The sequence below is a fragment of the Uloborus diversus genome, chromosome 1, assembly GCF_026930045.1.
Source record: "Uloborus diversus isolate 005 chromosome 1, Udiv.v.3.1, whole genome shotgun sequence".
NCBI classification, from domain to species: domain Eukaryota; kingdom Metazoa; phylum Arthropoda; class Arachnida; order Araneae; family Uloboridae; genus Uloborus; species Uloborus diversus.
In genome coordinates this window covers 97551362-97695540 of record NC_072731.1, presented here as the reverse complement: position 1 = coordinate 97695540, position 144179 = coordinate 97551362, and the positions used below count along the sequence as shown (strand labels likewise).

Below are 144179 nucleotides of genomic sequence, written 5' to 3'. Positions count from 1 at the left end.
AGGTATACCGCCTACTAGCCTGAACTATCAGAATATTTTGACAATTCTGAAACTGGCACGTTCTTCAAAATTATGGCTGCGAACATTAATTCAAATATACTGATAGCCTAGTATACTGATGCCCTATGCGACTAGATATTCTCCTATTTGTTTTTGCATGGTTGTAATATAACTTTATTTAACGGTATTTCTTTCCTGTTTTAGTAAATAACTTTACTCTGAAAAAGATTTATTTTATTACTAGAAAATAACCAGTTATGGTATGACCGGACCCATACAGTGTACGAAGATTGAGACTCATGCTCTTAAAATATCACTAAATAAATATAAAGGGTTTTTGCTTTTCTTAAACAGAATTACGTTGTTACGGTTCTTTATGCGGAAGAAGACTATACATGCAATGCATTAATTAGCTAAAAAAATGGACACTCTAGTATGGCTCTAAGTAGATATATATGAGAGTAAAATGTGTACAACTTCTACAGAATTCTATATACTAAGTTACATTACTATTCTGCTCATTTTCGAAATCATAACTAGTATAAAGATGTTCTCAGCTCGTCAAAATTTCCAGAAAATATTGCAATTGCTATGATAAAATTTAACAATAACTAAACCTTGAGTGTAATACACAATTGATTTAATTTACTACGTTTTGCTAAAAAAAAAAAAGATGAATTTGAAATATATACGATCAGCAAACACGGAGATAATTTTTAAATTTGCCCCAGAAGTACGCAAATTATTTCCACGTTAACAGTAGCATGTCATGAATTAAAGTCTGAAAATTTCAGAAAAATATTTAAAAACGTAGACAAGAAGTAATTTCAGAACTAACATAAATTAAAGAAACATAATCTATAGTGTTTCACAATAGCTAATAAAACTGGCAAGAAAGAGCAAACGATATTTAAAAAAAATTAAATTAAACCTATTATTCATTTTGAATATATAAAAGAAATAGTTCATTCATTTTTCATCAAATAACTATGATTACGAAACAGACGTTATTTTATTAAGAGAGAAAACTTTCACTCTTTTCTTTTTCTTTTGAGAATCTAATTTTATAATGTCAAAGCAGACGACAATTTGAATTAACAGTGACGTCAGAGCATTACCCTATCAGTGATTTTGCTATTATATATGTGATGATTGACAAAACATTTTTCATTATAATAGCAATTTTTACAATACTGAATAACTTTTCTTTAACTGGCGGATTATTTTACTTCTAAATGGTTTTATTTATTTTGCGGATGATTTCAACATATTTTTTTTTCTCGTCGATTGATTTGCTTTGCTGAAAATAAAGGCATTAAATCTTAAATTTCAGCAACATTGTTTTCGGCAACGTATTACTAAGTTTGTCCAATAACATTTTAAACTTGGCAAGACCTTACGTTAATAATCTTTCAAAATGTTTTAATTTTTTATAATATATAAGAATTCTAAACACTGTTTATAAATTCTAAAAGTACAGTTCATTTATTTTTAGCAAGCAAGAGTTTTCATTATCAAATGTTTTCGTTAGGAGAACTTTTAAACTGATTTTAATTCAAATTCATAATTTTAAAATAATACAATCAGATTTTCATATATTCTCAAACTCCAAAATATGTCACTCGACTCTAACAATTGTTGGTGTCTATTTCAATACAATAACGTCTTTTGAAACGGAACAGCGGAGAAACATTCTTCGTGCAAATTATGGTGCCAAAAATTTAACGGCAAGGAATTAAAATCACCAATTTCCCAATTACATAAATCTTCTCGTTTTCGCAAAGAGCATAACTTTGTAGTAGCGATGAGATTAGCGGTTATAAGTTAGATCCAAGATTTCATAACATAGATGTAAAAGGAAGTTTCTTGATAACCAAAACATACTAGTCTTTTTTTTTTAGCAAGCAAACATTATCATGTTTTTGACACGAAGACGACATTAAAAAATGGTGTAATTCATAAAAAAGACCGATGGAAGGATATTTTTAAGTATTTAAAATAATTTCTGTGAATTGAATGCCTTATACATTGAATTAAGTATGGTGCACAGCAAAAAAAAGTTGATTTTTACTGTTCATTTTTGATAAATATACTTTAAGCATTCATATAATTATTTTTCTTCAAGAGCAAAACTTTTGATTTTTCAGCTAGCGAGTTTCTCAAATTTTTTCTGGAGCGAAAGCGATAGCATGCTTCTTAAATTAAATATTTTGGACATTATTACAAACTAAGGAACACCAAAAAAAAAAGAAGAAGAAGAGAAAAAAAGGAGTATCTCTATTTTTTGCGTAATTTTATTATTCTGCAGAGAAAAATACCACAAATTAGGGCCAAACACGCACAATTGCGTGTGAATTGGGAGCTGTTAAAACCTACTTATGCATTAATGAAGCTATTTATCTCACATATGATGATTTACACTTTTTACCACTTAGTTGTCTCTATTTACTAATGATAATGTAAAGGGCGTCGCCAGACTTTGCCTCAAAGTGTAATTAAAGTCTAGGTGTTATTAATGCTTTCACATATTCAAAGCCCTTGAAATATGATTTCTGATGTAGATTTCACTATCATACAGTTTTGGATGCATTGTTATGCTTTCCCACATTTTACATTGCTGCAGAGCTAATGCCGATGTAAAAGCATTAGATAATACAGGGAATATTACAGTTTCAAAGTAACTTAATACTTTTCTGCGCCATGCAATAAATATTATTCATATATATGGTTGTTTCTATTATAATTTTTTTCTAACGCCTCGCAAATTCAGATATTTTGTAAAATTACAAAAAAGGAACTTCATTTCTTAGTGAGAAAAACCCCCCTCGAAAATACAGTATCGTTCTATACAAGTGGTGTTTTTTAAAGTAAGTACCGTTTTGAAACAAAAAAATATAGATTAAGAGACTGAAAAAAACACCTTTATGCAGCAAATGAACTAAAAAGTAAAAAATAATCTTTGGATGGTAAGTATATAAAGGAATTAACCAAACACTTATTTTTAATGTAATACAAAAAAAAACGTGGGGTACTGTCTATTTACATTTTTGCATGGACAACAAATGGAAAAAATCAAGACAACTGATACTTTTTGTATCACATCAAAATTAAATGTTTGGTACATTACTTTATATACTTATCCTCCAAAGACTATTTTTTTACTTTTTAGTTCATTTTCCTGCAAAAGCTTGTATTTTTTTTCTTCTTTTTTTTCTGTTTAGTTTAACTTGTTTTACGAAAAAATATTCATTTCAACATAATTCAAAATCTTTTGGATTTATGAAATCCCCCCCCCCAAAAAAAAAGAACTAAAAGCTACCAAGGTCTTGGGCAGCATTCGAAACTCGGTCTATTGAACTCCAACAAGAGTATCTATACGCCTTAAAATGTAATAGATGAGCTACATTTAACTGACCCGACAAATTGCCTGTCGAGTATTTGTCTAATCCAGCTAACGCATCTCAGTCATCGACGCATGTGTGCGGAAATCATATTTATATTATTTTGAAAATTTGAGATGCATTTTGATAAAACTTTTGTATAGCAATGGCCTGATCAACAATGAGTTGCCAACTGAAGGCACATCTAAATTTTGGCATGAAATTAGTAAAAAACAATTATAAGTCATGTTCTTATTACATTGGAATAAATTTTGTCTGATGCAGAAAAACCAAAGTTTTTTATAGATATTTTTAAATAATTTTTGCGAGCATTTTTTAATATATTTTTTTTTCTTCACATTGTTGGATTTATGGCAAAACATTGTTTAAAATTGCAGCAAACTAACAATTAAAATAGATAATTTCAAAGGAATTCGGTAGCAGGAAGTGGGCGGAATTTGAGTTACAAGATTCCGTTGCAATATATATCCATACATACATACAGGTGAAGCTAATAAAAGCGTGTTAAAAAGAACAAGTACAGATAGAGCAAAGAAATTAGATGCACAAAAATCTACCACTCTTACTCTATTTTTCGACATTGCTCCCGTGATTTCCCAAGTATTTTTCATAGCGTGGTGTAAGTTTTTGTATAACTGTTAGAAGAAAGTTGCCGCTGGTGTAGTCAACCATGAGTACTCCTACAGGGCTCTGGCTGGGACATTACATTATCTGGACTGTCCCGACCTCGCTCATAGAAGCTTCCACTTGTTTTGGTATCTGAAGTCTTTCCTTGGCGGTCGATTGCGCAACATCAATGATAAGCTCAGAGAACATGTTACCCCATGGTTTACCAAAGACGGATATCATATATGTCGGACGCAAAACTCCTAATTTAAGGTAAATTTTTCTATTACGAACGCACAGAGATTTCAGTGTAATGTAAAATATATAGATGATTATTATTATTATCGATAACGGCTTGTCATGTACACAATTACGAATGCAGAAAAAATAGAAAACATGAGTAGCCACTTAAAATAAAACCTGCAAGCAATTGCAGAACATATCATTGCTAGTTTACACTACCTATTACACACACTGAACTGTAAAAATGTAAAGAAAATTTCAGGGTAAATATTATTTTGAAAAGGAGTGTTTCCAGAAAAACTACAGTATGTTTTACTGGGAAAGTAAGAGATTGCAACTCCAAAACAGTTTCCACACTTTAATCCACATAATCATCTTGAAAAAAAGGAGTCAAATCCTTTAGGGAAAATTAAAATTGTTCTTTTTTTTTAAATTTAAGTGATAAATTTTTAGTAAAGACAACATTTCATTTTCTTTGTTCACAGAAGCAAAAACTGCACGTCGTTATTTCGTCTAAAAAGTGTAAAGTGTAATTCTTAAGAAATTTTTGATAATTCAAGTTTTCAGTCCTCCGCGGTAGCATTAGTCCAAATTACCTCAGTATTTCGAGTCTCTACTACTAAAAACTGTGAATCTTTCTGCCAAGACGTTAAATAGTTACTAAGATCAATCTGTATTATCGTGACAGCGTCAAGAGTTTTAACTATTTGTAAGAAAATAAAGATTATAAGTTTGACAAGACAGATTTCCATCCTAAAAAATAATGCATTAACTGCATAAGTGAAAAAAAGGAAAAATCATGCTTTTGAATTGAAAAACCATGTTTAAATTATTTTACCTCCAGATTATTTGTACATCATTTTTTGAGACAGCATATATTTATTAGATATCAAGAATTGAGGTGGTTGAAATTGAATGATTTCCGCAATTTAATGGGTACACATAGGTTTGAGATACTTTCTATTACAATATATTTTTATTGTGAAAAAATTTTTTTTATCCCCTAGAGAGAAATTTAAACTAGATTTTTTCATGTTTTTTCCCCCAAAGTTACCCGGGAGAAATTACACTGCAGATCGCAGTTTTATGACGAATAAATGCATTTAAAGTAATTTTAATAAAGAGACAGATAAAAAAAAATGTTTTTTGACCCAAACAACTGTTTTGATAATTTGCACGCTAGATATCCTACCTTCAATCTGAAATCCGTAGAAAAATGTGAAACGAGTAATAAACGGACGAATAGGTCAAATATGAGTAATTCAAGTAAAGTAGCTTAAAACTATCTGAATATTTGGAAAGTAGCCATTATAAGATTTTTAAAAAAATGGGACAGGAACACGATCATATGTGACAATCACTAAACGTAATTCTTTGACTGCTTAGAAGTGGTTTTTTGATAAAGTTTAGGATAAATATTTGTCATGTATAACCCAAGTTAGTCTATACTCACATTTTTCTGTACTTACTCTGTTTTTTGCAAATACATAGTGTTTTCAATAAACAAATCAAGATAAAAATTCGAATATTCATCAAAATTTCAGAAAAGAATGAATGCGGAACATCGTGAATATTCCATTAAGATGTTTTCGTGTACAGCCGACGCCTTTTTTTCCCTAGAGTCAACTGAAGTATTCACAAAGGAGCCATCGGTCCTGCGCTTTCATTTATGTTTTCTGCAACAGAAAGAAAACGGCTACTAGTCATCTTGTATTAAGGTTGGCCGTTAAGTGCTTTGTGACACTTGCGTGTAATACACTTCCCACTTTACTCTATTCCGAAACACCACTTGAGTCTGAGGAAATTATTCGAGTCACGTTTCTCAAAAGGCTGCTAAGGGATTATTTTCTTTATTCCAAAAGGCTTGGTGTATTCACGGAAACGAAAATAAAGAGGAAGAATTCTGGTTAAATCTCACGCACACTTGATGAAATTGCCAAACGCGAAGTCATCATGAAACGGAAAAGGGAAAAGCATAAGAAGTATGGAAGATTCCTTGCATTTGTCCTAACTTTCTACTGTCCATAGTTTTAAAATAAGTTTTGTTTAAGTAAACAAATAGTACGCCACCTACCATGTGTATTATGTGTTTGCGATACATTTCAATAGATATAGATACTGGGGTAGTGTGAAAAAACTACTTTTATCGCGTGCAAAAGCTGCGATTGGAAAAGACTTGGAGAAGGAGAAGGAGAAGGAGGGAAGACAATATTAAAATCTGTAATACCTTCCAATTATGGAACAAGCCTAAAAAAATCGTAAACAATAAAACGTTTAAACTTTTCTTTTTTTTAACTTTGCTTTGATATTTTATTTTATGCTACCAGACAAAAACGTTGTAATTGGTGAAGTCTTAAAAGATATATATATATATATATATATATATATATATATATATATATATATATATATATATATATATATATATATATATATATATATATATATATATATATATATATATATATATATATATATATATATATATATATATATATATATATATATATATATATATATATATATGTATGTATGTATAAATACATAAAAATTAAGTAATATCTTCCAATCACGCAACGATATTGAAAATTCGAAACAGAGAATGTCATGGTTTGTTTGCAATTAAAAAAATGCTTCAATGATTTTTTTAATGCTTAAATGGACGAAATGTTGCAACATTTCCTAATATATATGATAACCGACTTATTTATTCATTTACAAATTACGTTTATATTTTACCACTTCATTAATATTAACTAAAAATGCATTTCTTTTTTTTTATTTTTTGGAAATTTTAAAGCACATTTATGATAGCGATTCAGGATCCGTAATGACGTGAGAATATTAATAGATCTGGAAAAGGCTCAAATAAACGCCTAATCGTTTTTCCAAGGCGGAATATAAATGATTTCGTTTCTTTAAACAGCTATTTTATGGTTGTGATCATTTTAAAACTATATTTTAGTAGTAGACATATACAAGAGTATAAGTAATAAACTGATCAGGTAAACAGTTTTTGTTCATTTTCATGAAGTGCGGGAAATTTATCCTTTGGTTTAGCCCTGCTGTTCAAGAAATGAAAGTATGCAGATCAAGTTTCAAAAGGACGTACAGTTCAAAAATCGTTATTATCAAAGTATCTGTCGCAAGGTTACTCGGAAGAGCACTTGGACAAAACATCAAAAGAATTAGTGCAAACATCGTTAACCTGGACATTGGCTTAAAGTGTTTCCTGTGTAGGTCCTTAAGCGGAACTCGATTCGACTTTGGACGACAGATCAAATTTTTAAATCAGTTCACTTCTATAACAAGTGGTTTTAAGGCAGTCAAATCATTCAAGTTGCACCTGTTACCTTAAAAATGAGGCAGTTTACGTGCCCGTCATACACACTTTGCCACCAATGCATTTTTGAAAATATTGCGAGTTTATATTCAGCTGAAAAAAATGAATTTATTAAAGAAAACTAGATCTTAATGGTTGCGAAAGAGTAAGAAGGTGAAAAAAAATGAAGTGCCATAACGGCCATAAACTTGCTTATTGCTTGGTCGTAAACAAATTAAGTGTTCCTTGAATTTAACTTAATGGCCGACAGGTGGCAGAGAATTGCTGAAAAAATAAGAATAATTCTTCAGCGTCTGTCGCAAGATAGCCGCTCTTAAGTCCACGTGTATTGTGTTATAACAACTTCATGTGATCTATTTTTAAAGCAGTAATGAAGTTAAATGGCCGCATCGAAAAAAATCAAAATTTCCCATATCTTTTTGTGGTAGTGCGGAAAAGTTGTAAACTGCCATAGAAAAAATGTGTGGAAATCTTAAAATTTTAGGTTGATATCATATGTCACCTCAATGGGCCGAAAGTTTCGAAAACTGTACTAAAATTATTAAATAATGAAAACTAATAAATAATACAAGATATTTTTGAACTGTTTGACATTTGACACCCCTAGAGATTCCCGCACCTACCAATTGCTTGGTTTACCGGTTTTAAATGCTCAGAGAAATCTGAGCAAGTGGGTCCCCGAGGAACTTTATTAGGGGAAAAAACACATTGAATATTAGATACATTTTTTTGAAATTTTACTTACAAAATGGCGTTGTCACAGTTATTTTGCATTCGTCATACATTATGTTGTCATGTTTTGACGTATTACGCAGGGTAAGATGCAAGACATATAGTTAAAATATTATAAAAACCAATTTTGTAATTGTTTTTCTCTTTTAAAATTATTAAAACCTTATTTTTTTTCCCATAAAAAATCAAAAAATTAACACATAAAAAACTGAGAAAAAAAGAGAGTTAATTCCTTGAACCACATATATTTCTTTAGAGAGAAATACAAAAAGAGAACAGAGTTGTTTACTGGAAAAAGAGAGAATGAGAAAATGCATTATGAATATTCTGAAAAGAATTTATTACGTTAAGTATAATATGACAACTAGATGTTATAGAGCAACGGAAAACAGTGTTCGGGAGACCCAATTTTGCCACAAGCACAATTAAGTGAATATGATACCGAAAAACGGAATAAGTATGCAAGAAAAGCGCCATGACCTGAGGTAAAGTTCCTATAAGTTGCTTATTTGCAAAATTTTTAAAAGTAAAAAAATAATGTATGTTAAAATCTTTTGCCGCCTCATCGACATTAAATTAGGAAAATATTGACGTTTGTTGGTACTTTTTTGCATAACTGTTTACTTTTAATAAAATGTTCGGAATTTTTGGCCCACTGAGGCGACATAAAAGATATCCAACTAAAAGTTTAAGATTTCTCACACATTTTAAGGAAGGCAGTTCACAACATTTCTGACTTACCTCAAAAAATAAACAAATAAATAAAACATCTCGAAAACTTCGATTTTTTTCGATACGCTCTAGTGTTAAACCAAATAACATACATTGCTGAGAAGCAATGCAGCACAACATAGTGATTTGTGTATACCTCCACAGCATAAGTATGAGAGCTGTAGATAATTCTAAAAGTGGTTTGTTTTCTATTAGCGATGTTCTAAAACCGAGACACCTGCCTACAAAAAGTCTTCCAATGTAGCATGTATGTACTTCAGCTTCAAAGGAACTACAACAGAAAAAATTACTCATGTTTTCCTTTCAAATTATGTTTTATATTACACTATTAACACCAATAAAAATAAAATACTGTAACGGATTCGGTGCGACTTCCACTTTCTTGAAATGAAGACACAGTTCTTGATAAAAACACAGGAAATTTATTTACACTATGTACAGGAAAGATCTTCAACAACTGCTAAATTATTCATCAGCAATTAAGCAATTATCACACAACACCGTGAACTCAACGTTTACACACGTATTTACTTCCAAATACGAAAACAACACAGCGAAATGCCTCGCTATAAACAGAGCAAAATGCTCTCCGTTCGAAATCTGAATCGAAACTAACTGTTTATCCATCGCTAACGGCTTAAATACACCGAAAAGAATTTTCTCAAATATTCCACACGCTTCTCGAAATGCGTTGACCGTTATCAATGAAAAGAAAGAAAATAGGGGTCGTATACTTTAGCCGAATGAAAAAGGGGTTGTATATTCATTACGGGAAACTATTTACAGGTTACGTTCCTACAATAATTACTATTTACAGAATTTGTAACATTGCCCCCTTCCTAAGGACTGCACGTCCCGGGCAGTACAATCCCCAGAAAGGGTGCCAAACTTCTATCACAAGTTTACAAATATACACATTAATTAATAACTAACAGATACAGAAAACACAATAATAACAAGAAATATTACTAAACATTAAAAGCAAAAATTATCTACAACTTTTATGTTATCAACCATGGTTGTTTACGTAATACTCATGAACTATGGCCATAGTATGGGGCTAACCGATCATAATGTACAACCCTAGGCTTTGCATTAGGTGATTTTTGGATCCTCACTACGACGTCATTCAGTCGGTTAAGGACTTTGTAGGGTCCATCCCAATGCGACTGCAATTTGGGTGACAGACCTTTCCGTCGGATGGGATTCCATAACCAAACCTTGTCGCCTTCGTTGAATTCATGTCCAGTAGACCTTGTGTCGTATCGGGTCTTCATCTTCTCCGCCGCGATGTTGATTCGCTCTCGTGCGAAGTTATGAACGTCTTCCAACCGGGCCTGGAGATCCTGGATGTACTCCTCAGGCGATGAAGGCGCATCCGGAGGACGACCGAAGACGAGATCACAAGGTAGCCGAAGCTCTCGTCCGAAGAGCATCTGAGATGGGGCATATCCGGTAGTCTCGTGGACAGCACTGCGGTAGGCCAGCAGGAACAAAGGTAGCTTCTTGTCCCAATCCTGTTGATTTCTGGATACCATAAGTGAGAGATTATTCAGGATTGTGCGGTTAAATCTCTCCACCATGCCGTCCGATTGTGGGTGTAGTGGTGTTGTCCTAGTTTTCTCAATTCCGAAAATTTGACATAGGCCCTTAAACACAGCAGAGATGAAATTCCTCCCTTGATCGGAATGAATCTGCAAAGGTGTTCCGTATCTCGAGATCCAATGTTGGACTAGAGTCTCTGCTACGGTAGTAGCCTCTTGATCTGGAATGGGATATGCTTCCGGCCATTTGGTGAAGTAGTCGATGGAAACAAGAATGTATTTGTTCCCATCAGCAGTTCTTGGTAGAGGACCCAGGATGTCGATCCCAATTCGTTCGAAAGGAGCTCCAACGTTGTACAGATGTAGCTTCCCTCTGCTTCTCTTCTTCGGTCCTTTACGAGCAGCACAGGCGTCACAAGAATGGCACCACTTCTCCACGTCATCCTTCGCCTTGCTCCAGAAGAAGCGCTCCCGAACTTTATTAAGGGTTTTCAAGACACCAAAATGTCCTCCAGTCGCACTACTATGTATTTCTTTCAGAACATCTGAAATCCTTGATCGGGGAAGTAGTAACTGCCACCTAGACGTTTTGCCGTCATCAGATTCCCATTTTCGGTACAGTACGCCGTTCCGTAAATGGAGTGAATTCCATAAAGCCCAGTATCTTTTTGTTGCAGGACTAAAGATGGAAACGTCCTGCCAGCTAGGTCGCCGACTGTCACTTTCCATGAACTCCAAAATTGGTTTTATGTCGGGGTCTTCAAGTTGATCCTTTCGAACTTGGTCGTCACTCATTGGATCAGGTTCTGATGATGTTGAAGTCACTGTCACCTGATAGGCAGTAGGGCTAGTCGTTCCATACTGTTTCTCGATTCGGGAACAATAGTGGCAGTTCTCAGGACAGGGTCTCCTTGATAAAGCGTCAGCATTACCGTGAGATAACCCTGTTCGATGCTTGATCTCCATGTCATATTCCTGGAGCCGCTGTATCCATCTGGCTATCTGACCTTCCGGATTTTTGAAGTTCAAAAGCCAAGTTAATGAGGCATGATCTGTCCGAAGCAGAAATTTTCGGCCGTAGAGGTAATGATGGAAGTGTTCTACAGCTGTCACTATGGCCAGTAACTCCTTTCTGGTGACGCAGTAATTTCGCTCCGACTTTGATAAGCATTTGCTCCAATAAGCGATGACATGTTCATTTCCGTCAATTTCTTGGGATAAAACAGCTCCGATGCCCTCGTTGCTCGCATCAGTGTCTAGGATGAAGGATTTTCCAGGCTGAGGATATGAGAGAATAGGCGTTGATGTTAAAGCCTCCTTCAGTCGTAGAAATGCATCTTCGCATGCATTCTTTGGACCATTCAAACTTTTGCTTGCTCTCCGTCAGCTTATGCAAAGGTCGTGCAATGTTGGAAAAACCCTTTACAAACTTCCTGTAGTACGTGCAGAGCCCCAGGAAACTTCGCAGCTGATGGATGTTTTCGGGACGACTCCAACTCCTGACCGCAGATACCTTTTCTGGATCGGTTTGTACACCTTCAGAAGAGATGATGTGACCAAGGTAGTTCACTTCCCGGCGGAACAAATTACATTTGGACGGGCTTAACTTCAAATTGGCTTCCTTAAGCTTTTGCAGCACCTTCCTAAGATTTGCCAGATGTTCTTCGAAACTGCGTCCCACGATGATGATATCGTCTAAGTAGACCAGACAGGATTCGTAGGAAAGTCCTCTTAACACTGTCTCCATAAGACGCTCGAACGTAGCTGGTGCATTGCAGAGGCCGAAGGGCATCACTTTAAACTGCCATAAGCCTTGTCCAGTTGTAAACGCTGTCTTCTCTCGGTCATCAGGGTGTATCTCGACCTGCCAGTAGCCGCTCTTCAAGTCCAGGGTCGAAAACCACTTGTGTCCGGAAAGAGTGTCCAAGGTATCGTCTATCCGTGGAAGAGGGTAACTGTCTTTCTTGGTGATTTCATTCAGTCGTCGGTAATCGACACAAAATCTGGTGGAGCCATCTTTCTTTCGGACCAAGACGATGGGAGAGGCCCAAGGACTGGATGAAGGTTCGATTACATCATTCTCCTTCATCTCTTTCAGGAGGGTTTCAACCTCTTCCTTCTTAGCGAACGGTAGTCGTCTTGGATGCTGTTTAATAGGGGGGTGTTCTCCAGTGTAAATCCTATGCTGCGTTAAATTCGTACGGCCAACATCCTCCGATGTAGATGAAAACAGATGCTTGAAGTCGTCCACCAATTGTTCCGCAGCAGTTCTTTGATGCTTCGATAAGGGTGCACTCCCAATTAACTTCGACGTCAAGGACTCAGAAGACACAGTCTCAGGGGAATTGATTCTTCTAATGATGCAGTTTACTGGAGTACAAGTTGCCAACACTTCACCTTTTCGGATATTCCTTGGCCTTTCACTCACGTTGGCGACTCTCACAGGAATTACATCCTTAGAAAGGTCCACAAGCGTAGATGCTACCAGTACTCCTTTTAGGCTATTGCTTAGGTTAGGGTATTCAATGAGTCCAAATCGAAAACTATTGCTTTCTTCAAGGGAGCCAGGTATTAATGATTCTGACCTTGAGGGAATCGATAAATCTGTTTGGGCTATTATTTGATGAGCGGATTTTACATCACTTTCTGCAGGGAAAACGGCTATGTCTTCTCTCATCGAGTGCAGCTCATTAGTCTTGAAGTCGAGAGTGAAGTCATATTTCTTCAAAAAGTCCAATCCGAGAATGAAGGGGTCCGTGATATTAGCGACGAATGCCGTATGATGGTAGGTGGCATTCCCAAACACTATTTCCAAGTCCACTTTACCGTCAATCTCAATTTTGTCACCTGTCACAGTCTGGAGACTTACGCGTGGCGATGTCCACAGCAGTTTCAATCCAAATTCGCGAGCCACATCTGTCCTAATGATTGTCACATTGGCTCCAGTGTCAACAATCAGTCTGCAGGGGTTCCCATTTACATGTGCGTAAATGAAAAGTCCATCACTGCCACTACTAGAAGAGGAAATCTGTAGAGCTTTAGTGGTGGTGATTTCCTTCCCTCGCGTAGCTTGGCGAGCCGGACAACTCCTTCGCAGGTGTCCTTCACTACCGCATTTCCAGCACTTCTGCTCTTGTTTCTTTTGGGCTGTTATGCTGCTCAAATGTCTTGTCAAGTCACCGAGTTGTCTCTCAAGTTCAGCGAGGTGGGACGACCTGGAATCAGACTCATCAGCTTCCTGAGTCCGGATTAGATGGCGATCCACACCGGTTGCTTCTTGGGCGGCCTCGTATCTCATCGCATACACAACGGCAGAATTCAGGTCTTTGACATCCGCCATCCGTAGAGCTTTCTGGATTTCCGGATCTCGAACCCCGTCGATGTAGTAGTTGAGTGCCAGGTTGTCTCGAACATCCGCAGGACAGTCGCAAAAAGCAAGATGAGACAGTCTCTCGACGTCCGCCGCTAGCTCTTGCAGGGTTTCCCCGGTTTTCTGGAAACGGGATTTCAACTGGAGTCGGCTGAAATCTTTCTGGCACTTCTCACCGAAGCGAAGCTCCAACGCAGATGTGAGGGCGGCGAAATCCAGGCGCTGGCTGTCCGGAAGGGTCTGGAGAATGTCCGCTGCGTCACCCTTCAGGGATGCTGCAAGATGACAGGCCTTGGTAGCAGAGTCCCATCCGTTCGCTTCCGCCACTATCATGAATTGAGTTTTGTAAACCTGCCACGAAGTTTTCCCATCAAATGTGGCAAGTTTAATGGACGGTCGAGCAACCGATGTGGGAGCGCCAAACTGTACAGAGCTGCTTTCCGCGGTCGCCAATCTCCTTTCCACGTCCTTAAAGATCTCTTCTTTTAGTAGATGAAATCTTCTATCTTCATCTTCAAATTTATTTTCTACAGCATTGAATCGGCTTTCAACGGTATTAAATCTTTCTTCAACAGCATCAACTCGATGCTCTATGTCATTAAATTTATTTTCCATCACAGTCTTTACCGAAATAAGGTCGTTTTTAATTTCTTCTTGGTTAGACGTTAAGTCCTTTTTCAGCACCGTTAAATCGCTTTTTAACTGGTCTTGATTTGCCAACATACTTGCAGTCAGATCATTTTTTAATTGTTCTTGATTAGCCGCCATATCATTTTTTAATTGTTCTTGATTAGCCGCCATATCATTTTTTAATTGTTCTTGATTAGCCGCCATATCATTTTTTAATTGTTCTTGATTAGCCGCCATATCATTTTTTAATTGTTCTTGATTAGCCGCCATATCACTCTTCACAGAGGTGATTGCGTCAAGAAGTTGTTTTAATTGTTCATCCATTGCGCGAGTAATCACCATAAAAATAAAGTCCTAATTCAAAAAAAAAAAGTCTTTATGAAAAAAATGTCCAAAGTCACTTACTCCAAGAAAGTCCAGAAGAAGCCCCACGTTGGGCGCCAAATTGTAACGGATTCGGTGCGACTTCCACTTTCTTGAAATGAAGACACAGTTCTTGATAAAAACACAGGAAATTTATTTACACTATGTACAGGAAAGATCTTCAACAACTGCTAAATTATTCATCAGCAATTAAGCAATTATCACACAACACCGTAAACTCAACGTTTACACACGTATTTACTTCCAAATACGAAAACAACACAGCGAAATGCCTCGCTATAAACAGAGCAAAATGCTCTCCGTTCGAAATCTGAATCGAAACTAACTGTTTATCCATCGCTAACGGCTTAAATACACCGAAAAGAATTTTCTCAAATATTCCACACGCTTCTCGAAATGCGTTGACCGTTATCAATGAAAAGAAAGAAAATAGGGGTCGTATACTTTAGCCGAATGAAAAAGGGGTTGTATATTCATTACGGGAAACTATTTACAGGTTACGTTCCTACAATAATTACTATTTACAGAATTTGTAACAATACTTTTCCATCAGGACCACTTTACTGAAAAAAAAGTTGTAAATTTATTTCTCGGCATTTTTTGAAAGGAAAAAAAAAAGACTTTTCTTGTCAAATAAATTAGAATTAGAAATATTGGACTATTTTCCATATCAAATGTTAATTCGGCTTCATTTTCTGCACATTAACCAGAAGTAAAATAATGTTTCGTTAGTGTATTGTGTGTGCAATTCATGTTTTTATTTAGTTAATTACTATTCATACGACCGTACGCAAATAAATATTTATGTTACTTTAACTTATGTTTGTTTTTCTTATTTCTTTTCCTTCACCACATTTCCCACTTTCGTACTTTTTAAAATTCTTAAACTTTTAAAAGTCTTTTTATTTAAACATGGTGTTTTCTCCTGTCAACAAAGTATTTAGAAATGGTGAGAGGCGGTGAGCCGTAATCGGATGAAGTTGCAAAGAGACGCTTAGAATTCCCAAAATCTTCTTTAAAAACCTTTATTCTTTTACTGAAGAGAATAAAATTCTTAAAGAAACATTAAGTGTTCCTCCTATTTATAATTCAAATCTTTCAACATCAAACTCAAAGTTTCTTGTCAAAGTTCTGCATCATTTTTGTTTGCTATTTTGTTTACAGCGTGTTAGTTAAAGAGCGTTTTACTGTGTTTTGCTAATGCAATGTTGCATTATAAAAGGATGTCTTTAAAACTTTGTTTAATTCTTTCATTAGGAAGACATTTCAAGAGGTATTCTTTAGACTGAATGTAAACTAAAAAACTGCATTAACAATTAAAATACGAACACGTTTTTAGATTCTTAAATCTAAACTGTATAAATGCTTAATTCTTTAAATGCGATAGCGAAGTTGTCTTAAAACAGTGTCTTCCTAAAAACATATTGCATCTCTAAATGAACATTTGGCAACAAAACCAATCAAGAAATACGCTTGTTCTGCTAATTGGTACTTCATCTGCATGTAAAGTCCTTTTCTTTCAAAGAGATATAAAGAAGCAAAAATGAAATGGTATCAAATTTAATACCGTTTATTTTTACATATTAGGAAATTATTCTTATATAGAAATTCGTAAAACAATATTTAATGTTAGACATATCAAGGTTCAATTTATAAAGGTATAACGAATTTTTACTTTTAGAAAGGCGGAGCGAAACTTAAAAATCGAAGCAAGTTAATAAAGCTGAACTGCTTCACCTTAGTAATGTAACACCTAAAAGAAACTATTTTATTTAAAAAAAATAAAATATCGAAGAACGTAACTACTGTATTCTTTTCTATATTTTAGTCAGCATGAGAAGACAATTTAATGAATAATCTAATCTTATGCATTGCCTTTCAGTCTATTTCAAGTCAAACTGTTTTTTTTTTTTTTTTTTTTTTTTTTGAATTCAAAATACCTCTTTTCCGTAGTTAAGTTCAAAGAACCGGTGTGTTTTGAACACTAGCTTTTATTTCCGTTTTGTTTATTTTGTAAAAGATGTACGGTTTAACTTACAGCGTAGTTTCCTTAAACTGTTTAACTTTGTCACTTCGTTTGATCTCAGAAAACATTTAAAGCAAATGTGTACTTAAGCAAAAACGGCAAAATACAAAGGAAATAATCAAGAAACGAAAACAAATGCGAAATCACTTTATTTTGCTCGCAGAAGAACATATTACATTATCTTCACTTCAGCTAAAATGCATGAAATGCTGAGATAAGTTTTACGTAGAATTTAAAATTAGATTTCATATATTGTGTTTTTATTGTTCAATTATATACTCACTTTTTCATTTGAATTTAAATATTCAACAAACTTAAATATTTATTTGAACAACTATCTTTTTCTACCCTTAAAGATAAGTTGATAAAAGTAAAAATGCTAGAAAAAAAACGTTTCAGAAATAATAAAACTTCGTTCTCTTTCTCAAAATTTTAATGAGTGCGCAAGTTAATAGTTGCTTTACCTGTATTAAAAAAAAAAAAAAAAAAAAAAAAAAAAACGTAACACGTTAATCAGGCTCAGAGTTTAATCCGCTACTGCCCACTTGCATTCCGTTTTTAAGTCTTAAAATGTACAGATTTAACAATGATCTAACGAGCTATTTTGAAAACTACTATTATTCGTTTCTATTTAAAAAAATTTCTAATCATTCACTGACGTTAAAAAAAATTACCAATTTATGCCGCTCTTAATTAGTTTTAAAACATAATACAAAAACTCAAGTGTGTAATGTATATTTTTTCCCATAAAATGTAATAAATATATCTAATTTCAAAAAATCATGAATTGTTAAGTGCCTGACATTGGTTCCTAAGAACATTTATAACTTCCTCGCAATTAATATATTTTTTTAATTCATCGGAACGGCGTTTTACACCACGTTTTATCACTCAGTGCATTTCTGGTTTCTGAAAAAAATTGGATCTACATCAAGACACTCTAATCTGACTTATTTGCTCCATCGCTCCATCTGGATTATTTTATCTTATTTTCTAGTTTTCTTGACAACTCTTATATAAAATCGCGAATCCCGATCGCAACAGCATAAACACGATCCCTAATTTATAAGCTGATAACATTAACCGATGGTATGTTCACATAAAGCAATATTTTTAACTTGCAATAGTTGTATATACATCCAGGGGCGGACTGGTTGACTTTGGTCCAGTCGGGAAAAGAATATTTTGGCCCACCTCTGTAAATTAAAAAAGTGAAATTAAACAGTGCCGGATCTCAATTCTTCCGAATCGAGCAAAGACATAAAACTACCGTTAGTTCCTATTTTCCTTTAAGTTTCTAAATCAAGTTTTAAAGCTCTAAAAAAAGAAACTTGTGAAACGTAAAATAAAGCTTACACCGACACATTGTTTATGTGCCCTAAAAGAAGGATACTAACGGTTATAAGTCTGAAAAGGCACATCTTTAGGCTTCTATACTGACAACACAGGAAAAACAAAAGGGAATGTAGAAATCAGGTACATCCCCCGGAATTTTTTTGAAATTGGTTAATCTATATAGGCCTAAGAAGAAAAGAATCGTGAGAAAGGGTTTTGTAGTTTTCTTCCAAGCAATATTTTCAAAGTTATGTCAAAAACCGCAACTTTACAATTTTTGGTAACGTTACAGAAGACTTAAAGGAAAGGAAGGGGTTCTTCGGAAAAAACAATTTTAACTTTTTTTTTTTTCAAATTTAAAGTCTATTTTAGTCTATCTGTGTTTACAACAGAATGTCGGGGGCTCTTCCCAGAAATTCTCCGAAATGGAAAGTTTTAGAAAAGCAATTTTAGGCTACCCTTGATAAAATTAAAGGAACAGGAAAGCTTCGGAAGCTCTCTATAAAAACGTTTCGACTTCGAACGATTAAAAACCGCATAACTATCTTTGGTCACATTTGAGAGAGTAGGAGATTCAGTGATCTCATATGAAAGCATTTAAAAACTGAAGTATAGTCTACCCAATTTTAAATTGCATTTAGTTACTATAGGGAATCAGACGATTCTCCTTCGGATTTTTCAACGTAGAAATTTTGAAAATATAGTCTTATAAAATGTTCGGAAACATTCAAAGGAAAGAGGTAAGGTTTCCCGAGTGTTTCCCCAAGATTTTTCAGAGGGCGCCGCTTCCCTTTTGCTTCTAAGCTAGTCTTTGACCTTTAACTTAATCAACCCTCTTCGCCCTTGAAAAGTTTAAACAAAACTTCACAAAAGTGAAATTTTTTTCAAAAGGTAAAGATTCACACAAGCATGTCCTTGAAACGTGACTCCCTCGTTTCAATCACTTATTCACAAGAATCCGATTAGAATATATCTGAATGTTTTTTGCATTTCCTTTAAAACTAAACATCAAAAAGTTTTTTAATATTTTAAAGATATTTACTATCGAAAGCACTTAAACTTTGTACATACCTAATGTACCAAAAAGTAAAAGAAGCATCTTTTTTAAAACTTCTCTTAAAAAGTACCCTTATATCTGAAAACGCACTGCCCGTTTTTTTGGTCTGGGGGAAACACTAGTTCCCTCTGTGCATATTTTTCTGAAACGGAAATCAATTTAAAGTATAGTGCAGAGCAAATAAAGGGGTTACGGAGCTATCCCCAAATTTCTATAAGTGAAATTTTAAGCTATCTCTAGTAACTTTAAGAGAATGGCGAAGGTTCGAAGAGTTCGTCTGGCAGTTTTTCGATATTTAAATCTGAAAAACACTACTGAGAGTCTTGATCCAAGAACCAGGTAAGTCCAGACTCACTCATTTTTGGTAAGATTAACAAATAACATCAGTGTCCGATAGAAAGGCTAATAACTTTCCCACGGTATATACTACAAAGCAGAGGTCTGATATTACATATGTGTCTCCTTGTTGCACCAGTCAGAACACATGGGTGACACATCGGAACACAGACTGCGCCACTGAAGTTTTTTTTTTATAGAGGGGGTGTTTTAAGAGGCAGTTTTCTCATTTTAGGGGGGGGGGGAGCAGTGGCGTAGCTAGTGTGGGCAGATGTGGGCACGGGTGGTACTTTTTTTAGGGTGGCAATTTCACACTTTTGATGCGAATAAAATCAATGCATTTCCCAGTAAGGAAATTGCGTTGTTAAACCCTCAATAAATGTCACTTTTTTCGGGAAGAGCAACCGAACCTTCCTATCCCTTAACGTCACCAAACAGCCCAAACGTGCAGTTTTAGGTCTTCAGTCTCGAAATATCTCCAAGGGATAACGCCCACCCCATCCCTTCACATCTCATTTTTTAGCCTAATACGGAGTTCTTGAAGCTTCAATACCAACAAATTCCTGAGGGCAGTCAAACTCTCTCCCTTCCCGTAACTTGATTAAAGATAGTATATTCTAAAATGTGTGGGGTGGGAGGGGGGTATTTAGGACATCAACTTTGAACTTAAGTCCCCATCTCATTCAGAGTCTCCCAAAATAGCTTCAAGTTGGGTTTTTGAAACTTTATTTTCCAAAAACTTCTAAGGAAAAGACTCTAAATGTCCACGAAATCACCTAAAGTCATCACAGTTGGCTCTAAATTTTGTTTTTCGAAATTTCTGAGACAAGCCCGCAAAGCCTTTTTTTTTTCTCAATAATGAAGAAGTTCAGTAATAATTTTAAACTCAATAATGAGCTTAAAATGAGCAACAGTTTCGAAGATGATTTCAGGTGGGAAAACTTTCTCCGAATTCTCTCCCCTAACATTGTCTGTCAAACAACGGATCAAGTCACGTTTTTAGGACTTCATAACATATTTGGAAAGATCGAACCGGTTACGCTACCAATGATAGCCTACAACAACGTTTTTGAAACTTCGGCATCGAAAAATTTCCAGAGAGCTCCCGAACGTTCCCTATTACCTTTAACGTCATCAAAGATAACCTAGAATTGATTTCAAGTTGGAAAATATTTCGGGAGGAAAATCCAGTATTTGTTGGAGTTGGGGTTCCCTTACACCACTAAATACGGACTATATATATGTTTTTAAGTTCAGTTGAAAAACTTTCCGGACAGCGCCCCTGAACCTTCCCCGATCTCTTCACGTATCCGAAAGATAGCCTAAAATTTCTTTTTTAACACTTCATTTTCGGAAAATTTCCTTGAGAAGTCCCGACCCGCTGACATCACCAAAGGAAGTATAAAACTGCTTTTAATTTTGAAAAAGAAAAAAAAAAATCTGGAGGGAGCTCCAAGCCTCTTTTCCCATTAGTGTTACTAAAAAATCCCTAAAAATCCAAACTTTGACTTAGCTATTGGAATTTTCCGGTGTAGCTCGGAATTCCTTTTTTTTCTTCTGCAAGAAAAATATGAAGAAAAAAAAGTTTATTTTCCTCTTAATTAACATTTTGTTATTTCTTTAAATACTTGAATTCACTAGCTACTTCCCATCAGAAGGGCGGCACATTGGGGAACCATCCTGGGTGGCAGACGTGTGTAGCTACGCCACTGGAGGAAGTGTTCTGCTTTTAGGAAGGGGGCTTCGCGATATTTTGACGGCACCCTTGCGCTTAGGGAGGCACCCCTGCAGAAAATCTGTATTCTCTTCTCGAAAAAAGTCAATTTAAAAAAAAAAGAAAGGAAAAAGTTTGGACTATACTGGTTTTTGCATTAAAGTCATCAATTGTAGACTTAAGACTGTCGTTAGTGAATTTAGAACTACAAAAGGACCTCGTACCTGAAATACCTTAGGGACCCCGTTAAGTCTAAAGCTGGCCCCACTTAAAACTAATGTTACTCAAAAAAAAAACCTTGCCCCACCCCCTCCTTTCTTGGAACATAGTCCTAAATCCGTCTATGTTCAGGAGCTCTCTCTTCTAAATCGAAATTTGGCCCTGATTCATATTATGTTTATCGTAGTCCAGACTTGCTTTCCCGTATGTGATTCTGAGATGAAAAATCTTGCATAACGATAAATTATGATTGACCAATGAAATATCTAGCCAACTGACAGCATTTAGTTGAATCTGTCACAACCAGTGAATACCAGGGGTGTGCACAGAAATTTTGGCGTCTGTCACAAATGACTTTTACTGGCCTCCCTCCAGCTTGTTCACCCCGACGTCCTTACGTATATTTCACTCCTCATTTAATAATCTCGGGCCCCCTTCAGGCTCGAAACCGGGCCAATAGGTGTCCTCCTCCCTTGTGCATGCCAATGCTAATGTATCAACACTCCCAAAGCATGCCCATGGCCCACTCACTCATTTGTAGCATGACCGGGGCTACTCGCCCAATGGTGCAGGTCTCTTCAATTTTTGGTAATATATATAGATAATTTTGTTTATAGATATTTTGTTAATAGACAGACAAATATAAGTATTTAACGCTCTTTTTTCGTCCCGGGCCCTTTTTCAGGCCGCGTCGGGTCCCAATTTCTCTGGCCTCCTCCCATTTTTTCAATGTGGGAGCCATGGCCCCCAGAAGTAAAAACTAGAGGAAAAGTTGATGAGAGAGGAAAGTATTTGCACATGTGGACTTCGGCTAATTACTTTGGTCCCTGCTTAGTATGGGGGGAAAAACCTGTTTCCAAGCGCCTTTTTTTACATAGAGTAAACAAACTACATGTTTTTTTCTTGACACTTGAAAAAGTTTTATGTGTGAATTTAAATATATTAAGTTTAATAAAAAAATTGCTTGAAGTGGCCCACTCGGCGGTTGGTCCAGTCCTGGATCCCCGACTAGCCGACCTGGCCAGAACGTCCCTGTATACATCCATGGGAAAAAATATAAGGGCACGTTGAAAAATGAGTGTTATGAATGAAAATTTTCATCAACTTCGAACAAAATCAGACATTATTTGATTCTTGTAAATAGGAAACATTAGAAACCAGTTAGTATGAAATTAAATTACAATATAATTGCTTAATCGCAAAGTAACACAAATGTATAAGGTAAAACATGGAAAAAAATATAAGGACATTAGCAAATATGTCCCTAAAAACATATTCGAAAAAATCACTTTTATTTCAATTACCATTCATCAATCGTCAAGTTGTTGATTAGGAAAGTTCAGTTAAAGCTTTTTTTAAAATGCTTTTACACGTCAATTCAATAGATGACGTCCGTTCGTCTTAATTTGCATACTGTGTCCCATCCTTAGACAAATTTCTAGTTAAAATGCCCCACCGATTCTCTATGGGGTTGAAATGAAGACTTCTTGTGGGCCAGTTCAAATTTTTCACTGAATTGGTCTCAAACCATGAATGTGTTCCTCATGACACATGTCAACTTGCATTGTCTTGGTGAAACAAATAACCACCAACAGTGATAAGGGGTGCTACTGGTAATAAAATTTCAGCTAGTATATCAACATATGATTCTGAATTTAAAGGATATTGGATCAGCATAATTGGTAATGCTCCATTAGCTGCAAAACCTGCCCACACTTATCAGAAAGCCGCCTGCAAATTTTCATGTGGAAAAAAAAAAGATTTCGTTTTGCAAATCATGCCAGTAATGGTGAAAATCATCTGGTCCATGCAAATAAGTTTTGGTCATCAGAAAATACGATATTTTCAATTCTTTAGCGAAACATTACGCACAGTTCGGGTAGTGCAAGGTACATTCATTTCACTTTGAAGTCGAGTAGAAATGTGTTTTTTTTTAAGTAAGTTCCATTAACCATCGCGCGTTTATGGCGCTTTAAGAGTGAAAAGCTTGCCTGTAAGCTTTTTCTTGCCATACTCTTTTGGATTTTTCAAAAAATAATAAATTACTATTTTAGTTATGTTTACCCTCCTTCAAATTTCACGCAAACTCATCTACATTTTTTTGTAAGCAACAATTTGTCTCTTTCACATTCCGAGAGTTGTGTGCTGTTCGCCTTCATAAATTGATTAACAGTTTGGAGTTATTGTAAATAATGATATGATACGACTAAAAATGCTTTTTGTTCCCGGTCTAAAAATAAATGTGCGTCCTTATAATTTTTATCAACTGCCAAACTAGTAAAACCTTAAAAATTCATGTATTTTAATGATTCACAAAAAATTTAAGCAAAGATTGTTTAAAAATGCTTCGTTTCATGTATTTTTATTATAAAAATATTTGCATACTTTTCCAACCAAGTGGAGCCTAGAATTGGCGACTTTTTGCTTGTCCTTGTATTTTTTTCTGTATCTGTATATGGTTCGTTCGGAAAGTAAAGATTTTAAAATAACTTCTAACTTTGAAGTCGAATGTATGGCTTCCAGCGGGATTTCGACCAGTTACTTAGAGTGAGAAGGACATTAATGCAGTCATGTTTCGTAAGAAACTCAGCACATGCGCAGTTGAAACTTTTCTTCTAACAAAGATTGTTGTTGGTAATGCTTAGTAATGCCCGCGAAGCTGATCCGTGTGGCCCGCCGTTTGGTTCAATGTTAAAAATGAAAAAGCACGAGAAGTGAGAATGCCACAAATTTGGAGACGAATATTCAGAAATCGATTGCTAAAAAACAAGCATTTAATAAAATAAGCATCAAGGAATTGATAACAACAATTGAATTGGTCACTTTAAAAAGGGGTCACTTCCACATTGTTTCAAAACTCACTTTATGGCGGTTCACTTACCGAAATATTAAATTTAATTAGTCGATATTAGATCGGATTAAAAACCCTTGAGTGTTTCTCCTTCACACTTTTTTAACATTAAAAAAAATATATATGATGTTTGTTATATAAAATTCTGGTTGCGCAAGTTCAAGGAAATAAGTATTGTTTATCATGTTAAAAGTTTTACTTATGTCAAAGATGAACGTCAATACACATCGATTATAAAAATTGTAATTAAATATCACTCATCCGTATATTGAGAATTCAGTATCCCATAAAAGATGGATTATAAATCTAATTTTACAGCTTTTGTTTTAAAATTCCATCCTACTGTTAAAAAATATATCTTATTTAGTTCATTTTTTTGTATAACGTTATAAAGTATTTACTTAAATATCTTTTGCTATGTATATATATTTTATTTGTGTGCAATATTATCCATAATCTTGAAAATATTAACAAATTTACTTTATGAAAAAGTTACAGCAAGAATAAAGTAAAAATAACATTGCGTAATTAGGTTTGCATAATTAATCAAATCCACGTACAGTTTGGAAACAAGTAAAGGTATGTTTGAGAGGCTTAAGCTCACTTTAATCTAATTTTTGGGAACTCATTTTTCACTCGATGCAATTTCGTGATTAATTATTTGAAAGGATTAGTTTTGTGTCTGCTTTGATATTTAATAAACGTAGCTGTTGGTGATTTTGATTATGAAAGGCATAAATATTTTAAAGTTTGATTTTTGATATATATGTAGAACATAATGTAATTGTTTAATTGAAAAATATTTTTGGAATTAGCTTTAAAGTAATATCAATTCTTGCTTGAGTTTAAAAAAAAAGTCAACTTGAATAATTACAGTTCAAAATATACTTTAGGAAAATTATATTAATGCTGGAGTTTTGAAACAAGTTATTTTTTTTTAAATGCTGTTTTTTTTTTGCAAAGATGGAAACTATTTTATAAGTCGTCTGCAATATTATTTGTTTCACAACAGTACCGTTAAAGTGGCCCATTTGCAGCATTTATACCAGACATTTTTATATACGATGTAAAGAAATCGCATACAAATAAGCAAATCTACATAGATAAATACACTTGACAGATGTCTAGTACTTGGAGAAGGTCTTGTGGTAAAAGGAATACATTTAGTGTCCATTGAGCTTGAGGAGGACATAATCCAAGCAGTATGTGACGGGGGGCGGGCGCTCAACTGCGAGATGTAATGCATCAGGAGTAATGTTTTGCACATGTTGTGTTAGGTGAGATTATTTTAAAATTATTGAAATTTGCGACACCTCCATGCTACACATTAAATTCAAATGTCTTCGAACTCAAAAGACACATAGCGACAGATGAGGTTTAGGCGCGGTCTTGCCAAATGAAAATACCAGCTTATCATTAGTAAGATGTTACCGTAAAAACTGTTGAACTTCTCTCCCAGTATGCGATGATAGGCCGTGGTGGCCTGATTGCTAAGGCGTCAGACTCGTAACTGAAGTGCCCGTGTTTGATGCCGAATGGTCGAAGATCAACCGTGCTCATCAATGGTGTCTGAATCACGTTAATTTTTTTTACTAAATGCTCTAACTGAATAAATATATTTCGGGGGTACTGTCTCAAGGGTTGCTCGGATATTCGAATGGATAAAAAAAAGATGTCCTCAGGGGTCCCCCCAGCCGGTTGAACGTATTGTCGTGGTCGATACTTGGGACCCTGGAGTGTGAATTATGCGATGGAATCTATCTAGCATAAAAAGTTGGGAAATTCAAAATTCTTTTTTTCTTTAAACCATAAATAAAGAAAAAAATTCTTTTTTTCTTTATTTTCACATAGGTTGTTCCTTATTATAAATGTAATGTAAATCCGAAATTGGAGCTTTGTCTGACTCACCGTTTTTGAGAAAACAATTTTTTTTTGTTTAGGGGGCGTGGCACATTTTTGCCGGTTTTTCAAATTTGTAGATTTTAATGTGCTTGTTGCTTGAAGCGCCCTTATAATGACATGGATTTTTTAATTCCATATTACTATATTGTCTTGTTAGATACTGTTACAGCTGTCAAATCGGTGACACTACGAGGGCGACGCCCACAAACTCCGTTTAAAAATGACCGAAAATGATTTTTTTTCTATATTCAAGGTCAATTTTCTCAAAGCGCCTTCATGATGATACCAACATTTTTAGATCATTTTCTAGCCACACTTACGTACATCAAAAATATGTATCAAAATCGGTGTCACTATAAGGGCGCCAGAAGATATTGGAACTTTTATTCGATAAATTTCACACAAACACAAATATTAAAACTCTAACTACAACTGTCGCCCTCATAGCAGATATCTGATACTACATTAGGTTGATAACCAACATGTTTGTCTAACATTTGCACAAAAAAATCGGTGTCACTCCTATTATTTTTGGAAATATAATCGTTCCAAGTTAGTACGTTATGGCGTTTTTTTTTTAAATTTATTTATTTAATATTTTCACACCCAGATTTTTTTTTTCAAAAAATCTGGGTTCAAAAAATCCATGTCATTATGAGGGCGCTTCAAGCAACAAGCACATTAAAATCTGCAAATTTGAAAAACCGGCAAAAATGTGCCACGCCCCCTAAACAAAAAATTTTGTTCCCCCAAAAACGGTGAATCAGACAAAGCTCAAACTTCGGATTTACATTACATTTATGAAAAGGAACAACATATGTGAAAATAAAAAAAATTAAAAATGTCAACAATCACAAGCGCTTTAAACTGCCTGATTCTTTCAGACAATGGCTCTTAAAGTGAGTAATGTGAAATCTGAGGAAAGGATCTCAGATGGCCACTACTGAGTCATGCATGTGGCCACTACTGAAAATCTCACATTTTGGAGTGGCCACTATTGGATCAAATTTGAAGTTTGGGAAAAAATGGATAAAAAATTGAAAAAATTGCAATTCTAGCATTTTTAGAAAATGGGACGATTCAGGAAAAGTTGGGCTATAATACGTTCATTGAGCTAAAAGATTGGAATTAATATTGTAGACCCACAGTTTAAAAAATACATAAAATATGCTTAACTGTGGCCACTACTAGTGCATTACCCTATTTCTCATTTTAAACAATTGATTTTTTAAAAAGTTTTATAAACGATGGTTTTCCATAGATGGGAAGCTGTTGTTGAAGTTTTTATTTTAAACATAATTTTTCAGTGAACCTAAACGATCATGAGTCATTATATTAAACAGTCTATCTTTTTTTTTTTTTTTTTTTTTTTTTTTGTAGAATTTCAAATTTGCTTTGAAGCACTTTTATTATACTTGGCTTGATTGTCAAGGATAAAACTGAGTTCTGGTTTTGCTTATATCTCTGCAAATAGACCACTTCGAAAACTTCGGGATTTCACTAAATGACTTGCTTAATCTTAAGGTACAATTTAGCGCTGAAAAATTAAAATTCTAAAATAAAATTATTATTTCAGTTAGGATGGAAAACAGCAAACTTCATGTAATTTCCTTATTAAATGTTTGAATGTAAAAGCCATTTTTACAAATTGTGTTGCCTTGCAACAGTAATATTAAAAGCAATTATAATGAAAATTTTGAATCAAGGCTTCTCTGAAGCAAGCATGAAATTAGCAAGCAAAAATCCCAGAGAGAAACAAGGATTAAATTTTAGTTCCAACTGCTTAGTTATAGACACATACATAGGTTTTCCCCTTTTAGTGCCGAGCATTTATATGAAATCAAAAGGTGAAGCTTCGTGAGGGTAAAATTATTCTATTTCTGAAATACATTTACACTAAAAATAATAAAATAACATAATTTTGCAAAAAAATACCAAGCACTTTTCATAATGCTATCAAAAGGCCAAAATAACTTTTCTGGGTCAGAAAGGACAATTTAAGAATTTCTATAGTTTTCGAAAATTCCAAGAAAATAATACCACAAACAAAGAAAAGTGCGGTTCTAGTCATTTCAAACCAATTTTCCCCAATAAGAAAAATATGCATGTTTCAACGCTCAAAGTTATGATTGAAAGCTAGATAATGATAAAAAATTCTCTTCATGACTTGAGTCGCACTTTTCTTCGTTTATGGTGTCATTTTCTTGGAATTTTCGAAAACTGCAGGAATTCTTAAGTTGTCCTTTCTGACCCAGAAAAGTTATTATGTCCTTTTGAGTGCATTATGAAAAGTGCTTAGCATGCTTTACAAAATTATGTTATTACAAACAATCTTAGCTGATTTTTTTTCTTTAGGAAACTCAACATAAACAATATGTTTTCGTTTTCATTGCTGTTGATTTTCATTTCCATTGGTTAATCTCAAACTTACCATTTCCATTGGCTGGAGTTTTCTAAATGTTTTTTTAAAATATGTTTCCTATTTTTGATTCGATGGCAAAATTTCTAATTTTTTACTGTGTGAGATTATTTTTAGTTGTAATGATTTTTTTTTTTTTTTGAATATTTTTTTTTTCTTTACTCTAGACGAGGTTTTGTTCCTGGTATGGAGAGGTAATTTCAAATATTAATTTTCAGAATTATTTACCTTTACTGCGTGCTTCAGCTAAGTAACACGATACCTTTCTCAACAAGACTAAAAAATTGGGGGTTTTTTGTTGCTTTTCTTTATAGATAAATACAAAAAAAAAAAAAAACTTTAGGTCAAGGGGAATTTAAAATAATTTAGTTTGTTTTAGAGTCAAAAAAAAAAAGTTTTTGTTCAACCTTTTTAAATATGCTAGTGACCGAAAATCACTGATTAACTTCAAACAACTATAACGTAGATGGCAAGCGAGCTGTGAAATATTGGCTTATTCTTTTCAATGTTCTGTTGTTTTTGGAACATTCTTGTTCAGTTTTCATCGCAGAGAGTTTAAGGTGTGCAAAATTGTTCTAAGCCATATGACATGAATTACCCCCTCAATTTAACACCTAAATAATCAGTTTAACTACCCATAAATGTGTTTGACTACAAAAAAAAATTGCCCTTAGCCCCTTTACGACTACAGTGTCTTCCTTATTTTGGGATCATTACTCCTGTAATAGCCATGACCGAGCTGAAGGCGAATATTTTGCTATTGCAGCTGAAATTGCCACCACACCGACAGCTAAAATTAATTCAGCTCACCAGCGAGAGGGCACAAGCGCGAAACATTCAAAAAATCTTGTTCACTATCAAGATTTTTTCTTCCCGTTTGCATGTATGTATTAACATAAATTGCTTAATAGTGGATAGCGTAAATATCGGGTGTGTCTTGCATAACGTCTGCTTTTGAACATTTCCTTTTAATTTCTTTGTACGTTCTAAAATGATATTTTTCTTGTTTTTGGTGGAACATCAATATTTTCTTTCATTTCTTTTATCTTATGAGATATTTTTCCCTGCTATTTTTTATTAGTCAAATTAATATTTCGTTACACTCAACGGGTAATACCGAAAAATGCTTATCGATGATAGCTTGCTCACTCCATTTGATTAATTTTCAAAAATCGCAGGACATTTTACTTTTCGAATTCCATTATTATATTTTGTTTATCTTATTCCTTAACTGAAGTATCACATTTATTGACACGCAGGCACGTCATGTGATTCTCTTTTTTTTTCTGTGAGATGTAAATCGAAAACTACAACTGAAACATATATGCTTCTTGTACTCTTCCTTCTTATATAATTGATTTTTTTTTCATATTTAAAAATATCATTTTTTTTTGACAATCAATACTATATTTTTTTTAAATAGCAAAACTGATAACACAAGTATGCAACTATAGAACGCAAATACATTATTTAACTCTTATTTTAAGGCCTTATATGTAGTAGACTTTTAGTTGCCAACAAAGTAATTGTGAAATGACTTGCAACAGTAACAAAAGATCCTTGTCAATGTTTCATTAGTAAAACAGTTGTTTCGATGAGTGTGCTACGGTTTTACATTAACATATCTTTTTAATATTTAAGCTTATTAAAATCATCATCAATATTTTGCTATCAATTGATCTACTTTTATAGCTAAAAATCCCTTATTTTGTCTGATTTTATTCTCATTCAACTTTTTTTTTCTCCTGTTAAATTGCAATAAGACGCATAGAGGAGTAGAGGGATGTGAGTGACCCAAGAAGATTTTTGAGCATTGCAGAGTTAAAGTGATACACCAATTTACGTAAACATTTTTTACATTGCGCTAGTTATAGCAAAATTTTCAATTTTATCATTTAGTTATCCTTTTTAATTCCCTCACGCTTCAAGGTTTCATTTTGTTACTTTTAATCTTTTATCTGATATTATTGTTGTACTTTAAAAGGAAAAGCAATGAATCAGCTTAAAGTCGAGTTAAATGATAGTTCATATTCCCATTTTACATTGATTCTGTAGTTGACTACCCTTTAACTATTCTTATTTCCATTAAACAAGAAGAAAGACAAAAATTATACCTGTAAGGAACTAGATTTTTGCTCCAATGTGTTTGCATCGGTGCTATATAATACATAGTAAGGACTTTTAAAAGCAAGCACATAATAAAAAGGGCTTTCATAATTTTTATAGTCACTGTATTTTGCTAGCACAAATGTTTTTTTTTTTTTTTTTGGAACTAAATGAAGAAACAGTTTTTAGATAAAACTCAGTTTTTTATTTTACATTTGTTCATTTAAGAAGTTCAAAAATTACAACGTATGTACAAATTATGTTCATATTATGCACAAAACAGCCATAACTCATGGACAATAAATAAATAACTATTCAGCTCATATAGATGAATTTTACAGTATATATTTTAAGTATCAATTTGACACGTTAATTCAATGTTCCGTCTTACGTTTTCATCTCCGTGAGAAAGTCAAGTTTAAAATGAAATTACATTGAGTGGAAATATTTATTTATTTAGTTTTGTAGTTTGGCAAAGAAAATATTGTCATACCTTTTAAACTTAAAAACCGGACTGAACTTAGAGACATTTTATTAACTGGTCTCATAGTGTTAAAAAAAAGTATATTGCTAGAATGTTACAAAAATACGACAGAAGGACTCGGGGCAGGAATGATATGCCACATGATGTGAATTTTTCAGCAGGTCAATTTCCAACTTATAAAAGTACTAAGGTACCCGCACGGCTTTGCCCGTAGTTGAGAATGAAAGTTCATTTGGTTCGACTGTATATTTACAAATAATGGATGACGAATTTCTCGCCAATTTGCTATGTCATTTGCTTACCCATGTTACGGTGGTTCCACGTCATGATAATTTAGTAATTTACTTATTTACGTTGTGACACTTTGCTCGGTAAAAGTTTCTTTAAATTGGAATAGAAAAAGCAAAAAATTGAATTTTCGAAAAATCGCTTTGAGGTGCGCATTTCCATGCTATAAACTAATTCTGTGCCAAATTTTTTGGAAATCGGCCGAACGGTCTAGGCGCTATGCGCGTCACAGCGATCCTGACAGACAGACAGAGATCCAGATACTTTCAGCTTTATTATTAGTAAAGATTTGTAGAATTTTTCAAGGGTATTATACATTCTATACACTACAAAACTTAAATCAGACATTTTTTTTCTCCAAATGACATAATCCGTTGCCATTCTTATTTCAATTTTAGTTAGAAGAAGCAAAAATTTTGATCGAAAATGGTGGCTTGACACATTTCTGCCCCGAGTCTTTAAACATATCAAACCTTAAATTCAGCTAAGATGTCATACACATGTGCTGCTTAAAAGTAAATAAATAGATAATGAACATTAATAAGAGATTTTTAGAAGCAAAATAAATACCGATTTTTCTGTGCTGTACTTTTCTCCATATTCTTCCTTCATTTCTACTGAAGACTGATTTATATCATTGATGTAGTTGTGATGGTCACCAATGTACGTTATTTATTGTGCTGTATTTTAGAATTACGAAAACTGTATTGATATTGCATGAGAATTTCTAAAGAAATATCATAATCGTGTTGTTTTTTAGTAAGATTTTTTTCTCTCTCTCTTTTGAGGAGGTGAATTCATTTTACGTGCTCATAGTTACGCAAGCTGAAAAATACGAACTTTTCATTATATTTTAAAATTCGATTGCATCAAAACACGAAAGTAAAAAAGTATTATTGTGCTAGTATCTTATATTTTTAATTGTTTTCCGTATCTGAAAATTTTCTCAGAAATATCTCTTTACGTTTTCGTAAATTAATTGGAAGCAGTGAGATAGGAGTTATAAATGCAGGAGTACGAAACGTATAATTTTGAGTTTTTGGTTTATAGTCCTTGGCAAAAAGTGGCTCGGAAAGCCATCTTTAATCTCTGAAATGTACCGAAAATCTGAAATTAAGCTATGCACTTATCTAAAAAATTGCTTTAAAAATCGGCCTCGCAGTCTTGTTATTGTAAAAACAAAATCAACATACACAAAATTAAAATCAAACTGTTTATGATGTTGTGAATGTGTGTTTAGTTCTGAACGACGTCTTCTAAGTAAAACTTCTGTGAAAATGATGAGTTATGAAAAAAAGATTAGTGGTTGATTTCAGCGGAATGGCTGTAAATACATATACAAGTAACAAAGTAACAAATGTACCAAGTACCGTGCAACGTAATGCAAGACTTTTTTTAATGTATACACTTTTAATATTGACAAACTGGCGCCGTCGCCTTGTTTCATTTCAAAAATCTTTGTCTTCTTAAAAAAAGAGAAAAAACTAAAGCTGATTATATATATATATATATATATATATATATATATATATATATATATATATATATATATATATATATATATATATATATATATATATATATATACTTTTTCAGCAATTACATAAAGATTTTTTAAAATATCTATTTTACCTTACAGACGTATCGAAAGAGTACAAAAAAAAATTCTTAATTATGATAATGTTACATGTTTTTCAAATGAGGATGGCATATTTAAAAAAATCCTAACCTAGTTTCTTCTATTGCGAATTCCGATATTAATTTTAACCTTAATTCTAATTGTATAAAAATATTCATTGAAATAAATACTTTATGCAAAATATACCGATCTTAAATGATATGTACAAACAAGTAATGCGTGATAAGTTTCTTAGCAATCACTTCCACTTCTAAAATTACAAAAACAATTAACATCAGCTCGTATTAAGAGAAGTGTGAGAATGTATACAAATGTTGAACTACAGGCTGTGCAGAAAAACGACGAAGTTGCTCTTAGAGACACTGATGAGAGGCTATGAGGAGCATCTGAAAAGAGAAGGGAAGGTATATAAGCCATGCATGCGTACATTTATTGTAAATCAGAGACATCTCGCCATCTAAGAGAATACAAAACCTTTAAACAAACTCCTTAAGGTAGATGAACAAATTAGCTTTTGAGGAAAAAAAACACGCGATAGTGAGACTTAGAGAAATTAAGAGAGCCCAGTGTTCTTCTTTCTAAATTCGGAATTTGTTTAACCGCCGAACTATTGACGGAAGATCAAATTTGAGTAATTTTTTGAAATTATGTCTATTTATGTCTAGTAAATACAGAAATAAAAAAAATTTCTAGAAAAAAAAATTTTACTTTGTTTTTCAGTGTGTTCCGTTTTTGGAACATTGGCGCTTTGCATGAAGGTTTTTTTTTTTTTTTTTTTCAGAGAATTTTTAAACTAAGAGGTTTTGATTGCGGTTTTTATCTTAGCATACTTTATTACGGAAAAAATAATATTTTAAATTGCATTTATGTACATACCAGAATTCAGAAAATGCAATACACAAATATCTAATGCCTATGATATGAAAGGAAGCATTGCTGGTGAAGTCGTTTGTCGCAATGGAAACATTTCTTAGTCGTATTTTTTTTTTGCACACCACACAATGTCCTTGGGATGCAGATTGAATATAATGTCCGTCACACATTCCTGATTGTTTATGTAAATGACAACGAGGCCCTAGATGACTTTCCACTCGTACTTTTCTTCTTAGGATGTGAGTTTTTTTTTCTCTTCGGAACTCTAAATGCTTCATCTTGACTTCGTGTAACTCACAATGAAGTAACCATCTAGCTACAACTGAAATATTCAGAGCATTACTAAAAAGATTCCACCACCATTTTTTACTCCTCAAATGAGGTCTGTAGCTCCCTAAAAGTTTGTCCAAGACGTCCACTCCCCCCATTCCTTCATTGTATCTCTTGATAAGATGAGGTTGTGGCACATATATCTTGCATTTCTGCGCTTTTGAGTAACGTTTTACAGATGCAAGTGGCTCATGTGTATAACAATTAGATGCTACTGTAACCACTGCATTATCATTCCAGCTGTACATGTACACTGATCCATCAGATCGATAGTCAAAATTTCCTCGATCTTCTTTAGAAAGGGCTTTTTTGGATTTCAGTGGACATTGGCCAGTTCGTTTTCACGAATTGTTCCTGTTTTTCGTACACCTTTTTTTTGATAGCTGGGAAGTTAAGTCATATGATGTAAAAAAGTTATCAAAGTATACTTCATGCTTAGACGTGTCAGTCAAAACTGATAATAGATCATTTACAACTCTGGATCCTAATTGCACATCAGGGGATCCTTCTTTTTTGCTTGAATAAATCTCCATGGAATATGGGTATCCACTTGAAGAGCACAGCATCCAAATTTTGAAGCCGAATCTTATTGGTTTTCCTCTAATAAACATTTTACATGAATGCTGACCGTAGTAGGGAACCATAGATTCATCTATGCTCAATTTTTCATAAAATACACCAAATTGTTGAAGGTTTTTACACAATTCTTCGTAAAGAGGGTATATTTTTCCAAGTTTGTCATTTTGTTTTAATTCATGGTTATTCATCAAATGAAAGCTGCTTTTTATTTTTGAAAAACGAATTCGAGGCATAACTGTTGGTACAATTGGCACAGATCTATCTTCTGCACTGCTCCAATACATATCTTCAGATTCAGGAACGGAATGGTACCCACTCAATAGCAGCAAACCAAAAAATTGTTGGATTTCATCTCTGTCAACATCTATTGATTCTCCTTTTTGCAATGCATACAAGTTTGTCATATTTGCTAAGTGTTCAACATACTGCAAATGAAAAATTTTTAAAAAATAAATCAATTGGAGATAAATCTACTATGCTCGGAAATGCGTGTCGAAGCGGTTCAATACTTTCTGATGAAATCAGTTTCTGAAAATTAGCTTTCTTCACCCAAGTTAAATCCATTTTCATTCTTTTTCTACTTTTATTTAATGATAACTCCAACTTTTTCTTTTTTTCCGTTTTCATTCGCTTTTTTCTTTTATTATCTAATGATTTCAGACTTTGTTCTTCCTCCGATTTTTTTGTTAAATTTTCACGAGAGTTGGTGGAAAAAATGTCCACCTGTCCACATACATCAATAGGTGTAATAGGTTGTAACTCGTCTTCTAGAATGTCTTCTTCCTCAGTGATATTGCCTGGTTCATCAGGGGGTAATTGGCATATATCTACATTTGACAAATCCGAATCTGACAATGTCTCTAAATAAGCCAAAGCTTGTTCTACAGTAAAAAAATCTTGTAGACATTTTTTAACATTTATAAACAGTTGGTATACGTCAAACAGAATTTCGTTTCGCTCGAAAACAAAGCTAGCGAATTATTGAACTGCATTTAAAATATGAAGAATAAAACGCTCACTAATATTATTTTTTATTATCACGTGACAATGAAGCTGTCCGAGCAGGTGTGAATTCGGAACCATATAGTCCGTCAAACAGTAGACTGTTATTATTTTCTTTGCTAACGAAACGTCATATCCTTTCAAAATATAAACTTACTTGGTTTTGCCAACATCTACATCAGAGTACATTCAAAATGAGAAGAAAAAAGAAACATATGTTACGAAAAATGAAATTTCCCCTTTGAAGTCGAACGATTTACTTCTTGGAAATTTGACTCCCTAAAAGCGCCAATGTTCCAAAATTGGAACATGCTATTTTGAAGGTGTACACCTTTTGGAAATATCATTGTACATTTCTACAAGCATTTTAAAATCATACTTGGAAGTATTTTTCACAACTATAACAAATATCATCACATTTTCTGAAAAAGCCAATTTGCGTTAAATTTTATAAGAAAAAGTTTCCAACAGTTAAAAAAAAAACATCTTTGAAAAATCGCAATAAATAATTGAAAATATATAAACAATCAAGCAGGAAATCAAAAAATACTTTGAAATAAGACTAAACTGTGTTAAAAAAAAACTTGTTTATTTTAACGTTATTTCTTGGGAAAATTTTCAGTTAAATATGATGTTCCATTTTTGGAACATTCGCGGGTAAACAAAAATCAATGATTTACTCAGAAAACTAGCAGAAATTTACTAAACTTGAATGCACTGCATATAACTAAAATTTACTTTTTCTTGCTTGATTTTCTCATAACCACGTCTTTAAAGTTCTTACAATAAGACAGTTGTTACAGTTAGATTACAGTAAATATTGACATGGATTTGGTTTTGGGTGGATCTCAAGTAACTGGCTAGTTAGATATTTTGACTAGATATTGTGGTCAACGCGTGTTCGTTCATAATTAGTTCGAGGAAATTATTCCCATTTTTAGTAGAAGTGTGCAATTCGTGGAGAGTTTTGAGAGCGAATTTTCCCTTTCTGGTGGTACTAACATTTTGCTATAGCGTCATTCCGTTAAACTTGTGAAATTAATTGCTTGAGAACAAATGCGAGGCTATTTTTCTTTTAATTGCTGTGAAAATGTCATTTATATTGTTTTTTTTTTCTTTTTACGGTAACAAAGTATTCCGAAATACTTTGTGAATGGTGTATATTACAGTAAAACGTAGTTTTATTCACTAACAAATAACACTGTGACAAAAAAAAAAAAAAAAAAAAAAAAAACTTCAAAATGCTTCTGACATTTCGTCGGCTGATTTTTATGCAAAATGACCCCCTGAATCCGAATATGACCTCCTTTTTCCCTCAATACGCACCACTGTTTTTTTAAAGGTCCCCAAGTTTTTTTCAATTCTCCTTAGTTTCGGAGGGTTTTTTTTTTTTTTTTTTTTTTTGTAAGGCTAAAGGAGCTCTATATGAATTGCTACAAGGTTTTGGCAGGCAAGTGAGATTCAAAGTTCAAGATTATGGACACCGATCGCAAAAAGGGGACTTGGAGGATATACCCCTTCCCCCCTCCCCCCCCCCAAAAAAAATTAGAAAAATCACGAAAAACGATCTGTAAATTCTGCTTTTGTAAGAAAGATGTTTGTAAAAAAAAAAAAATCGGTGCAGAATGAGAGTATAAGACTTGCTTCTATGACTCCCATGTCTAAAAAAATGTTCGCGATGCAAAAAAAAAAAAAAACTATTATGTTAATGTCGCACGTTGCATACGAGTTGAATCGCAGGTTTTCATTCAAAAAGATTCCTCTGGCTAATTCTTACGTAAAATGATCCCTTGTTTCCAAATACGACCACATTCCCCCCTCGCACCCCCTTTGTAGAACTCTCCCCTCCTCTGATTCAGAGCCATTTTTTTTTATTTGGAAGGGGAAAAGAGCATTACAATAACCGTAAACATTAATCTGAATGACTAGAGATGTGCAAAGCTCAAATTCTTGTGCACATGCAGCAAAACGTAAAACATAGGGGGCACCCCCCCCCCCAAACACACTGTGCAACAAAAAAAAAAAAACTCTCAAATGCTTCTGAGGCTATTCCGGATTATTCTTATGCAAATTGACTCCCTGAATCCAAATATGATCTTCGTTTTCCTCCTACACGTACAGATTATAGTAGAAAAGCACACCTCTCACTTTTTTCATTTGAGGGGAGGGGCAATAGCTAATAAGTATTTAAAACGCGTAATGAAGTTCAAAAGGCATAACAAAATTAATAACTTACCAATTCTGTGACCTTGAATGCCTAAGGAAGAAATTACAGCGAAATTAATTACTTAGAATTTAATTAATCTTTTTTATGCAACATATCACATACGAATTAATTTACGTGGAACTATTACAGCAATAATATTAATAAAAAAATGAACATTTATGGAGGGAACAGATATACAGAGCACATAAATGTACCTATTTGAACACTTAAAATAAATATATCCTTTTAGTGTTTTAATTTAAGTTATAATACCAAGTCAAGATGTAATTCATCATAAAATAACAGCAAAAAAGTAAAAATATTGCTGAAAAGTTTCTTTAAGGCCAGAGGTGCCTAACATTTTTTACTCGCGGACCACACATCAGATCATGATGAATCTCGTGCGATAGAACAAATATAAATTTTAATTAAAGAATTAAAATACTTTTAGATAAAATGAAAAAACAAAGAAAATGAAAGAAAATTAGAAACCAAAGATTGCAGTCATCATTTAGACTTGCTCATTTAATTGAGGCTAACGTTGGATCTGTTTTTCTTAAACCACTTTATGACTACTTGACTAAAAATTTACAATAACCATTCGTAACATCAATTGAAGATGGTCCTTTCGTAACATTGAACACAATAATGGGTCACATGAAAAAACTTCGCTGGCCCCACATTACCCGAGGGAAATAGGGTATAGGTAATGCACTACGGGTCTTGGCCATCATATTCGTGTTTTTTTTTTTTTTTTTTTTTTTTTTTTTTTTTTTTTTTTTTAAGTCAGCGCAATGCTGTAAGACTTTGCTGACTTTCACTAACGGCAAATGCAAAATCAAAAGCAAATTCAGTAGTAGAAAACATTAATTCAAATTAAATAACTTTTTAAAAAAATTCTTGAAATTATTTTCAAAACCAATTAAAAGAAAATTATTCAAAACAATGGGAACCATTAATAAGAAAATTAAATATTCAAAATTCAAAATAATCATAATTTCATAAACCGCATTTCTAAAAGCTTTCAATTTGTTAATTACACTGACAAACAAAAAAATGTTTCGGCGGATACCTTGGTATCCGACACTGGTTTTAAGACAATCCAGACACGTTGATTAAAAATATGCAAACCGTTTGTCTATATCACCCACTGTTTTTGAGATATCTGACATGAACCATTTATATATGTTTAACATTGTATCAAGGCAAACAACTCGCAGACAAGTTACAGTACAGCACATATTGTTGGATAGAGTACTAATTAACATAAACTACACAGCATCATTTACTTTAAGGTATAATACACATATAAAATACATCGGTATGACATAAATTGCCTTAATTTAAAGTCAGTTTGGTTTGAATTTCATGGCTGTACACTTGCGTTTGTGCTGAATATTTGGCAAGTTGCGCTGAATTATCCGGCAGTAGTTAGCCTACATTGTTACATGCCATCGATCCTGATAGCGTGACTAAATTACCAAGGCCCCCTTAAATTGCACAATCGCACATTTTTCGTCATTGCAGAGGTTTCCATTCCCAAAAGTATTGGCGTACCCTACAAAAAAAACCGAAAAAAAAACCTAATCTACTCTGTACCAACAATTTTTTTTTTGGGGGGGGGGGTGACCCCATTGACCCTTCTTCTCTATGACACCCTTTGCACTTGCATGTATATAAGCTGCCACGTATAGTTATTTGAAGTTCACATAAATAAGCAGTTTTAAAAGATTCAAACATCGTGAAATATTGTAAATTAACAGCAACAAAATAAATGCCATAGGCAGTAAGAGTGACCTCTGTATTAACTAGGAGTGCCAGGTGAGCCATCTAATTCTAAGCTGGATGTCACTCCTTATAATTGTCCCGCTTAGTGGAAAAAAAAGTTGGTTTTCCACTAAACTCATAAGCTTTGGTGAAACGGAGCCAGTAATAACATTTATATTTTTACTTACACTTGAACAAAGAATAATTCATATTGTTCAAAACAATTGAAAATATGTATGTATGTAAAAAAAAAAAAAAAATTCAAATTTTTGGAGGCTCCTAAGCCCGGGCTTCAAGAGATTACACTTAAATCAGGCTCCATCCATCACTAAAATGTCCTAATATAAACGTTTGTCGAGTTCATCACTGACAGAACCTACGTTATTGGGAAAGAAGTCATGGTGTGAGCCAAGGAGATGAATCTTGAGGTACATGTTGCAACCCATCAAGCAGTACGCTGTAATGCACTTCTGTACAAAATTTATACATTTATATAATCAGGAGATTTATTATTTCCAAGGAAATTTGCTACAACAGACTTGAATGCCAACCATGCATATTTTTCAATACTGCTCAGTAAATCAATAGTCATCCTTATTTGTGGATCCAAGTGACCAATGCTACCCCCCCCCCCCCTTTTTTTTTCACTTTCGCATAACTAAACTCTAGAAACTTGTTGATTAGATTCCGAAAAGTATCTAAGTTGTTATCTAGTGCCGTCACGAAGTTCTTCATATGCCTTAACTTTATATGAATTAGGGGCATAATAATGAAATGTGAAGGGGGACTAAACATTTTTAAATAACATTGTAGCTTATAGATTTCCATTGAGGTATTAAAATTTGAGGGGGGCCGTCTGAACTACTTACAATCCATGGAAAAAATTGGCTTTTTATTAAAATAAAATAAAATTTAAAAAAAAACGAAAAAAAGAAAGGGAATTAAAAAAATATGTTTTTTTTGTTGATATCTTGAAAACCTGACGTGATAGAGCAAAATGGTTTGCAGATTTCTGATCAGCGTGAAAAACTGCATTAGAAAAGGTTGATGGCTTGTTTATCCGTGTTTCGTATCGGAGAAAGTGTATTTGCTTAGTCATTGTTCAAAACGTTGTTTTTCTTCGCTTTCGTGGAAGGAAAAACTAGAACAAAATTGAATCTTCTTCAAGTTTTAATAAACATGTATATTTAAACAATCTCTTTCACTAAAGATCTTATTTTAGTTATTTAAGCTTCTTAAAACACTGACTAAAAATATTCAAATCAAAATATTTTAAATCATATCATGCGTTAAAAGGTCTATGACAGCGACATTGGGAGGTTGAAGAATTATTTCTTCATATCGCCTCCTATTAGTGGTGTCCAACCTTTTTCTACCAGAGGGCCACATCTTACATTAAAACCATTCTCGCGGGCCAAAAGACACGTAAAGTTTCAAAATATGCCTTTCTTTTCTTAAAGACATGGGGGGGGGATACAAATCAATAATTTTTGTTATCATTACTTGATGAATTATGTAGCTAATTCATGCTTTTCTGAAATTAATTTCTGAATATTTGGCACCAGTTTTGTTACATTGTCAATAATTGTGATTCTCGATTTGTAACATTGAACAAATCAACGAGCTACATGGCTAAAAACCATGAGTCGGATCTGGCCCACAGGATGTAGGTTGTCAATCACTGACTTAAACGACACAGAGCAGAAATTAAACTTTCTCAAATCAGAATATAAATATGTCTCTTTTTAATAGGGAGATTTTACTTGAATCACTTGATCGTCTCTGAAATTTTAATTTTTAAAACTCCAATACACTTTTCCGCTTTAAGTTTTAAACTTTTGTTAGTTGTTAGGGATATTTCGTCTTTTCTGTTCCCTTGTATGATTTGTTGTGTTTCTAAAGAGGAAGGATACTAAAAGTTTGGCTTTTCTTTCCAAAAATGCATTCTTTTTTTCCTAGTTTCCATTACATCTGATACATTATTGGTGTATTTTTGGTTGCTGTTTGCAATCTTGATTATTATTTTTATTTTTATTTATTTATTTTTTTTTGGCCAAAATCCTTTACATTTCTCCTTCAATCATTAGATTCAGGAAAAACATCCCAAAAAACTAAACTAATCAGTTATCCAACATTTTGAAGAACAAAAAATGCAAATTACTGCAGACACAAATAATGGTTTAAAAATACACATTATAGCGGTTTTTTTTTTTTTTTAATTTTTAATTCGTATTTATTTTCTATTTTTGGGGTAAGAAATAACTCCAGCTATACTAGAGTTACATTAAAAAAAATTAAAGCATTTAATGCAAATCAGTTGATACTGAAACGCAAAGAGATAGGAAAAACAGTTGACACAAAATAATATGATCACCAACGACACTAGTTAAAAAATGGAGCAGCATTGGTCATGAACAGAAATTGGAGGAGGAGGAGGGGGAAGGGACGCCGTCAACCATCGTTAAGCCAACTAAACCACTGCCTATTGACGCAAAAATATTTTTTAAAAAGCTTCAATTGAAGTACGAATCATGTAGTAATTTTTGGTTTCTGCAAAGACGTAAAACGAATATCAATTGTTTAGTATATATTTTTAATTTTGAATGTGTACTATCAGAAAATCATTCCATTCGTTACCTTTAAAACAGACGCTTGCGTGACAAATACCATAAAATTCTTGACAGTTCTTTCATCATCATATCAGCGTGACAAATATTTGACAAATTGTTTTCAAGGAAGGAGAAAGACATCCTTTTGAGCCCTCTTGTCAATCTCTCCGAATAGGAAATGTGAGATATAAGTCTTTCAATCAATACAACAAAGCTGAAAATGACCTGTTTTCAAAACCTTTCACCAAACGTTGGTAATTTGCTATTGTGATCAGGAAATCGATGGCATTAAAGCAGTGCCATCTGTTGGTGACGTTTTTTAGTTTCAAAAGAGGAAATATATGGACCTTTTGTTTTTCATCTTTTGCAGTGAACTTGCGACTTAACTGCGCAACTTTTGAACTGTTTTCTTTTTTTCCCTATATTTGGAGGTTTTTTTCTCGTTTTCCATATATATCTTTGACGAAAACAAGTAAATTGAAAAGTGCAAATAATTTTTACCAATATTTGAATACAAGATTTTTTTTGCGGGGGGGGGGATTTATTTCCTCAAAATGTAGGGTAAATGCTCCAGTAGCCGGCCATTTAAGAGATTAGTTGTTGAGCATTGTTAATCTATAAATTTTAGTTATCAAAACATGAACAAAAACAATGTAAACCTTTAAGCTGTACCTTTCTGATTATGATTCACTAACTTGTTTCTGGAATAAAGATATTTTTATTTTAAAAACCAAGCTATTGTTAATAGGAGAAAATGATCAAGTAGTCAGCCACAGAAACCCAGTGCTCGGCCATGCATGAGCCAGTAGTCGGTCATTTCATTTTCGTTACTCTTATGAGGTGTAAGTGAATAAATTGGAAAAAATTAAATGCGAAACTTTCAGCACAGCAGTGTACTTAAAAAAATAATTGTTCTAGTAAATAATTATTCCAGTTATATTTTTTTCTAAACTACAATTGAAAATGATCAAGTAGTCGGCCACAGAAACCCAGTGCTCGGCCATGCATGAGCCAGTAGTCGGTCATTTCATTTTCGTTACTCTTATGAGGTGTAAGTGAATAAATTGGAAAAAATTAAATGCGAAACTTTCAGCACAGCAGTGTACTTAAAAAAATAATTGTTCTAGTAAATAATTATTCCAGTTATATTTTTTTCTAAACTACAATTAGTTTGAATATGCATCTCATGCATTTTTTTTCTCATCATTTAACTTCTACACCAGCGTATCTCAACCTACGGGAGTGGGGTGCAAAAGAATGTCAAGGCGGAGGGGGGGGGGGGCTTAGGGTTTATCAGACAAAATAAAATCAACCCTCTTATTAATGTTGTGAAAGTAAATAATGTGTACGCCAACCTCGATTCGATCCTAAATTACCTCAAAAGACTGTATTTATTTCTTTTCATCTTGGATTTCATATGTTCTAGTAATAAGTTGTCTAAAATAAAGCTTTGAACAGTTGAGTTAAATTTTGTGTGGGAAACTATCTTAATTTTTCCTTATTTATTAGTTTTCAGCTATCCATATCAGCTCCAGTTTCCAATTAGATTGCTTGTATTAAGCACGTACGGAGAGAGAGGGGACGGGGGTTGATCTCAAGTCAGTCTTCAAAGGCGCTTCAGAGCCACAAGTTTGAGAAACCCCTATTCTACTTCATTAACTAAAATGATACCATAAAATGATACCATATGCTGCGAAAGAAAAAATTTAATAAATGGAAAAAATCCAGGTTAAGCCGGATTTTTTCCTTCTTTGCGGGGAGAAGGCATTATAAAACTTCCAAAACATGATAATTTGGACTCCCCCTCCCCCCACCAAGGCACAAAAAGGTTTCATTGTTAACAGTTTATGTTAACATTAAGACTGAACGAAAGAGTTGGTAGAATTCATAACCGATAAAGAGCGAATTATTGATCGATATGATTAACATGTGACTAGTCCAAGTTCATTACAACGAAACTTTAACATACGGAACACAAAATCAAAATTGTAGTTTTTGAAATAATTTCACCTCAAAACAATAAAAGTAAAAATCCTTTTACTTAAAAGATTAGCAATCAAGGTCACGTCTAAAGCAAAATTCATCATAAAAAACAATGGTACTTCGTTGTGAACGATTTGCAGTAAGATGAATTATGTAGGCTCGTCCGTGCTTTCAAAGTTTTACGGCGGGTGCGTATGAATTCAGTTCATTTCAAAGGAAAAAAAAACATCAAAATACAAGCAAAAATGCATCATTGCATTATGTTGTGAAAATCCAGAAGGGTCAACTGTCCCCCCCCCCCCCCCCCCGATTGATTGCCCAAGTGAAGAGCCTGTAAGTAGGTAATTGAAAATTCAGACATTTGGGGTGTCATGAATATAACCATACATCCTTCAACAAGAATATTAGTAATCGATGAATGAACTAAAATGGAATTAGTAGCTACATAATGTAGTTTTGAAGCTAAGTCAGCATTATTTTAAACAATAAATAAATTTGGATTTCCTAGAGAAGAAAACCCAAGAAAATAAATATTTGGTTATGGAAAGCACGAATAAAAATATTTACCAACATTTAAAATAATTATCCTTAGTAAAATCAAACCATAAACGTAAGATGGTTTGATAAGAAAGACGATAAATCACCATTTGATAATGACATGTTAAGTAGTAGAACATTTATTCTACACGCAACGATGGACTAAATTTTCCACATCAGTTTTCTTGAATTCTAAGTTAAAATCAGCATTAGATGCAATGAAATGACGAAATAACCCCCTTTTGTCAAAAAAAAAAATTAGGCAGAAAGTTGAAACATTTTCTTTAGAAGAAATAACGTAAGAAAGAGATTTTCCCCCCCCCCAAAACAGCTAAATTGCCGCTGTGTCAGTAATTTATTTTAATTAGTATTTGATGAACATTAGAAAATCCATATTAGGTACTCAGTTGACTACTGAGTAGATCAACAAAACAGTATAGAACCAGTGGTCAATCTGCCATAGCCGACTATTTTAAATGCATAAAAAATTCAGTACCTAATGATCGGCCACCCACTGGGCAAAAATAATTGAGTCGAAGAAGGAGTTTAATTTTTAACTGAAACGTAATCTTATACTATCCATTAAAACATAAGTTAAGCAAATTTACATCAGAACGAAAAAAAAAAATAAGTATACTTAACATTTAAAGATGGTGCATCTTCTTAAGAGAAAAACGAGCTGATGTGTGCATCACATGACTTCCTTTTACACCAATTTAATGCTATTTCCCTATTATTGCAATTTTAATGGGATTCTCTCTCTAACTCTTTAAATATCACTAGCAATGGCCACATTGAAAGCAGATTTAAAAAAAAAAAAAAAAATCGCCAAATTTTTCGCCAAGTTGGCGACAAAACTTGGCAACCAAAAGACTGGCGATATATCGCCAAGTGACCGCCAAATTATAACACCACTTGAGTTTGCATCGAAATTAACAATGATTTCCCCCCAAAAAGGTGCAAAAGACCCCTTTAGAAACACCCGAATGCAACCAAAATAGGAGGTGCACAACTAGACCCCACTACGAGTCTATGTACCAAATTTCAACTTTCTAGGACATACCATTTTTGAGTTATGCGAGATACATACGCACATACGCACATACACACATACGCACATACATACAGACGTCACGAGAAAAGTCGTTGTAATTACCTCGGTGATGGTCAAAATGGATATTTCGCGTGTCTATACATTCTTAGGCACTTTTCCGCATGTGGTCGAATCGAAAAAAAAACTCAACATTCATTTGGGGGTGAGCAAAATGGAAATTAAGGGCGATTTTTGAGTGAAAATTTTTTCGCGAATACAATACTTCCTTTTTTGTAAAAGGAAGTAATAAGTCGAATCGCAAACTAGGATGATGGGCAAACCATTTAAAATAAAATGACTCATTACTACTTAATAAAACGTATTTACAACTTCACTGTTGTTGAATAATAATTGGGGACAGGTAAAGTTATGTGAGAATGCATCATATCGGATTTTGAGTTATACAAATTGTATTTATAAGCAATTTATGTCCTCGTGGCCGACTACTGGAGCACTTACCCTAATATCCTTTTTTACTAAGAACACACAAGAAACATATCATACTGAACACACAAGTTTATATATTTTGAAACTACTTTAAATATTATGGTTAAAAAAACGAGAACAAAAAAATAGTTTAGTAAATCGAAATAGTTGAAAGTATTTTTGTGACATCAATATTGATATGTTTGGTTCAAAACTGTGCAAGTTATGGTTGGTGTCTGATAACATCTTAAACTTATTTTTTCTTACCTTTTTTTTTTAATGATTTGTTCTTAGGCAATTCTTTTAAAAAAGTGCCATACCCGTTAAAAATGTTTTTAAAAAATGTCTCCCCTAGAAACCTTTACTATTTCAGTGAAGGGTAATAATTCATTTTACCTTTTTTAAGTAAAAACTTACATTTTCTTAACCATTTTTGTATAAAGTACTTCAAAGCATTAGCATACATACATCTGATTATAGGTTAACACTCTAGATTCAGTATTAGTATGTGACTGAAAACTAGTTCCGTTGTGAAAAATTAAGTATTTAATTAAATATTTAGTTTTTTTTTTTTTTTTTTTTCATTACGTTCTACCATAAATTTTACATGGTCATTGCACAATGTATCAAACTATGAAATATGATTAGGCAAATAAATGCAAAAGTTATCTTATACCATGCTTCAAGGGAACTGCTATCGTTAGGGGTCATACCGGTTAATCAAAATTGTTCAACATTGCTTAGTAATTTTAAGGGGGAGGGGGAATGTTTTACGGACTTGGTTGTGTAAACACTGAAACATTTCAACTAAAAAACGCCGCAGAAAGTGGAAATTGGTTTAACCATGAATTTGCATATACGAAAGAAAATTGTGCGCGAAAAATAGTGAATGAAGTTTTTATTTTATGTACAGAGAGATCACACCTACGTCACCCATATTCTAAACTAGCTGTGACGCACGGCTTTGCACGGTTTACCACGAAAATTAAAGTTATGTCAAGTCAAAGGGTGTTTAACAATTACGCTTGAACAAAAACAATCTAAAAAGTTTCCCAACAGATTGGGGAACAATAACCATAAATGTTATTTTTCTAAATCCCCCGATTACAGTAAAAGCCTAAAAAAAAAAGGCATAATTTTATTTGTTCATATTCGAGAAAAAATGGCAACAGATCTTTCTTTTCAATATGATTCTCTTCACGCTACAAATTTTTATAAAATCATTGTTCAGCAGTGACCCGGCAAGTTGAGATAAAGCATTGCATAATAATTTGAATGGAGGAAAGCCTTCGGAAAACAGGGATTTTATGTCGAAATCTAAATGTTATAATTATTGGTTATTAATTGATATCCCCGCAAATTAAAATCGAAAAATTATGTAAAATAGCCAAACATAAGGACGGAAAAATTACAAATTAATCGATACCAGATTCGATGATCAGTTCACTGAAGTTTGAGAGAAGTAACTCGAACATAGATAGATACGTACGCACAGTTTTTAATTATATAAGACACTCTGGAATATTTGAATATCATAGTCTACCGTATCATAAAATTATTCCTTATCTCTGCATTGTTCCGAGGTGTCAGGTTGCGCAATCCCCTCAGAAATTCTGAAAAGTTCTATTAAGGTAACCAGTGTGATAGAATAGCTTTACTACATGATTTTCACCCGCAATTTCATTCCTATAAGATTTCATGATTAGTAATTAACATTTAGAGAAATGCGAGGGAATGCAAAAAAAATGTATTTTAATTCACTCAATATTAAGAACAATTGCATTAATCTTTATACATAAATAGCTACTTCTGTATGTAAGGACGTCCGGGGTAAACTTCAAAACTACTGGAACGATTGTGAAAATTGTTTTCACCACAGGTAGCTACATTTTCAGGGATCAACATAGGCTATAATTTATTTCTAAAAACTTAGCTTAAAACAGTTATAATGGAAAACAGTGAATTTCATGTAATTTTCCCATTAAACGATTAAATATAAAACACATTGTTACAAAAATTCGTTACCTTACAACAGCAATATTAATAGTAATCATAAAGAAAATTTTGAATCAAGGCTTATACGGAGCAAACATGAATTTAAAGTCAATTAAATATTTGAAACCTCTACTTTTTGCACACTTAGGAAAGCAAAGTAGAGACTTTTTTGTGCGCGTGTGTGTGTGTGTGTGTGTACTATTGAATAAATAAAGCGCACGGTTTTTTTTAGTGATCTTTGTTTTCATTCGTTTATATTTTGGAAATTCTTCAGATTTTTATATGCTTCAATGTCGTGCTTTCGTTTCGAACTAAATACAATTTCGTTCTTTACACTTATTGCTGTTTTACTTTTATGGGTAATTTTGCTAGTATAACATATATGTTGTGTTTGCGTATTCTTATGTTCATTATTTAAATATGTTTTAGTTACATAAATTTTAATTATATTAAATGTAAAGTAACATTAAATGTATAGAATGAGAAAGCGGAAAAAAGTGGATGTAATAAATGTTTCATAGTATGTGTTAGTCGTAAATTTAGTTTTATATCAAATGGAATTATTAAATGAAAACGAATTAAGATTTCTTTTTAATTACGCAAGTTTTATAGACTGTAACAAAATTAACTTAAAGGATTTTTTTCTTCATTTCATTACATAATCTTATTTAATTTGCAAATGTACTCAGGTCATTAAAAGTTTTGTAAAGCTGAAACGGGTAATTGGTTCAAATAATTACATTTGCTCTCATTAAAAACAGTCATTAATTAACAATAAATTTTACTGAAATAAACTAACCAATTTTTCGATAGAACGAGAACATATATATCAATCGGTTAATGATCAAAAATAATTAAACTAAAATATTGTTTTTGGTTACATAATTACCTACGATGAAACTACTTCATGTAATTAGTTTTTCATTACATTGATTTAACAATTAAGGATCAATATATTAATCACTCACTTCATGCTATTAAAAAATAGAAAATTATTAACAACAGTTAATGATCATTTAAATGCATCAGAAAATCATTATGATTTTTAATTTAGTTAAGTAATGGCTCGGCAGCAAAACAAAGTTATATTCCAATTTGATAGAACCTACAATACACCCGATAAATCGAATCCATACGGATACATCAAAAAAAAAGTATATAAAAAACTCAAAATTTATATTTTATTTATATTACTAAAAGCAAGAACGCCTCAAACAGATTCAAAATATGTTATTCGGTATGTAAGCCGTAATATATATATTTTTTTTAAATGTGATTGAACATTTTCAAACGAGGTTTTCTACTTGAGCAACAGAATAATGATAACAAAGAAAATGGGAAAAAAATGATTCAACAATGGGGACAACTATGGAAACAGCTCCGCATTTAGATGCAAGACCTTTCAAGATACAGTTTAAAGTATCAGTCTTAGCAAAGTTGTGTTTCAAAGAATAACATTAAACATCTCGAATAGTATATACTCTTAAATATTAGTGTCAGTCAAAACATAACGAGAGGGAGGCTATAAAATGGTTTTTATTGGGCATTCTTCAAAAATACTGACGAAATTGTTTGAACACTTATCCTACTGGTAAATTTGTCGCATAATTCCGTGCAAATAAAAGTCCTTGGGCAGCTGCTGGAACACATTACACACGCACTCCTTTACTTCATCGTCCAAATAAAATTGTTGTCCCCGAAGTGCCTTCTTGAGCTCCCCAAAGTTGTTCTGCATTGGCAATGTGTGGTCCCGGTAAACTTTCACGTACTGTGATCCTGTTGCATGTTACCGCTTAACGCTAGAACACAGACAGCCAATGCAATAGAGGAACTTTTGCGGAAATTTATATGGGAAGTCTTGAACCACCCTCTTATAGTCCAGATCCATCCCCATGTGATCCTGCATATTTGGATAGCTCAAGAAGGCACTTGGGGAACAACGATTTCATTCGGACGATGAAGTCATTCAGTGCGTGCTTAGTTGGTTCCAGCAGCAGCCAAATGACTTTTATGAGCCTCAGTCAGTATTTTTTAAGAATGTCGAATACAATTTGTTTTACAGACTGACTCGTTATTTATGGATAATTATTTAATTTAAGGCATAACATATAGGATACTCGGCCAAGAAAATTATTAGTTAAATGTCATCATTTCGTTAGTTTCTTAAAAGGGGTCTTTAGCGTCGAATATCAGCATTAGCTCTTTATAAGGGTTTAGTGCCTGATCGGTAAGGCGTCGGACTCGTAAATCTTGTAACGAAGAGTCTCGGGATCCATGCAAGCCAGTCGAAAATCTTCCGTGATCGTAATTGATGACTGGGATACGTTAAATACATCGTGGTCACGAAGTCCACCTAGCGAATCGGTACCTTTGGGGGTGCTGGACCAGGCGAAGAAATAAATCAACTGCTTAGTAAAATTTTAAAAATCCAAGCAATGAAAGATTATTTCTTGAAACTGTCGCGTAAATATGACGCTGTCTGCCAAACGGTTAGGGAAAAGAAACATTGCCGGTGATAAATTTTGAGCCGATGGGCACCTTTCTTTATGTTGTTTACATTAACAGAACCTGCTACAAGTGCATCTAAACTTTGGTAAGCTATTAATTTTTAATTAATCATCGTACCGAATCTACTATCTTTCTGTTTGCCATTTGAACGATATAACACTACATTAAAATTTACGACTTAAATAATTAAAACGCATTATCATTAGAAATTAATACAATAAATATGTCAGTAGAGATTTGGCTTCATTAGTACTTCCAAAAATATAATGTATACAAGAAGGATGAAACCTTTTAAGATAGTTAGTATACAATCGTTTGAATATCCTTTAGGCATTTGACGTACTATAGACTCTTAGTTGCGTCGCATAGAATAAACGGTATGCACAAAAGTTGCTCTTATTAAGTTTCAATAACGTTAAGTGGTTCTGCTGACGTACATTCAGTGGCACATAGAAGACAAGTAAGCATTTGAACATATTTTGCAACAATGTCCGATGGGGGTATTGGAACACTCTTGAACCAAGTGTTCGGATGAAAATTTCCCTGTATTTCTGAGGGGAAAAAACGCACACTCTGTTGTCGTGTAAACTTCCGCGATATGGGAATAAAAGTACTGCTCTGAAGAACCAACAAGGAAAACAAGCAAGAACAAAGAAGGAACATTACTCACCAGGATAATATGCAATTCTTTTAGCTTTCATATAATTGGTGCCAGGAAGCTCCAATATGCATTCAAACACAGATGCTCCGTTTTTGGATAATTCGGTTTCACTGAACGTCCTATGTAAATAAGCGTCGTAGGCACCGGAAGGTTTTGAATTTGAATGAGCCACCACGTCTGTGATTGGCTGTGGATTGCCCGTTGAAGACCCCAGGTACAACTTCAATACGGGGTTTGGGAAGAGTCCTTGCGCTTCACACGTAACATTGACAGAAGAGTCTTTTAGCTCTGTATATGACAGCTCAAATTCGTTTGCAGGAACTAAGACAAAAAAAAAAGTCAAGCAAGTGGCATAAGTACTACATAAAGCAATTAAAACAAAGCAACCTATAGTATTGCTCTGATAAGTAAACTTCCGATGGGCGGAAGTTTAAACGATTCTAAATGTTAAAAGAGGGACAAAAAAAAGTAATTTGCGTAACCGATAACGATTGTTGGCGTAGTGTCAACTTAATAGCTTATCTTTTTCAGCCCAAACATAAATGAGCTCCTCCAAAGTTAAGCACATTTTCGGTGGAGAAAGAATCCTGCGCTCAGTTCCATAAATACAAAATGAATGCACAAAGTAGCCATATTCTAACGAATCAAATCATTGTCGTTGTTTATTTCAAGTAATAAGGAAAATAGTGACACAAGTACTGCATAAAGCAATTTATACAAAGCACCTATACTATTGCTTTGAAAAGTTGTCTTCCGATGGACAGAAGTTTAAACGATTCCAACTGTTAAAAGAGGGATAAAAAAAACTAATTTGAGTTGTCAATAACGATTGTTAGCGTTGTGCCAACCAAAAAAATTTTCCTTTCTCATCCCAGACGTGAATAAGCTCGTCTAAAGTTAAGCACATTTTTACTGGAGCCAGAATATACGCTCAGTTTCCTAAATAAAAAATGAGTGCACAAAACAGTCATATTCTAACAAATCAAATCATAGTCGTTGTTTATTTCAAGCATTAAGGAAAATAGTGATCCACTTGAAAAACAAATTGCGCGTTTTACAAAGTGATTCACTTAACTTACGTAAAAAAAATCCATAACTGTCTCTAAAGAATATTTATCATGCATTATATTATAAAATCCTTCAAACAAAAACATGCTAAGACTCAACCCTAAAAGAAACATTGATATAAAATCTGTTATTTTATTTTTTCTTCCAAAAATCTATAGGGTACCTTTTTGTACCAGCCTTATTGTATGCGAGGAAATCCATTTATTCTCTGCTTTTAGTGACAAACAAAATGTGTTTGTCGATAGCAAAGTTAAATGTCACACGTAACCATGATTTGAACCAGGATGCATAAATCATTATTGACTTCCTCTTCGACTAGCAAAAGGAAATGAGCGCCAGAGTAATTATGTGTTTGTTAAGTGCTTAAACAGTACTATTTTCCTTTAACTTTTATCAGGCTGAAATTACGTACTAAAAGAGGAAACACAAGAAATATAAGACAGCTTTGATATTTTAATACAATGTTTCACTTTTTTTTTTCAATATTATGTACTCATGTTATTTTTTTTACTACAGTAAAAATTCTGCGGATTTTGCAAGTTTTTGCGGAAAAAAGTAAATTTGTGTATCGTTTGTGTTTTTTATCACAACTAAGCATTTTTTTTTCTGATGAAGTACCTTAATTAGAAATAATATAATTTTTTTTCATTATATCTGTGTAAGCTTTAGAATTCGTAATGAATTAAGACCGCGGTTCAAAATCTGTGGAGAGCAGTATTCAAAAATGTGTGTGGCAGCATAACAAAAACTATGTTAAATTAGAATAAATTTTCCGCAGCCAAAAAAAGAAGCAAAACATATTGCGACATAAAAAGATAAAAAAGATACATTATCAGTTTTTCTTTGATTAAATATTACCTGACGTGTACTTGATTTTCAACCTCTAAATTATTCTTTATTTTATCGTTATTAGTTGCTTTAAATTTCTGTACATTCGCATTCACGGATTCCTTTGTGAAAAACCAATGCATCATTATAGAGTTAAAGTTGTTTACTTCAAAGCAGTGAAAATGTGCTCGAGAAAATTTCCATTTTTGTACACTGGAATAGAAAATTATATAAAAAAAAACTTAACAGTATAAATGTTTTATGACAAAAAGGAGTAGCAATTAAAGTTTTATGAATAAAAACGGGATTTCACATTCAGTTATTTAGCTAAAAAAATGAGTAAAAACTTACTTAGTTAAAGTATTAGGGAATCAAAAAAATAATGATGTATGCGGGTGTGTTTTTTAATAAAAAAATTTAAATTTTTTTAACAAAAAATTTTTTTTTAATGTTGGTTTTATTAAAACCAACATTTTCATTACCCTCGTTATCAACAGCATTTTGCCGTCATCTAGTTTTCAAATTTTAAATCCCGGAATGATAAAAACAAATTGTTTTTTTGCTCAAAATATCTGGAAATGGCATTTTAGATAAAAGCTAAATTTCAAGTTTTTGTGTTATAGAAATTATTTTAGCCGTCGGAAGAAAGGGAAATCAGATGGTGAAATTTGCAGTTAAGATATTTCCAAACCAGTTTTAGTATTCTTTTCTTGCATTTTGAGTCACCAACTCATCTGCCTTATTCAAACGATAATTTTTACAGGAATCTTTTAGAATACTAATTTGACTGAATAAATATATAAAAATTTAATAATTAGGTAAACTACGTTATTCAAGTAGCAACTATTTTATAACAAGGGGTATCATGATCACTTAAAACTAAAAAAAAAAAAAAAAAAACATCCTGTGATTTAAGATCAATTAATGATGTTTTTTAATTAGTTAAGTAATTTATTAGTTTTCATTTGCTTATTTTGCCCCCAAATCGTCCATGTTCTCAGATAATAGGAGAAAATTCCGGAATTATAATAGGGTTATTTCCTTCAGTTAAAAATACTACTTTTAATCACTGAAATTGATGGAATAAGCAAAATAATAATAATAATAATAATAATAATAATAATAATAATAATAATAATAATAATAATAATAATAATAACAACAACTGTAATAATAGAATAATAATAATAACAACAACAACATGGAGCCAGAAAAAATCTTTTTTTCTCCAACAGCTAATTTTATTTAATTTCTTTAAATATCCGTCTTTGGAAATAAGGCGTGGTCTTTATGGCACCACAAACGTTGGCGCGCTAAATGTTTACCGCTTTGCTGCCTACCGCGTAGCCTGGTTATGATAATTTGCGCTGTGCACTAATGGCAATTCATCACTTGTGATGTCATATCTGAAGGCTTAAAAATTAATTTCAACCTGTGCGCCGATTAAAATAACTGTTAAAAAAAATATTACATTTTGTCAAATCATGTAAAAAATGGGAAAATCCTATATTTTTAAGCATGCTTTTTCGGAAAAAAAAAATACTTTTAAAATTTCAGAAACAACTCAATTAGCAGCATGATTGCGAACATGGTGTCATTCCTTTTCGGATGGGTGTTTCTCGCCGTTTTTAGGTTAAAGATGTGTCATTTTTCCGTAAAACGAATAAACTTCTCATTTCATGGGTATTTTTTCACAATAGTTAAATATTTTTAAAAAAAAATAGAAACGAAACGCCAAACCAATCATTGCGTGGGGGGACTCATGAAGTACAACTGGACGGAATAACCCCTTGTGATATTACAATACGAGTAAGGCTACCGTCCAAATAAACATGGACGGAAGGGAATGTGCGTGTGTATGGCAGGTATCTTGAGTTAAAGTTCATTCTGTAAACTTTTGAAAATGTGATGAGCTGCAGGTATTGAAGTAATCATTAATACGTTAATATACGGGTCAATCCATACAGGTTCGATGAAGGGGTGCGCTCGGCAATTTTTATTTATTTATTTATTTATTTTTTTTTTGAAACTTATATCCCTAAAAGCTGCATATGAAAGATGTTTAAAACCACTTTTATTTTTTTCTCTAAACTGGACCTTTGATTTTTCAGAGGTCAACAAAAGTGGTTTTCGCAGTCAAAAATGGGACTTTTAGATCTTTGCATTTTGGTTAAAATCTATTTGAATTACATATATGGCAGTTAATTCTACGCTTTGATGTTAAAGTGCATAAGATCATAGTCTTACATGCTGATTTATTTGGCTATAACTTAATAATTAAAATAATGGCAAAAGGTTAAAGTTCAAGGTCAACTGTAAAAATTTTACTCATTTCAAAGGAAGATAGCTCGTGTAGGGGACTGAAACAAAAAATGAAATATGGCAAAAACTAATCACTGGAACCAATCTATTAAGAATATGTAACTGTTGCGTTTGTGTGCCCTTCATAGATTTCAGCCCCTGAAAAATTGGAAAAATTCAAAGGCATTTTTGAACCCGTGTAAACCAAAAGGGGATGGAATTAAAAATGAAATTTCTTGGCCAATTGAATATTCAATTCAAGTACTATACATGTTATATATATATTGTTTTGTGTATTTGGTTTGTAAAAAAGATTCAGATCTTTGAAATTGATTAATTTTGCTAGTTAATTTAAACACTAAAAAAGAAATAAAATGTGTGAAAACTTCATTGCACCTTCTTAAATTACGTATATTGTGCTTTCTATAATATATTATACTGAAAAAACATATTGTAAGTAAAAAAATAATTATTTTAATTTGATAACTGAGAAATATTTGGACATGAATGAGTAATCATACTTGGTTGACTGGCTTAAGTAGCTAATTTATAGACTATACTAATAATCTACACACACAAATTTTCAAGACATACAAACATACGCTCTGTTCATTAATTTATCTAAATTACCTTACATGTGTAAAAACATTGTATATACAAAATTTAACTTTAAAAAAGTTTTTTTTTTTTCTTGTTTGAGTGCAGTTTTGAGAAAATGAACTCATCTAGTAGTCCTATAGCTGTAATAGTGACTCAAGTATATAACGTTTTCGAATGCTTTACCAAGGCGCATTTATAATTTTATACTTTGAAACTGTACCAGGACAAGGACAATGACAGGGGTTCTAAATTTAATAATCGACACAAACTATGCGATAACCTTTTTAACAATGGCCATTTTCTTTTCATTGTCTTTTTAGTAACACACTAACACACTATTCTTCATACCTATTGCTAGTGGACATTAATTTTACTGTGATAATATTAAAATAGGTTGGCATAAAGCAGTGATTAGATGTTGTACTGGGAATTTCATTTGTGGAGTCAAACCTTTCTTGCAGCATTTTTTCAGCTAGTTTAATATATTGAGTGCTGCTCACATGAATACATGCAATAATTCGTGGCAAAAATGCAGAAGGTATGCATTTCTGTGTGAATTGAAATGTTACTTCTAATAGTTCTTAGGTAGTCTTAGTATCAATTTTTTTTACGGTTTCTCTGATTCCGTTACACTGTCCATTACAATTTGATATTGCATAGAAATACCCTTCAACTCTTAAGTTGTCATCTGTTTCGTAGTTTAAATAAATTAACAAAGTTCTCTCTATTTTTGTAGTGTGTTTGAGTAAAGAATTTTAATGCGTCACATACTGTGTCACCCTCAGAACTATAATACCACTGTGTGACTTCATTTTCCTAAAACTACACTCAAGCAAGAAATGAAAAACGCACTTTTTTTTTCTTTCAACTATGCATATAATGTTTTTGCATGTGTTTAGGCAAGTTACATAAGTTAATGTGCAGAGCATATGTTCGTATGTCTTGAAAATTTGTGTGTGTAAATTATCAGTATAGTCTATAAATGAACTACTAAAGCCGGTCAATCAAGTATGAACTACTTATTCATGTCTAAATATTTCTAAGTTATCAAATTAAAATATATTTTTGATACTTGCAATATGTTTTTTTCAGTATAATATATAATATAGAGCACAATATACGTAATTTAAGAAGATGCAATTAAGTTTTCACACTTTTTATTTCTGTTTTAGTGTTTGAGTAAACTAGCAAAATTACTCAATTTCAGAGACCTGAATCTTTTTTACAAACCAAATACACAAAACAACATGTGTAACATGTATAGTACTTGAATGGAATATTCAATTGGCCAAGAAATTTTATTTTTAATTCCATCCCTTTGTGGTTTACATGGGCCCATTTTTGTCATTCTTCCAACTTTTCAGGAGCTGTAATCTTTAAAGTGTAAACAAACACACAGCAACAGTTACATATTCGTAATAGATTGGTTCCAGTGATTAGTTTTTTTCCAAATTTCATTTTGTATTTCAGTCCCCTATGCGAGTTATCTCCCTTTGAGATGAATAAATTTTTTGACATAAACATTTGACCTTGAACTTTAACCAGTTGCCATTATTTTAATTATTAAGTTACAGCCACGTAACTCAGCATGTAAGACTATCATCTTATGCACTTTAACATCAAAACGTAAATTTAACTGCCATAAATGTAATTCAAATAGATTTTGGCCAAAATACAAAGGTCTAAAATTCCCATTTTTGACTATGAAAACCACTTTTGATGACCTCTAAAAAATCAAAGGTCCAGTTTAGAGAAAAAAAAAGTGGTTTGAAACATCTTTCATATGTAGTTTTACGGGTATGAGTTTCAAAAAAATAAAAATGGTCGAGCGCACCCATCCGTCGAACCTGTATGGATATACCCTTACATTAACATAGTATGAAATATAAATGTAGACAACTAAATCATCAGATGTACTATGCACCTAAATCAAAACAAAAGACAAAAGTTTAAAATAAATATGGAACATCATAAATATTCATGAAAAATATTAATTAATTAACTAAGATAATTTCGCCCCAATCTAATGTATTCAGACAGCACGCACAAACTCTTCTAAGCATCTTAAATAATATGATTCAATATATTTTTCGTCATGTTCAATATAGTCTATTTACATTTTAATATTACCAGGCAGTTGTTAATTCAAAATATTTCCATTCTCTCTTTGCTAATGTTATAAAAACAATATTTCCATTTTGCTTATATAAAACTAAAAAGTCCTACACTCTTATCTAAACTGGCTATCGGTCTTTTATCTCATTACCATTAAAGCTGAAATGCTTCTAATCAACTAAATTGTTCCCAGATAATTTATCGCGTGATATGCAAAGTATTTTGCATGAACAAGATAGGGCTCTTGCAACTGATTTAATTAACTAAACTAAATCGATTATTAATAGAATGTATCCTTGCACTTTCAGTCTCTACGAAACAGGCGCAGTGCCTCAGAAAACGCAGTTAAACTAGCCTATTGGGTGCATTTATGTAAAATAAACGAAATAAAATATCATATTGATACTAAATCTATTCAAAATTTACAGAAATCGTGAAATAGAGTCCTAAAACTGAAAGTTACTTTAAATGCAACAGCTTCGATGAAGTTAATTTAAAACTGCGTTAAAAACTAAAACAGTATAACATTTTTATAAGATTAGCAAATGCTTTTTAAACTGAACATTCTATTGAAAATTGAACCAAAATGTAATTTGTGTTGATAAATACTTTTTTAACTGAATGATTACATTAAATTTTACTGACATTTTAAAAAATGATGAGAAAAACAATTATATTAGCCTTCACTTGCATTTAGAGTAACTGATATATACGAGAAAGCCTATTGTAAAAAAAAGAGATGATGGAGTGAAAGATCTCTTCTTGCCAACACTGGTATGCAGGCAAGGAGCCGGGCTCTTCTTTTGCTCTTAATTGTGACACAGTATATTGAACGGCAATATCAAGATTAGCTAGCGATCAGCCTGAAAACCCTTCGGTTTTTGATTGCTGAGTGATATTTGCATGCTTCGCAAAGTGTCAAGCTCAGCACGCTTCTGCTGAGCACATTCTGGCTTGTTTGGAACTTTCCAGGGAGGATATATCGTCGCCTCAGAGCAACAGTGAGACATCTAATCTCGGGAATAACAATAAGATATCCTACTGTTGATTTGAGGTGACGATATGCTCCCCTTCCTTCTCCTCATCGACTTTCTCAAGGTCGATAGTGTACAGGATCTTGTCTGACTTTTTCAGACAGCTGAAAGAAAAAATCACAGCTGCAAAACAACAGAAATGGTCAGAATAAAGACAAAGTCTGTCTTAAAATAAGAAATTAAGTTGATACTGGATTAGATCTCATATCTTATGTAGAAAATTAAATATATGGTGGGCAAAAGAACCAACCCACTTTGTTTAAATTTATCCCAAGCGACTCTGTTGTAATCGATGGCCAACACACATCTATTTTTGAAGTATAAAACTTCCAGAAAGACGTACCGAATCTGACCTACGTTCGACATGTTTGATGCTAGGTAAGAGCTTTGTTTATTTCGTATGGATTGATAATAGGTGTTATCTCCATAGTATATCTCTATCGTCTCTAAAAGGTTACTTCATAGTATGTTAAAAATTGGGCAAAACAATGTCAATTTATGTTCTTCTTTTCTTTTCATTGCAAAATATTCGTAGAAAACAAAGCTCTTTTACATATTACAGCCCATTATGTCAAGAACCCTTGCTAAATAAACAATTTTTAAAATAAAGAAAAACCAAGCATGCTTTTGTCTGGGTTTGTTGGTTTGAGTACTTTTTCCGTAGCTCAACTTTTTAAGTTCTTCACTTTATCTCAAGAGTATAGTTTAAAATCAATTTAAAGAATATACAAAAAAAATAGCTTTATTTTATGCTTCAAAAATAAAAACATTTAATTTTCTGAAAAGATCAACTTGACATTCTTTAACAAAGTTAACACTTGGGAAGGAAAAGAAAAAATAAGAAGCACTTTCAAAGCTGGATTACCTCCAAAATTAATTCCTTTTATTGAAACTTCCTTTCTTACGCATAACGTTCATTTGACACAACCACGGGCTGGAAAAGATTCGAGATTCCGATAAAGAACAAGAAGAGCTTATTAAAAGTTAGGATTTTTTATTCATAATCAATAATGTTAAAAATTTACTCTCTGGGTCATACTCAACTTTCACACTTTTCTGAAATAAGTAGGACTTAGCACGCGCTCTTCAAACTTCTTCAGCAGAAAAGTCGATGCCGATTAAATATTTGTAAGAATAATTTTGTGTATTTATAGTTATATTATGTAGTTTCTTTGTCACTCGGTATGTGTCGATATGTTTGTTAAATTTCTAAATTGATTAAGTTATTGATGTAAAACATAGTTATGTTTTTGATTCGTAACACTCAAAGTTGGTATATCTACAAGTACTAAAACAATGGTATAGGGAAATGAATTATCAAGTGTCGTGAGTAAAACGGAAAAGAATGAATTACAACTAAAATAATTAACCCTATTCTATGAAAAATTATTAAGAAATCTTAAGTTATATATTTTTGAATTAGAATAAAAAACAAAGCCTCGATTGTTCAAATGTGCGGCAAAAGTGGAGGTTTTTGGCTAAATTACAATTATTGCTACATCTTGCTGAATCGGGGAGGTGAGTTACGATAGTTTTTTTTTTTTAAATATATTTTATGATATTCTGGATTGCTTTAGAAAAACTAGTTTTTCATTATCTTTTTTTTTTCAAATTTGCTCTCTTTCTGCTAATACATATTATGCTCAATTCTCTTGAAAATGTGAAGCATGTGTAGTTTTATTTCAGTGTCTTGTGTGATTGTGTGTGCGTTTATTTCTGAATCTTTCAGGAAAGATCCGGTATCTTGTATGATATAGTTACGCTAGAATAGTATGTATTCTTGAGCGAAACAAAATGTCTAAATCTTGAAGTTTTTATCGCACTTTATGTCAAAAACTTGTTTGGAATTTGAGATAGATATCAAAAGACAATTACTCACCAAATACAGTCATGATTTGTTCTCTTGAATCTTGTCCAGCTAGAGAGGCGACGAGGCACGTGTACTTTCCACTCAGCTCAATCGATGGACGTCGTATCCGCAATGCCCTGAACCTCGAATACATATCGGCTGTATTTACTGTAAAATTAAGATCTAACCTCTCGCGAAGGACTCCAGATATGTGCCTTTTATTAAGCTCAGGAATCCATTGATAGACTGGCTCTAGATTTTCATCGAAGAACCATTTGACCACGAGCCGCAGGTCATTCTCATTGTACGTATACTCGCAGTCTAACACGACGGATTCTTCAGTGCCATTTTGAATCCAGCGTGGTACTGACAGACGACGAATTTCTACTGACTGCGTGCCTAAAAGAAAGAAGACAAATAAAGTAAAACACACATCAAACAAAAACGAAAAAAAAAATATTATTATTATTTAAAACTACAGTAAACTTTCGATTATCCGCGGAATCGGATGGCATGGTAGCAATGGATAAGCGAAAACCGCGGATAATCCGAGTAATAAGTATAAGATGATTCCATTGTATGCAATAGTTAAAAATATAAATAACACATATATTTAAACTACACTATATAACCAAAAGTATTGGAACACTTTCAAAATTTTAAGTCTACTATTCAATTAGGGGACGAGAAACAAATTGAGAAAACAAAAAAAAAGGTTTTTGATCATTTTTCTTTTTAAATAGCTGGGAATAAGCTATGACTTTCAGAAATAAGTTAAAATCCTATCTAGATTTTGTTTTTATATTTTCGTGAAAGTATCTCTTATATACACGAAGATATGAGCATTTCTTTCAAAAATGCCACTTTTTTTTAAGGTTTTTGGCTCATATCCCGCAGAATGTTCCATCAAGCGTTACTAAACTTTCAGAATATTTGACAGCATATTAGAAAAAAACATAATAAAAAATTTGAAGTTAAAACATTGAAAATGTAATTAAATATGAACGTTTAACGCAATTATTTTTTTTACTGACCATGCGCGAAAGATACCAATCAATAATCTTTATAATCGAAAGCCCAGACATTTCCTACAACTGAAAAAAAAAAATCCACTTTAATTTCTTTAAAATGTAAAAAAATATCAGCGATCTATTGAGCCGAATTTTAATTCTTGGCTAGACGACGAATAGAGAGGGAGCGTTCGCAAATAATCCGTTATTATCATGAATCACTCTGCAACAATAACAGGAAATGTTGACAGTTTGGAACGACCCCTTATCATTCGTCGCCCATCTAAGAGTTATAGAAATTCGGCTCATTAGATTGCTGATAACTTTTTAGATTTTAAAGATATTAAGGGGAAATTATTTTTTTAGAAATTTTATTATATATCTGAGCTTTGTGTTATGAAAGTTACAATTTGCTATCTTTCGCGCATTTGCTTTAAACGTTCATATTTCATTACATTTTCAATATTTTAATTTCAAATTTAATTATTATGTTTCTCTAATATACTGTCAAATATTCTGAAAGTTTAGTAACGTTTGACGGAACACTTATGCGTGATATGAGCCGAAAGCCTTTAAAAAAATTTGCATTTTTGAAAGAAATGCATTTATGTCCAAGGATATAAGAGATACTTTTACGAAAATGTGAAAACAAATTCTAGATAAGTTCTTGACTTATTTTTGAAATTTATAGCTTATTCCCAGCTATTTACAATGAAAAATGATTCAAAACCTTTTTTGGTTTTCTCAATTTGTTGCTCGTCCCTTAATTGAATAGTAAACTTAATTTTTATTGGAAAGGGACAGCTGGAGTGTATATACTTTTTGTGTGAAAAAATTACAGAGCAATTGGTCATTTATTTCTCTAAAAATCCGTAAAAAATGGGAATTTTTCAAAGTGTTCCACTACTTTTGGTCACATAGTGTACATCTAGAAACATTGCTATATTGCATTTACTACCATTAAAGGTAAAAAATATATGTAAAAGGTAAAAATAAACGACAACACGATCATAATTCTAAAGAAAAACGTGAAAAGACCCGTAGATAATCCGAACCGTGGATAATTCGACCGCCTATAATCGGGAGGAAAGCCTGTACATTTAATTTCCAAATTTCATTTAACTCATTGGTTTATATAATCTTATATATTTTTATTGCTCACAAATGCACTTATTAGAAATACCGAATTCGTGTCTATTAGCAATTCGAGGAAATAACATAATTTATTGCCGATTTCAAAAAAGTTTTATTCAATAAAACAATCGAATAAATACCAAAATTGTTAAATATATACGTTTCGCATCAGATAATGCTCTCGTTAACGTCCATAGGTCTGGAAAGAATAAAATTTCATTTCCATTAATCTAGTTGAAATTCAGTGATGGTAACCAAACACTATTTCTATTCCTGTGGGTATTGCAATGCTTTCAACATATCGTTAAGCATCTGTAATGGATGATGATATACGTTTAGAGCTAACAATTCACTTTGGAGAGTCACGCAAATGCCTCCTTAGGCTGCTTCGTTCGCAATTCACTATAAATTTTATTTTTGCTGTTCATTTTCACATAACATGACATTAATGTGATTTGTTTGAGTTTCCTGAAGTTCTACTAATTACGCTTGGGAGTTCATTTATGCCAAAGAAAAATAGTTTATCAGAAAAGAAAATATATATATCTACATACTACTACTTTAATATTTTACGGTGCAAACATTAATGAAAAATTATCGCATTATCCGCATTAGCCATTATGGCGCAAAATTCGGGGGTCACCAGATTTTCAATAACACTTACCTGGTCCTTTCCGGCATGCCGGAAAAATTAATGTTAGGACAAAAACTACAAAAAAGTATATGCTTTGCTTAAAGAATAATATAAAATCTATACATATCTTATTAGTATTAATAAACAGTTTAATTTTTTTATATAGTAACTAACGATGTCATTCGTTATTTTAACAAGAAAAATATTATTCAATGACGAATCATTTAAAAAAAATAAATGGAAACCAAGCAAACACCTAAACACTAAGTTACCGCCTCTAAGCCAGTGATAAAGAATTTACCTTAGCTAGTCAATAAATAAACATTAAACTTACCTCTTTTAAAGAAATCAAAAATAATTTATTTAAAATAAACAATGAACGAGCCTCAATAACAATAATTTGCTTTCTGGTTGGAACTGAATGGGGAAATTTAATTTTGTTTTGTTGCAGGATAAACCTCGAATTATCCGGTACGCCGGTTAATCCGAAGTAATACGGCAAGTCGAACTTTAAAAAGAACCATACAGTCACGTAATCACAGATTAATGCATGGATGATGTTTTGTTGGTCGACATGGGCGTAAGTTCAGTGCAATAAGTATACTTATTGAGGAATCAAATGTATGAATGTATTTTTGCGTTCTTCAAGAATATTTAGTTGGCCTTTTGACACTTAAATGTCAAACTTAAATCAAAGTTTGTCTTTTAAACTAAAATATGCATGATCATTGAGCATATTAGTTTTTGTTCAATTATTTAAATGCTTGATACCACACGTTTCTCAGAAAAATTTTTATATCTGTATTGTTCAAGGGAAATGAGCATTTTTGCGAAAATTACATTACGCTCCAAAAAAAAAAAAGAAAGAAAGAAAAGAAAAATGCAAAACGATGCACCCTATTTAGGATATATGTGTCGCTGACACACGTCCGGCTCGCTTCTTCTTGCTAGGCTTTGGAGGATGAGAATAGGAAAGTCAAACGCTTCAGTTTAAGTATTGTTGGATAGCGAGATCAAGCTGCAGCGTAATAAAATTTGCTAACTCTTTTAATCTGAATTTCAACAAATCTTGTCTCAAATGCATAAAAAATTTGCTCATTTTTCTAAATTTACACCATATTTTGAGCATAAAAGGAGGCATTTCTGCGATCTCCAAAAGTACTTAACTGCCGTTTTGAGGTTTAAAACAGGAAATTTCCTTACTGTTGATATCTCCTAAAGCAAATATAACAATGCTTTACTGCAATTGAAATTAGAGAGCATTTTAGTTTTTCTATTCAACATTTTAAAATTTGAGTCCTTACTCCTCACAGAAGATACTATTGGATTTGAAAAAACTTTCATATCTGTAATGTCCTTTGCTATTCGCCAGTTTGGCAAGTATTACATTTTACTGCGAAAAAAGTTACGAAACGAGAAACCCTGTGTTAGGTTATATGTAACCGGTAGAAAAGACTGATAATCTTTTTTATTTGACTTCAATACTCAGATTCTGCAAATAATATGATTACCAAAAAAGGGGGAATTAAAAGCAGAAAAGAGAATTTAGATGAAAGTGTAAATGATGTAATGGACATTAGTTTAAGGTCTGTCGACGATCCGGATTTTCTGGCTAAAAAATTAAGGGGACATTCATTAATTAGGTATCGATGATTTTGGAAATTGTTGACCCATCTACCCTCATGTAATGGTACGAAAGATTTTTCTAACCTCTCCCCCTATTCCTTAAGATTACATTTCATTTTTCACATAATAAAAGGTTATTAGAATATGATTTGTTACACTAAAACTCCCATTTTGTTGTAAATCAAGGATTTATGTTTTTTTTTAAATGTGTAATGTGATGCGATACTAATTAAAAATCAAACATGTCATACATAGTTCGATTCTTTTATTATATTTTACACTATTCATTCTTTGTAAAACAAATAAAAATAGAGCTCGTCCTAATACGCTTTTTACCTTCCTGGCGCAAATAAAATATGATCCCTGCCAAACCACTTGACCGCGCGATTTCTAACACAAAATATCGACTTGGAAAATATTAGATTGGGTTGACGCTCCCCCCCCCCCCCTTTAACGTAAGGATATCTAGAGATTTTTCTAACCCCCCTGCCTTTCGGGACTCTTACGTAATTAATGAATGTCCTCTTAGAGCAGAGAAACACATTTTGGAAATTGGGTTCAAATAAAATATGAAAAGAGGGAGATATTAAAGAAAGAAAACGATCAAACTATATAAGAGAAAATCAGGTTGATCCATAGATAAGCTATATTTATCCATCCCCGTTCACTTCCCGTGCCCACTTGGTAGGGTGGACAATGAGTTGGTCTTGAATCGCGATGACGCACGTTCGGATCCAACTGCGTGTTTTTTTTTTTTTTTTTTTGTCCTTTTTCTTAGTACAACTAGCCACCGCATTCTCGTTTTTTCTACCGTAAAATTTTACAGAGTAATAGGATTTTACACTAAAAGTTACTGGCAGCATGGATGGCAATTATCTTTTACTGTAAAATTGCAGGAAAATTGTAACAGAGTAGCGACGCGTTTTTTTACATTTTCATGTTTTCCATCGGAATTACCCTTTATTTCCATTTTTTCGTAACAAAGTGTGCTTTTCTTACACTAGTGTTAAAATTTTATTCGTATTTCATTTGTTCTTCTTTTTTACAATAAGAAGCATAAGATCAATCGTTTTAACGAAAATTTTGTATATTGATTTAAAAATTGAAATATGATTTGAAGTTTTTTAATATAGTATAAACTCTCATGTCTCACCATTATCTCAGAAAAAACCCATAAATAAAAGATAGCAATGTAATCCAAAAAAATGCGCGCAATTACCCAATTAGGTGTAGTAATTGCAACCCTAGAGTTAGTGTTGATAATAATTTCTTTAAATTGCCACTTACTGTTCAATCGGCGCGACAATTAATTAAAAAAATTTAAAAAAAAAGGACATAAAAATGAAACCCATCAATTTAAAAAACAAAACATTTTCTATGTGTGCAAGATTTTCTTACAGAGCAGAGTCTGTATAAATGTGATCTTGAAAAAATGCGCTACTCATTTGCTCAATCTTGCCTTATGAGAAAACTAAAGCATTGCGGTAAATAAAAATGTATTCTGTACATTAGACACACAGAAGAAAATGCCATGTGTTACACATAGATCAGTGTATAACATAGACACGTAGATCAACGTTATTTTAATTCATGTCAAGAAATATTTACTAGCTACTATTTACATTCATATGGGCGTAGATGTATTTTGCTAAAACTGCATAAATGTACACATACATTTATTAGCTCATTTGCCTTTTACTAGTTTACCACGGTTGTTCGTTATTTAAAAGTATTAAGTTAAATACACTGAAATAAATATAGCACATTAATAGTAAACAAAGACATATTAGTACAACGAGAAAAAAAATGAGCAAAATATTTAAAATAACATATACAGGGTGGTTATAAAATAACGTACAGAGCCCTCTAGCGAGTGAAGTATTGGACGAAACATTGCTAAATTTCATGGACATACACAGTAGACCATGGGGTTTCGGTTTCTGAAATTAAAAAAAAATAGTACAAAAAAATTGCCACCCAGGGGAAATTTTGGCGTTGAAAAGGTGTATTACTGTGGCTATTGAAAGATTAAATGCTAATTGATAAAAATTGCATCAATTTTATTCACAAAAATTGATTTTTACCTACAAATGAGGTTAAAGATAACCAACATAGACATTTTCCAGGTACTGCACACAATACACAATATTTTCCACACATCTACGGGAAGGGGATTAATTTCGCCTACCTGTAACATTTTTGTAGTTTTGAAAGTAAAGATATCGGGAACATAGTGCAGATACAAAACACCGTTACGAAATCCCCATGGTTAAAAATCACAATGTGAAAGATTGGGCGAGCAAGGTCTCCATACCGTAGGAAATGTATAACTAATAAAACTGCTATCAAAGAAATGTTGCCGCCATACACTCAGTACCTGAAGCCCAACATGGGGTTGTTTCACCTTCTTACATGAATATTATTCAGAAAAAAAATCCTTGCTGCCGCGCCGAAATTTCTTCCTGCCGACTTGGTAAAATTATACCCTGGTTACAAATTGATATTTATTGTTGGTTTTATTGAACCTCATTTGTAAGCAACAATTATTTGTAACAAAAACTTGTTGAGTGCTGCATTTTTTGGTATTTAATTCTTCAGTATTCGCAAGTAATACACTTTTGCAGCGCCAAAATTTCCCTTGGTGTTGACCTTTTTTTTTTTTGAGCAATCACGATTGCTTATTGTTCTCACTTGACAGTCCTTGATGTTCCGGTTCCTTTTTCAGCTTGGACCAGGCCTGCAGCACCACCGTCCACCGGCGGTGGCGCGGCTGTCCCCCGGAATCCACTTCTGCTGGACGGTGGCGTCCATGTCCTACACACTCCCCTACGCGCGCACGCCTTTACACACATACACACGCCTACGTGCACACACGTAAGCCTACACACACACGCACACAACTATATACACGTAAGCACCCAGGAGGAGGGACATGCTTGGGCGGGGGAGCCATTTCTAGAAACAATAACTCTAACCAGTAGAGTCTTGTCGCAACTCGTGATTGCGAAAAACATAATTTGAATTCAAAGTTTCGGAATTCAAATTAGAGTTTTTTTTTTTTTTTTGTAGAAATCGAAATCCCATAGGCTGCTATGTACGCATTTTTGGCTATGTTTCTTCCAATACTTCACTTGCTAGATGACTCTGAACACCTCACGTTATTTTATAACCACACTGTACTTAAAGGAATAGAAATATCTATGCTTCCTTAATTATCCCGGAGAACATTATTAGCATTCCAAAAACATAAATCGTAAGAAATGTTCTGCACCATTTCATTTTCTGTGCATTAACTAAAAGTTCAACTACAGTAGAAGTATAAAGTTAAATAGATTTGCTAAATTTTACGAACAATACTTCCTTTGATTATTTCAGAAACAAAGATTTTCCCTAGAATTTGTGGGGGGAAAAATAAGAAATATACAGTGAAAACTATGTTTTAATCTAAGCAAATCTTGAAGTTCTAATAAACATTTTTCAAAGCACGTATAATAGAGAAAGGTTTCACTTAAGAAAAAATAGAGACAGCTGTTTCGCTTACAAGCGTAATAAGCAATTGATAACAATGTTTATATTTTTTAGCTCTACAGTACCTTTTTTTTGGAAAAATTATATAAGATATTAATCAAAAAGTTAGAGAAAAGAATATCGATCTATCTCCCTTGATATTTGTTTCTTATCTTTTTATGTAACTTATTTACAAAAATGTAGCGTAACTTTGCAGACATTTTTAAAAGATAAATTTATGCTTTTAAGTTTTTAAAACAACCCATGCATCTTTTAAATATTAACAAAATTGTAATGCAAAAACCCTTATCAATATTCATTTAAAGTTACATCATCTATAATTATCGGGTACACAAAAATATTTTACCAACTGATTTGGAAAAAGTAAAACATATGTATTGATAATTCTATCTGTAATGTAGGAAATATTGATTTTATTTGAAAATATTGCATGTCCTTCTTTGTACTTACTATTTTTAGTAGTCACTAAAAGAGTTTCAATTTAATATATTTTTGTTTGTTTTTATGAACCATGTCCAGGTACTCTTACTAAGACAAACATACTTAATACACATGTTATGCAGTTATCGTTTATGTAAATGCGAAAGAGAGTACCGCTTCTTCGACGAAAAGAAAAATGTTGCCGCGTGCAAAATTCGAAAATTTCCACTGCAGCGATCGAAGTTGCAGAGCATCGTTAATGAGATATCCTTGAAACGAAAGAAGTTCGAGTAAAACCACTATTTTGTTCCCTTTCTCTTCTCGTATTGATGTGCAGTTTGTTAAAAAGAAAATTATTGTTCACATTAAAAATTTGTTTCCGAGCTTTTAGAAAAAATGTTTAAAATTTTAATTTCTATACGATGTATACAAATACGTTATAACTAATTACAGATTCGTTTTTGTGTGTTTGTGTGCAACTATCAACATGTTGTCTTAATATTCGTTAAAACTGTGTAATGGTAAGACATATTTAGTTCAACTACCTTAAAGCGAGGCTGTGTGAGTGTGTCTTTCTGTTTGCGTGCTGAGATAAATACATTGTTAAAGATTCTGAAGCAGGGCTTCCCAACCTGTGCGTCACGACTCCCAAGGGAGTCGCGAAGCATTTCTTAGGGGTTCGCGACGTGCCCCTAACTTTCAAAATGTATTATTGCATAGTTTGAAAATTAAAACACTTAGGTGGAAAATTGCATAATTTTTGAGCAGCATCAAAACTTGAGCGCAAAGGCGAATCCAAGAGTAGGGTTATGGGACTGGAGCAGCCCTCCCCCTCTCTCATGCCACAGTGCCTGATCCCTCCATGTCCTCTAAGATTATATTAAACTTTAGTTTAGGGACTTCAATCTCTATAAACTTCCGCGAAAGATTTCAGAATTCACCTTCCTCTTCATCCAAAATCGTCTAAAACTTCGTCTTTGGTTATTTCGAATTCGGATTTGGTCAATTTCCAATAATTTCTGTGAGAGGTTCTCTAAACCTCATCCCTTATCCGGGAAGATGTCCTGTAGTTGCGTTTTTAGGACTTAATTTATATTCCGAGGAAGAGCCCCGAACCACATTCCAGATACACGTCCCATGTCTTCATCTAAAGTAGCAAAGCAATGGGTTTTTAGGGGGCTGTTTCGAAAAAAGTCTAGGTGAGTTCCTACTGTCTTCCTTCTCATAATTAAAGATCGTATAAAATTTCGTTTTTAACAATGAAATTTCTAAAAAAAATTGAGTGAGGCTCTCCGAACATTTCCCCTTGTCATCACAGATAACCTACTATTATAATTTTTCTACTTAAATTTCAATAAATTTCAATTTCAATAAAACTCGAAATGCAGCTGACTTAGTTTTCCTACACTTAAGTAAAATAATTATATATTGTAGATATTTTACGCAACGCCCCCTCAATTTCTTTCATTATATAAATAAATAATCCTTGCAAAATTTTAATTCAATTCATGAATGTTAATCTGTGCCTCTAGAGTCCACTTTTTTGGAGTTTCGTAGAAAAAAATGGCTGATTTTTTACGTTAAAGATTCTTACGTTTTATATTTAAAGTAATTTTGAACCTCAACGGATGCTGCTATTTCCAGACCGACCATTCTCTCACTTTCATTCTGTAAAATTTAACATGTTACATAAGGTACCTGTACACCAATGACTTTGGGTCAGGCAAACCGCGTTTATGAGCTCGTTCCAAAGCAAGAGGCAGGGGAACGTTTCTTTCCACCAAGATGGACACAAATGAACCTAAAGGCCATTAACGAATGACCTAGGCCATTATTAATGATATTTGACAACAACAAATTTCCTCCACTAGACTTTGGGGGTGTTGATTTACAAAATGTCTTGTGTTTGTAATAGGTGCGGTAAATAGGGTGGCTATGTTTTAATGCTATAAATATAAGTAATGGCCTTTATATTTTAACTCGCTGTTCTTTAGCTATGAATATACTTAGATGTTTATGCAATTTTAAATTTTTAAAATATAAATTTTGAAAAATCCTCGATTACTCTAACATAAAAATATACTGTGCTTCTCATACCGAATATATATATATATATACTATATATATATATATATATATATATATATATATATAAAAATTCCGGATGGGATAGATGTAAAAATTTTTACTTTAAATTTGTAATCTTCTATATCAATACATAGTCCTTTATTATTATCAAATTCGTCTTGTGATTCACAAGATTTAGAAACCGAAACGGGTTTAGAATCCTAACATGTTAAACCTTTTTTCTACATCTGGTCTGCCACACAACGCGAAAAAGCTTGACAACTATTGATATTTGCTCGCCTTTCATCACTGTTAGTTTTAGACAAATGCCATATTAGGGATAAAGATGCTGTTCATTTATTAACAGCCTATGTAAGTGCAATAAATTTAAATCCAAATGACCTTGTGATCAATCGTAGATATAATTGTAGATACCTTAAGAGAGAAAGATAAATTCTTCAAAAAATAAAATCAGATTTCATTAATTTCACATAGATTTTTTAGTTCTTCACTGAGATACAAAGCTACATCCAGATGTAACGGGAAAAAGAACGCCAATAGGCTTGCCGTGATAGCTTCAGGTACCAATGTTAAACAGCTTCTCGGAATTCCTGAGATATTTCTTCAGTTGTATATATCTTAGATGATTGCTGTTCATTACTAACTGCTCAGGTGTTTGACACAGGGGCTTGCAATACCGGCCGTGTAATTTGTGCATGCAATTTTTTAGGGCAAAACCTGAACGGTGATATATTACATTTGGATTGCAATCATCATGCACTTGAAATCGTACTGCACAATCAATTATTAAAGAAGTTCTTGCCTTTCTCAGTTCTACCCCCGATATTCCATTATTTAGGCGCTACAAAATTTTGTGGAAAGATCTCTATTATTCATAACTTATAACATTTCAATCAAGTACACATACCACTTAAATTCTAAAATGCGAAGTTGGTGACATATTATTGTTCGTAAAAAGCGAAATTGAGAAGGATCATTCCCATTAATATTACAGAGAATTATCACAGCTTGTAATACTATTTCCTGGTGAATTCGCTCCTAGAGGAATGTGTTTTTGTTAACCTGGCGCTTATCTCTGAGTCAGATGGGTGTCAAAAGGAATTTATTGTTTGAAAAATGATATATTTAGGAAACAATTTAAATTGACCTTACAAAAAAGGAGAAAGCCCTTAAATACTGTTTTACAGTCAAATGCTGTATGAAGATGTGGTTTTTTGCAGTTACCCAATCGATGCTTCTGTAAATAATATAATGTGTCTAAAAAAAACAGCCCTACAAAATGATGACAAACATGCAACAGAAGCAGAAATTGGAAAATTCATAAATCACTTTTGGCATTTAGGGGGTGAACTAGTAACTTTGTCCGTATTGGATGAAGGAATTAACTTTGAAGATAGGAAAAGACTACTCCTAAAGATGCTTGCTAATAAGGAAGACGTGTATGATGACTGCATATAAATTTCAGATAAAAGTTGATGATTTGAAATACTTTCTTAGTAAAGATCTTTCTCTTTATAGAATCAATTACAAGTCAATAAAACTGTTTGATAAGTTACAATTACCAAACGATTTCTTCCTATTTGATCCTGATTCATGGCAAATTAAAGGAAGCTAAATAGAAGAGAGTCCGTTAAAGTGCTGAAAGTTGTGAATGATGCAACTGAAAGAGGAGCACAATTAATCGAAGAATATCGCAACTAATTTACCAAATATGAGTCACAAAAGCAATTTATTTTACAGGTAGTCAAAGACTATCGGAAACAAATACACACTATCGAGATACATTAAGAAAAGTGTACGATTAAGGTAAAGTTTTTAAAGCAATATTTCATTTTTATTCAACGTGAAATCTTTAGATGATATAGAGTAATTAATATTTTTATTTTGTAGTGCTACTTCACTGTAAAAATATTTTGCAAACCTAGGAGAATCGATGTATATATATATATATATATATATATATATATATATATATATATATATATATATATATATATATATATATATATATATATATATATATATATATATATATATATATATATATATATATATATATATATATATATAATCAGAAATAATTTAAGTCTTCATTCAAAAAAACACTTTTTTTGGTTAAAACAAAACGTCTTAAACTCAAAAAAAGAAAGAAAACGAAAAAAAGGTTCCTGCGTTGTTTGTTCGATTTTTTCAACTTATCTCCAAACCTTTTTCTTTTTCACATATTCCTTCTTTTTATGCGAAGGTGGAACATCGATAAAACTGCTTTTAGTAGGTTACTTAGAAAATTTTTCTTTTCTCGACAAAGCACTCTCTATTAATACCGAAGGCCAGCAGGTGCTAATAGAACGGAAACCTGTCATTTCTTTTCCTTACTGAAAAAAACGCTATTACTTCAATAGCGTTAAAGCTTGGAGAGTCTTTTGCTTTTCCGTTTTTTGATCCCCCCCCCCCATTACACTGCCTTATCAACTAAAACATTATCAAAATCACTTTCTCCGATCATAGTTTTTTTCTTATCGGACGTGGCGGTTTAATGTCTGAAAAAAGTTTTTAAAAATGATAGGGGAAAAAAAAACTTATGAAGTTAAAGGCAACGTACATATTTATAACCTGAGTTATAGGTAAAAGTTTTAAACATTATACGTATACCTATCGCAACTATATGATAAGACAAAAAAAATGCTAAGAATTATCTTTTTTACATATGAAACAGATTGTTTTTTTTAATCAAAATTTCAAACTTAAAAAAAAATTTTATTTTTCAAATCATTTCCGGAATCAAATTCAGCAAATACATTGCATTGCAGTTCAGTTATCAATAAGCGATCGAGTTGAAAAGACACATAATTGTACCCATAAGTTGAGTTCAAAACAAAATAGTTTTATGTAGCACGTAATGCAATGAAATATTTCAAGAAACGCAGTTTAAGGAGCCAAAAATGAATTTATTTTAGAACAAAATACATCAAATTCTTCCATAAAGTGAAGCAATAAAAGGTTTTTGAATACCAAGTATTTGACTAATAGATAAACATCATATGTTCCTTAAAACATTCTTAGCGGAATATAAGTTATCGCTGGACGGCAATAATTTCACTTTCTGTCGGGCATTTCATAAAAAAATGTTAAACGACTTCTGGATTCTTTTTGGCTGAAAAATGCTTTCTCGAATTTTCATGGATCACAGCAGAAATCCGTCTCTAAATCGGTCTTTTGACCACCAAAAACAATTTTCAAATAATATTTCACAAAGTATATCAATAAAGTAAAATGTATTAGCCTCAATGAGAAAAGTATATTGATATTATTAAAATGGAAACTGAATTTTGGTTCGGTTTGCGTTTGAAATTATAGCGTCATTTTCACTGTCACTGAGAACTGCAAAAATAATTTTAAAATTATACAAAAATATATCTTAATAGACGTACTTAATAGACGTGAACTTTTAAATGAACAACAGTGTATATTTTTCATATGAACTAAAAGAATGATTCTATATGGACATAATTATTTTGATAGTTCACCAAACTTCAAAAACTACATTTAAAAAGAAAAAAAACACAAAGCTGCAGTCAAGGTTCGCAGCGTAGTTTAATTTTTAAACACTTAAGGATAAACTAAGAAAAGTATTTTGTCATAAATGTTTTTGAGTTTTATTAAAATCACTTTATGCAAAGATTTTTCTTTGGTTTGTGATTTTTTTTTAACTCCAAGTATGTTAACGAATCATATGTAACAACATCTATAAACATGGTTCTCACAAGATTATGTGTAATAAAATTTTTTACATAAACCCGTAAAATATTTCGAGGATTTCACTAGTGCCCTGTGTAATGCTTCTAAAGCTATTCATTATGACCCAAAAGCAATGTTTTAGCTAGCGTGTTCATACTAATGTAAGTTTTATTTTTTGCACATACAGTAAAACCTGCTGAGTTGACCACCTACAGTGTAAAAAAAAATATATGAAATTTTACGGTAAAAGGTGCTGGCATCCACTTTGCTAGTAACTTTTACCGTAAAGTCCTATTTTACTGTAAAATTTTACGCTAGAATAAACGAGAGTTAAAAAACGCAGCATGCTAGCAGAAGGTTCGAACTCGACACCTCTGTATTATATATAGCTTTGCTGATTACCATACCAGTTGGGATACATCGAGTCAAGGGGAATCTGATGTTATCTGCTTTGTACTGTAAGTCACCTGGTGTATCAATTGGCGCTATAATCGTTTATTAGTTTTTTTTTTTTTTTTGGTACAATTTACTGTATTTTTTTCTGTACTGTAACAGCACTATTTTATATATATCATAAACGTTTAATGAATTTTTAACAGTGTAAGTATTTTAACTAAGTCTTTTTTATACATATCAACCTTTATAAGTTGACTACCTGTCTAAGTTTAACACAAAAGTACTGCACCACAAGTGGTCACCTAACACAAGTTTCACTATACTATAATTCGCAAGAATTGCACATATGTGCATACACTAGTGCGGTAAATCACATGAAATACGAAAAGCGCATGACCATTGACCAATACATACAGACATGTTTTATATATTGTGAACTTAAGTCTCGTAGTCTTTAGAGATAGAAATATGGATGTATTTTGAATAATTAAAAATTTTGTAAGGGTATCATATAAAGAATAGAATTTCTTCTATCGTACAGCTTGCATGCTACAATTACATATGTCAATCCCGGTTACAGCATGGAAGTACTTTCTCCCTCCTGTCCTTGTCCGTCATTTGTGTGAATGTGTTGATATGTTTTGAATGGATGTCTATCCTATAAATGGGTCCCTATGGCATGTGTGTAATGTGGAGGTCGGACTTCACACCAAATTACGGTACAGTTGGAAAAGTAATGCAGCGCACCCCATATTGCCAGCCTAGCTGGCACAAGACAGCAACAACAACAATTACATATGACAAATTTATCTATCATCGAAAGTTAAAATCCGAAAAATAATTTAAACAACTTTTAGACATCTTTTTCAGAATATAGTTCGCATTCTTTTCCAAGCAAAAAAAAAAAAAAAATGCTTCAGCATCTGCGTTGCATTGGAGCAGAGAAAACTTTCGGCAATTACCAATTTTACTGCAAAGAGTTATTTAAGTCTAATTTTGTCTTATCTTCGTTGTAATAATACCTTAAATAGTACCACAACTGATTTAATAGTTTTCACCTAATATAATTTTGTCATTTTTACACCATTCGATGGACAAAACAACAGCTTTTTCACCAATTAACTTCAATAACGTCTTTACTTCGGCTACAATGCTTGCTACTCTTCTACAATAAAGAGCCCTTCACAGTAAAAAAATAAAAATCAATATGACAATTTCAACTGCGTAAAAATACTAAGTTATTGTGCAATCACGATTGCTAATTGCTTTCATTTGACTGTTTTTGGCGTCCTATCATTGCATTTTCCCGCCGCCACCCTCCGCAGCATCACCGTCGACGGGCTCCTCACGATGCTGCTCCTATAGCGAAAGCCGTCTCCAGGTTGCATCCATGTCCTTCACACACGCGCATACCATACACAACTATGCACATACTCCCCCCCACACTCATGCCAGCACACATACACAAACAAACGCCTACACAGACACAAACACACGCCTACACACACACATACACACACGCCTGCACACAAACACAAACTCACACACCTACACATACCCACACACACATGCCTGCACACATACACAAACACACGCAACGCCTACACACACATATACACACGCCTGCCCACAGACACAAACACACACACATGCCTGCACACAGAAACAAACACACGCAACGCCTACACACACATATACACACGCCTGCCCACAGACACAAACACACACACATGCCTGCACACAGACACAAACACACGCCTACATACACACATATACACACACGCCTGCACACAACCACAAACACACACACACCTACACATATATACGCACACACATGCCTGCACACAGACACAAACACATACGCCTACATACACTCACACACACTCGTGATTGCGAAAAACGTAATTTGAATTCAAGATGTCAAAATTCAAATTAATTTTTAAGAATTATTTTTATTGCTCTTATTATTATCATTATTATTGTTGTTATTAATAGTATCATTATTGTCACTGTTACTTATTTTGCAATGGCATTACTATTAGATTAGTTTTCCTGTTATTATTATTATTACTACTATTATTATTTTTATTATTATTATTGTTATTATTATTATTTATGTTAATTGTTTTTCATTATTATTGTTACCATTATTATTATTGTTATCGCTATTATTATCATTCTTATTATATTATTTTTTTTGACACCAAAGTACTTTAAAAAATTCTTCGTATCCAGAAACCTTATCCAGGGGAGCCAATTATTCAGCATTACCCCTATAAAATTATAGTCTGTAACAAAGTCCCTGCCCCTGATAATTTTTTGAAGTGACAGGTTTTTTACTCGACAAAAAAAGTAACATATTACCAAGCTTTTCTCCTAGAGTGTTATGATAAATATAGAAAATGTCTGCCTTCCAGATGTTTAGTGCTTATCTTCAACCCTCTCGAGTTCCGAACTTTTTCCTTTATTAGACGTTTTTTCCTCTGCTGATAGAGCATTGATAAAACTCTTTTCAGTAGGTAACTTAGAAAAGTTTCATTTTCTTAACATAGCACTATTGTTATCAAACACCAGCTAGAGCTTATAAAGAGAAATGTAATATTTTTTCCCTCAAAGTTTTTTTCTTTTGATTTCTTTTAACGGATTAACTAAAATTCGTAATCATTTCACTTAATAGCTACCCAATTTAGTGACGCTGCAAAAAGGTTATAAAAATATTAGACAATTAAGAAAAAAATGATTAAAGAAAAAGAAAGAAAAAATTATACTTGTAAAAAAAGTTATAAGGAAAAAGAATGACAAATATAATGACATGAAAAAGGAAACATGGTCATGGGTAAGGTCATTTATGGTCATGAATTAAAAATGGTCATAACTAAGGTCACTCATGGTCATGAATGAAACGTGGTCATGAGTAAGGTCATTCTTGGTCATGAATGAAACAGGGTCATGGGTCTGATTTAGTCTGGGTCAACTTATCTGATTTAGTTGTCCCCACTTAACGAACAATTAACAAGGGTGAAGTATAAGCAACTAAAACTAAAAGACTACTTTTTAGCCTACTTTCCCAGTAAAAATCAGAGAAAGAAGAAAAAAGCATGAAAGAAGGCTTAATACATCTAAAAAATATCCCGAAAAACAAAAAAAAGTCAAAATAAATAAAATAGTTAGATAAATATTGAAAAATTAAAAATTGGAAAGTAGGGCATTGAGATGGGGAAAAATGTCTGTCGGTCTGTCTGTCTGTCCCCCCCCTAATAACTTTTGAATGAATAGTCCGATTCGAACAATTTTTTTTTTGTTAGAAAGATCTCCGCGAGGACATCTCATTCCCATAATTCATTTTTTGATTTGAACAATTTTTCGTTCAATTTTGAACAGTTAAAAAAAACTTAACATTAGCGCCTACGGGGAAATTCAAATCAAAAATAAATCTTGAACTTAGAAGCGAAGTGGCTTCAAACAAACTTTGTAGGGAAAAACTTTTGATAAAAAACATGTATCGAAAATATCTTTTTGATTTGAACAAGTTTTCGTTCAATTTTGAACAGTTCAAATCTCTTAACATTAGCGCCTAAGGGGAAACTGAAAGTCAATATAGATTAAGAACTTAAAGGCGGATTTACTTCAAACAAACTTTGTTGGAAATAGCTCTTGACGACCTACTCCCGACTCCGACTCCGAGAATTTAGGTGCACCTGACACCGACTCTGACTCCTGTTCCCGACAATTAATCGGACTCCGACTCCCCGACTTCGACTCCGACTTCGTAGCTTTGGCAAACATTTATACACGGAGGACAAATGACTGACTCCGATTCTTGGATATTCGACTCCGACTCTTTTATCCCAAAATGAGATTGACTCCGACTCCGACTCCGCTGCTGTGGTTTTAACTGTGAAATAATTATTGTTGATATGATTTGTTTTTATTTTCACGCTAAAGTTTTAATTTAGGTATTTAGTTTTCGGTGAATAAACTCGAAAAATATGCGCAGACGATTTTTTTTTTTTTTTTTTGACAATGAAAATTATTTCTTTAAGTTGACATTTTATTGTTTTTTTTTTATTTTGGTACGTGCATCAATTCGTTTAAAAAATTATTTTTGGCAACAGGGAAAAAAAGAAAAGATTTTTTTTATATGATGTATTTATTTTAATGAACTTATTATTTTTTCGTTTTGAAAGCTGTTAAAAATTTTTTTTTAATGTAAAGAAGTGTATTAGCTGCTTTGTTTAAAAGGTGCTGCTATTTTATTTGTTCGTTTTTTTGAAGAAAAGTAAGGAATATTTTATTCCTAGAAATCAGCTTAAAATATTTAAAAAAATATGTTTGAAAAAATTTGCGATTTTAGCTATTTTTGAGAATATTGATCAGGTACTAGAAAGTAGTGTAGATATACGGGAAAGTAGGCTCGTCCAGTTCTAGACGGAACTTCTTGTTGTTTTTCGATATTTACCTTCTATTTCTGTAATGCATTTACATTTTTCATTGAACATAACTGAGCTCCAAGAAAGTATACGATCAGAAGAGGAGTTTTCGTTGTTTAACCTTTATCCAAACACCATTTTTAACTGCAGTTTTTTATTTTTTTAAATATAAAGCTAAGAATATATTTTTGCTGCTGGAAAATTTGGTAACAGAATGTTTATAATAGCTAGATACGTGTGATTAATGAAAAGAAAGTTTAAAAGTGACGAGATCAAATTGTATACTCCGTATACAGTACACAAGTAAGATTTGCCGGGATTTTTTTTACAATGAAGTACAACATGTTTGCATTTTGTAAAAGTATTTTTCTAGTAATTACTCACATCCACGGCCAAGCATATTAAGAAAAATAAGAACATATACGATTTGCATTTTGACATGCCCTCGGGAAATATAAATTTTTCTCTAACATATAATTTAAAGTATAATAAAAACACCGAGAAAGCTGCAATAAGAATTTATGCACTTCAATGAGATTTAATGTGCTGTTATTAGTGAACATCTCTTTAAAGCAAGGAGTTTGTATTATCAACACCAGTTGCTGTTTTTTGAAGCTTAAGAAATACTAAATCTTCATAGTTCCTCTTTGAGGAGTATTATTATATTTGAAAAAATGAGTTAAATTCCTTCTGGTTAGTGTTTTTCTCTTTCTTGAAAAAAAAAATAAGAAGAACAATTTTTATGGATCATTGGAAATACATCTTAAACGTGATCGTTCAACCGCAACAAAACTATTTTTCGATTAATATATCTTAAGAGATGTTGAAAAAAGTAAATATGTTTGTCCCAAGGCAAATCTGTCATACTTTTGAAATGAAATGCTTTATTGAAGTAGTTGAGTCGGAAAATTCATATAAACTTTCGATTCATTTTCTAAATAGAACCGTGGCATGCATTTTTTTCTTCTTTTGTTTCAAAGTATATAACTCGGCAGCAAGAGACTTTTCCTAGAAGCGGAAATATTACTACGCTTAAAGGGAAAATATAACTGCGGATTACGATTCACAAAAACCATCAAGCTGAATTCATATTCCATTTTTAAAAGAGACAGCTACTTTACAAGAAATTTGAAACGTATATTAAAGCGTATGAAAGCTCTCATTTTAAATAAATATCACTTTTTTTCTACTAATTTCCGTTATCATTACGTACTAAAACTATTGTTACCATAAATATCCGTTGCAGTTAGTCAATGCTGTAGAGAAAACATGCATTTAGAGGGATATAACACTAGTTTATATAGAAAACACGCTTTCCTAAATTCATCAATTATACGTGTTTAAAGCCTTTTTATTTTGCAATCATTTAACACTTGTTTGCATTCTTGTGTGTGTGGAAGCTGCTTTCTACCTGTAAATAATAATTCTACTTAGTTTTTAATCTTTTACTACTCTAGAGAATTGGTGGGGTTGTAAGGTATGTTGTAAGGAATTTATGGGGTTGTAAGGTATTTTAAATTGTAAATCACGACTTTTGTAGTTATCAGGTGTTTTTAATTGCTTAAATGCTGCTTATTATGATTACTTTCTGTTCTGATCTCGCCGGGCTTTTTTCACTTGAATCTTGATAATAATTGGTACTATATACGTCTGACTTTGTTCATGTATATCATAAAACTTCTTTAAAGACCCTAACTACATAAAATCTTACTTTGTTTCAACATTTAAAAAAAAACGAATCTTTTATGAAAACTATTGAAATTCTTTGATAAGAGAAATATTAACTTTTTTTATACATACTAACAAAATTCTGACCTTTCGTTATAATTCTTTTCGTATGGGTGTATCTAAAGAAGTTTGTCAACTCGTGTCCTTTTTCCTTTGCCACAAAACTTTACAACTAAAAGTTTTCATCCTATGTGTCGTTCATTTAGTTTTTATCCTCCTATTACTCGTATTCATTTTTTGATGTACTCCTTAGCAAACGAATATCGTTTTACTGCACAAATTTGTAAAGTATGCCTACACGAGTCTTAATGTTTTAAGGAACCTATTTTACAATGCAATAAAGAAAGAAAGCTTCTGAATGCAAACACATTTCTTTTTATCGGACATTCCTCATTTCAGATGACTTAACAGCCAAAAGCTCAAGTTTTGCCTTGAAAAGGTGGTTTCTTGAAACCCCAAATCACGTGCAAGAACACTCTGAAAATTTGTGCGAATAAACTATATTATCTTTTTTGTTATTTTCTGCACAAAAGCGTTTCTTAATTTCTTACTTTTATGTATGGATTACTTCTTTACTGCACATATTCTTTCGCGTATTTCAAATGGATTGTGGTTTGTTTCAGATTAATTTTTAGGACTTACATTAGTTTTTAGTTTTCCTTTGCCAATTTTATACTCCATAAATTTTTATAGCTGTATTTTGATCAAATTGATGCAGTTTCATTTCTGTTTATTAATAGTAGTTGATTTTTTTTTTTAATCTTGATCGCTTTAAAATGTTATCTCAAAAGCCTTTTTATTCTTTTTTAAATGCTCACTCCGCTTCACTAACGTATTACCACTGACTGGCTTTCTATACCTTTGAATATTGCATGGCAAGCCTAAACAGTAGCTAAAAGGTCATAAGCTTTACTACTGGTAAAACTGAAAGTCTGGATGTCTAGATGTCTGGTTCTCTGTGACATGTGTAGCTCTTAGACCTTTTTCATAAAATTTGGTACACAATTAGTTAGTAACATAGGAGTGTGCATTTAAGAGGTGTGAAAATTATTTGAATAATTATATTTTTTTTTTTCAGTTTTTCTTGAATAATTTAAATATACGTACAATAATTCATGAAGGATAATTTGTTTTGTTATTCCAATTATTTTTTCACTCCTTAATATTAGTTTGGGGACATTACTTCGTTAAATGTTGGCAATTGTAAAATAGAAAATTTTTTGATCTAAAGTAATGTAAATTGTTTGTAAGTAAAGTAAATTGTTTGCATTGCATAAAGAATAATTTTGATTAACTATTGCATTTAAAACAAAATTTAAAAACTGTATGCTTGTTCTGCTAATGTTTTATATTCTTTCCTTGGGCTGACATCAGTAGTATTTAATTCCTTACGCAATTCTTTTTGTAGTTTTAATTAGTTTATAATCGAAATTTTTTTTAAGACTATATTGCGTGATCATGAGTGAAGCAAGTGGTATTTTCCTAGAAAACTAGCTGCTATAAAGTATCTCATCCAAGAAAATCACTGTACAGAACTAGAAATTACTGAAAAACTAAAAATTTGTTTGCATTTGTGCGTTTGATAAAAAGATGTTTGAATTTAAAATGTAAGAGTAGTCCAGAGTAGAGAAATGCAGTAGGGAAGTAAATTTATTGCAAAAACAGAGAGAAAAAGAAAATTAATTCATATTGCCATGACTGACAGAAAAACAGCTTATCATGAAATAAAATCTCTCTATAAGCATATGCAGTAAATGTATGCTATTTATTCATAGAAAGTTTATTTCTGTTGAACTTGATGCTCGTTGTCCTCGTAAAGAGGGTTAAAATCACATTTGCTATGGCAAAGAGACTTGCTTCAGCAATAAATTGTGCATAAAATATTTGTAAGTAATCGGTGCAAGGTGAGAAATATAAACTGTCCTTTAATTTTTCAGTTAAATTCAAGTTGTTCATCTTTATACTAAAATTAAACTTAATGCGTACCGACTAAAGATTCAGAACTGGCAAAAACTTCCTTTAGGAGAATATTTCCCGACAAATTACATGCATTAAGCTTTATTTTACCTTTTAGGTATAGTTTTCGGATAAACCAATGCTTAAAATACCAAAAGAAAGCAGTCAGTATGTCAGAAGAAGTACCAGTAAAATATATTTCCAAGTCGTATTACACAAATGATTAAGCACCCCACCCAAGTTCTGGATTAGAGCGTACTTTTCGCTCAGGATGCTGGATGTTTAAGCATTGTAGAAGGCATGAGGACCCAATATCAGAATGAAAAAGTGGTTGAATAAAGGTTTTATAGTTAAAAGTTTGGTTTCAAAATGGAGATTTCATATTCACGCATGATGAAGTTATGTATCTTGAAACTTGATCTGTGACCAAAATGTTTAATGAGAAAAAATAAAACACTTCCAGGACATATAAACAGTCCTTATATAAGCCCAATAGAGAATGTTTGAACCATTGTAAAGAAAGAATTAAAGAAATAGAAATTCACAAACAAAAATTGTCTCACAGAAGAACTCATTCAAATTTGGCACCATGACGAGGAAGTACAAATTAATTGCCAAAAACTTATAAAAAGAATGCCCAGAAGGATTGAATCTTCAATAAAAAATAGGATGTCCTCTAAACAATAAATGCATCAATATTTTAAAAATAAAGTATTGTTTTTTTTAGATATAACAAGATTTCGCTATAAATTTCACAATTATTTTAAAAAATTTCACACCTCTGTAGAAGCGATTTTTGAAAAATTCGATTTTGTTCTTTACTTATTCCAATTTTAAGCCCATTTTGCACATTAACTTGAAAGGGGGAGAAATATTTCATTCACATATTTTAGTTTCAAGTCATTCGAAAGCTTGAAACTTTCTGCATCAGATGAAGTTTCTACAAGCATTCGGAGATCTGCAGGAACCGTTTAAAAAAAACAAACTCCAAGGTTTACCTCAAGCACGTCAAATCATTCTAAATGAGGCGCACGGTTTTTGTTTGCTAAATCCTACAAAGATCTATAAAATAACACACACAAAAAGAAAAAAAAGGAAAAGCTTTCTACTATGTTTCTCTACCTGTGCAAAATGTAAAGTTTCCAATGTTTAAACAACTTCAAACTCAAGTTTGCTCCAGAGAAGCCTTTATTCAAAACTTCCAATATGATTACCATTAATATTGATGTTGTAAAGCATTGAAGTTTTGTAACAATGGGTTTTGTATTTAATCATTTAATGGTGAAATTAATGAAATTTACTGTTTTCCGTCATAACTTTTTGAAACTAAGTTTTTAGTAATAAATTATTGCCTATGTTACTTCCTGATATTGTGGTGGAAAAATGCTTAAAATCCGTTCAGTAGTTTTTAAGTTATCCCCGGACATACACACAGAAGTAGCCATTTACGTATATAGATGAAGTACAGGCATTAATTCTGCGAAAATACTTGGGAGAACATTTTGCTTGGTCCATAACAACTCAAATATTAAATTGAAAGTAATAATTTAAAGGTTTAATTAACAAAAAGTTGTTGCTTAAGAAAACACAAACTGTTGTTTACTACTAATTTGAAATTATCACTTTTTAGAGAAATAAATGAGCTGTCATGTTTGGGGAAAATGGCGGTTTTTTCGTGTAATGAAGCATTAAGTGATCTTGAAAATAATATAAAAGAATAAAAACAAGGAAAAATCTATAGCTAACGGTCCAATAATGAATTTTAAATTGAAAATGAAGAATTAGGGAAACAAATGAGAGCAAAGTCAATTTTTCCAGTCCCTTTAGATATGTCTCTAAAAATGTTAATCAAGTTTATGACCTTATCCAATGCTCAGTAATATTATAAACGTTATTTTTATAACCTATTTATACGCATTTCGTATAACTTTTTTTCACAACTTGGCTGATATTTTAAATTTATACCTGAACACTTGTAACCCAGCCGTAGGTGGGGTTTGGTCTTTGGGGGACCAGGCCCGTCCCTATACCGGTCCCAAACCCCCGTAAATGGGGAGGGTTTTGCGATGGTGTAGCATCCACGCATGTAAAACTACCACTCTTTACTTACGCTTGAGCAGATCTGTATCTGCCCAGTGGCTATCGAGTGGAACAGTGAGTAGGCAATGGGCACCACCGGAGTCAGGTCTGTGCCTGGGTCCACGGTGTCTAGAGTCGTAAGTGGTTTAGATCTCGTTCCCTTATGGGTAAGGGGGCCCCGGCCGAAAGGTCCGTTCTCTGGAAGCCCCGGATGGCATAGCAGAGCGGGGTTCCCTATTGTGTACCTGAACACTTGTTCCATTGCTATTTCTCTCTTTAATTTCCATTTTGTAAAAAAAAATGTTTATTTAACTTTTTTCTTGAGATATTTCTGCGGTTCGAAGGATTTTTCTTAAACAATAGAGCTTCTTTTTTTATAGCAAAATGATTTTCATAATATTAAATATTTTAATATAAACTTTATTAAATCTGTCTCGTCTCCGTGTCAACTTTATTTTTTCACAAATTTCAGCAATTTTTTAAAGCAAAAAAATAAAGTTCACATTCTACTTGTCGCTTACCTTATATTAGAAACAAAATCAAAGCCTCGAAGATTAAAGCTTTAAAAATAATAATAAATCAATACCCAAAAACGATCTCAAAAAATACCTTCATTATAGACATAATTTTACGTTGGCATTGATTTCGTCTTTTTAATAAAACCTCAGAAAACAATATTATTAAAATAAATCAATAAAAATAAGGACTTTACCAAAAATTTCTTCTCGCTCGAAAATATGTTCAGAAAAATTTCCCAATTTACAAATTAAAATTGTCGCTGATAACTTTTTTCAATTTAGAATTAAGTTCATCATGACATATTTTTTTTTTTTTTTTGATCAATCCCGTTTTGGTAAAAGGAGTATTGAGATTACACGAAAGCATTACGTATATAATTTCAGTTTCTCTCCCCATTAGTACAATACTAAACGGATATATTAGTCTAAGAAATATGCTATCAGATTGCCGAGTTTTTTTGTCTTATCAGAAAATAAATATATAAATAGCTTAATAAGATACATTAACTGTATTTCTGACATTTCAATCAGAATGGGTTTTATGTAGAATATAATTTAGTATTCATGCAATCTGTTAAACTTTTTTTTTTTTTTGAAAACTCAAGCTCCATTAATGCTTCAAAGACAATTAGCTGCATCATTATGCTTTTGAAACGAGAGCAAAAGTCTCATTTCCAAAGCTTATGACACCGTGCAATTATATGTCCATTTTGTAATTTTTTAGTGGTAAATCGAAGAAAATTCTAAACATAGAAGACCGGTGCCGGAAACCTGGTTTCTATGTTCAGGATGTATGTCAAGGAAGTTAAGAACTGTGATTATATACTTTTTGATGTTTCTTAAACGTATTGATTTTCGTTAGAGCTGGGATGTAAGAATTTAACAATTGAGTTGAAACACGCAATGTATTTCCGGAAAAACCATTCCTTTACTTACAATAACTCATAGGGGTCATTCTTCAAAAAGTGTAACTTATCTGTCACACATCTTTTACAGTAAAAACGTTCAGATACAATTCATTTTACAATGATTTTTAATTTCATCAAAAGTATAGCTATTTAACACTAGAAAGACGGCGTTTGGCGTATACCTAGAAAGACTAGCAGCGGTCACTTTGACCGCCATACTTAAAAGATTGGAAATTTCCTCCTTTCGGGATTTTTAACCATAGAAAAGATTTGTTTCAACATTTCAGAGTTTAATTTAATAATTTAATCGTAATATAGTCTTCAAATAAGTTTTAGATAGCTTTTTTTTTAATTTTATGTTCGACCAAGTGAAATACACATGCTTTACACAACTGGCATTGAGAAAGAGCAAATTAGTACAAAAAAGAGGAAATTTTCCTAGCATGTAATAACTAACGAGTACTATAATCAAACATGCATGTGTTTGGTTTAAAAAATATGTAAATATCGCAAGATATCGTACATTACTACCTTTTACAGTATTTCGAAATACTTATGTTATCACGTCACCTGTATATTAGCCATTAATATTTTTTTTTTCGGCAATCAGAACAAATGCTCGTAGATTTATTTCCGCATAGTTTAATTTCACACTATCTTAATATTTTTCCTGAGGTAGATACTTATTTATGTACAGCAAAATTGATCAGTTGAGGTGACTTGGAGTAAATTGGAGAAATAGGAGTTCTGTTTTTGAAAATTTCCCCTTTTTTTTCGGCGTCTGACCCTTTTCCCTTTCTCTTCTTTTTATATTTTGAGCATCAGTTTTTATTAGCGAGGTTTCTTCTGATTCTAACTCAGAAGAACAATTCTTTTTTGCAAATCTAGGTTCCGAAAAATATTCGCAATAAGCTCATGAAAGCAAACTATACCCATCGCTAGGAATATATTTCTCTTCAGATAAGTCAGACTCAGACTGCTCATTCGAAACATAATCTGTTTTAGATAAATCTGCAACAGCTTCAGGAATTAATGTTCCTATAAGTTTTGCTTGTCAACGGTTCTTCTCGACATCATGAAGATAATTATGTGACTGAGCACTTCATTATCACCGAAGAAAATAAACGTCAATGCTTCAAGCAAAGCACATGTTTTGGTGCACAAAAGAATTCCAGCAAACATTTTTGGAATATACCTCTTTATATTTACTTCCTTTTAGACCCAAAGTAATTTCACGTGTCTAGTCACATGTATAAACATTTATAGCGACTGTAATAATAACCCTAAAGAAAAAAAAAATACCGTTGTAAGATCTTAATAAATAGTTAGGAAAAGTCAATGAAGGAAAAAGAGTTTGAAAATTAAACGCGGCAAATATGAGCATTTGAAAATCGTTTGCGGTCAAAATGACCGCTGCCGTCTTTCTAGTGTTAAACCTGCCAACAATTTTTTAATATTAATTTTTACTTTAGTATATTTTTGGTTCACAACATGTGAATTCTCATCTCCGTGACATGTCACACACCTTGTGTGACTGTTTATGTTGCTTAATAACTTGTTTAATTAAAAGTATATACTTATTTATTTATTATTAATTTCACAAGTGTCTCAAATACTACTTGTTTAAGTATATTTATTTTTTTAATATTGTGTTTTAGTTTGTTTTAGAAGGACAAGGGGTCATGTCAAAAAATCAATTCTCACATCCGTTATCTAAACATAAAATGCCCTTCCTCATAACCGCGTGGCAGTAATGACATCAAATTTTATTTTCCATGATACAAGGAAGCTCCTTTTTTTTTTTTTTTTAGCCATTGTTGAAGTTGTGAGATTTTTGTCGAAAAACAAGGAAGATGGATTTTGCTTTAAAATCTTAGTGTGGTTGTTCTGACTTCTCACCTCCGTAAACTTGAATTTCAGGGATGTAAATTAATATAAAAATAGAAGCGAACATGTTTTCATATGCTTAACATGTGCAGATTGTAGCAATGAGGGACAAAATCCATGAAAATTGTATCCATCAGGCCTATATAAATGGAAAGATTTTCACATCCGTGAATCTCACCTCCGTGACAGACCTTATCAATATCATTATTTCTGAGGTGAAAATAAATGATGGAGGGGAAATACATCAATAAAAGGCATTCTACCAAAATTATAAATTGCCAGTATATCCTCAAATTTACTAAATACTATTTTTAACATACATTTGAAACTACTAATTAAGCCGTACTTTAATTAGAAGAAAATAATATTTTATTCAAACTAATCATTAAAATAGCTCATTGTTTGTACAATTAACAAAATTACTACTTTGGTATTGAATTGGCCTCGATTTTCATATACATTAAACGGTTTTTTTTTTCTTTCTTTTTTTAGAACTTGAAAGGTTTCGAAATTGAAAAATATTTGCATTCAAAAGTTACGTTTTCTGGAGAATAACCCATAAAGAATCATCAGCATCTTCTCTTCGAAATAACTGAAGTAGTTTTCAGAAATCGAAGTTCAGGAAACAATATTTCTTTTTGAGACAAAGGAAGTAGTATAATTATTGAAATTGCATTCGTGAATGACATTTGAGGTTTAATGTCAAGGTTTATTATACAACTCGTAAAGTTTCCTGATAGTTGTTTTTAGAAGCATGAAAATAAAATGCATTGTGTATAAAGACAACGTATTTAACAAAACTAATTAGTTCCTATTTGGATAAAAACTCCTTCTTCATAAAAATGTATCGCTGAAAGTTGTAATAATGCATGGTATAATTTTACCTGTCAATGTGTTATTTGAAAAGAAAGTGTATATGAAGATGGTTATGCCATACATTTATTTCTTCAACTACTACAAAAAATACACTGTTATTAATCTCACTGTAAAAAAACTGAGTTACTGAATTGTAGAGACAAATAGTGGTAAATATTATTTTAGGCTTTGCAATCTTTGTGCTTCCGTCTTTGCTACCTTCTTAACAAAAGTACATCCATAATGCATTTTTTTTCTTTTTTTCCAAGTTGGAGTACTTATAATTTGGTTTATGCAACTAACGTAAGACAAAAAAAAAAAGATTACTTAACGATACACTTGCTGGGGCGTGGAATCTTCCTTTTTTGAATTTGACGCGCAAAAACTGTGGAGCATAACAGAGTGGTGGGGAGAGGTTCAGCGGAAAGATCTGAATGGGAAGCATTGTTACATCTGAGAAAAATAAAGTTTTCAAAAATGAGTACATTCATGTTTTCAAATTATCATGAAACCTTTTGTTTCAAAAATAAGTACCCATGTTTTCAAATAGTGTGCTGAATTATTTCAGTCTCAAAAATGCGTACATAATACTTGGTTTTGAAATTATTACATATTCAAAAGTGAGTACTAATACTTCAAAAATGAACACACATGTTGATTTGAGTATTTGATTAGTGTTTGAATGTGTTATATTTGAATACCACGTAGTCGGAGCCATTTTAATTCGCGATATGTTCAAAGTTGAGTACTTTTTCGTCATTTTTGAAATTGTTGTTTTTAGAGTGATTATGCTTTTAGTTGCCATCATGCTTTGGTCGAGACAGCATCACGCTTTTACTGTAGAGACGTATTTTTCTAACTGCCACTCGATCGGCTTTACCTCGCCGGCACGCTCGCCTGATTTAGCCCCTGTGACTATTTCCTGTGGGGTTATCCGAAATCGCGGGTTATAACGATCGTTCACGAACCCTGGGGGACCTGAAGAACCGCATCCGAGCCCAAAACTGCCAATATGCCTGTCGACAAGCTCCAAAGAGTTGACTGAATCAGTGTATTGACAATGAAGGGCAACACTTACAAGGTAATGTTTTCAAAGCAGGGTAAAGTATAATCTCCCATTATGTGTGACAGGAAAAATATAAAAATAAAGAATTTTTAGGTACGTAAAATGTTTTATTTTATCATCAAAAAGTTCCCTCACCCCATCCAGTATTATTAACAGCTAAAGTTTTTAAAAAAAATACTTAGTAATATACTTGTTGTACGTGTTTATTTTTACTATTAACGAAACTGTTTGTGTTCTTTTTTTTTTTAATTCTTTTTGGCATTTTAAATTGTAGTCCAATTTCTACATCCAGAATTCCCCCAATATTTTTTTCTACCGAGCTATTTGTATTGATTGACGCACACAACGACTCTAAAAAAAGATCGAAAACAATCAACTAAACCCTTTTTAATGATAGACGCATATATATGTTTCTAATGACTCTTTCGCCCTCTCTTTAATTTGCATATCTCTAAAGATCAATATAACAGCCATTCATTTTATTTTTGCCGCAAAATAATTTCGTTTTGTGTTCCTTTCATAAGCTATAACCATTCCGCAAATTAATTCCGTTTTGGAAAAGCAGGGGGAGAAATGCGAGTATCCCTTTCTTTCGTTGAAACAGCTGGGGATGACGTATCTGCCTTAGAACGTTCACTCTTTGGAAATAATGGCCTTTGATGCACATTCGATTGCTCTTATCTTAAAGTTGCAGGAAAAGATCTGTCTTTGTAGAAATTTTCTATGCAATGCAATTCAATAAGAGCCATTACACGGAAGAGAAACGAAGAAATTTCGCTGTTAATCACTGAAAATTATTACAAATTCACTTTGACGTGAGCAGGCATTTGTAGACTACGTCTCGCCTGTGGTATCTCATTAGTAAATTCAATTTTAATTAAATGTTAAAAATTGCTTTCAGAAAAGCATGTGGGGGAAATGGGGGCTTATGCTAACACGGGGCACACTGAACAAGTGAACATGGTTCGTTTTACTAAGATCACTTCAAGTCAAAAATCTGGAAAAATTCTCAAATAAGGACACTACCAATTGTACTTTTGGACAAACATTTAGAGCGATGCGACATTTTATGTTTCCGTGGTTACAACTTCTTTGTTTTAGCAGGTGTTGAAGTATTTTTACCAATGCCTTCTTCACGAAATAACATTTTCAAAACTAACTGCTACGCTAAACGTAAGTATTACGAATCATTGTATGAACATTCAAGTAAATGTATGACAATGTCTAAATTTTTTTGTTAAATAAAAAATTCTTTATTTTTGCGAGTTAACTTTAAAATAGGCGAAGGGGCACTTGTGAACACAACATCTAGGGGCACAAGTGAACAGTTCTGATAGACGCTCTCCGTAATATTATTATTAACGTTGGATATTGTAAGTATTAAAAAACGTGTAAATAATTATAATAATTATTTCCTTATAACCAATTTGCAAATTTATTGTTATCTTTCATTAATATTGTTAAATATTTGTTTATTTACGTTTATTATTTTTATTTTCTCAATTTTTTTTGCTAAAACGTTGATCAATAACTTAGTGTTACATAATACTTACAGTTCAAAGTCATTTTAAAATACATTATCAAACAATAAATGAAGCTTAAAAGCAATATATATATATATATATATATATATATATATATATATATATATATATATATATATATATATATATATATATATATATATATATATATATATAATAACCCTTACATAATAAAAAATTCTTTGTATTATGTAGTCATCTAAGTTTTTACTAGTCTATTCAGTGACCAGAACAGGCTACGAGACTTAAGAATTTGACAGTAAGCAGTTATATATTCATGAAAAAATATTTTCTTAGTGGAACAATTACTAACCAATTGAAACTGACGCAGGATAGGTTACAAACCCTTCAACGTATAATTTATTTAGGTATATGTTTCATATTAAAGAATTTTCCTTTAAAATATGATGCTTCTCCTGCATTTTTTACCCGTGTTCATATGTGCTTTGGGCCTGTGCACATATGCCCCCACTAGGGACACATGTGAACAACTGGACAAAAATACCATAAAGTAAAGAAATATATGTATTTTAAATTCCCCAAAAATCCATGACACAAGCAGTACTAAAAAGGGTAAGAAATTAAATAATATAACTGTTCAAATTAGATGCCTAACGTGCATTATTCAAGCTTTGTCAAACTTAAAACTCGTTTATGTCAGGTGTTAAATGGCAGGATATTAACGTAATCGGGAAGAATATTTACATCAGTGCAGCTAACTATTATGATAATTGTGGCATAGTTTATCAAAACAACTATTTAATATGTTTAACGAGAAAACGAAATCAATTAATCATCAATACGTGATAATATAATGTAATATGGAAATGCTACTATGTCGAACGGGAAAACGTATTGTATAGACAATTTTCTTTAACGAGATAATGTGTCGTCAAATAGATTGTTATGCCCATAACGTTTTGAATTGCCTAAATAAACATTTAACTATATTCAAAGCTCATCAAATATGATATATGTCTTGCAATTGCCAATATTTAATTTTAGTCTGGTAACAAACCTCTTTGCAAGAGAGATGCATCATTTCTTAAGAGTAGAAAGAAAAAAAAGTTTCACGTTGTATATTTACAAGAGTTCTTTTTAGTATTTGACTTTTAAATCAGCATGTTAGTAAATTATTTAAATTGTATCCTATATGTATCATTTTTCAATTAATAAGTATCTAAACCGTTATAATTGGTTACAAGCATTTAGAGCATAACTAAGATCTTGGTATATTTTTGCACAATGGCGTTTAAAGTGAAAATGTCGATTCCTACAGATAATATTTTTAACATTATTATTATCACTAGAAAATAACCCGCCATGATATTACGAGGGCAAATTGCCTCTTTACTACAAATATTAGGACCAATTAGGATAAAGTATTTTAATAAATATCTGTACCTCAAAGCCTGACTAAAGTAAACCACAGTTTTACTATTTTTCAGCAAAGCGTAAAAACGTTTTTTTATTGAATACGAAGGTTGAGACTCGCGCTGTTATAATTTTTTTTCAAAAATACGTTGTTATGGCTAAATGCGGAATAGGAATATATTTACACAATATGCCTCTCATTTTGATTGAAAGGTTAACATCCGGTTTACAGGAGTAAAAGAACAAATCTTTTGGGTACTCGATCAGTGATTTTGGACACTATATATATATATATATATATATATATATATATATATATATATATATATATATATATATATATATATATATCCATATCTATATATATATATATATATATATATATATATATATATATATATATATATATATATATATATATATATATATATATATATATATATATATATATATATATATATATATATATATATATATATATATATATATTAAGATTGTTACTGTTATTATTATTTTGCTTCTTGTAGCTTAGCTGTGTTACACGCTCTCCGACAAAAAAAAAGGAAAATGCATTAATTTATTTTTTTAGCAATATATTTACAATCAAAGGAATAATTTGTATGTGTGTGGTTCATGCGTCGTTCTTACGATGGAAATTTCAAGAAATTCCAAATAACATATCTTTTAGCATGTTTGCTCGGACTCACTTATGTCTAAATATTGTAATGACCTAATCTTATTTTTGTTTGGGATTTTGAAAACATGTTAAGAATTTACCTTACGGCAAATTTCTCAATCGCTTTTTGCTCGTGAAAAACATTCATTTTTTGGTTACTTATTTGATTGATGTGTTCGTTTTTCGTTTTTTACTCCTTAGTGTCCTAGTGTTTGTTGAATTTCAATGAAACTTGTTATTTAATACTATATGTGTCCAATTTAACTACCCATTGTTCCATAAAGGTTTCATCAGAATACAGGCTAAATAATGAACATTATCTTCAGTCAATAATTTTCTGGAAAAAAAAGCCTTTTTCGTTTTTTTTTTTTTTTTTTTAAATCTAATTTTTAGTCAATTTATTTTTTATCGAACGCATCCTATTTCTGAGTCATTTACTTTTATCTCGTTAAATAGAAACATAAAATAAAAAGAATATTTTGCATTGGGTTTACTGGTCTAATACGCAGATCATAAACTGCAAGAAAGCACAAATACCCTTAGTACGATAATGGAACATCATTTTATTCAAATCTCCCGTTTTCTTTCCATTTATTCTATTTTTCCAGAGAGTGGCGGAAAATAAGGCCGAATAAGAAACTGAGACAGCATTTTTTTTTACTTTCAATTCATCTTTGTTTTTATTTTTGCTTTGTATGCGTTCTTCAATGGATTTAAAATTCTTTATATTCTGATGCCGGATGTGGCTGGAAAAGTTATATCTTTCGCTTTAATAATTGTTCCAGTTTTAGTTTAAAAAAATATGGGGATGGTTAAGTTACTGTTGCCGAATATATTTATCAAATGTGAAAATATTGGTCCATTTAAAATGCTTTCGAAAATGTAATCGTTATAAATTTAAAACCCTAATTCAATGTTATTTTTCGCCACAATACTGGCACAGAGCTTAAGCGTCATTTTTAGTGATTAGTTGCACATAAAATGTTAAATGAAAAGGGACGGATCAATAAAATTTCATTTTAGAATTTTTAAAAAATGCAAATTAATAACTTAGATTATAAGAACCAAACAATGAGCATAACATCAAAATATTGCCCAAATATTAGTGTTTGAAATAAAAATTAGGCACAACAGTGTCACGTAAAATATTGATTTTCTCTGACACCTTTTTAGATGTGATACTATACAGGCTGGTTTGAGATTTGTGGAAATATGTCAAAAAATTAAATGTATTAATAAAATTATTACTATCATTTTATTTAGCATATCATTAACTTGGCTGAAAGCAAATGTAATAGAATTAGTTAAAAACAATTCTCTTACATTTGACAAGTAAGCTCTAAATATTTATAGTGCCGAAATAATAAGAAAGGGGTTATGCATGATTTTTCGTTTATTATAGGGTAACTCAAAAGTCACCCATTAGAAAATGCTTTATTCTTGAAATACTATTAGTTTGGCGAGCAGTGTTTGTACAGTGGATGAAATATTGTAGCTCCACTTAAAAAATTTACTGAAGCAAGTATATGTAATATGAGACCGAGCTCGATTCCTATCCAGAATATGGTGCCTAGTTTTTTTTTTTCGAAACGCCCTATTATTCTGAAGTGCCAGAATATGTCCACTTAGGTATCCACCGTTCAAAACTTTAAAAGTAAAAAAAGAACTAACGTCCATTTGCTATTATTATCTAAACCAGAAATGAACCTTTGGAATTCAAACTGTTTGCTCTGGTAGCTAGGAAAAAGGGGAGTCGGTTCTTCAGATCTTGCTCTCGTAATTTATTCGTAAGCCATCGACACCAACCACTAGCGATTTCTTGTTATTTAAGGCCTTAGAGGATATTTACTTTTGTACGATTGTTCAAAATTCACTTTATGCTGCTGACAAATTCGAAGTGGCACCTCACGCTCAACCGATGTAGACTTCTATCTGTTCAGATAATCACCAATCTTATGAAAAAAAAATATATATTAATTTGAATTTTTGGCATCTTGAATTCAAATTATGTTTTTCGCAATCACGAGCGTGTGTGTGTATGATACGCGTGTGTGTTTGTGTAGGCGCATGTGTGTGGGTGCGCGTGTTGTATATGCAGAGCTGTGTGTGTACACGCGTGTGTGTGTAGGCGTTCGTGTGTGTGTGTGTAAGCATATGTGTTTGTTTCTGTGTGCAAGCATGAATGTGTAAGAGTGTGTGTTTGTGTCTGTGCGCATGTATGAGTGTGTGTATGTGTGTGTGTATGCGTGTGTGTGTAGGATATGGGCGCAACCTGGAGACTGTTTTCGCAACAGGAGCAGCATCGTGAGGTCAGTAGACGCGACGGTGTTGCTGGGAGAGGGTGCTGGCGGGAAAATAAAATGATAGGAATTACAAACAGTCAAATGAGAACAATAAGCAATCTTGATTGCTCAAAAAAATCAAACTGAAAAAAAAAGCCTTGATTTTTAAGTAAATTCGTTTAGTTTTGGACGAACTTTATGTTTTACAGATAATGTTGAATTTTATTTGAAATAATTTTTGTTGAGGTTATTGTTTATTTTCATTTTTAAGATTTAATTTCTCTATTTCATTTCTGGCAACGAGAAATACAAATAAATTTGGAATGCATTATTTCAAACAGAAAAAAAGCTGTACAGACGATGATTTATTTTTAAATTACAGCTATTTATTTAATAGTCCAATCATATTAAGCAAAACAATGGGGTTAAAATCGCAAAGCACGATGAAGTTCCGATTTTTTAATATGTTGTTTGGGTCAAATAGGGCAGTGTGAATTTAAGTTTGCACTTTTCAAAAACATGTGCTCGCTGCGTAATTCGCAAAAAACGCGATATTTTCGGACTTTTTTTAGTTTTTCCTTTCTTATCTTAAACTAGGAAACATTTGATAGTAAATGTGAATAACCGTTTTAAAGTACATTAAGTTTTAAACAATTTAAACTTAAAGTGGTGCTCTGTGCGACCAATAGTTTAAGAGCTATTAGGCTAAAAAATGGCCATTTTTAGCGAAAAATGAAAATTTTATGCTTTTATCACATTTTGGGTCAAATATCGACATAATTTCCTACTCTACAAGAACACAGTTCAAAATGCAGTTAAAGTAAATTTAATTGGCTTTCATTTAAGCTCAAAACGAAGCCTGTAGCTGCAATAGTTATCTTACAATCGCAGAAAAAACAGAATAGAAAATTTTGATTTTTGAAGAAATGTGACAAAACACTTCTCAGGACTATATAAGAGCCTTAGTCTAAATAAGAAGGCAAATAATGCTAGTATACGACTCTAATGTGTGTTTATATCAGTCACCTGTGGCACGTCGACCACAAAAGAAGCCATTGTTGACCAAAAAAAAAAAATGAGGAAACAGCACCTAGACTGGGCGAAAGCTCACCAAGAGGGGACTGTCGTTCAATGGAAATCAGTTGTGTTTTCGGACGAGTCCAAATTCAATCTGCATGAGTTCAACAGATAGCACACAGTTGAACGCCGCTAAGGAGAGAAATATTATCCCGACTGCATTCAACACACATGCAAGCATCCCGTATCCCAGATAATTTGGCGATGTATTTCTGATCAAGGAGTTGGTGAGCTTCACTTTGTGCAAGGAACAGTAAACGCTCAGGTGTATATTGGCATTTTGGAGGAGAAATTGCTTCCTACTATCCGGGATCACTTTACTTCAGTTCCGAACATTATTTTCCTGGATGATTCTGATCTGTGCCATAGGGCAAAACTGGTAAGTAACAATTTTAAAAAAAAAATTATCCTCTTATTAGACTTAAATTGACGTGGGATTAAGTAATTTTTTTTCTCTAAACTCACACGCAAGTTCAGAAATGAAAAAAATGAGCGTGGGGTTAGAAGTTTCCCTTGACCCGGAAACAGCCCCGATCTACGTAAACAATTATCGAATTCCTGCTGTTAAATGTTTACTTCATAAGTGCTGCAGAATTTCACCTACGTTCATCGTTAATTGGTCGACCAAAACTTCTCACATAATCCCATTGTTGTGAAAATGCAAGGATGATGCATTTTTTTTTTTTTTTTTTTTTTTTTTTACCAGCACTGTATATTTTTTTTTAAGTTTTTGGCAACGGAGAAAAACCTAAATTTTCGTTGCTTTTTATTTTTACCCATACGAGCTGCAGACGATTTTTTGTGATAAATCTATTTATTTTGATAAACTTTTTATTTATTTATTTATTTATTTATTTTGAAAACGATTAAATAATTTTTTATGGAACAAATTAATTACCTGCATTTTTTAAAAGTTGCTACTACTTTATTTATTTTTACGTATTGATTTCATCGGATGTGAGTGGCATATTTTGCTTTTTTAGAAATCAGCTAACAGTGTTAAAAAGGTGTGTTTGACATAATTTGCAGTCTTAGCTAAGAAAGAGAATCAGATGCTAGAATGTCGACGTTTATACAGTGTTGGTAAAAAAAAAAATTGCATCACCCTCGCATTTTCACAACAATAGGATTATGTGAGAAGTGTTTTGTTCGACCGATTAACGATGAATGTAGGTGAAATTCTGCAAAACTTACGAAATAAACATTTAACAGCAGGAATTCGATAATTGTTTACGTAGATAGGGGCTGTTTCTGGGCCAAGCAAAGTGCTGACCCTATGCTCAGTTTTTTCATTTCTGAACCTGCGTGTGAGTTTAGAGAAAAAAAAATACTTAACCCCATTTCAATTTAAGTCTAACGGCAGGATAAAGGTTTTTAAATTGTTATTTACCAGTTTTTCTCTATGGCACAAAGCAGAATCATCCTGGAAAATGACGTTTGGAACTGAAGTAAAGTGATCCTGGATAGTAGGAAGCAATTTCTCCTCCAAAATGCCAATGTACACCTGAGCGTTTACTGTTCCTTGCACAAAGTGAAGCCCACCATTTTCTTGATCAGAAATATATCCCCAAATCATCTGGGATATGGGATGCTTGACTGTGTGTTGAATGTAGTCGGGATGATATTCCTCTCCTTTGCGGCGCGGGTGATGCAATTTTTTTTACCACCACTGGACATGTGAAATTAAGCTCGTTTAGTTTTTAACTGAGCGTTCTGTAATTTATTAAGAAATCAACCTGGATGCTACAATTACCTCTACGTAAGCAGATCTAGACTCTTCAAGATTTGAAAATTAATTTATTTTTCCTCAAAAAATAATTAAGTTCAGAAATTATCTTAATATAATAATGCCATTTTCCTTTTTTTACATTGAAAAAAAAAATATCTTCAACTTTGTTATGAAAAGAAAATGATCAAAGAAAATAAAAGTAGTTATTCGTAATTTTTCTTTCTTCTTTTTTTTTTCTTCGCCAGCTCATTATTTTTTCAAATGCGTTTCTCCCAAAAAAGTTCCATCAAGGTTTCATTACTCTTTGAAACGGCTTAATTTTATTAATACTATCGCTGGAGTTATATGCTAGATTTTCGTGAATACAAAAAGACCTAATTATGGACAGATTGTTTTTATGATTTAGGAAAAAACTATTCTTGTCAGAAAAGAAAAATGCAGCTTTAGACCTTCGAATATAATTTTCGGTTTTCTTTTCAAAAATATTTGCCAAAAGAAGTTTTTACGCATACACGTGTAATACAGTAGAAAAATATTAATGTGTTTTCAAAATAGTTCTGAAAAATGTCTGAAAGAAGTGAGTATTTGAGTACATTAGATGTTTATCAAATATAACTCCTGAATTGGATACTTGCGTTTTCATTCCTTTTCAAACGTTTTCCATATCACATGTTGCTTGCTTTCGGAAATGCATAATTTTTACTCTTAATTAGATAACACTAGCTACTTTTATTTCGCTAATTTATCTTTGTACAAGGACATATAATCTTTTCTTGGCCCAGCCTATTTAATAATTATTTATAAAAGGAGATATGTATATAATTATAATTTTTAAATAGTTCAGTACTAATAAAAATGAATTCGTTTAATAAGTAACATTCTTCTTCTGTTAATGTATTTCATTGTAAATATTTTAGTACAAAACCCATTCATAGATCTACAATTTTTTAAACGACATACCGGATAAAAATAAATAAATAAATATTTATTTATTTATTTATTTATTTATTTTTTATTTATGTATTTTATTTTATTTATTTATTTATTTTTTTTTTTTTTTTTTTTTTTGTGAAAGGTAAGACATTTGTCGTATAGTATAAAAATGGGAGAGACGCCGTATGAGGTGATACGCCATATCTTCGGAAATTTAGTGATTAAGAAAAAGATGGCTTTATTTCTCACAGCTTTTATTTACTTATAGACGCTTTTTTCTTAACGTGTCAGTTCTTGTTCGACTGTGCTCTAGTGTAACGTGTGTATGACAAAAAGATCATCTTAGTGCGAGCATTTTTTGACGAAACTTTTGAGTCGCTTTAATCTAACTGGCTTACTTTGGCTAACGATAACAGTGCAATAATGGTTCTTCTTCTAGCACACACTAAGCATCGTATACAGCCCTTTGACGTGGCTTTTTTCAAGCTTTTGTCCACATATTTCAATCGTACCTGTGATACCTGGATGCGAGAATATCTAAAGAAGTCCATTACTCAAGATAAAATAACAGAAGTGTTAGGTGACTCTTATGAACAAACTGCAAGTGTGGCCAATATTCTGTGAGTGGATTCTCAAGAACGGGAGTTTGACCTGTTAATACAATTGTGTTCAATGACAGCGACTTTGCAGTAACCGAGATAGAAGTTAAAAATATAGATGAGATTACTCGCCAAAGTAAACATGCTATATGTTCAGTGTCAGCTGTACAAGATGCACAAGAGTAAGGTACGGATAAAATTAATAAAACTTCAGAGAAAACAGCGGCTAGTTCTCATCAAGTTATGATTGTTTATTCTATTGATGATTTTGTAAAGGTACACATATTACCTTTGCATAAAAAATGGAAGACAGAAGAAAGAAACCTCATCGCCACATAAAAAGAACACAGAACAGATAAAGTCGCAAAGGAAGGAGCAAACAATCGCAGACAGCAAATGATATTGCAGTATTTGCCGTAGAGGTGAAGTGCGAAGCATAACTAAGTGTATGAAATGCCATCAGTGAGTTCATCAACAATGCGCCAAGTTAGCCTAAAGCAAAGGAAATACTATTGCAAATCCTGTAAAGTATATTTACGGTTCAAATGCAAGTTATTATATAATTTGCTGTTACGATCCAATTTAGGAAGCGCATGATGGTTCGGTATAAGCGCATATATTCCTAAATTGGACTTTTGCAACTTTGTCAAAAATATTTTTTTAAATTATCGTCATATTTACAGAAAATATAAGTACCTATGGTGGTTCCTAATTAAATTAGGCTTCGGATAACCTATTTTTTACTTTTATTTTGCTTCATATTTAGCGATACGAGCCTTTTGTTCATTATGTCCAATATAGGCGGTCTTCCCCTCCTAGTCATCGAAAATCCGTACTTCTTCATAATAATAATAAAAACAATAAACATGGACAAATTTCAACTAGCAAACGATAAATTAAAAATTTGATTAGTATTAATTGTAGTTATAAATTAAATTCAACAGAAAAAAAGAATACTTTGATGAAAGGCGTGTGTTTCAGACATGGCGTGTAATGGATCCATGTAGAAGAATACGGTTTTTGATTTTTAAATAATCGTATGATCCGAACACTCTTTTTGAAGAAGTGAATATAAAGCGCTACTTGAATCAAAAAGCAAGCTTGGGGGACATTTCCCCATTGTTTGAAAAGGCAACGGAGTTATCAAATGAAAAAAAAGAAAAATATGAAAGACCAGCTACGATTTATCCCGGAAGAATACAGATGCTACTACAATTTACTTATTAATGAAAGACCACGCCATTGAGGCAAATTTAAGTTTTTTTTTTTTTTTTTTTTGTTATTTTGATTGACCAGCTTAGATAAAACTGCTTATTTTTTGTCAAATATTTCAAGTTATATATGCTAAGTTATTTTGTTTTCGTTCCGAAATGGCCCAAATTAGTTCGCTTTGTATTATTTTCTTCCGAAACAAAAATAGCTTTGATTGAATTTATTTACATCTTGCCTCATTCATTCCTTAAATAATTTACAGACTAAAAAAAATGTTTGTGAATGTACACAAAATACATTAAAATGTATATTATGGATACAGGTAAGAAATTAAAACTTGGTACATAAAAAAATAGGTGTCAGACTAATTTTATACGTTCACTTAACGACAAAATTAGAAAACAAAAAGTTGCAAAAATAAAACTTTGAACCAAATTTACTTTAAATTAGGAATTTGTTACATAACCCCTACATCTCCCAAGTCCTTTAATTGAAGTAGAGAAATAATCCTCAAAAAGATAAAAAACAATAAATAATATCATAGAGCGAATCTCTTCCACACGTTATGAGAGAGATGGCCTCTTGTCAACTTGCAATTTTTATTTTTTATTTTTTATTTAGGTCTAACGCTCATTAATGATATTTTTAATATTTAATAATAGTGTAGGGGAAAACCGCCTACATTGGACCACTGCATAAAATTTAGCGTAAAGATGTGTACTACACTCAATCGGTAGAAATACAAAGATTTGTGACTGAAATCATTGAGGATGAAGTTTTGCCACAATTCGATCTGCATAGCTTGAAGGGATGTGATTTGTGTTGAAAACGTGTTCGATTTTGTTTTGAGAACTAGCATCTAGTAGGATAATACTAAAACTTAAGAACTGAGAAAAGTGCTTTTATACTTACAAACAATGTTAAATGGGGATTACAGCAATGTATTTATATGCAGAATTAGGAGGCTTGTTGACAAGATATAAATAAAAGAATAAAAAATGGCTCGTTTTCCTTTATTAGACCGAAAATATTATCCTATTTTGGACCGTTAATCCAATTTAAGAATATGAAATTAAGCAAGCGTTTTTACTTATCACATTATATAAAAAGTGATTAGCGTATCTTAATAGCATAGTTAGGATTATTTTGAGCATATTTTAACACGGAGATTAATTAAGGAGATTCATTTTGAGTTTTTGTTCTTTTCAAGCACACTTTCTGGAAGCTGCCACCCATTAAACAAGATGTTTATCCAATAAGCTTCAATTTATGTTTTGTAAAATATAGTTTTTTTTTTTTTTTTTTTTATTTGACAGAAATTTAAGATTGTTCTCGTTACTTGTTGACTACTTATTTTATTAATTACAAGGACCAATAGGCCAGTTTAAGAATATGAAATTCAAACGATCTTTTAAATTTTTATTATAGAAAAATATTTATTGATGACATTTAAATGCGCATTTAGGATTGCTTAAAATAAAACTAAGGCTTATTAAAGTATTCACACTTGTATTTATTAAGTAAGAGTAAGCTTAGAAGCTTCAACCTCATAAAATTGATTTTTGCTTCTTTCGTTTTCATCCAAAAGGAAAGAAGTATTTTTCTTCGTGAAATATACTAAACTAATTTATTTAAGAAAAAAACTAATTTATTTAAAAACTAGTGGTACCCGCATAGCTTTGCCCGTAATAGTTAAAAGGTCTTTTGGTTCGCCTGTATATTTACAAATAATGAATGGTGAATTTTCTCGCAAATTGGCTTGTACCCATGTTAGAGTTCCACGTTAAGATAATTTCGTATCTCGCCAATTGGCTTGTGCCCATGTTACGGTTCCACGTTATGATAATTTCGTAATTTACTCGTCCATCTTATGATAATTTTGTTCTTAAAATCGGAATAGCAAGCGAACCACGAGTTTTTAAAAAATCGCTTCGAGGTGTACACTCCCATGCTACAAACTAACTGTCTGTAAAAATTTCATGAAAAACGGCCTAACGGACTTGGCGCTATGCACGTCACAGAGATCCAGACATCCTACAGACATCTGCCATGTGTAGGTAAACGGCAGTATCTGCAGAAATGAGGTTTCGAGATATTTGAAGAAACGCGTTTTGGATTCACTACTAACAATAGGGAAATGTTGGAATTAGACCTCTTTTTTGCGCCTTTTTTTCAGTGGAAACGAAATAAGCGAGCTTATGCAATAAAGACAACGTACAATAAATGACAAGAATGCAAAAAAAAAAAAAAAAAATAAGAAAGAAAAATTTGCAGTTACTGCCCTTTACCTGCATACGGCAGACATCCTCCGGACATCCAGACAGAGAGACTTTCAGCTTTATTATTAGTAAAGATAAAGATTGGAGATAGTGAAATTTAGTTATGACTAACTGGCTGACCAGAGCCATTTAAAAATAAAATAATACATAGTTTTTAATTATTTCTTTATTTTTATTTATTCCTTTTAATAAAAAATTCCAAATTACACATACTTGTTTACTGTTGATTGCGTCAAAAGAGCTCTAAAACCATTTCTTATTTTTGAATTTTGATGAATTAATAAGGAATTAATGTGTAATCAAAATAAACACTTTTGAGAAATTTTGTACAAGAAATGCAAAATGACGGGTTAAAATAAAGTCTGTAACTAAAATGCAACAGAACTATTGTAGCTTGAATTCTTGCTTCCAATAGGTTAAGAGTACAGATTCATTGACATTTGGATCAGAATTCAGCTGAGGAAATTTATTCAATCAAAAATTGCATTTTCTACATGTAAGAATCGATTCCATGACTTGTGCGTCATTCACATGGCGCTCTTACCAACTGAGCTTTTGTGCCTGCATTTCTGGATGTAATACGTTAAAATAATGTGCAATAAAGTACCAAAGAGGATTCAAGTCAATGACTACACTTGTTAAGATATTTTGTAATGCCACAATGCGATTTACCATGCTAAAATAAATTCCTTTTCTCTTGGTTTTAATAACAACGAAACTGAGGTTCAGAATTCTGCAATAAGTTTCGGATGTATATTTACGGAAATATATAATACTTCTGCTGAAGAAAATAAGTAGCTAAAGCTGTTTTGTTTTTTGGTAAATGGGGTTTAAATTCCCACCTGAACTAATGGGCCTCATTTCAATGAAGCCATACCTAAGAAAACCAAAATTAATCTATCTCTTATGAGAAAACAACAAGCATGTGAATTGCATTTTTATTTTTCAACGAACGCGATGCAAAAACTGGTTTTATATGATGCTATTATGATGTTTGATTAAGTAAAAAGGACGTTATGACGTTCCCAGAAAAAACACCTTTGAGAAAGACTAAACAACTTTAAAAACTAAGTATTAGTTTTGCCCTGTTAACCTTTTCACTTGTCTGTAAAATATTTTATTTATAATAATATGCAACAGTTTCTTAAAGACATTTATGTATAAATATTGTTTTGTAAGTTTATAACTTTACTTAAAATAATTTTGTAAGCAGACTAATTGTTTAGTTCCTTAAAAGTTTCCGTTGACAAAAAAAAAAAGGAAAGAAAAACACCAAATTTCAAAGTATTTTTTAATCAGGTACAATCTACCATTTATGCATCTTTTTTTGACATATTGTGTATAAGAAACGCATAAACACATAAAAGAATTAGTAACATTTCTTTTCAGTTTCAGTGATTTTGTCTAAGTAAAGTAAAGTCTGTGAAAAAGTATATTCTGTGAACTAAAGGGTTAAAAAAATTACTATTTTTATTTAAATTGACAATTCACTATTATCATTTAATTTTATGATGAATCAAAAATTAATATTATAGTTTAATATCTATTTACTATGTATGTATGTATGTAGGGCTCTGCGCAAAAATGTCAAGTGCCACATGATGTCAATTTTTCAGTAGTTAAATATTTTTAGAATTTTTCAAGGGAATCATGCATTCTATATTCTACAATACAAAAACCAGATATGTTTTTTTGTTTTTCTTTACATGACCTTATCCATTGTTATGTTTATTTCAATTTTATTTATGGAAAACAAAAAATTTTGATCAATATATATATATATATATATATATATATATATATATATATATATATATATATATATATATATGTTCTGCCTGCATTTTCGTAAAAAGAAAACAGGAAACACTTACCCAGAAAATTTCCTGCGCAAAAGAAGAGGAAGTAAGAAAGCAACACGTCATTTCTGTACGATTTCCAAATCTTCATTATTGAATGATAGTCCAGAAATGTCTCTCAACAATACAGAAAAAAACGGTAAGTTTAAAAAAGTGCCTTATTACAGTCAATTACGAGTGAAAAAAGTTCTTTCACTCTTCGCATCTTTTGAGAAACTGTCACTTTCAATTACCGCATTTGGAGCGGAGATTAGGAGCAATTCGCAGTCAACGACCGATCGGCGCGAAATCGTATCACGTTCTAAAGTCAGGGAGTTCCGACATGGAATATCTTCTGCAGTCATCGCGCACAGAGTGTTTTGTGCGTGTGTGCCGAGCGCAGCAGACAAATCCTCAACTTTTGAGAGGGGCGTCTGTGTTGAATGAGAGCTTAGCGATCGAGCCCCTGTCGGAGATTCCTGGAACTATCATTTATGGTATCTTAACGATCAGGGCGTCGGAGTTCTTAAGTCGAGAGGTTGAATCGTTTAAGGATTCCCTTTTTCTCCTTTTCATTGACAGAAAAAGAATCATATCTGAGCTACGGAGAGCTTTTTGTAGAAAAAAAAAAATTAGTTTCTAATATTCTGCGTTCGATTGTTCTGTATCATTTGCTTCATAGTATATGTAATATACGTATATACACATATATATATATATATATATTTATATATATATATATATATATATATATATATATATATATATATATATATATATATATATATATATATATATATATATATATATATATATATATATATATATATATATATATATATATTACAGTTTTTATGTGTTTTTTTAATGTTTATGGATTTTAAAACGCCATTGCCTCTTCCGAGAATCGATTGCGGTCTTTTACTTATATTTCTCTAGCCACATTTTGTAAAAAAAAAAAAAAATATGAAGAGAAAGAGATATTTGTTTCAGTAATGAAATATTTTAAAAAATTGTAGGGAAAAAGACATGAGGTACAAATATTAACGTCAAGTTTTATTATGTCTCAAAATATGTCAATTTGTCCACATGAAAATTCAATAGAATGATTGTAGCTTATCAATATTATTGGCAAATGTAATCTATTAATAAAATGTGTTTAATTAAACTAAAAACTGGAGCGTTTAAATATAAGTTTATAAAATTTGTTAGTGTATTAACTAGGTTATTTCTTAACACAATGTACATTTTTTACTTTGTTGGTCAGGTTTGCATAGTGCAAATGTAGTAATTAATGGCTTAAATGTCCAGAATGCAACTTTGCATTTCCCTACCCTGAAGAATTAGACCGGCTTCAAAATACGGACGGATGGACGCTTACAAATTTTAATACATCGAAAATACCTATAATTATTTGAAAAACTATATTTTGCCATAAAAAGCTATTTTTCTGTTTAATCCATCAAAGTATTTTTTTTTTTTTTTTTTTTGAGCAATCACGAATTACTCATTGTTTTCACTTGGCCATTGAAGGACGTCGGTCTTTTGATTTTGTTTTTCTGTGCTTATAATGAGGTGTCCATGTGACTTGGAATTGATTTATTTTTTAAACGACCTTCTCGACTTTATGCTATTAATTTTATTCGAAAACCGTATCCACACAGCATCCAGCTTCCATCTCCTGGCATTAATTTGAGTTTTGCTTCTTGAATTTAAAATATGGTTGCGATAAAAGCCATTAGTAGAAACAAGGATCTCAACGAGTGGGGTTTTATTGCAATTCGTGATGGGAAAAAACAAAGTTTGAATTTAGGATCTCAAAAGTCAAACTTTTTTTTTTTTGTAAATCTATTTTGATTCAACTGTCATTGACAAAATAAAACGACTGGTGTCCAAATTTGCAGTAATGTCACACTCTAAGTTACCGAAATGTTTCGCAACCTGCTCCGTTACCAACTGGCATCCTTCACATCATTTCACCTAACGTTTCATTTACATGTTTCTATATTAACTGTTTGTTATACATCATGTATGCACGTCCAAACAATAGTACTCAAAAAGCTCTGCAAATAGTCATGACTAGACCTCATTGTTTTGGACATGCATTTAAAGCTTGACGAAATAATATTTCACGTCAATCAGTATGGTCATTTCTCAATATTTAATTATGCAATTAAGAAAAATACCTTATGAAATACAGTCAAATACCGAACAACAGTTACGGTATACAGCATTTTTTTCTATGTCGCAACGTTCCAAGGATTTCACCGCGATATTCGCCACAATCATTATATTTTATAATGAAAACTCTACTTGGTTAATCTGTAGCATAAGAGGAGATACGTACACCGCCTTCTGAATGATTTTTGGATAATCTATTTGTTTTACTTATTTTATTGGCTACAAGTGATGATCTCATTAAATTTCTATATTCCAAGAAACAAGAGAAGATTGGTTACGGAAAAAAATTGCGTCTGTCTTGTTTAGTAAGAGATTTCTGCGGTTGGTAGCATAAGTCGTCCCATCATAGTTTAGATTAACTGGACGTTTTTCAAACGCATTCGAAAACAGTTTATGTTAGTAACTAATTTTTAAGTGCTCCTAAAAGGCAATAAAACTTTAGACTGGTGGTAGTTCCTTTTTTATTTTTAGCGTTTGTTCATAGGTTTGTTTGGGACTGATTTCTTCATTTCTAAATCCAGAAATTTTTGACGTGAGTCTGTAATTTCATTAGAGTTTATTACGCATTTTATACATATATTTTACGATGAAACAATTACAGCATGAGTTTCAAACATTATTGCTTTTATTACGATTAAAAAAATACTTGTTTTGCTATTTTATTCGGTCTGTCTTTTCCTCTTTTCAACTACCTGAAAAAATTCTATATCTCTGCAGTAAATTGATTTAATTTTAAAATCACTTTTCCGTGTTGCTTTCTTTTTTATAGCGATCTGTTGTATATCTTTTAACATTTTCGTTCATATTATTAGTAAGCATTTCTCTAGGTTATTACAAATTTACTTCAAAGTGTCGTAAATTTAATGAAAAATGTGAAGTGTCCAACCGCGTGCATATGACGCAATGAGAAGCAAAGAGAGGTAAATGCCAAAATTGAATACTATTTAGAGATAACCACTACAAATGGAAGGGCTATCCCCTTCTATATTTCTGGACAAGATATAGCTTTAGTAGTTTTGGTAGGTGCTGCTATACTGCAGGAATTAGAAAAAAAAGCAATAAAAGCCTAGCAAAGATCTAATTTTTAAATGAATTTCACTCAAACTCTAAAACGTCCGTTTACATCCCTATGCTGCTCACTGCTTCATATCGCAAACCCGGCAAAGGAAGTGACACAACTCAAAAGAAAGAGGAAAATAAAACTTATTGGAAAAAATAAGTTTTGAGAGATATTAATTTAAAGTGATTTTGTCTAAAATATTACTTATGTGCAAAACAAAATTATAATGTGATGTTTACTGGGTATATTTAATTATCTAAATTAATAATGCATTGTTCAAATTAAAAAAATATTTCCTTCAGATTATAAAGTTTGAATCATATGTCACTATTTATTATATCGTTTTGACGCAATCACGCACCAGTAATGTAAGCTAACTGGGGGGCGAGTTTTATGGCTAGAAAGAACATTACATTTAGAATATTACATCAATAGCTTGTGGGTCATTCCATATCAAGTCATCCAAAATTTCAGAATTTTTTTCACTCACATTTTTGAATTTCTTTGAAATTTAGCACATTGATTGGTACCCTTCGAGGTAATCAAAAGACCAAATTTTTAGATTTTTATCTCTTTTATCTTTTGATTTACAAGACTTTGATATTTAGAAAAACCCTCTTTTTTGCATGGATGCTTGAACATAAAATGGACAATAATTCAGCACCAAATCGAAAGATTTGGTAAAAATCATTTTAAAGTACATTAATTGTTGTTTAATATAATATGCAAAATGACTAATTTTGTAAAAAACTTCATTTTAAAAAATTTAAATTTAAAATTTAAATTTCGCTGAAAACATAAAATGATTTTTTTTAATTTCGCCAAAAATTTTGTGTTTATTTGTGCAAAATTTAAAGTTGGGATCTCAATGGGATATTATTTGTAAGACATTTTGAATAAAATTTGACTTAAGAAATAATAATATTTTTCAGATTATATTTAGTTGAATATGGTATTCTCTTACTGTGGATGTTCAAATGAGCAGTAAGTAAACATGACTATCCTTAAAATGAACTGGCATAAACTTGTAGATTCGCAAGCCCCCCCCCCCCAGCTCAACCACTTTTAATCTTTTTTTTTTTTTTAGTTTTCCAAATGTAAAAAGTAAAACAAAATAAAATAAAATAAAATGAGTAGTAAACGTACTCAAATGTGGTAAATGTTCTTATTTGAAACAAGACGAAGTATATCCCCCTCCCCATCCCTACCCAAACATACGATTAACACTATACTAGTATCAGCCATTTTTTTTCCTCCTACACCAAGTGTTTCTTTTTAGATGATAACTTCACTTAGAGTACTTGATTAATTATAAATCTGATAAGAAAAAATATGATTCATTTCATCCCCTACACCAGCAACAACTTTAAATTTCAGAAGAAGGTAAGAAATAGTTTGCCCCCAGAACATAACAAAATAGTGTTTTCCCCATGTTGTTTTAATGTTTTTCCATTCTTTTCACACAAAACCACAAATAAATCAATGCATCAGATCATATGTTTATCCATATATGCTGCCTTTCTACAACATCTGGAGTGCAGCTGTTTTTTTTCTCTTTATTGCTTAGTTTATTTTTAATTTCTGTTGTGAAGGAGAGTAATGCAACGAGATCTATCTATATATTAAAAGCAGTTATAGATCAAACAAACTTTCATCTTTTGAGCATAACCTTCCATGTTGTTAAGCTTTTTCAAGATTGACCCCCCTCCCCTCCTTATTCTACCATCCCACTTCCCGAAAAAAAAAGCTACAAATGAGTTAGGTTCTATTCACTGATATTTCCATCAATTTTTCTGATGGTGTACTCCCAGTAATCCAGTATGCTTAAAATGTGTATATTTCATGTACATAATACATCTTTTTTTTTTTTTTAATTTTGAAAACAGTTTTGAAAAAAAAAAAGATAAAAAGTGGTGGTGCGGTGGAAGGGGGGGGGGGGGTACCAATCTACAAGTTCGTGCCAGTTCATTTCAAGAATTGTCATGTTTATTTAGTACTCATTTGACCATCACCAGTATGAGAATCCCATATTTAACTAAATTGAAACTGAAAAATATCATTATTTCTTCAGTCAAATTTTATTAAAAGAATTCATAAAAATATGATCCCATTGAGATCTCAACTTGAAATTTTCCACAAATAAAGATAAACTGCACAAAACATTTTGAGGATTAAAAACAAAAATCATTTTATGTTTTCTGAGAAGTTTAAATTTTAAATTTAAGTTTAAATTTTTAAAAACGAAACTTTTTACAAAATTTTTAATGTTGCATATCATATTAAGCAGCATTTAATGTACTTTAAAATACTTTTTGCAAAATCTTTCTATCTATATTTGGTGCTGAGTTATCGTCCATTTTATGTTCAAGCCTCCATGAAAAAAAGAGGGTTTTTCTAAAAAGCAAAGTCTCATAAATCAAAAAATAAAAGAAATAAAAATATAAAAATTTGGACTTTTGATTACCCTGAAGGGTGCGATCGATGAGCCAAATTTCAAAGAAATACAAAAATGTGAAGAAAAACTTTGGATCACTTAACATGGAATGACCCTTGTACGTTTTTCCCAAATTTTGAGTAATGTCGCTTTTCTTGCCGGGGTGTGTTATGTACCAGATGTTTTCCCCAAAAGTTTGTTTTTTTACTCAACTGGCGTAAATTTCCAACAATTCGTAATACATTTCAAATGGAACTAATATTGTTACGGAGTTCTTTGCAAATCCTAACTAATTGCTACTGAATTCAAATCTAAAAAATATACGTATACATATTCTCTCGACTTATATAATAACTCCCTGGAATGAGGTGACATTCAATGCATAGATTTCGTGTTTAATATCAAACGACCGTAATTAGTTCAAGCTGAATCAACTACCAAACTGAACAGTTCTGCATGAGTTGTTTAAAGGTATTCTATGTCATTTATCGGCGGGAATTTCCTGCTACTTAGCTGTCTCAAATTATGAAATGGGAATTGGAAATTCCACTGGGTAATGTTCGTTTATTAGAAGGGAATTCTGAGTTCATTAGTGAGATGAAAAATTTCATATTGAATATATTTCAGATAATAAAACTAAATTCAATAGATTGAACGGTGTTTTTTTTTTCTTAATTCTCTGATGTAGACAACTGGCAATGTGTTAACATTTCTCTCTTGTAATCTTTGTAAAATGTTTATCTTATACTATTTTTTTTTTGTTTGTTTTTTTCCTTCATATTAGGTAAAAACAGAAAATAGCAATTTATAATACTGTCAAAGTGGGATAAACTTTACAAAAACAATTTATTTTAAATGTAGCTTAGAGAAAACACAATCACATGTATCCCCACGTTTATACACATTAATTGCAATATTGAAAATTATATGCTTAAAAGTCAAATTATGTACCCATTTTTCTAAGTAATTTTGACTTAAAAATGAGTAAATGTCTTTCTCAGTTTTAAGCATCAAAAAAATCTTTACAGTACATTGTTACAGAAAAGGCAACTTACTGTATTGCAAGAAATTCAGTTCCGACTGAAATCTGTACAGAAAAATACTACGTTCATAACTATAACACATTTTTTTTTAAGTGATTTCATGTGTAACGTTAAGGCAAACCTAACCTGATAGCGTCATAATTTTGTTCTTAAGATCTGCGTAGCCTTTACAATGCTCTCAGTTTACAGTTTGCACCAACTATAGACTACCCCTACTTTCACCAAAGTTAAAGAACTAAAGAACTCTTTTGTTCTTCCGCCTGAAGTCAGTTGACTCGAAATACAACAATTCATTTTTTTCAATAAGCATATGCATGTAAGAGGAATATTAGGATTCGAAACTTGAAGGTAATATATAAACACTCGATTGGACTGGAAACTAAAAGTTTTTTCCGAAGTTTTCAACGTAAGGAATTCTACGCTAAAGATTCTACGCTATAGGATACTGGAAAATCGTCCGTCAGGGTATGGCGAGTGAAAATTGCTTCTACATTTGAAAGAAGGAATTGCCTGTTTGTTGATATTTTGACAGTTGAAATCTTAAGCCAACTCCAGTAGATTAACCCTAAACTCCATTTATTGTTGACCATTTATTTGTTTCTTCATTCTTCTAAAATGTCAGTTTTACCAGTAAAACATTTAAGATACCGGATCCAGTTCAGCCTCGTCAAAATAAAGCATTTCCCTACATGTCAAACATTACCAAAAAATATCATCAAATTTTCATGCCGTGAAATGAGTTTCATTGCTGATGACATCAAGAACATTACTTCATCATTCGCCGTTATATGTATAAGGATATAGTCTGATCTTAAATACCGCAATCACTTCTGAGTTCACTTTTATCTGTGTGTGTGTTGCTGTTTCAGTGCCACACAGGTTCAGTCACAACACTTTCTAGGACCAATAAAAGTGAATATGGTGGACAGTGATAGTAAGAATCAATGCGGTGATATTATAAGACTTTTCATTTTTTTTTCGATCCGTGAGAGGGCTAAACATTTTCAGAAAGTGCAAAACTCAAGTAGTGTTATAATTTGGCAGACACTTGGCGAGAAAATTAACAGTCTTTTGGTTGCCAAGTTTTGTCGCCTACTTGGCGACAAATTTAGCGATTATTTATTTATTTTTTTTTAATGTATTTATTATTTTTTTTAAATCTGATTTCAATTTGGCATCTGTTGGTGATATTTAGAGAGTTAACAAAGGAATCACATTAAAATTGCCAATACTGGGGAAATAACATTAATTTGGTGAAAAAATAAGGTTAAAATTATTGAAATAAAAAAATCTGCCTTCGGGCAAAACGGGTATAGGATCGAATCATATATTTATTTATAATATCTTGACTCGTGTGCTGACTATTTTCTATTTCAATAGGATAAGTTAAACACAAAAAAGTTGTTTTTTTTTGGATGGCATTTAATTTGTCTATTAATTTAACACGTTATTTATTTTTGTTTCATAAACAAATTTACTAACCTTAAATTGGATAAGTTTAACATTTTATGCATTTTTTTTAATAATGTCAGGTAGCTAGTCAATTATATTATCATTTATAACTTCGTATTTCATTGGCAAATGTACCAAATTACAATTAGTTAAGCTTCCCCTCTTTGGGCTCCCTGGTAGGTCAGAGCGGGTTTTTCAAATGCTTGTAAAATTTGATAATAAATGAATATTGGATCTGAAATAATACAAAAATCACTTTTGTTTTGAAGTTCAAGAACCCTGCAAGGAAATAAAACCGAAATTGTTGCGATGCAAATCCAAAAACTAAAATTTTCGAGCGTTCTTCGGAAACTTACCCGTTTTGTATCACTTTCCACTATCTTAGAACTAAAAGTATCGAAGAAGTAAAGTTATCTTCCGTAAATAATTTTAGATTTTAAAAATCGCATCTCGTGTCTGTTTTGAAAAACGTTGTACAAAAGTTTTCCAAAACAGACGTTTGGAAACGTTTGTACGTTCAAAAAAAATACCATGCGCTGTTTTTTTTTTTTTTTTTTTTTCTTTTTCTGTAAAGAAAATTAGTTTAACGGTTTTTATATTATGCTTTTAAGTGGTTGTTGTGTTTGCGATGCCTCTCACTATAGTATTTTTTGCCATTTTAATTCTAAATAAAAATAACGTACAAGGTGCAAGATTTGTCTTTCACATATTTTTAAAATTCATAAAGAAGCACCAAATTGTATTAGTACGAGGTTTGCGCCGTATCGCTTTACAGGTTCAGGAATTTTTTATGACATCGTAAAAAAAGTTTAAACAAAAGAACATGAAAAAACAGTTAAAAAGAAACACACGTGTAATTATAAGTAATTTAAATTGACTGCTGTATTGTCGCAGAAGGATCTTTTTTTTTTAACTCTGACGTTGCAGCCGCAAAGGGAAGTACTTATTGTTACACTTTGTTTTCTTTTCCTTTTTACTTCTTTTATAATGTCATAAAAGATTCTTGAAACTGAGATGTTATGACTTTAAGCACATATTCCTGTAACAATTTGTTGCATTTCTATGATTTTTTAATGTGTCAAGGACTTTTCGGGCACTTTATATAAGTAAATTTCCCGTGAAAAACTGCTGCTTTCTGCTGAATAATACAAATTAAGAATGCAATAAGCTTTCAATAAGTGAGTGTGCACTTATTGATACTGCAATTCTGATGTATGTTTTGAAAATTGTAAAAAAAAAAAAAAAAAAAAAAAAACAGGTTGACGGAAAAACTATAAATTTATGTTACTCGAAAAAAAAAAATGCGTGCGTAAATAAAGTTCTTATTCCAAAATGTTACTTTTTTTCAAAGGAATGAAGCAATTTGTGAGGGATAAATAATATATTTCTATGAAAACATTTAAACAATAGTTGCTAAGTGTTTTATCTTCTTTTCATAAAAATTACAGCGTCCTTAGATTTAAAAGATTTATTTTATTTCTGTAAAATGACGTATCTCATTATGAAAACTCTGAGCTCTTAATTTAATTTTCTTGAGCATTTATTTCATTTAAAAATGCAAGTAGTTGCAATGTCACTGGAATTTAACCTTAAAAATACATCATCATTGCGTTAAATGGTACTCTGCGTAAAAACTTTTCATTAATATGGTTAGTTATAATATATTTCTTTTGAGTTTTGCATAATTGGACGAGTCATTTCGACTCTAATGAAAAGCAAACTCTAACTCAGCAGTTTTTTAAGTACACTTCACGTTCTATTTTAATGCTACTGAAGTAGACGTAAAAATATAAAACTATTCATAAATACGACATAATTAAGCAAATGTGGGGCAAAGTGAAAAAGTTAAGCTAAAGTACTTTTTACTTCCTTTTACAAAAAAGGAAGTATTGTATTCGCAAAAAAAATTTCACTCAAAATTCGGCCTTAATTTCCATTTTGCACACCCCCAAATTAATGTTGAATTTTCTTTAACCCGACGACACGCGGATAAGGGCCTAAGAACGTATAAAATCCTGAAGTATCCATCCACTCGAAGTGACATTCCCCGAGTTAATTACAACGACTTTTCTCGTGACGTCCGTATGTACGTATGTATGAACGTGCGTATGTATGTCGTATAATTCAAGAACGGTATGTCCTAGAAAGTTGAAATTTGGTACGTAGATTTCTAGTGGGGTCTAGTTGTGCATTTCGGTGTTTCTAAAAGGGTCTTTTGCCCCTTTTTGGGAGGAAATCATTGTTAATTTCGATGAATAGTCAAGTGGTGTTATAATTTGGCGGACACTTGGCGATATATCGTCAGTCTTTTGATCACCAAGGTTTGTCACCAACTTGGCGACATATTTGGCGATTTTTTTTTACTCTGGTTTCAATTCGGCCACTGGTGGTGATATTTAGAGAGTAAACTAATGAATCACATTAAAATTGCCAATAATGGGAAAATGACATTAAAATTGGAGGAAGTCATGTGATGCACACATCAGTTGGTTTTTTTTTAATGAACTAAGTGGATATTAGTTCTGAAAATTAAGGACAAAAAAGAAATAACAATACATTTTATAGTTCATCATTTAATCATTACTAGCCTGCGTGCCCGGCGTTGCACGGGCTACTTAAAAAATGAAGGAGATGTCCAATTGATGTTTTTGTATTACTCTGACATCAGTTTCTAAAGCGCTAAGGAGTAAATAAATTACGCGTAATGCAAGGTTTGCAAAACACCAGTAGAGCTTATTTTTGGCAAAAATATCTTTAACGTTAATCATAGGTATCAATGATACAAGTTATGAGTATTTTCAATTAGCACAAAAGATGAAAATATATGCATTATCAACTATAATCTCTGGTCACTTTAAACTGAATTAAATCTGATAGACTATATCTGAAATATTTATGTACAATTACGATCATCTTTTTACATAAAATGACACACACATTTTGATTGATTATGTGAAACTAAAGCACCAAGACTAAATAAATACCAATAAGCATTAATTTAATACCAAGCCATCAGATCAGTAATTTAGCTTTAGTTAAAATCCTTAAAAATAATCTTTTTTGTTCAACTCTGTTTCACAAAGAAATCCAAACAATCTTAATTTAACATGTTCTTTTAACGATATAAACTGTATTTTGGAAATAGAAACAGGAAGGAAAAAGAGAGTTATTACAATTCGAAAACTCACCCATGTGACGGGAAAAAGTCCAACAAAATAAACATAATTAGTCGCACATCCTAAGTGTACTAAAATATGAGGCCGGTGAATGATAAACTTACACTACAATCAATAAACATAGCTAAAGAAACTACTTTCATATGCTGAAAAGAGTTAAGAACGTTGAATGTAAAAAATAAATAAAAGGACAAACGATAAAATAAAGGCTATGCCCGAATAGGGCAACCAATTTTAAACTAATTTAAAATGAAATTCTAGATGGAAACGTTGTTTTAAGATTTGGACAGCAGCCAAAAAAATCTCTTTTAAAACAATTATTAGAATTTTACTTGCTCATACGCAAAATGGCAACAGGAAAGAAATAAAAATTCCTGAATAACGTTATGTTAATTGACGTTTTAATTAATATCTCCGCTAATTAAAGTCGTACAATTACGAGATTGGTTCTATTGTTTTCTTTGGAAAATTTCGAATTGATCGGTATCTCGTTCGACTCTCGATTCGCAGCGGTTCTCGAGGAGATCAATCTTCAGACAGACAGACAGACAGACAGACGGACGGACGCGAACAGATTTTAATATTATAGTGGATTTTTGATTTTTAGTTGTAAATGTGTACCTTGAAAACAAGAAGGAATATCTTCACTTTTTGTATTTTTATGGGGCAAAGTTAAAAACAAAATATTTCAAATAATTTCTATTCCATTATTAAAGTTTTTTTTATAAGTAAAAAAGTAAATAGAATAATGAAATATTAAATAAAAAGAAAGTGAAGCAATAAACGAAAAAAATAAATTAATTAATGTATTAGGAAAATTAAGTAGGTGAATGAAATAGTGAATCAATGACAACGTAAGAGATAAAAAATGAATGCGTAGGTGATTTGATGATGGATTGGATAAGTAAATGAAGTCAACTGTTTTACTTTGCCCCATCTACTTTGCCTCGCATGCATTTGGCTAACTGTTCAAAGCACTTAAAATGGAAATAAGCTAAATACTATTAAAATAAATATTGCATTGCATATTAGTAGGTCTCAATTAATAATTCAAATGTTAATATCAAGAACTTTATCATTTCATTTAAACCGAAAATTAATATTTGACTTTTAACAAAAACTGAAATATAGTTTTTTTTTTCCGAAAATCGCTTGTATTATTATGTTCTATAATTTGCAGAGGTAAATTTTTCTGGACTGAAGTAATAAACTAAATATGTTACTTTATAGTTAAAATTTTACCAGATAGGTATCGCTAAACGCTGAGTAAATATTTAACCATTTCACTTTGCCCCACATTCCACTACAAGTAAGAAATAAAAATTTTTAAAAATTGTGAAAAAAATATTGATTCCATCTTAAATGTACAATTGCTAAAATTAAAATTAAAAAAAAAAAAAAAAAACTGCACGGCATGTCGCTTTTTTTGCACAATTTTAATGCAGAACAATATTCAATCATTGTTACACTTTACATGCACATTTAATAGCTCATCATTTTCTAATACTCCTGCGAAATGGTACTAAATATATCAGACGTTAAGCTATCGGTTTTGAATTTCATTGATTTTAAAATTGAAATTTTATGTCACCGAAAGAGATTTCTACCTTGTAAAAGTATTTTTCTGAACTTCCATCTCTAAAAGTGGCAAAATTTGTATTGCTTTATCTATGAAGCAGTAAAAAGAAATAGGAATTTTACTACACACTTAAAATTAATAACCTTAATATTTCCATAAATATATGAAAAGACGCTGAAACCCTAAAAACGCCACTACCTATGAAACAACGTCATCATCCTCCATACTATTAAAATCTGTTCGCGTCCGTCTGTCTGTCCATCTGAAGATCGATCTTCTCAAGAATCGCTTCGAATCGAGGGTCCAACAAGATACCGATCGATTCGAATTTTTCTGAAGAAAACAATAAGACTAATCTCGTAATTGTACGGCTTTAATTAGCAGAGATATCAGTTAAAACGTTAATTAACATTATGTTATTCAGGAATTTTTATATATTTTCTGTTGTCATTTTGCATATGGGTAAGCAAATAAAATTCTAATAATTGTTTTTTTTTTTTTTTTTGATGCTGTAAAAATTTTTTAAAACAACGTTTCCATCTATAATTTTATTTTAGTAGTTAAAAATCAGTTGCTCTATCCGGACATAACCTTTATTTTATCGTTATTGTAATTCGCAACTCCAATAAACTATAGGGGGCGCTGCAGCCACTGTCTAATGGCGGATGAGACGGGTAAAACAAACAAATGACGTAACTTATACCTTGTTTTGACGCTTAGTGAATGACAGTAAATTTTTATTGTGTTTGTGGGAAGCTTTCTTTTCTATTCTTCTTAAATTACATTACATCACAAACTGTCAGAAGCCTATAATTCACCCCAAAGAAAACACGTGGAATGGAATGTTTTAACATTTTCTTTAGTATTATTAATCTTCGCAAGGTAGCGTATTCGAGCTCTGGAGTTATGAATAACTCTCTTTTTCCCTCCTGTTTTTACTTTTGAAGTACATTTCGTACCGTTAAAAAAACATGGCATCTTAAGATTGTTAGGATTTCTTTAAAAGAAACAGAGTTGAACAAAAAAATATTGTTTTTAAGGATTTTAACTAAAGCTTAATGGGAATCTGATGACTTGGTATTAAATCAATGCTTATTGGTATTTATTAAGTCTTGGTGCTTTAGTTTCACGTAATCAACCTAAGAGTATGTGTCATTTTCTGCAAAGAGCTGATTGTAATTGTACATAAATATTTCAGATATAGTCTATCAGATGTAGTTCAGTTTAACGTGAGCACTGATTATAGTTGATATTTGATAATGCATATATTTTCATCTTTTGTGCTTATTGAAAATACTCATAAACAGTATCATTGATAACTATGATTAACGTTATTGAGATTTTTTCCAAAACAATGCTCTACTGGCGTTTGGAAAACCTTGCATTACGCACATTTATTTATTCCTTAACGCGAAGAAACTAATGTTAGATTAATGAAAAAACATCAACTGAAGATCTCTTTCATTTTTCAGGTAGCCCGTGAAAGGCCGGGCACGCAGATGTTTTGCATCTGTTCAGTAAACTGCTATTTGTCTTCATGCACTGTGTAACTTTTTACAATGTACATGTTCGCTAGTATTCATATACTAGAACGCATAACTGCTAGTTGCACCTGCATGTCTGGGAAAAAATACCTGCAATTTATACAAACGGAAAGTTTAATCATGTTTTAATGACTTAATCATTAATATTTTCCGGTGAAAATATTCTAAAATGTTACGAAACGAAATGTTGACCGAGGGAATATTAATTATATAGTAATTCAATGAAAAACCTGCTGTAACTAACAACTCCGAAAAATGGTTTAAGAAATAAATATTTCAGAATCATATGTATTTTTCAGTAAAATTAAAATATATTTCTTTAAGTTTTATAATTACGTTTTACACAATATATGGCAACTTATCGCTTTTTTACTGTCAGAACTTCTACATTTTGTAACTCTCAATTAAATCAAAACGTTGTTTTCATAAAAATGTCGGAATTTTAAAGATGTTTAACAGTTCTTTCATCTTTAACTGACCAAGCGATCCCAAGTAAGATAACTTTTCATGAAAAAAATAATATTGCAAATGAAAACTGCATTAGAGTCTTTGGAGAGTCTTAAAGCGTGTTCCAAGGTGAGGAAGAAAAAAAAGTTAAAGGTATGTAAGCACGGAGTTAATTTTGTAACCCTTGTGGAGCTGTTTCCTTTAGTCAAAAGTACTACTTTTAGTCCCTTAAATTGATATAATAATAATTATAATAATAATAATAATAATAACAATAATAATAATAATATGGAGCTAGAAAAAAAACTTTAATTTCCCCAACTGATAATATTAATTAATTTTTTTTAATGTCCGACTTTGTAAACAAGACGTGGTCTTTATGACGTAACAAGTGATGTACTTTGGCACGCCATTCCATTGCCGCCCTAATTTTTACGCTTGGTTGTCAACCGCGTTTCCAGGTTATGCTAATTTGCGATGTGCGCTAATGGCATCAGTAAATATCATTTTATCACTTGTGATGTCGTGTAGAAACGTAAAAAAAAATGAATTTCAATCAGCGCACCGATTAAAATAGTTGTTAAAACCATTAAACTGTGTGAAATTATTTTTAGAAAATAGTTTTTTTTTTTTTTAAAGCATAAACGTTTAGAAAAAAAATAATTTTAAAATTTCGGAAACAACCCCATTGGCAAGCAACCATTTTAATTAATAGCGTGAACTAAAACTTTTTAAGAAAACTGTTATAGATACTCAAATAGCCATTTATTTACCTTTATTTAGCCTCAATTTATTTAAATCTGCAGCGAAGAAATATAACATTGTGATCTTGATGTAAATTTCAGCAAAGTTTTTAATACATAAGTGATTTAGTTTAAAAGCGAGTCAGTTGCTGCCAATGCGGCAACCCACTCACAGAAAAAAAATTTGTAAATTTACAGGTATATACCTTGTTTGTCGAAGTGTCTTTATGCTCATTCAGGACAGAAACGAAAACAAGTTCTTCGATACTGAATGTTTACGAAGAAAACCTTTCAGATATTTTTCAAATCAAAATGTAACACAATGTGTCATAAAGTATAGCTGAATATATAAATGTCAACTCAATAGAAGGATTCGTAAACATTACAGTCGGAGCATTATTGAAAAGGAAGCCAACATAAAACGTGTATCTTCATTTTAAGAAACTCTTAAAAGTTCATTCGTTGATATTTTTCGTGTATTTTTGTTTACCTCTAAAGAAAGCAGTCATTATGACTTTAAATATGTTTTTTGAAAAAAATTATTTTGCCCAATTCCATTTATGAAGAAGCAAAAAAAAAAAAAAAGTTCACATTGTGATCAATTTTTAGGATATTATATAAAAGTGTATGCGCATTTTTCATTTCTTTTAATTTCCAGTGAAACTTTGATAACTTGACACCCTAAGGGAAAATGGAAATTTGTCTACTTACCAGATGTCAACTTACTGAGGTTCCGTTATTTAAATTCCTAAAGAACTTCGGTATCACTTAATTACTAAAGCTTAACATTCACGGAAATTAATTGTAGTTAATAAATTTTGTTTTCGCTTTTTTTTTTTTTTTGTGAATTACATATTACAATTACAAATAATATTTGAATACCTCGTGAGGAATAATTTTTTGAAAAAGGATGAAAAAACTTCTTGTCAGTCAGGTCTGTTAAAGATAAAAAGTCATGCTAACTCTTGTTCAAAAAAAACCTATCAGGAAACCTTCTTTCTATGAAAGACTCCTCTGGTACATTTATCATCATACCCTTTCCTACACTTTTAAAATTGCACTAACATCACAGAGGGGAGCTGACTCCTGGTTGAAAGAGCTTTCCAGAAAAAAGTTGACTGACCAAGGAACCACGGCATAAAATTCTGAGAAAAAGTCAATAGGAAAGAATGCTGATAGCAAAAATTAGACTGTATGTCGATTTATAGGGGTTCCTGCAAATGGTTGTCAGATGAGAGATGTTTTAGCCAATGGTAATTAGCACTCGGTCAACCATATGAAAAATTAATGTCGAGTTATCCACCTCGAGTTACCGATGTTCCACAGTATTATTTTTTTCTTGATGTTGATAGATTTTTTCTTTTTTTTTTACTCACTAACACAGATAAACCAAAACAATACATTGAATTAGTGCCTATAATTGACTGATTTTCACTGTATGCTGGTTTTAAATGTAAAAACATTTTTTTCTCTATTAATTCCGCTTTTTACTATTCAGCAAATTTAAATCTTTATTTTTTTTAAACAGTCAACATATTCAGATGGTTATCCATAGGGTAATTCCGGGAGAGATAGACAACTGTGTGAGATTGATTAGTCAAAAATTACACCTTTCAATAGATGAAACCACTATTTCAGTCACGTACGGGAAGACATTGTGCACGACATGCTGATGTTTGCTTCTCAAAAAAAGAAATATTTTTTTAACTAAAAATCATTGCATCTTTCTATAAATCGATTTTTTTTTTTACACAATTATAATCATGCAATCTAACCTATTGTATTATTTGTAGTCCAACTGCCGACGTGTAATCCACAGTGGATGGTTAAGGGCGATTGTACTTTTCACCCAGGTAAGATTGACCACGTCAAGATGGGAGAGATAGATCACGTCTATACAGGAGAGATGAACCTTGAAGGCAACCATGATTCCAAGAATTGAATAAATAATACAAAAGGATGGTATTTTTCTGTTTTTAGAATATGTCAACTACCTATATTAGAAAAGTTCGTAAACAAGCAGGGAATGGACTGTTAGCTGATTTGGAAAATGCTGTTAAAATCGTTGAAGAAAAGAAAATGATTGTTGGAAGGTTAAGAAATATTAGATTTTTGAGGAAATCCTTTGTATCTTTAATATAGATAAATTGTTTTACAGTTGAATAATTAGTTGGGCGAAGTCGTGGTCATTAAATAGGATAAAATTGTGGTACTAATTATGTTTAGAGTAAAAAGAGAAACTATTTCACTTTTAGCATGCTGTAATGGAGAGGGGACATTTTTTTTCTCCTTATTATAGTTTGAAAGGAAACAACATAAAATTTGAGTTCCTAGATAGAATGCATCCAGGTGCACAAGTTAAAATATCTCTACAGTCTGTTTGCGTAAATTCAGATATATTTATGATTGGTTAAAAAAATACAGTGAAAATAAACACTTATAAATATAATGCAATTATTTCTTAATTTTCTTGCGGTTCGTCTCTCCCATCCATTCAAAAGACCCATCTGACCTGGACTACTTTGGGTGAGATGGACCGTATAACAACAATTTCAAAAAAAACCTAGCAAGAATTATTTTAAAAATATGTTCTTTTGTAAGAAATACTATACACTATATGTATATACAATAGGGTGGAGTGAAAAAACTTTTTTTTTTATTCTTATTAGCTTGTATGTGGAAAAAGTGCCTTTTGTGAATAGTAACAATTCTGCAAAATCATAATATTTTCTGACAATTGTTTGATCACCCTTCGATTCACTAAAAAATTAACAGTTTGAGATGCCAAAATGAAACATTGAAAGACTTTGTACGGTACTTTGAATGCAGTAAAAGTATTTTTTTCTTTTTTTTTTTTTTTTTGCTTATTGTTATTAAAGTTAACAATGTTAAATATTTCATTTTATTTTTGATGGATGGAATTAGTAGTTATCTGAAAAATAAAAGGTTATTTTCCAGTATATTATTATTTGTTTTGCATCAACCATCTGGTGAGTTTAGTGGATATTTAAAGGTTAGTTTATGTCTATAGATTTAATGAGTTATCATGTATGATTTTGTAGACAGACTCGGTCTGAATTTAGCAAGACTTACTGTATTATTATATTAGTACTGTTATATTACAGTACGAGACCCCATAACTATTTCGGGTTTCGATTAGATTAAGATCAAATTATTTAATCTGAAAATTAATTTCAGTTATCTGGTTTTTCGCTTTTGTTTTTCCTGGTGAAATTTTCTACCATCTGCTGAAAAATTGTATATATATATATATATATATATATATATATATATATATATATATATATATATATATTGATATATATATATATATATATATATATATATATATATATATATATATATATATATATATATTGATATATATATATATATATATATATATATATATATATATATATATATATATATATATTGTATATATATATATATATATATATATATACTTGATGATTTATTCCTTCAGCCATATGAGTATGGCTGAAGGAATAAATCATCAAGTACGAGAGAAAAAATAGTTAATAGAACAACTGCTCAATGAGCATTAAATAAATTAAGTTGCAATAAATATAAGCATTCTGGCACCATAGCAGCTTAAAACATTTTTTTAAACTTATTTTTTAACACTTTCCATTTACAACGTTTGAACAGAATAACGTCTGTCGAGTCCTCTAGTATATATATATATATATATATATATATATATATATATATACAGACTCGACAGACGTTATTCTGTTCAAACGTTGTAAATGGAAAGTGTTAAAAAATAAGTTTAAAAAAATGTTTTAAGCTGCTATGGTGCCAGAATGCTTATATTTATTGCAACTTAATTTATTTAATGCTCATTGAGCAGTTGTTCTATTAACTATTTTTTCTCTCGTACTTGATGATTTATTCCTTCAGCCATACTCAAAGGATAAAAAGCGTCCTCAGATATTTAGTGTAGAAATATAACTACCCATCTAGAACAAATGGGAAATCCCGCTGCAACATCTCTCATATGAAAAAAAAATAAAACAATCGAAAGGCTATAGTTTAGAAAAATGATAAAGGTAAAAACAGTTCTCTGAGTAAGCGAAAATCACTCATCCCCCCCACCCCCTCCCGATGTAAAATAAACACATTCGTCAACTAAAATGACTAAAAACTCTTTGAAAAGGAAAAAACAATTCTTTGCAATTTTAAATATTTCGCCAAATAAACAAAAAATACAATAAATTACATTAACGGTAGCTTTAAAATGTAAACAAATGATCACGCAGCTCTATTGTTAATAGCCAAAGTCGCCAAGCCACCACGTTACTATAATCCAGTCAATCAGTGAGCGAAGTAAACTCCGACCGATTAGCGGTCCAACTTTTGAACGAAAACTTTTTAAACTTCATATATCGCCTAATTTGTTCTTTACCACCAATGATAAATATCTTCCACTGCACTGATCTTTTGTGTACCGAACTACCCTGTTGTAATTTATCTGGACGAAAATACGACGACGGTCACATGGTTCAACTACGGCAACAGAACACAAGTTTGCGTGAACCTTCCAGTACTTTACTTTAAAATATATCACGGGAACTAAAATCGCTGCTTTCAAGAAATGAAGGCTTCACTCTCTCTCTACGTTTTATTTATTCTCAATTGTCTTATCACAGTAGGAAATTTCATTACAAAAAGCAGAGCTGGCTTTCTTATTCGCAACTCCAACGAACTATAGGGGGCACTGCAGTCACTGTCTAATGGCCGACTTAAAAACTAAAACAAACGCATGTGGTAACGAAGAAAATGCTAAAAGTGTTGTGATTTTTGTTCGTATGTATGATATTTTTCGCTTTATTCTTTTTAAAGTAATTTTTAAAGTCTTGTGGATATTCTGTCCCACGTCGAAAGAAATGAGAATTCAAGAAGCATTACTAAACGTCAAAGATTAATGCAAACTACGTAGTTCGTAGTTCTAAGCAGCTATTTCCACGATGTTGAATTCGATATTTATCAATTCTTGATAAAACTAAATAATAATTGTGGCCTGACAAGAACAACAATTAATGCTAGAAAATTCAATATGACATTACAAATTATTATCGAAAGAAGATGATACTTCTTTGCCTTGCTTGGCTAGCGCTTATTGTTTTGCATTTGTTGCTGAGTTATTTCTCTCGAATTCCCGAATCGGTAAATTTCAAATTTTTCTGTTTCAATTTTTCTAATTTCTGAGTTACGATTTAATTATGTCAAGTTATGCAAATCATGTACAGAATTCTTGGTGGTAGTTTTCTTTTCAGTTGATTGACCATTATTTCTTTTTACTTATCGAATTCTGTAATCTTACTACCATTTTATTCCACTCATGATAAAAATTAAAAATGGTTTAACTAAAAACGCGAAATCTCGCCAAGGCTACTTTCCTCGCACAATACTAAAACTATAACCCTAAACAAATTTGGCGAAATCTTTCAGCTGAGAATAAAAGGAATAAAGTAAATTCTTTCTCGGTGAAACATTTTTCATTTTGTTCTACGATAATATATTCAAGAAAATATTTTGCATACCGTCCATTCCAACTAAATACTGCTGTAAAAGATGGTTAGTTAAATTTATTTAAGATTAAAAAAAACTCATATTCTTACAAATTCATACAAAACAATAAAAATTTTTACCTTGTATAACGTTATCCAAGTTTGTTAATCCAGTTTTCGCTTTCACCATTTTCAATCAACTCATATTTTAGAAGGAAATAAGGAAAACTAACATTATTTTGAGAACCTAGAGAATACTACTAAGGGACGAATTAATTTCTGTAGCTGAAAGCAAACTAAGACTCATCGATTGCGTAATATATAAATACTCAGAACAAACTGCCTGTGTTTACGTCAACAGACACACGTGGAACGCAACGTGGCAATGTTTTAGTTCCATCGGCAGTTTTGCAAATCACCGCAAGGTAGCGTATTCGAGCGCTGGAGTTCCGAATTGCCCTTTGCCAACGGGTTAAATATTTATTTCAGTTCTCGCTCAACAATAGGTTAAAATAAATATTAATCATTTTGGAGATATAACCATCCAATGTTTGAATTAATTAACTTATTAACAAAAACGTTTCCGATTCGATCCATCGCGCTTCGAAACCATGCTTGCCACAACTTTAATATACACAAACGGATTGAACAAGAAAGAAAAATTTTTCTTTTAAAAGAACGACGAAATGAAAAAAATCCCAAAATACACTTGGGCTTCATCAGGGGGTACTCCCCAAGGGTAAAGACCCTCCCCCCACAAGAAAGAAATTTTTTTCTTTCTTGTTCAATCCTTATATTGCTATCAAATTTGTTGTCTACCAGTATCATAGAGCCGCCTATGGCGCCTATTGAACTGAGCAGTGGTGTTCATTTTGGTTGACATGTTCAGATTATAAATACAATATATGATAGTGTTTCTCTGTATGTTTTTTCACCTTACTAATGCTGCATAGGCGCATGGTAATTGAGGGAAAAGTATTAAGTCTAGTTTCTCCAATTCCTACTAAATTGTTAAATAATAAATGAGTTTCTCATGTCTTGCAACTTGCTTTTGGGGTTTTTACTGGATATTTCTAATCATTCTTTCCCTTTCAGGTATATATTTTAAAAACAATTTATGGAAAGTTATACAAAATTAAGCATACCACATGGCCCATCTCGTGGGTTAACAAGGGGGCCTGCAGTCGATTTAAATGTGGGATCGATTTCGGTTAAAAAGTTACCACATAAGAATACGAATTTAGGCTCGGACTTGGAATTAAATTTGGATACGAATAATACACGGCAATACAGACAAAACTTTGACATCATTTGTACTTTGCCTTTAAAAATCTATAGAACTTGCAGAGATAAGAGATGCAAGACATGCATCCAAGCAAATAGGCTTCATATTAATGACGGTGCTGAAGTTAGCTTTTGTAAAAGTTACAACATTATTTATGCAATCGAATACTTAACTTGTGACTTATATTATATTGGAAAGACGGGAAATAAATTAAACATGAGAATCAATGGACATAGATCAGATATTAAGAACTATAGAAGACAAAATAAAAAAGATGTTGAATTAGAGCATTTCCAGGATCACAACTTTAATAATATCAAAATAACAGTGCTTGAAGTTGAGAGTGACTTAAAAAAAAAGACTAAATTTAGAAAGTTGGCACATAGGCAGATTTAATAGTGTTTACCCATACGGGCTTAACAGTTCCTTTTACAGTAACAACAATTCCAGTTCACAATGCGTGTACAAGAAATTCATTTTCAGCAAAACAAAACAAGGGGCTGTAGGGAGAGAGGCAAAAAAAAGCAGAATATGCAAATACTGGATACCATTAAAGCTGTTAACTACGATGAATTTAATATAACAAATCTAAAACTAATTAAAACTGCGATACTGTCCTCAAAAACAGAGCACTGAAATACTTCATTAAACATCATTTGGATGAGTTTAAATTTTAAAACAAGACTGTAAATGATACCATAATAGACCTTATAAAGTACTAGCTGCAAAACCCGGCGTTGCTCGGGTTAAAATACATTTCATGTTTAATGGTACATAAAATATTTAAGAATTCTCTTTTTAACGTAGATAATATAGATTTCTATTTTAAATATTGAGAGACTTAGTCGACCATTAAACATGCGATGTATAGAGAGTATAACAAATTAATTAACTAATTAATTAATTGAAACTGAAATAATTATAAGTTAAAATACGAAACATCTTAGTTAATTGAAAAGTTATGTTTTATTTTATAATTATTTACATGCTATATTGAACATACAACATATGACAAATACATATATATATATATATATATAATACATACTATTATACATTCACACTTTTTAGTTTCTTTTTACAATACTTGTTTATAGACTACGTTTATAGTTTTATTGTCCGAACTGTAAATGAACAAATTTCGAGGTGATAACCCTACTCGTGAGCATGCAACGTATAATTAGCAGTGTGCAAAGCATGGTTCCTTTAAGTCAACGCCACATATTTGAAATGTTTAACCCTGTGCTTTGTTGATAGTCATGCTGTAAGCCAGCTTCACCGGGAATTGTAAGCGTTTAAATGTAAAAGGCAATCCATTTGATATTAAAGGTATCCGTGGTATAAATACTATTTTTACTTTGTCTTTACCAGTCATTATACTGGCTTCGATGATGTTATTGATGATGCACGATTCAACTGACGAAACGTTACTGACTTTCGGTTTATATACCATCGAATATCGAAATTTCTAGTACCAGAACAGTCTAGAAGATTACAAATAGATCTTAGCAGTTGTCCACGTTTTTAGAACTATTTGATCAGTCTAAAAAATTTAGAATGTTCTAGATCATTCTGGATATTTCTAGAACTTTCTAGAACATTCTAAGTGGATAATAACGTTTATAGACGTTTTGGAACTTTCTAGATTATTCAAGAACCTTTTAGAACTTTCTAGATCATTCTGGAAATTTCTAGAACCTTCTAGGACATTCTAAGTCGATTATAACGTTCACAGACGTTTTGGAACTTTCTACATTATTCTAGAACCTTTTAGAACTTTCTAGATCATTCCGGAAATTTTTAGAACCTTCTAGAACATTCTTAGTCGATTGTAGCGTTTGCGCATGTTTTGGAACTTTCTAAATCATTCTAGAAATATCTAGATCGATTGTAACAGTTGCACACATTCTAGAGTTTTCTAGACTTTTCCTAAACTTTTATGAACTTTCTCGTAGTTCTCATAAGTTAGAAAAGGACAGACATATACTTTTTCACATTTTTGCCACCCACAACCACCCACTTCCACCCACCGCGACCAAACTCCCTTACTCCCACCAGGAGACCAAGGGGTGCTTACCACCCTAAGCAGAAGTTGATTGAATCGGTGGTGATAGAGAAAACCCTGTCTTTACGTACGCACATTAGCATTTTATATATATATATTAAGATAAACTAAATGCAGATGAACTTTGTCAATTTAAAAAACCGACTAATTTGCCAGTGGAAAATTTTATAATGTCTTTTAAAAACAGAGGATTTGACTATATTAATTTCTCTAAGGTCTTTGAATAATGTAAAGGAAGTTTCCCACTTAAGTATAAATGTAATATACGTAAGGTCTTCAAGTATGAAAATAATTTAAAAAAGCTTGTATGCAATTATAGTTTTTACTGTAAGAATATTGATCAAATAAGAGAAACGGACTGTATCTGCAGTGAAAACATTTTTGAAAACTATATTGATAAGGATCATGGGCATATTATTACAGAAGATTTGAAAATAATTCAATATGAATCATTAAAAAACTTGATGGAAAAGGGTTCGAAATATCGACCGCAGAGTCACATAAGTAAAAAAACGATCAAAAAAGTATTTTGCAAAGAATTGGATATTTTCATATTGAAACTTGCTTATAAATACAATTGGCCAACTGAAGGCTTTTTAGAATGGAAGAAAAATATTTTGGATGAATTCAGCTATTGTTATAATCTTCAGGAGATTCAGAACAACAGCATAATTGATAAAAAACTTAAAAAAAGTATAGAGGACCTAAAAAATAGTTTTATTATAACTACAGTTGATAAAGTGGCACATAATTTTGCCATCATGTGCAAATTTTATTATAAACTTATGCTTCAGAAGGAGTATACAAATATTAATACATGCAAAAGAGTCACAGAAACTGAGTCCTGTTTAAAGAAAAGGATCTTAGCCTTCGACAAAATTCTAAACACACGGCATCTCAATTTCAATTTTCCTTGCCTTTTTATAACAGTTTCATAAAAATCCAATAAAGTTCAGATTCGTTACTAGTGGAACATACTCCTGCAATAATCAAGCAAATTACATTTTTTTCGAAAAACTTAAAAATATCTTGGCCAAAATTGCAGAAGAAAAAAGTTTTATAATTCTGAATAGCCAGAAAGTTCTGGATTTCATAAACAGTGGTAAATACCATATTCATAGTATTAATACTTTTGACTTTGAAAATCTCTTCACTAACATTCCCCACAAACTCATAATCGATGTTTCAAATAGAATTTTCGACAGATATGAAAAACACATAAATTTAGAAAAACACTCTTGGATTATCCTTGTTAAATTTTGTATGTTTGAGAATTACTTATACAATGTTTCCAATTTCTACAGACATATCAATGGAATACAAATGGGCACATCTTTTTCTAGTGCATTTGCAAACCTATTTTTATTTTTATGAATTTATTTTTTGAATAAACAACAGTATAGAAGCATTTAGATATATTGATGACATTATTATTTTTAATAACAATGATTTTCACAATTTACATAAAGAAATTTACCCAACTGCTGAAACAAACAAATAAGGATGAGTCAGTTAATTTCCTTGATCTCAATATTCAACTGAATAATAAAGTTCCCAGTATAGCTTTGTATGATAAACGTCAGGATTTTAATTTTAAAGTGTACTCTTAAATTCATTTTCACAGTTGTGTCAGTAGAAAAGTATTCAAAAATATAATCATTTCACAAATTATTAGATATAAAAAAATATGCAGTAATAAAACAAATCTGAAAACAGCGATTCGAATTTTAACTGCAACCCTAACTGAAAACCAATATCCAGAACATCTTACGAAACATTTCATTTGCAAGCTTGTGGAGGATTAGCGGTAGATCATTTTTAAGTTCCTTGAATTTTATGTTCCTTGAATTTGATTGTTTTATGTTCTTTCTTTTGATTTTGAGTTCAGGTATGAATTTTGTTCTCTTGTAGTTTAAACATTGTTCTATTTTCTTTATATAAATCTTGTAGCTTAAATATTGTTCGATTTTCTTTATATAAAACTTGTATTTTTCGTTTGTAAAAGGTTCAATGTTCTTATTTCTTGTCATGCTGATATTCTGGACTTTCAGTAACCTAGGGCTAGTTTTGTGAGATGTCGGGGACTAGTGCTGCTTTTTAAGGCAATTTCGCCAGAGGCACTCACGAAACATCTCATGGTTTTTCCCTACCCTTGGAGAGTAGCCCCTGATGAGGTCCCAGGGTATTTTGGGATTTCTTCATTGTTTTCGTTCTTTTAAAAGAAAAATTTCTCTTTCTTGTTCAATCCTTATATTGCTATCATATATATATATATATATATATATATATATATATATATATATATATATATATATATATATATATATATATATATATATATATATATATATATATATATATCCTAGAGTCCATAGGCGGATTTAGGACTGAGTTCCTGGGAGAGGGGGGGGAGGATTTTTTTTTTTTTTGAGCAATATTAGTTGTAGTCAAGGTTGGCGAGTAAAGGCAAGTCATTTCCATCACCCTAAGCCTTTTCAGGTTTTGGTTCTCTTTTGTATCCCACACAACTTTCACCTACCAACAACCTACCCAATTTTAGGGGGTCCGGGGAGTTTCTCCCCTGGAGAAATTTTTGTAAAAAAAATTCTGCATTTTGAAGCGCCTTATAAGGGGTATTTTTTCAAGTTCTTTCCTTTCTCTTTTTTTTTTTTTTTTGTTGAGGAACAAATCATGAAATTTTCGGGATTTAGGGTACTTCAACAAAGCGGGTAGCTATAGTTTGTTTACTTTATAGGTAAATTCGTTTTTTTTTTTTTTTTTTAAATCTTTGTTTCAGTTTCTAATTTGTTGAAAAAACCGTTGATTATTTGAAGTATTGCAGCTGAATACATAGCTCGTTCAGTAGATATTTTCATTTATATACTTGCCCTAATAGCTTTCAGTTCAAAGTAGTCATTTTCAACACATTTCTGCATCCCAATTACTACTTGTAATACCCAATGTACGGTGCCCCCCCCCCCCAGAAAAGGACAGTCACTATTCTCTTCATTTTCTCTTCTAAACTATCAAAAAAGAAAAAAAAACATATTTTTTTTCTTTTAAGCTTTTGGAAGGTGTTTGTTACTATGTATAAAGTTCTCCCAAGACTGGGGGGCATTGCCCTCTCTCGCCCCCCCCCCATAAATCCGCCTATGTTAGAGTCTCGGATAGACTGGCTTGCTGTATTAGCAACATCAGTTCTGAATGATTTGAAAATGCTTGTTCGTATGTATGCTCGAACGTGGTTTGCCGTAAAGGCCCACTGATGCAAAAGATAGAGCTAGGCACCTGCACCAGATGCTTGTCAAGTCGCGATACTTTAGCCCAAATCACAAAAAAACCCGTTGACCCTGATATTCATCGCAATGCCTTTTTTTGCTCATTCAGAGAATATTCTCACGATAACGGTCACACATACGTGAACTGAGCCGGGGTTATTAAAGCCAGAGCTTCTACAAACCCCAGTAGACCAAAACGGATTTTTAAGTTTCCCAAGAAGCTTCAAGGCTGTCGAATATTCGCTGTCGAATATCGAACATGATTGATTATGATGAATCGTTACCGTCACAACAAAGGTACTTGTATTGAGATGGCAGCGGATGTATGCCATATATCAACACCTCTCATATTCAAAGGTATGACACGTTAAACTTGATTATTTTGTCACAACGGAGGTGAGGATTTTTTACAACTATAAATATGAAAATATCTGAAAATATGTCCCAGTTGATTATGCCTTACTTCTTTGCTATTTTTAAGGTACTATCTAATCTATATACAGTATCTTGCCAAGTTAAAAACTAAATAGCAGGACAGGACAGCAAACCAAGACCCCGGTGACTAGAAATTACCTTTTGTCATACTAACACGAAAGTTTTTGCCAAAATTCGGTACAGTTGAGACTTTTTTTCCTCAAAAAATCATTAAGTATTGCTGCAATTGATCGTTGGAATAAATTACTCATAGGACAAATACATTCGATTCTACACTTGAAATTAACTTTCACAAAAGAGAAAGTAAGTGTTCAGGGGATTGAAAAAAATAAAAACATTGAACACATAAGTGCACAAAAATCCGATTTCATCTAACCATCTAGTAACGAAAATGTCATTTTGCAATCTTTCCAATTCTTTTGTTTAATTAAATTCGATTAGATCGTACTTCTGAAAATGTTTACATCAATAGATTGATTTTGGTTCTGCATCATTAAAAAATAAATGTACATTTTAAATGAAAGTAGATTTTTAATAAGTTAAATTAAAAACTATTAAATTAAAACTATTATTTTCAGCTAGTACTGAAATTACTGGTATTTTATCTCAGCAAATGCCGGTATTTCGAAATTGAAAATTTTCTCGAAATACCGGTATTCGGTATACCAGTATACCGGTGCTGCAATCACAAATTATTATATTTATTTTGGACTTCTTTTGTTATTTACGATATTTGTGCGAAGCATTAAGTCGCCTCTTCTGGTATTTTCAACTTTCTTTTTTTTTAAATAGCTGCCGGCTTTGCACGGTCTACCTCTAAAATAAAAGTTATGTAAAGTGATGCATGTTCAACAATCATGCTTCAATTAGAGAAAAAAAAAACTATGAAAGTTCCCTCCAAAATAATCATTCTTATAGAAAAACGACAAATAAAAAGTTCCCGAAAAAATGAAACGCAACCCTCCTTAAATACAACTAAAATCCTTAAAAAAAAGAAAGAAAGAAAAGGGGAAATTTTTACCATAAAAATGAAAACAAAATTTATTTAGTCACAGCCAAAAAGAAAAAAAAAAGTGTCAACCTTCTGAACGCTAATTTAAAATGAGGTCACGCAAACGATAATTGTCCGTTTTAGAGCCATTTAATGCTATTTCCTGGTCCTAAAATTAACCGAACGTTTTTTTTTTTTGGGGGGGGGGGCATTTGAACCCCCCTTCCCCCCTACGTTCCTTCTCGGGTGCTCAAGTACCTCCCTGCCAAATTTGATCGAGATCCGAAGAAAACTGTTAATTTGTTTGTTAGGAACATACATACATATTAAGGTGGGCCGAAAAAACTTTTTTCGGAAATCTGTTTTTGGATAGTGTGAAAAAGTTGCAATATGGGTGTGTTATCTCCCTCAAAAAAATTCGCTAAATTTGCTTAATACTTCGCCGTCCCTATACTGCCTTATAAAAATGAAAAAAAGCGCAAAAATGTAACTTATAAAAAAAAACTGGGGGTTCCAAAAAATAAATTAATTTGAAACTAGTTCCAGCAAACAGTAGAAGTATCAGTCAGTGAATCAGTTGTATTGTTCAAAGATGTTTATACATTTCATAGAATACTTAGCTCGCCCCTTTAAAACTGAAACATGGAGAAAATGAAAAAAAAAAAAAAAACAATCGTTTAAAAAGTAGTTTCGAAATAAGTACTTATTCTGAAATGTTGCGTAAATGTTGCATTACTTAGCATATACTTTGAAAATTCAATTAATTTTATGTGACATTTGTTCGCCAATTTTTAAAAATGCACAAACTCAAATAAATAGTTATACAAGATGCTATTTTTCTAATCTGCGGTTCCAATTGTTTCTCCTGGTTAATAAATGCCGCTCAACTGATTTTATTATTCCTAAGATTATTTTACTACTATTTCAGATATATATCGCTAACAGCTGGTAAAAGTGCAAAATAAATTTCGCAAGGTATTATAGGCTTTGCGAAAAAGTATAATATGAGCTTGCTCAACTTATTGGTTATTGGAAGCGACGGAACGACTGTAAATACGGATGGAAAGGTGAAGTAAATAATTTACTTGAGACATATGTCAAAAGGCTTTTACAGTGGAACATATGTCTGCTGCATATTTTTGAGTTGCCACTGAGGCATCTTATTCTGGACAAAGGACCACATTCATATTCTGGAGTTATCAAACAGCTCCTCAGAGATTGTAAAAAAAATGCAGTGGTCAAATTTGATAAAATTGATTGCAATCTTCTGACTTTGGATATGGAAGATTTACAAAATTTAAGTACTGAACAACAGTATTTGTATCAAAACTGTCCTGCCGTAAAAGCTAGTAGTCGCCCTTCTAGCGCAGCTGACAGAAGCCTAGACAAACTCAGTCATGCGCGATGACTGACAACTGCACACCGTTTGTTCCGCTTGTATATCGACACTCGAAGTCTATCAGAAAATCCTACACTGCTTGTAAAGTATGTAATTCTAATTTATGCTTCAATGTGGTTTGAAATAAAAATGAAACCGATCTGTCAATATGGTGCCCGACATATTTGTAAAATGATTTCTCTTGGAAGGCAGTTTCCAGACAAAGTTAAGCAGATAATTTTCAGAGTTTTCTCAAATAATGATATTTCACTCATCCCGAACAGCTAACGTTGACAATGTTGTTTGACTCTAGAATATACATTCGGGAATTAGCAGTTAGGCGCTTTCGCAACTCTAAGAGAACTCATAAGAAGACGAAGAGCTTGGATGGTGTATGATTTTTCTAAGCTTCCTAAACTCGATTTTGAAGCCGTTGATTATGTTTATTTTGTTGATTGGGCAAATTTTGTTGTAAGAGAGACACCTCTTACAATGCATCTAAAAGATTAAGACTTGAAAGAAAAGTGCAAATAATAGCCAACAAAGTTCCCGTCTCACGCAGGCTGTGGAATGTTGTGCGAAACTAATAACCGAAGCTGCAATAAGAGTTTGATGTGAAATTGCACGAGATGGATATACTCGTGCCAAAATTCAAGCTAGTAAAGAAATTCCATCATTTGATAGCAAGGGACAATATTTTTTGAAAGGATAATATTTATAATGCGTGAGGTGTTATAAATCAAATTTGTATATATTTGTTTCAAAATTTTATTTTCTCTATATGTAATTTTAGGAAATGTATGATACTGTTGCGTGATAATAATTGCTATGATTAATAGTGTTATTTAATTAATCAGTCTATGAATAAATTTTGAAAAATAATTTTTATATTAGTTTTTGAAGAAATCCAATATTGTTTTCATTTTTCTCCAATTTTTGATGTCAGAAAGGTGCGGTTAAATATTTATTAAAATTAATAAAACATTTTATGGGCTCGAGCTGACTCATTATATAACATTTTCGTTGTATTCCAGCAAAATATTTGAAATTTATTACTATTCTTTTTAATTTGAACAAAATTCATTTTTCATTTTTTTCGGTTTTTCAGTGTAAAATAGGGCCGGCTAGATATTTTTTAATATCGAAGAAATTTTAACTTTTGCGCGCTATCCAAAATGGATTCTGAATGAAAAAATTTCAGCTTATTTCAGCCCACCCTAATACACATAAATTCTTTGTTTTATTTATAGATTCGTGACGAAAGGACAACGCGATTTTTTGAATTTTGTGTGACACTTGGATTGAGCGATTAGATAATTTAGACAACTACTTTGTAATAATTTTTGCTGTATTGTTGCATGGTGAGTAAAAAAATGCTTGTTGATAACGCTTTATTATCAGTTAGACTTTCTGACGACGATGAAGTCGTGATCTAAAGAATTTTTGCAATATTACTTCAAAAAATGGGGGACTGACCTTATGGGTCTGCATGACCTTATTTTGCCTACCCACTCTGCCTATTCTTAGTTTATAACTTTCCGACTTTAAAAGATATAGAATTATCGTCTTTCTCTATGCACTCTGATTTAAATATAATATTGCACTAATTTTTAGTATAATGGTCATATTCATATGAAGAATAAACTGAGTTTCGAGCGTCCTAGTTCTACCAATATCATGACGTATGAATGCTATTATTCATTCAGAAGATATTGTATTAGAAAAAAAAGTTTTTTTTTCACATTTTCAAATGATACGCTTTGCGCATTGATGAAGATAAACTAACGTAATTAAAATTAAGTAAACATTACAAATTACGAAAAAAAACATTGAAAAAAGTTCGAAAAACGATACATTCTAAAACTTTAAACAGTTTTTTTTTTTTTTTTTTTTTTTTTTTTTTTTTTTTTGCGTGTTTATGCAAGATTTATCTCTTCTGGGATTCAAAAAAAGTAATCAAATCAAACACAAGGAAGAACTGCAAAGATCTCGAAGCAATTTGCTTTAAACACATAAATTACTTGATTAAAATTATTGATCTTTTAACTTTCTGCTCTGCATTCGCAGCCCCTAGTAATTTAACTAGTCTTTAGGGAAGTTAATATCTTAAAAATACTTTAATGCCGTTTGAAAAAATAAGGAAAGAAAAGTCGAATTAAGCACATTTTAATTTTGCAAGAAAGATAGCTTTACATTTCTAAGTTTACCTTTTAAGACACTTGAAAAAACGATACTATTTTAGATGTTGGCTAATTTGTTCTTACTTCGATAAATATTGTTTGCTATTTCAATGCTATGACCTATGTCCTTACTAGATCAGGAATTTGATTATTATTTTTTTTTTTAGAATTTAAAGTATTCGCTAGCGTTAGAGGTATTGAGTGTTCAAAGTCTAATTAGAAGTAAGATTATATCCATGCATTTTATGCTGAAACCGTTGATCATATTGTGTGTGATTTCATTAAATATCACTGTATTATGCGACTTTGGTTAATCTAAGTGTGGTTTGACACTGAACAGAAATCTACTGGTCAAATGACATTAATTGAAACGGTTCTGTTAAAAATTACAAATTCTTTTTCTAGTGTACATGTATGTTCCTTTCCCAAAGATGTAATACAGTCGAGCCTGCTTGATGGAATAGATACTTTGAAGCAAGCAAATTTTCTTATAAACGGGATATTACATTATCAGAGATCAAAATGACTTCGTTGACACTAAATATTGGTTTCGTGAATGGACTTTCATCTATTAAGCATCACTGAAAGCGGAAGTCCAACACTGTATTTGTCAAGCAACCCTTTACTTTTGTTTGCACAAAAATAACCGCGCAAATTCTTTACGGGTTTTTTTTTATTCTACGTATGAATGTTGATAAAATAGAATGGCTCACAAACGCGCTTTTGATCTAAAGTTTGCGAAAGTGGGGAAAAAAAAGATAAAGTTTCTGAACATTAAAGTTGATTGAACAATTAAAAAATGAATCGAAGGTAGCACAAAAGTTGGATATGAGTGAATCTTCGATACCGGGGGTACAATTTAACGTCAAGAAAAGGAAATCCGTAACAGTTCAGAACTTAGTTTTAATACTGAAGCTCGCAGAGTAGTGTCTGAGCAAAATAAAAACATCGTGAAAATGGAAGCTGCTCTTTCATCGTGGATTAAAGAGGCAAGAAAGAGGGGTGTTACCACACTGCATATACCATCAGCTTCATCATTCATTTATTATAACTAGTGTTCGTTCCTTCATTCGTAATCAATTCCTTGTAATCCTGTACTCGTTTTTTACCTTCGCAAAAGAAAATTTTTTTTCGTCCTGGCACTGGGGCCAAAATGGATAAAGTTCGCCGATTTTACAATTATGGAAATCATTCTGAATGAAATGATGCCGCAAAACTCCCTTAATACGTAAAACTTCTGTACAAACAATATTTTTTGTAAAAGTAGGCATGATCTTGCCGTTAAATATAAAATTTACAACAGTCAAATGAACGAACTCTACTCGCGGCAACATATAATTGCCCATGTGAAAGCACTGGACATCGTAATAATACGCCAACTTTATCAAAAGTTTCACCTTGCGATCTGTTTGTGGTGATAGCAAACGCAGGTATTATTAGGAGCTGGAACTGAAAGTCGTCCCTCACTCCGTAAAATAATGTATTTAAATATTAAAAACGCAAAAACATAATCAAAAAGAATATATTTTAAATGCCCGTAGTTACCCAAAAATCCTCAATAATAAAAACAAATGCAAGTATTTCATTTCTTTACGCTCAAGCGAGAATTGGCAACACCACAATATTATCCAGAAATTTCTTCACGCTAACTATGTAGCGTGAAAAAGTTAATAAAATTGAATTTTCGCCAACTTTTAATTGCTTCTAGCGCTGTTTCTAGCGCTTCTAGCGGGTTGGCATGTTTGCTCGGTAAAACCGGGTAGAACATGTTTCAAAGTGTTTTTCACGAGCTTTCTAACCATACCAAGCTCGAAGCATTAAAATGCATTTTTCGTGTAGAAAAAGTGGTTTAAAAATGAAATAAAACTTAATATTTCACGCTTCCAACAATGAATTTCAATAATGGAAAAGAAATAAAATTAAAAATTTTGAGTTTCACAAACTAAAAAACGCTTATAACTTTTTTTCTAGTGGATTTAGGTTATTGGACCTTGGTCGCTTTGACAATTTCTTCTTTAGGAGTATTTTTTAAAGACCTTTCCAACCATATCAAATTCGGAACAAATGGACCATCCGTTCGCGCAGAAAGAGCCCTTCAGGACGAAAATACGTTTTTTATTAATATCTCCGTTAATTAGCGTTCGATTTTAAAAATTTTTGTTGATGACACTAAAACTCGGCAATGGCTACTGAACAAAAAAGAATGAAAGAAATCGGTTCACAAACAGAAGAGAAATCGGTACCGAAAGAAAACGGCTTGCCTATTAATATATAAAGATGCAGTAGGGGTGCGCACGGTGGGGGAAGATTATGGCGCAAGTTGCGCCATCAAAATTTTGTGGGGGATTTTTTAATTGTTTCAAATTTATTTGCTTAAATTTATTGATTGATTTATTTTCAATTTAATTTATTTACTTTATTTTTTTATTCGGTTTATATTTTATTTCATTCATTCATTTAGTATGAGTGTGTCATTAACGTAGCACAGAACTTTTCTAATATAATAATAATAATAAAAATAATAACAATAATTAAAAAAAATAAAAGAGTGTATTTAAAAAATAAAACATATTAAAAATAAATATAAATAAAAAATAGAGCTAGAAAATAAAAAATAAACAAAAAAGAAGGAGTATTGAAAGGATTTTGGAGTGGAATTTGCGCTATTGAACTCGGGGGAAATGGGCACCCCTCTAATGCAGTCATGTACTGAATAAAAGAACGGTACTGTTTTAATCATGCCTCTCATTGATCATTGATTTTGTACTGCATAACAGAAATTTATATTAAATGGTAACGCTTTTTCTAAAACTTCAGTAAGAAGTCATTTCTTTATAAAACGTACCCTTCGTGTATATTCGTAATATATATATATATATATATATATATATATATAATGGAAAATTTCGTGTTTTCTTAGTGATTTTTCAAAAATTGTGTTTTATGTTTCTTTTTAAGGCTCTAAGACGGAAAAGTTACCATTGGTGAAACCTTCAGAAATAAAAAAAAAATTAAATCGAATAATACCTTCTGATCCAGAACCAAGCCTAAAAAATCGAAAAAGTTGAGAATTCCAAGATTTTTCCGAATTTTTAACATTTTTTGATCAATGTACTTTTTCAGGCTACAGAACGGAGAAGTTACGTTTAGTAAAGACTTCAAAGCGAAAAGAAAATATCTTTTTGAAATAAAACAATGTCTTCCGATCGCGCAACGAACCTACATGTTTGAAAAAATGTAAACTTTAAGCCCTTTTTCAGCTTTTTCTTTCTTTTAGTTTAACGATCCTCATAAGTTCGGTATGAAATACTAATACGTTGTTTATAATACAAATGTGATATTTTAGTACTAGAGCCTGTATGTAAATTGTCCACATGGCCCTTTAATCCCGCGATACTCATATTTGTTTATGCCGCTTAGTACAGTGTATGCATCTAATACGCCCCATTAGCGAAATAAAGAACCGCAAAAATTTCACAGACGGTGCCATTCATGTTTACAGAACAACTCAAACCTGTCGATACTTACCTGACAGTCTAAAACAAGTAATTTACCCTGTCATTGAAAGAAACTCTTTCTTTGCGCATCCCGAAAATTTATTAATGGCAATGGTGTTTGATGAAAGGAGGCACATAAGAGAACTTTAAAAACGTCTTAAAAGCCAGAGAATCTGTTTCTAAAGGCAAAAGCATTAGAAACTTTGTCATTCCATCTCTAAATTTCGAAGCAGAAGGTTACACAGAGATTATTAATTGGAACACGACAAAGCTATCTTCTCCACCTTTTCTTCGAAAAGTTCCTAACAAAGACATTGAAAATCTTATTGCAACAGGCACTATACCCGACTGGGATATGAAACTATTCCCCTGCCATACGCAAGCTGTCGAAAGATGTGTGAAGCTAGTGACGGAGGCTTCACTCAAAGTGTATGGATTTAAATAAAGAGATGGCTACTTAAGAGCAGCATTGAAATCCAGATCAATTATGCCCGAATTTTCCAAAAAATCTGATTATAAATTAGCTTCAACAACTAACACTTAAAACAATAAGACTTGTACACTGGATTGTAAAATTGGTAAATATTTTATAACGTTTTATTATT

The 144179-nt window shown here is 31.9% G+C and overlaps 1 protein-coding gene across 1 annotated transcript; it reads right to left on the bottom strand.

The window, feature by feature from the left end:
- Nucleotides 1-33479: 33479 nt before the first annotated feature.
- LOC129234417 (uncharacterized) lies at nt 33480-107427 on the bottom strand. The gene is made up of 5 exons (XM_054868452.1): nt 107306-107427; nt 61756-62124; nt 51940-52251; nt 38382-38402; nt 33480-33747 (listed from the first exon to the last, which is right to left on the bottom strand). The coding sequence occupies exons 1-5, from the start codon at nt 107379-107381 to the stop codon at nt 33593-33595; spliced, it is 933 nt and encodes a 310-aa protein (XP_054724427.1). The 5' UTR covers nt 107382-107427; the 3' UTR covers nt 33480-33592.
- Nucleotides 107428-144179: the final 36752 nt, after the last annotated feature.

What these genes read in the sequence shown, in the direction of transcription:
- LOC129234417 (XM_054868452.1), bottom strand. Translation starts at nt 107,381, where the DNA reads ATGAAGATTTGGAAATCGTACAGAAATGACGTGTTGCTTTCTTACTTC. An exon ending in ACAAATCATGACTGTATTTG is followed by an intron (nt 52,252 to 61,755) that starts GTGAGTAATTGT and finishes TTTTTGTCTTAG; the next exon opens with TTCCTGCAAACGAATTTGAG. An exon ending in AAGAATTGCATATTATCCTG is followed by an intron (nt 38,403 to 51,939) that starts GTGAGTAATGTT and finishes TTTCTTCCTTAG; the next exon opens with GCATTCAAGGTCACAGAATT.